This window comes from Canis aureus, chromosome 4 (assembly GCF_053574225.1).
Source record: "Canis aureus isolate CA01 chromosome 4, VMU_Caureus_v.1.0, whole genome shotgun sequence".
NCBI lineage: Eukaryota > Metazoa > Chordata > Mammalia > Carnivora > Canidae > Canis > Canis aureus.
Window position 1 is genome coordinate 70,983,463 of NC_135614.1, and position 144,179 is coordinate 71,127,641.

The 144,179-nt window shown below is 36.0% G+C and overlaps 2 long non-coding RNA genes and 1 pseudogene across 2 annotated transcripts; 2 read left to right on the forward strand and 1 right to left on the reverse strand.

Moving 5' to 3' along the window:
- Positions 1 to 1,629: 1,629 nt before the first annotated feature.
- LOC144311938 (uncharacterized) lies at positions 1,630 to 119,195 on the reverse strand. The gene is made up of 5 exons (XR_013377411.1): positions 118,974 to 119,195; positions 88,762 to 88,934; positions 24,270 to 24,331; positions 5,018 to 5,304; positions 1,630 to 3,913 (listed from the first exon to the last, which is right to left on the reverse strand). It is a non-coding gene; the product is annotated as an uncharacterized LOC144311938 (long non-coding RNA).
- On the forward strand, positions 9,112 to 12,080 carry LOC144311937 (uncharacterized). The gene is made up of 3 exons (XR_013377410.1): positions 9,112 to 9,289; positions 10,815 to 10,961; positions 11,703 to 12,080. It is a non-coding gene; the product is annotated as an uncharacterized LOC144311937 (long non-coding RNA).
- On the forward strand, positions 88,889 to 89,759 carry LOC144312003 (thioredoxin-like protein 1 pseudogene; annotated as a pseudogene).
- Positions 119,196 to 144,179: the final 24,984 nt, after the last annotated feature.

Genomic DNA, 144,179 nt, shown 5'->3' on the forward strand with positions numbered 1-144,179 from the left:
ACTCCGCCCTCAAATAGGACACTGTCATCATATTTATGGCTAAAACTGAATGACTGAAATGCTCAGGTTTCAGCCAGTGGAAGAGAGAAGAGAGAGCAGAAGTATCTCTATGGGCTTTCGGCTCCAGCCAGGAAGTGACACTTATCAGTTCTGTTCACATATCACTTTTGAGAACTTGGCCACAGTGGATTGCAAGGGGGCTGGGACATGTAGTTTCCAGCTAGGTAACCAAGTTCTCAGCTTCAACTCTATTACTATGAAGCTCTATCACACCGACAATGAATTGGGAAAAAAAGGGTCTCTTTCAACCTCTTCTCTACCTAAATAGAATCCCCTTTCATTCTTAGACCGTGCAACTTCTACATTGCTTCTAATCTCTAATGTAATCTTTTGGGAGCATATGTACAGAGCTCCTACTTCAATTCTCTACTATCTAGCTATGTGACTTTGCACAAGTTACTCTGGAGTCTCAGTTGCCTTATATTTAAAATAAGCTTTATTAAAATACTCATAAAATAAAATTTGTGTAGAAGCACTTGGAATAATGGCTGACACATGCTCAGCATCTAGTAAATGTGTCCTATTGTAGTTGTAGTCATTGGATAACCTTTGTTCATTGTAATGGCAGGGGACAGTCACTGATTAGAAGGTACTACTAATACTTGTTGTTGGAGTCAACCTGAGATCTGGATTCCCACAGGAATGAGATCCTAAGAAGAACGTTCACTTTACTGTATTTCCACCTGGTTGCTCCCCACCCAAGTCTCCAGCACTCTGGGCACATTTGTTGTATGACATAATGGATTTGGGCAGGAGAACCTTTCTGTACCTTCACGTGTCCTTGGAGCCTGATTTTTGCAGTTTTGCTCCTTTCTGCCTCTAACAACTCCTACCCAGAGGTTCTAAAGATGCTTGGTGCAAGTCATATATATGATTCTCTGCAGGTGTCTGTTGGGTCTGCTTGTGACAGGAGAGGACCTCAATTTGGCTTGGTTAGCCCCTGACCACCTCACAGAGGTCTGTGATCAGAGACATCCCAAAGCAGGCCTGTGCAGGCAACTTCACCGTAGGCTTATGCAAGCCTCACAAACTCAGTTCGGCTCCAGATGGGCTCCTTTCTTGCCTAATCTCTAATGAGGTGGGGTGGATTTCATCTCAGTTGCTTAGGGAACAGGCATCCTCAGTGAAGGGGAGCCCAACTGAAAAGTTTCCCAGCCTGTATGATTTCACAATCTGGTAGGTGGAAACAATCTTGTGCTTTTGCTCCCTGAGTTTGATAAGCATATTACCACTGCCTTCATTCAACAAACTCACTAGAACTGCACAGTCTAATATACTAGTCATTAGCCACAAGTGCTACTGAGCTCTTCAAATGTGGCTCGTTTTAGCTGAGATGTGCTGAAATTTTATATATACACTGAGTCTCAAAGACTTGTATCATGTGAAGAAAATGTTTAAATATTACTAAATAGTGTTTTAAATAGATTATGTGAAAGAATCTTTTGGAAACATTGAATCAAATAAAATACATTATTAAAATTAATTTCATTTGCTTTTTATTTTTACTTTATTGAAAAAAAATGTAGCTACTAGGAAATTTAAAATTAACATGAAGTTCATATTGTATTTTCCTTTGGACAGAACTGAAATAGATACTATGGACCAAGGCCAAGCCAAATAGGGATATAAATTTTAATTCTGTTTATCTTCTAGCAAAATTGAACATAATTCCAAGTAGGCAGGTGTTTATTTTTTCAGAGCCAGTATATAGTAGATATGTAATTTGCCAATGCAAGATAAATTGTGTAGACTTTTGACCACCACAGCTGACCATAGAAGCTTTATGCTTTATTGTTGTTGATTAAAGTTTAAAGAAGAAACATTGACAGTCAGTGTTACCTGGTACTGTGTAAATTGTAGTTAAATTCTATAAATTTCAAATAACATCCATTTACATAAGAATGACTCAAACAAGATGACTTGGGTGATTCGATAAACTGCAAAGACTGCAAATTAGAAATGAGGAGATACACCATTTCAATATTAACTGTCAGAACATGAATTTTTAAAATACTCCTATCGTATACTTCTATGTTTAATCAGAAGTAAAGTTAGTAGTGACAAGTAGTGACTTATCTAAGCAAGTCTTAGGAGGATTCTAATTAGCTGAGGATATTTCTTTCTAGTTACAGTCTCTTTATATTTTGATTGATAGAATAATTACGTTGCTAAATTATGGGTGGAGGAATTTGGTGCATAGGAATCTGGTTCTGAACTGAATTCTATTAGATGTAAAGAGGTGTTTACTAGCAAGCTTATTTCTTAAAGATTAAACAGTTGTAGTATCATTCTGTCAACTTTTAGAAACTTGATTTTCGGTTGTTTGTATGTCTGTGTACATCAGGATACAATCATTGATGTATTTCTAGTAAGGGCTTTATTATGGTTGTATGACGGTATGAAATAGCAGAAGCTGATTAGCAGGCATTGTGAGGCCACTGTCTGTGTGTCTGATGCTCAAGATGGAAGTTCGCATGGATAAGGGAAGATGGTGTGAAGTGGAGGAGAACAGGAACAAGCTGGCACTCATAAGCATCGGTTCTTACTGTCGTTTACTTTGATGGCAGAGGTTTCCTGCAGAAGCCAGTCCCTTCATTGTAGAGCTACACACACACACACACACACACACACACACACACACGCGCACACAAGTTGGAAAAGCAAGAGGAGAATTTAGTATGATGCAGAGCTGTTGCAGGCCCGGCTCCTGACTCACACCAACGAGGTGAACCAGAGGATGAGTGACAGTTTGTATGATCTGTACCAATGGTGACTGCTTTACTTCTACCCTCCAAATCAAAGTGGCTCTTGGCTCACCATCAGTGGAAAGATCCAGGGAAGGAAAGTCAGGGAAATGTAGTTCAACCTAGGCAAGTGGAAGTAATACAAAGCCACTATTGTGTCTTTTCAGGTGTGTCTTTTAAAATGCATTTCAATCTGTCCTCCATGCATATCTTTCTCCCCTCCACAGCAGGTGCATGTTTTGAACATGTCGGCATTATCTCCTTGGTGTATTTCTCTTTGTTTCTATCTTTTTGGCCCACTTTTTGTTTTGTTTTGCTTTTTGTTTTCCTGTTCTCGGATTCTACCTTTTCTTTCCTGCAGCTTTGCCTCTTGGCCTCTTGCCTATTTGTCTCATTCTGTTCCTTTATGATCAAGAGACTAAATTGCTTTTTACAATTTTTTTTTTACTCCATTTAGTGAATATATTTTTACAGTCTCTATTCTTAAATTCAAATACAGGGCAATTTAGATTTATTTCTAGAAAAAAAATAAAGCAACTTCAAAAAAAGTTGATTGTCCCTAGATTAATGTTTTCTGTGAGTTAATAGTCCTGGTAGAAATAGTCCGATCAATATTGAAAGTAATCGATGCCAAGCTTTAATGGGTATCTCAAAGCAGCTCTGACAGCTGCCATGCATCACCTCTTGCCACTGCAGCATTTGACCAATACTCCATCTGATTTTTAAAGAGTACTCACCACCTCATTTCACTGTTCTGCAATTTTTATGTTAGAGAATGCCTCAGGGAGTCAGGAGAGGTAGCCTGGGATCTCTAGAAAGTATTCTTTTCCAATATTTTTTCTAGAGGCCTTTTGAAACCATCATCCATTTGCAACAATTACCAAATTCGTAAACATACAATTGCCTAAGTAGATGTTATTATTTTTTCACACTCCCATGTGGACCAGATGACTGGGACATTTTTCTTCTGTAGCCTAAATGTGTGGGAGTTTGATTTTGGAAGAAGGGTCATTTTGAAAGTGCCAATCATTGCTTAGTGTGGTGCTGAGGGCATTGATGAAGAGGAAAGACTTGTACAAGCTGGAGAACAGCACAGAGCAGCAGGGTACCTGGGTAGAAAAAAATAAATGTCAGGGAATAGGCAAGATGGGAGAGCGCAAACAAATTTTTTGTGCGTTTTAGCATAATAAGGACAGGCCCTCTACTGCTATGTATCTTCAAAAACTCTCACATCTAAAACCTGTAATCAGTGAGATGGATCTGGGTCTTGCCTCTGTGTGTAGGTTCAGGCCCTCTCGAGTCAGAAGGGGTAAGGGAGACTTCAGTTCAGGATGAGGATCGTTCATGACAGCTGGGCTTCTGTCTCAGGTACACCTAAACTGCACACACATACCCACTCACAAAACCATACCCACAAAAAGGGATGAGTTATAGTTATTATACTGATATCTGACATTGCTACAGAATTTCAGAACTTACAGATAATTTACTATTTCAGAATGCAGAGAATAAGAAGTCAGTGACCACAATTAGGAAAGAGTGTGGAGATAGTCGATAGGAAAGAACAAGGAGATAAACAGGGAAGACATGCTCAGGGATGGGGAGTACCTAGAAAGTAAGAAACAGAGAGTAAAGTTAATTGAGGGAACTTTTTACCTTATCACAAATCTAATCAACCAATGACAAGTTTCCTGCGAATGCCCCTAAGCGTCTTGAAAAGAGATGAAGCAGATTGGAGAGTACTGAGATTTCACAGTCTAGACTACAAAATTAATTGAGAACATTTGGGAAAAAAATATTTCTAGATTTCAGAAAAGGACAGCTATGCAGACTGCTCTTACTAAGCCCATGTGAATTGTTGAAAAACAAACTTCGAGCTTTGCAGGGTTTTGGAATGCTGATGAAGGCGCACAAGTGTTTCAAACAGCTCTTTGGCCATGGAGAAACAGAGCTGGACAATTAGTGGGCTGTCACCACACTGAGCATTCAGGATCTTGGTGGAGTTAATCAGTTTAAGCAACCCAGGGACCTCTGATGCGTGGTTATGTATGTAGAAACAAGAATAGCCCCAACTGACCTCAATGACATAGCAGTCATATGACTCCAGCTCAACTGCCCTGTAAAGTCTGAGCAAACAACACTGTGGATCCCCCCATCACCCAAACACACACTGCCCCAGAAAGCTGACATCAAAGGAGAAAAATAACCATTACCTGTTCTCTCAAAGAATTGACATCACTTAATTCCTCTGGACTCATTCTTGTGTAGATTAAAAGCCTCCCCCGCCCACCACAGTGTGTGGTAGTTCTATGAAAATTAGGATGATGTTGATTTTAGCAAGGAAGCTGTTCTCTCTTCTCTAGGGTTGTCCTATTCATTGCTATTCTCTTCAGTGCCCCTCTCCAGGCATCCTTGACAAGCAGAATTGGAGTATTTGGAACAATAGACTTCAAGAGACTCCTCTCACATTTGCTGTGACCTTCTCTGTCTGTGGGTTTCCCTATGCAAAAGAGAAAAAAATAAATAAAACACATGCTTTCAGTTCTCACTGTACCCTTTAATGTAGGCGTTGTGACTGGGCTGTCTTCAGCATGAGGTGATCAAGCTGTGTCGTGTATGAGTCTACTTGAGTTTTGACAATATGACAGAAACAAATTTGATAGCTTTTGTAAGAACTCAGCTTTTCTTTTTTGTAATAAGCACATGTTTCTTTTCTTCAAAATGACTAGCAGACTGGTTCAACATTTTGGAGGCCTCCAAAACATGAAAGTAAAGCTTTATTCAAATGTGAGGAATTTTGAAGAGCTTTAGATGTGTTTCTTACAAGTCAGTAATTCCATTAGAGAAAAAGGTACCAGTGCACAGCTTGTCAATAAGAATATGTGGATGATTGTTGGGAGGGCATGGAAAAGGTGGGGGTATGCAGAAGTTGTAACACAAAGATGAACTAGCAAAATGAGAGCTTCTCTGTCATGGCTGGGAAGGGTCTGGGTCCAGGCAGTATGATAGAAAATCAGGATGCTGCCCATTGATTGTCCCTGCAGGAATGTACAAAAATCAGGTCTTATGAAACTTGGGGATCTGAAGACCCAGTCCAGGAGGTAAACTTAGCCTTTCACCCTAGTGAGCCAGGGTCAGAAAGTTGGTAGGGCCAACAGGGTGGAGATGGTGTCACAATCATATCGGCTTCAGTTAGAGAGTCCCAGAAAGGAGCTCACAGTGGAATTCAGCTTTATACTGAATTGCTTAGGACAGACACCTAGGAGGTTTAAAATGGGTTTCACTATATAGTATGGAGGTTCCTTAAAAGGTTAAAAACAAAACAAAAAACAAAACAAAACAAAACAAAAAAAGAGTTAAAAACAGAGCTACCCTCCAGCAATTGCACTACTAAGTATTTATCTAAAGGACATAAACATAGTGATTCAAAGCGGCACTCCAATGTTTATAGCAGCAATATCCACAGTAGCCAAAATATGGAAAGAGCCTAGTTGTCTGTTGACAGAAGAATGTAAAAAGAAGATGTGGCATATATAAACAAAGGAATATTACTCAGCTATCAGAAAGAATGAAATCTTGCCATTTGTAATGACGTGGATGGAACTAGAGGGTATCAAGTTAAGCAAAATAAATCAGAGAAAGACAAACACCATATGATTTCACTCATGTGGAATTTAACAGGGAACATAGGGGAAGGGAAGGAAAAATAAAATAAGATGAAAATTGAGAGGGAGGAAACCATAAGAGATGCTGAACTCTAGGAAACAAACTGCGGGTTGTTGGAGGGGGGATAGGGTAATTGGGTGATGGGCATTAAGGAGGGTGCTTGATGTAATGAGCACTGGGTGTTGAATGCAACTGATGAATCACTAAATTCTACCTCTAAAACTAATAAAAAATGAATTTTGGTATATAGGAAGAGGACATGATTCCTTAGGAATCACACATTATGCTGTGTCTTCATAAATGCTTGATTAGATCATGTCTACAGGCAAAATTCTTTTCAGTGAAATCTACAAAGGAGAGTAAAAAATGGCAGCAATATTATTTTTCCTTCATCTCTTTATATTCATGATGCTAAGGGACAATATATAATTAACTTTAATCTGGTATGACTGTTTGGGGACCAAACATTATTTCAAGGATAGGCCTTATTTGGATTTGGTTTATGTGTTCAATCTTGTAGTGTACAGTTTAGGGAGGAGATACAAAAGTAAACTGAGTAGGCATATTGTCATGGATCATGGATAACTTATTTTGCCATGTTATCCATGATCATTTTCCTGTTGTTTCTTTTTTCTTATAATTATGCTCATTAGAGAGATTCTGAAAATTACAGAATATAATTTAAAAGTCATATTACCAATAGTTTCACCACAAGAGGCCATTGCTATTAACACTAGGAAATACTGCTTTGTAGCTGTTTTCTTGGGCTCTGCAAATCATAGAGTATACTATTAACAAATTTTTTAAATTTTAAAATGGGCACAATCCTTATGTACCCATAATAAAGAGGACTGAAATAAGGCAGTACTGATTTTTAGTTATTTTTAAAGTACACCAAACTTGTCTGTGCTGTCTCTAGTATTTTCAGCTTTACCCTCCTGACTTTCCTTATATGGTGGTGTTTTGTCCATATTTCCCATTATATCACATAAGCTATTGTGCCTTCATTTGGTTTGTTCCTTTGTAGAGAACCCTCCACCTCTAATCCCTACTCCAGTCCCAACCTCTAGTAACATATACATATTCAAACAGGGATTTTATAATACCCAGAACCCCTTGACGTCAAAACTTTGCACATCTGATTCAGTAATGATTGAGGTAGATTGAGAGTCTCCAAATCCTACGATGTTGTATTTAATGTCCTTAGCTGGGACTCCATAAGGGATGATTAGAAAATATTCACAACATTGGTGCTTCAGAGAGAGGCTCCATTCCTCTTTCCCCTTTAGAATTCACTAAGCCCTTAATTTAGAACTTGCTTATGAAGATGCCCTATTTCTGTTTAGGAATGTGTGTATTTTCTCTTATTTCTCTTCTGTGAGCACCATTTTGCCATCTAGCTGTGTCTCTATGCCCCAGTCCAGTGAAGAATTTATCTGGTGATAGGAAGAAGGTTTAACCTACAAATCTAGACGTTCAGCCTTGATTCCTCTCTTTCTTGCATGTGCCCACCTTACATGCTCATATACACATGCTCTTCTAATCCATCAGCAAGTTCAATCAACTATAATTCAAAACACATCTATAATTCAGCATAGTTTTCTCTATCCACTATCGACTCTCCTTGTCCAAGCTCCTGTCAGGAACAATTGTGAAAGACTTTGAAATGAGCAAAAAATATCACCAGATGTTTAGTCTAACAGATTTTTTCCTAGTTATCTGTGCCTTTTATAGTTTTTGAGCTATTTTACAACTCTTTTAAATTGTAGAAAACTGACAGTAATGCATATGATTCTTATTCATACCGATACAATTGGTTGTTGCCCTGTGGATATTGGCCAGTTTTGCATCTATTGCATTTGAAATCAATTCCAGCATTGCAGATTGGTAATATATGTGCATTCTTTGACTTCTCCTTTGAATTAGTTGTAACACCTTACTGGTTTCTTTATTAATGAATGAATTAAATACCACCTTTGACAAATGTTCATTTTATGTTTGTATGAGAGTCATGGTCTTATCTTAAACATTATTCTTGAACACTATTTTCAGTTTCTCTCTGGATTATATCAGTCTTCTAACTTGTTTGATTATTTTCTTCTGTTCTCCTTTAGACATTTTTCCATAGAGCAACTTGAATGATCTTTTCAAAAATTAAAATTGTGCCATCTTGCTTCTCAGCTGAAAAATTTTCAAAGGCTTCTTATTGTTCTTGTAATAAAATCTGAACTCCATAGCATGGTTTACAAAACCCTAAAGGATTGGGAATTTATAACCTCTCCAACCTAATCTTATGTCCTTCCCCTGATTTGTCACCATAGTTCAGTTATACCAGCTCTTTCTCTCCCTGAAATTTATCAAAACTTTTTCTACCTCAGGACCTTTGCACTTGCCTATCTCTGCCATGTTTTATCTCAGACATTTGCCTGGTTGACTCAGTGTCATTGCTTAGGTATCAGCTACTTTTTCAGATTCCTCTGAAACCTTTTGGTCTCATTTTCTTCCTCAGATAAGCTTTCCCTAGTTCATCTTTAAAAAATTGTCACCTTCATTTACTACTTACTTTGTCCTATTTATTGTAATCCACATTGAGCTTACTTATTCCTTTATCTCATCTATATTTGACATCCCTGCTAGAAAGAAGACTCAATGAATGGATGAATGTGTGGTCATACTATCTGCTTAATGCTAGATATATTTCATATAGTAAAGAATATCTGTTGAATAAATGAAAAATATGGGCCATGAATTACCAGAGGAGGAAGAAGTCCTTGAATTTCAGAGAAGAGACCTGGGGAGAGATGGCTGAGAAAACAGAGGTAAGTTCTAGATAAATGTTAATCAGAAAGATGGTGTGTTCCATGATGGCCAGTAAACCAGGTGTAGGTGTAGATATATCCAGGAATAGGAACATGTAAAGGTACAGTGCTCAGATATGAGTATGACAGTCTTTGGAAGAATAGATAATCCATCTTTTATCTACTTGTTAGTCGTATATATTTAGTGTAAAGTGCTAGCCCTTGTTGTTTTGGGACTTTGATAGAAATTCAGTAATTACCCCCAATCTCACCAATGTAGTAAGTTTATTATCTGTGTTTTTAGAACATTATTATTATGCAATTAATGCTAGATGAGTATAGACTGAGTGAGTGAATACTTTGTATGTGAATACAGTTAACAGAGAGAGGGATAAAGAAGATGCTTTGATATACTAAAGACAATTGAACTGATACGGGGTGATAAAATGTTGTTCTGAGAGTAGTTTGAATAACAAGAGCTCATTGTCCACCAATCTTTCTTTTATTCCAAGTCCTTCATGATCTTATTCTCTTCTTCAGTTGCCTTTCATCTTCTTCTTTTAAAAAAAGATTTATTAATTTATTTGAGAAAGAGAGAGCACATGTGAGTATGGGAGGGGCAAGAAGGAGAGAATCTTCAAGCAGACTCCCCACTGAACTTGGAGCCCCATGTGGGATGATCTGACAATCCACAAGATCGTGATCTGAGCCGAAACCAAGAGTCAACGCTTAACCAATGGAACCACCCAGATGCCCCATCTTTCATCTTCTAATCACTTTACTTATCTCTATTGCTCTCCCAGTTTTTCAGTACATTTTACTTTTTATTGTCATTTCTCTACTGTCTTCACCTTCTCCAGAAAATTGTTATGAAAGGGTCAGAAAGCCCCAAGTATCTCACTCAGTCCATTGAGATTTTTGAGAACATATACATTAAGGACCCTAAGTTGATGATGTTAGTGATGCTGGTATTTTAATGTTTTTTAAAAATATATTTTATTTATTTATTTGAGAGAAAGCATGAATGGGGTGAAGGGCAACAGGAGAAGCAGACTCCCCGCTGAGCAGGGAACCCAATGCAGGGCTCAATTCAGGAATATGACCCAAGCCAAAGGGAGATGCTCAGCCAACTGAGCCACCCAGGTGCCCTGATATGTTAATGTTTAATGAAACATCATTAGAACATCAAAACATCCAGACTATGAAAATTGAGCAATAATAACCATGAAATTATGATCACAGCTAATGGAAGAGATGTGATGTCTCTACTTGGAGACCCCAGAAAGTAGAGCCTGACCAAAAACTTAAGTCCTTGTACTTTACTGGGGGAGTGACATCCAAGGAGGTAGAGAGAGGGCTAGGTAAACAGAGAAGGAAGGAGAGCAGAACAAGAATGCTTTATGCAGTTGACCAGTGCTACAGATGACTAGTTGTTTGAGCTTCCAGGTCCACCTAAAGAAGCCTATGAAATGAATTTCAAGATTACCCATATAGGGAAATAAAAGAAAAAGCAAATCCATCAGCTTACATTCCCCTTTTGTCATAGGTTCACTCATGGGATGATAATTTTTCAGCATCTTCAAGTTGTGCATCAAGTTTGTGAACATCAAGAGGACTCCGATGGGGCTCACTATTACAATGCCATTTAAAAAGCTTCTGGGCAGAAAGAAGTGATGTGTTTTGCAGGTTTGAGGTGAGGCACCAAAAGGTTGCACTGGTATGTAAGTCTAGGTGGTTAGAGTAACAGACAGGGGAGACCAAAAGGACTTAAAGGAGTGTAAAGAAATGTTTAAAATACAAGTAAGTAGCAACATTAAAAAAAAGGAAAGGAGAGACAGAAGACAGAGAACAATTAACCAGCTAAGTGAACCTTATAGAATGCAATCCATCCCTTGCAACTTCAGACCCTTCAATTGTGAAATGATGGAACGAATGTTTGGCTGAACAGTGTAATCATGCAATGATCTTTAGAAACACTAATGCTTAGGTCCCACTCTCAGATATTCTGCTTTAATTTGTCTCTAGTGCAACCCAAGCACTGGAATCAAAAACAAAAAATTGCCTAAGTGATTCTCATATGTAGGCAAGATTGAAAATCTTCATTTAGAGCCTCTAAGGGCTCATTCAGTTCTAATGTGTTATTATTGTATCTTTTATCTGCTATTTTAAAAACTTCTATTCTTCTTCTCCTTCTTCTTCTTCTTCCCCTTATTCTTATTCTTCTTCTCCTTCTTCTTCTTCTTCTTCTTCTTCTTCTTCTTCTTCTTCTTCTTCTTCTTCTTCTTCTTCTTCTTCTCCTTCTTCTTCTTCTTCTTCTTCTCCTCCTCCTCCTCCTCCTCCTCCTCCTCCTCCTCCTCCTCCTCCTCCTCCTCCTCCTTCTTCTTCTTCTTCTTCTTCTTCTTCTTCTTCTTCTTCTTCTTCTTCTTTTGAATAGGCTCCCCACCAAGCATGGAGCCTGATGCAGGGCTTGAACTCAAGACCCTGAGATCAACACCTGAGCTGAGACTGAAGGTCAGACAACTAACCAAATGAGCAACCCAGGTGTCCCTGTAAAAATTTCTAAGGAAAAATATTCTCTAACCACATTCAGCCAGATGTGTTTTATAATAACTTTCAAATTCAGCAAACTTATATTCCTCCTTTTAAGAACCATATCTCAGTTAAGCAGATGATTCTGGATTCCTCAATTTTAGGTAAACTATAAGTTAAATTAATTATTTCAATGGGCCTTTGATTAATATGTTTTTGTTTCTCTGGAATAACTCTGTTGCAATTTCTATTGGCTTCACAGTATAGTTCCTCAGAAAATCTGTCTGGTGATCTTCCCTCTTGCCAAATTCTTCTGGAGAAATTGCTGACTGGAAACTCTTTTTTCCTATTTTGCAATAATTGGACTGAATTTCAGTTACTTGTCTCTGAAAATATGAAATACTAAGTAGATATAAAAATTTTTTAAATATAAAATAGGTGTAAGGTATAAAGAATGAAAATGTAAAAAAAAAAAAAAAAAAAAAAAAGAAAAAGCCCATGCATCCACTACCCACTTTAGAAACAAAGAAGCAAACCAAAATTCTCTGTGGGTATGCCCTGGCATTATAATTTATTCTATTATGATCACTCAAAGGTAGCCTCCCCTGTGAATGTTGTGTATGTGGGTGATTGAGAGAGAGAGAGAGAGAGAGAGAGAGGCAGAGAGAGAAACAGAGACCAAGATGGAGAAGAACAGGGAGTAGGGGTGGGGCAGAAGGTCAACTGCATGAGGCATTTATGACCACTACTAAAACTTATGTACACAAATTTTCCCACCTTTTAGATAGAACTCAATTACATAGTCCCAGCTAGATGGCAGTATGCCCAGTATGAAAATAAAATGGTTTGCAAAAACATGACATATTCTCTGCTATACCATATAATACTTTGATGAACATTCAAATTGCTTTCCTTTATTACAATTGAACTGTTATAGATATTCTTTAATAAGTCTCTCAGAATTTCTCAGAGACAGTAGCTTTTGAACATTTTTTTGCCATAACTCTGTAAGAAATGTATTTTACGTTATCTCCTAATATAAATGTATACACATATAAAAACTTGAAACTGGAGGGAGTTTTCACCAAGAAATAGTTACCCATTATTCTTTAAACAAATTCACCAACTTAGAGTTCTCAATTTCTGTTGCTTTTAACTTCTCTAAACTTGAATACTGATTCTCCCTGAGCAGAAAGAACCAAAGGCTAATCCTGAGATGTTACATTACTTTCTTTTAGATTCGTTAAACTTTTCAATTATAAGTTTCCCATGAAAAACAGCCTACTTATTTCTGAAAACTGGGTTTGTTCCACATTTCTCTTTTTACCAAGATCATTTGATCTTTTCCCCAAATCCAGGTGGGGGCTATGAATGAACCAATCTAAGTGAAGGACTTTACTCAGGTCTCACGGGACAACATTGATTTCATGACCACAGCCTGTTTTATTATTAGGTTTGGAATTTTTTTCTCAGTTTTGTCGGTGGGTAGGAGAAATACCATATTGCATTAATCTGACTTTCTTGTGGAAAGCATAAAGTGAACTTTTTATTTTCTGAATGTTTGTGGACCACTGAATATGTATGTGGATGTATTTATATGTATATGTTTTTAATTATATATTTCTTATAAAGTCCTTTGCCTCTTCCTTTTTTATTAAGTGCTTATATTATTCATATTTGATGAGCTTTTAATATAAATTTAACCATTAATATTTAAATGTAAAAAATAGGTATGTTTAAGTTTATGTGCAGTTTCACTATATATAATATATAACATATATGAGTACATTTCTTCCTTTTCTAATGACCAGGAGAGGACTATAATTTAAAATTATTAATGGGGAAGTAGTAGGAAGATCACTTGGGGAAAAAAGTGAAATTGGATGCTGAGACAAATTATGAAGTTTTTGGATTAATCCATACAAAAAGGTAGTAAAATATGAAATATAGAAAAAAGGAAATATTAGAAGCTTCAACTGAGTATTTTCCAAGAATTTTTGGCAGTTAATTTACTGCCCATAAGAGATGTTACCAATGTCGATTGTTGGTTATTGTGTCTGTTGCCTGGGAGGAAGGCGCTGCCAAAAAGACAAATGAGAGTTGGTATAAGGAGCAGTTTTATGGAGGAAATGATCAACTTGGGAGATTTAAAAAGTATAAAGAAGTAGAAAAAATTCCCATAACCCTAAAGGGCAACTGATACTAAGATTTTAACATTATCCTTTTAGACTACTCAGAATATACTTTACAGAGCTATTATTTTAAGTACAATTGTAAAAACCATTTTTATACTTAATATGAGCATATCCTCATGTTAATAAGTTTTTTTATAAATAGCTATTTACATATGTGTAGAATAGTCTAATATAAGTGTACTATTTCTCTAATTTTGGACAATTTGATTCCAAATTGGAATTTGGAATCAAATTATGGACTAATTTTGGACTTCAATTTACCATTATTTTTTTAAGAAATTGGCATAATCTGAGATATCTTTATGTATAATCTTTAATTAAAATTTTTGATTATTACTTAGAGTCTCAAACATGTTACTATTGCAACAACTATATTTGTTTTGCTATGTGGCTTCTACTCTCAGAAGAATTAGGCCAATGTATATTCCCTCAACACAGTGTATCAGAATACCTGCTTACTATACCTTCCTCTATGCTGAACACTTGCATTAAAACAAATGGACAAAAGCAAGAAAAGAAACCTGCTAATTCAACATGGTGAAGAACAAAATATCAGCATTACATTGTTGCCTTTTTATTTACTTTTTTGTCTATTCAAATACTCTGAGTCTTTAAAATTGTATGTATGTGTGCATATGTGTATGATATGCATGTGTAAAAATTGTTTGTTTTGACTATTTATTGAGACAGTATTTTAAAATCTGTTTATAAGTGTTTTATATATATCAAAGATTTCTTTTTTCACTTTAATTCACTTTTATTTTATTTTTTTGCAAATACATTTTCCCATTTGTCATTAAAGAGATTCCTGTTTCACTGTGGTGATTTTATGGAATTTCTTAATGTATTTAAAATATTTACCAAGAAGTAAAATAGTACGAGGCTCAGGGGATTCTTGGGTCAATAAGTGGGCAATAGACATTTGAAGTCCATAGTAAAGGATGGGGACATTTAAAAAAAATAATTTTATTTATTTATTTGAGGGAGAGAGAGACAGAGACCATGTGTGAGAGACAGAGAGATCACAAGTTGTGGGAGGAAGGGTAGAGGGAGAAGCAGACTCCTTGCTGAGCAGGGAGCCTGATGTGGGACTCTATCCCAGGATCCCAGGATCATGACAAGAGCCAAAGGCAGATGCTTAACTGACTAAGCCACCCACACACCCAAGAATAGGAACATTTAAAATGGAAGGATACCAAGGATAAATGTTGTCTGTGGATTGCCTAGACTATGAGAGCACTTAATAAATATTTGTTGGCTAACCGCTTCGAACTCCTGCTTAGAATTTGTCCTACATCTGTCTCTCCTCCAGTCAAGATACAGTAATGAACTTCTTATGTTCAGTGAGGGCAAAGCATTTCTGTGATTTACAAGTAGGTACAAATTAGAAATCTTTCTGCTTCCATTTTTTGAGCCCCAATGGTTGCCAGGCCTAGATACACTTTGGTGGATCATGTTCTTAGTCGTAACAAAAGCCTACTAAAAAGTGCCTCTGCCACTTTTCTAGTGTTAAACCTTCCTGGCACAGTTGTGTCCTCATATAACACAGCAGCAGGAGGGGGAGCCACTGGCTTTTGAGGGTGGGCAATATTTTAATAGCTCCTGAGTAGATGGGACAAAGTGTGATGTCACCAAGAGACTTCTTGGTAAAGCCAGTAGCTGTGTCTTCTCTCCCACATCATACAGTTTTTGAAAGAGATGAAAGTTTGCCTCAGATGGTTTTATCTCTTTATAAACAGGAGGCTCCACTGTACTTGATGGCAAGTTTTGGTTAGTGTGATGAACCCAGTCTTATTGTACCGAGCATTCATTCTAGGATATGGACTAGAATTAATCTCCAGCCTCCTAAGATTATTGTGGTGGATGATTGCAAAAACGAACAAACAAACACCTAATTGTGTGAGATAAAAGTGATTTTTCTGGTATTTTTTCCATCTTCACAATTGATTATGCACCAAGAAAGGACTGTGAATGAACATTAAGGAGTGTACCTGAAGGGGTGTGTGCTCAGGGATGATCCACCCAACAGAATCTTAATTCCACTTTCCACTAACTGTCGTGACTTCAGGCAAGTTATCTTATCTCTTCAACCTACAATTCCTTCATTCTTAAAATAACCTTGAATCGTATTCCCTCCAGTATCAAAGCTCTTGCATCCTGGGCCTTGTTTTCTCAACCCTGGCTTCTGCAGATCCTTTATTCTTCTCTGAGTCTCTGGGTCCCACAGGCAGGGCACTTGACACTTTCTGGGTCTTTTGAATTCCTTGTACGGGCCTTGTAGTGTTGCCATGTCCCTAAGTATCTAGCCATTCCTCTTTGAATGCTGGACTTACGGTACCGGTGGTGTTGTATATAATGCACCAAGCTGTCGAGGGGACTATTCCTTCACAATATAGGCCGCTTTGTCTTCAGGTGCTCCTTTCTCTGTTGAGAGCTTTCCATGTGTCCCCAAACCCCTACAGATTTCAAAAGGGGCAAAGTGACCATGGTAGTATTTGTCCTCTGTGCTCTAACTCTTGTCTTCCTGATTCTTTCAATGTTGCTCTTGCGTCTCCTCCAGCCCAACTTTCCCCTTTGTTCCTGAAGCTTCTGTACATTTCTCCTGTGCCATAGCCCAAGATCTTTCTACCTATGTCTTCAGTTAATCAGACCTGCATCCAGACAACTAATTGTGGATAAAATCTAGAAAATCAGGAGTGTCTGGGTGGCTCAGTTGGTTTAGCTGCCTTCTGCTCAGGTCATGATCCTAGGGTCCTGGGATTGAGCCCCACATGGGGCTCCCTGCTCAGAGGGGAATCTGCTTCTCCTTCTCCCTCTGCCACTCCCCCTGCTTTTCTTTTTTTTTTTTTTGCCACTCCCCCTGCTTGTGCTCTCTCTCTCTCTCTTTCTCTCTCATTGTCAAATAAAAAATACTTTAAAAAATCCAGAAGACTCCATTATTTTCTTTGGTAATACCAAGTCTTCAAGTCTCTTCTTTGCTTTTAAATTTAAAATTTCTCTTTTAAAAGTTAAATCTGAATCTTAGCTCTTTGTCTTTGAATTCCTGCTATAACAACATTTATTGTCCTTAAAGTAAATGAATGCCTGACTAAAAAAAAACTTGGTATAAAAAAAGACAAAAAGGCAAATTGACATTATTCACTAATTTTCCTCATTGACCCTTCTTCATTATTATTATAACTTGAATGTCTATAATTACTTATTAATATATCAGATTTCAAATTTCAAATTTCAAAATTTAAATTTTATTTTATTTTTATTTAAATTCAGCTAGCCAACATCATTAGTTCAGATGTAGTGTTCAGTAATTCATCAGTTGTGTATAACACTCAGTGTTTTATTTTATTATTTTAAAAAATTTTATTTTTAAATAATCTGTACCCCCCAACATGGAGCTCAAATTTACAACCCTGAGATCAAGAATCGCACATTCTAATGACTGCCAGGCAGGCACCCCTAAAACTTAAATTTTAAATGAAAATGGTAAAATTCTACTTGTCATTAATAAATGCACACTAGCTTTTTTTTTTATTAACTTACTGTATCATTTTTGATTGGAAATACATCTGTACATCTGAACATAATTATTCTTTTTTGGATGAATAACCTTCCTGAAACTTTATTATTATTATTATTATGTTAGATTTACTGGCATATAATTTATAGAATCTAAAATTCAGCTATTTTAATTGTACAATCTATTGACTTTGGACAAATATACAGAATGGTGGAACTACCACCACAAACATGATGTAAAAACATTTCCATCACCCCAAAACATTTCCTCATGCTCCTTTGTAATCAGCACTCATATCCCAACCCCAATCCCTGCAACCATTGATCAGGTTTCTTTTAGTATAGTTAGCTTTTTCTAGAATTTCATGTAAATTAAACTGTACTTTATGAAGTCTTTTTTGTCTGGTTGATTTCAGATAGCATAATGCATTGGAAATCTATTCGTGAGCTGCAGGTGTCAATTGCTTCCTTTTTTATACTGTGTAGTGTTTAATTTAATGGATATATCACAATTTGATGAGTGTTTGGGTTATTTCCAGCTGTGGCAATCATAAACAAAGCTCCTGTGAATATTCAAGTATAAATTTTTGTGTGGAGAGATGTTTTCATTTCTCTTGGGTGACTCTATCAGAATAGGATTCCTGGGTTTTATAGTAACTGATATTTAACTTTTTAAGGAACTACCAAACTATTTTTCAAATGGCTGTTTTTATTTTTAATTCCCACAAGTGACATGTGAGAGTTCCAGTCTCTCCGTATCCATACTAACACTTGACATTTTCAGTTATTTTAATTTAAGCCATCGGAGATGGTACATAGTGTCCTCTCATTGTGACTAGTGACTAAATGTGAAGCACCTTATCATGTGTTTATTTGCTTTTTATAATATTTATTAAAGATCTGTTTAAATCTTCTTTTACTGGGTTGTTTATCTTTGAATTACATTTTAAGTGTTCTATGCATAGTTTGGGTTCAAGTATTTTATTGGAGATATGTCCTGCAAAATATTTTCTCCCCATCTATGCCTTTCCTTTTCATTTTCTTAACATGTCTTACAAAAAGCTAAAGTTTTTTTTCTTGAAATGTTGGTAAGATCTAATTTGTCAAAAAAATTTTATTTCACTTTGTGATTGATTTGTGTGTGTGTGTGTGTGTGTGTGTGTGTGTGTGTAGCCTAAGAAATCTTTAACAAATTCAGGATCACAAAAATATTCTTCAATTTTTCTTCTAGTAGTTATATAGGTTTGGCTAATATAGTTAGCTCTTTATTTTGAGTTAAGTTGTGTATATATAAAGTTAGGGTTGAGTTTTTGTTTGTTTGCTTGCCCTGTTTCAGTTTTTTTCCACATGGATATTCAAATGTTTCTGGACCGTATGCTGAAAGGATTATCCTTTACCATAAAATTATCTTGGCATCTTTGTTGAAAATTAAATGTCTATATATGTGTTAGTCTATTTCTGCACTCTGTTTTCTGATCTCTTTATCACTATATGGTTATGATTATAGCACTATTATACTTGACTACTATAGATTTATAATAAGTCTTGAAATAATGCTGTCATTTAGTATAAATCCTCCAGCTTTGTTCTTCTTTTCAAAACTGCTTTGGCAATTCTAGATCTTTTGTATTTCCATATACATTTAGAATTAGCCCAAGAATTTCTCCAAAAAGCCTTGCTGAGACATCAATTGGGATTGTGTTGAATATTTAGATGAATTTGGGGGAAACTGACATATTTACACTATTGCATTTTTCTATTCATAGATATGACTGTATTAGTCAGCTTGGCTGCCATAACAGAACACCACAGGCTAGGTGACTTAAACAACAGAAATGTATTTTCTCCCAGTTCTGGAAGCTCAAAGACCAACATCCAGGTACTGGCAGGTTTGGTTTTCAGTAATGCTTCACTTCTTGGCTTATAGCCAGTCACCCCCTTGCTGTGTCTTCATATGGCCCTTCCTTTGTGCACATGTCTGGGGGTGGGCAGGAGGAGAAAGACAGAGAGAGAGAGACAGAGAGAGAGAGAGAATGTTGTGTCTTCTTCTTCTTGTAAGACACCAGTCTTATTGTATCAGGACCCTAGCCTAACAACCTGTCAAATTATTCAAACAAGCCAATTGCATCTTCCCATGGGAACCAGAGGTCACTCCACTCTCTGGTTTTTATTTCCTGGCCTCAGGAAATCTTTAAGGTAGGAAACAGAAGTTGTTGGAATCCAAACTACTTGCCCATATTTTGTGAAGGCCTGAGTCATATAGTTGAAGAGACAGCTAGGATACAGGAGAATGGAATTGTTTGAAGACAGTTGGGGTTGAAAAAGAGACATTGCTTCAGTACCTACAGCTTTGAAGTTTACCTAGGGACTCCAAAACTTAGTTTAATGGCCAATCTTGGAAAATCTTCCATCCTATACTGTCTTAGTGTGACATGAAAACAGAGTTATTGATTTAGATGGACTATGAAGGCTTAGATCAGTATGGAGAAGAGACTACATCTTTTTCCGTAATTATAATTTCCATTGGCCCAACTGAAGAAATGAAGGTCAAACTTAAATTGATTTAAGAAAAGTAAAAAGATTTACATTTCTTGAATATATGAGCTTATGGTTTATATTTTCTAAAATTGCTAGATTGTTACACATGCACGGACTAACTAATGAATAAGTAGTTACTGGCCATTGAGTCAAAGTCTTACAGTTCTATAGAAATGATAAAAGAAAACTTTGGTGCCACCAAAATAAGGGATTATGTATCCATTCACCCCTTCTCAGTGGATACTGGTGTGGGAATTAATGTGTGACCATCCACAACTATTTATAGCAACAAATAGACTAGGATATTATAAGGTGAAACCCCAGACCCCTATAATGTGGGATCTAGTTTTGGTGATGCATAGAGTATCTGTACATATACCACAGGTATTGTTTTCTTTATAAGTACGAAAATTTCTTTGTTTCAAATGACAGGTGATTGGAAGTATTATTTTTATTTTTGGCAAAGGCTTGTAAGGCCTAGGCAGAGAGAATGTTTTGGATACCCAGTTCAGAACCTAATCACCACAGAAGTCAAGTCTGTCACTCAACATATACAGTTACTGTTTGTCACTATTTTGAGATGCTTCTTTCTTGGTCTTGAAAAATCTTCTCAAACAGAAAAAAAAAATTCGCTAAACAATTATAAAATGCCTAATAAGATCTTAACAGGGTTTTTTCTAGGGCTTCTATCTTTGGTGGCTACCTTTTCCATATGACAATTAAATACTATATTATCCAAAGAGAAAACTGAACTAGAATTTTAGATTTTAAAGCCATTATGAAATTTGTCACAGAATAAGTTTCAAGTATTAGCATTGATTTGGTGCATTGCCTTCTGTCTTTTACTATAAATATGTTTTGTAATTTTGGTGAATAGGAAAGGTCACTCACACTCTCCACCATCCCCTATCCCTCCATCACCTCGCATAAAATAACATTTTTATGCTCCTTAAAGTTTTTCCAGGTTTTAGTCTCATCAAATTGTAATCTTTGATAATCTTCATACAACTATGAATAAAATGTAATGATTCGGCCAATCTAAGTGTCATATTTGGTAGGTATTTCATTGATTTCTAAGTTTAAAAAAAGTTTGTTTCTAGAAAATTTTAAATGCATAAACCCTGCAAGTCAAAATGTTTTTATGGCTTGAGGATAATTTAGAGTTTGTAGTTGTAGTAAAATGAATACTGGATGAAAGGCTTAGATTTCTGTCCTGGTTTCACCAATTGCTAGCAATGTGATCTGTTGTTTTTTGAAATTCTTTCTTTCTCTTTCTTTCTTTCTTTCTTTCTTTCTTTCTTTCTTTCTTTCTTTCTTTCTTTCTTTCTTTCTTTCTTTCTTTCTTTCTTTCTTTCTTTCTTTCTTCTTTCTTCTTTCTCTTAAGATCATTTATTTTAATTTTTTTTTTAATTTTTTTTTTTTTTATCCATTTATGATAGTCACAGAGAGAGAGAGAGGCAGAGACACAGGCAGAGGGAGAAGCAGGCTCCATGCACCGGGAGCCCGACGTGGGACTCGATCCCGGGTCTCCAGGATCGCGCCCTGGGCCAAAGGCAGGCGCCAAACCGCTGCGCCACCCAGGGATCCCAAGATCATTTATTTTAGAGAGAGTGAGCATGAGTAGGAGGGACAGAGGGAGATGAAAAGAGACTCTCAAGCAGACTCCATGCTGAGTGCAATGACTGATGGTGGGCTGAATCTGGCAACCTTGAGATTGTAATTTGAGCAGAATGCTTAACTTATTGCACCACCTAGGCATCCCTGTTTTTTTGTTTTTATGTTTGTTTGTTTTTAAGATTTTACTTATTTGAGAGAGCACTTGCGCGCGCGCACACACAAACACACACACACACACACACACACACACACACACACACACACGAGGGGGGGAGGGGCAGAGAGAGAGAGAGAGAGAGAGAAACAGATTCTCCACTGAGCAAGGAGCCTGACATGGGGCTTGATCAGAGGACCCTGAGATTATGACTTGAGCCCAAGGCAGATGCTTAACCAGCTGAGTCACCCAGGCATCCCCCTCTGTTTTTGTTAAATTGAAGTATAGTTGACACACGATGCTACATTAATATCAGGTGTACAACACAGTTGTTCAACATCTCTATGCATTATGCTATGCTCACCACAAGTAGCTACCACCTGTCACCATACAACATTGTTTTAATACCACTGACTATATTCCCTATGCTGTGCATAACTTTTATCTCTATAAATTATGCATTCCATAACTGGAAGCCTATATCTCCTACTGCCCTTCACCCATTTTCCCATCCTTTCACTTCCTATCAATGCAATCTTAAGTATATTTTCTATGAGCTTCATTTTTTGTATTTGTACAATGGAAATTCAATCCTTGCTTCTCTAATCTCACACTTTATTGTGAGAATCCAAGAAGATAATGAATGTGAAGATGTTTTGTATTGAGTGAAATGTTCTATAGATTTGGGTTATTATCTGCTACAGAGCTGTCCTTTCATAGACAAGGAAAGCAAAGCCCAGTTTTTTAGTCATTCAAGGTCAAAGAAACAACTCTGAGAAATAGAAAGTTTTAATATAATAATTCTGAAGCACTCTGATAAGCCTTCTGGATTTTCTCTATTCTAGATTGTATATTCTTGCCCCATACCCAGATCTGTTAATGTAAAAAGTAAGTAAAAGACAGATCATTTCTACAGTGGTTAAGTATATCTTCCATTCCATGATTGCTTCTAGCTATCCACTTGCAGCTAAAAAAAGAATGAATTTTGAGGGGCATATGTGATTTTTAGTTGCAAGCATAAACACACTTATTCCCTAGGCTCCCTGAATATAGCAAAGTCATGTCAGGTCTCGGTAAACTATGGGAGATGCCATTGCTGTGACTTCATGTAATCTTTAAGAGGTTTCCTTTTTGCTTACTTTGTTTAGGAGAGGAGGATCTCTCTCAACTCTTTTTACTGTTAAATCTATACTACTTAGAACACTACCTTGCATATGATAGGGTTCAATGGATATTTGTTAAATAAATGCTTTTATAATGAGAACTCAAATGAGTTACTAATAGTCATTTGTGTGTATTTGGAAAGAATGTGGTTGGTAGATTTAAATTTATTGTGTATCAAAAATTTTATAAATGATACTGGGATATGTGTAGGAAAAAAACCCCCATTCTTGGAGTTTCCTTTTTGATATCTAGGCAGGTGGGAGATGGAGTGGGGAGAGCACTGAGAGCAAAGAACAATGAGAATTCAAGTTTTACAGAGAAAAGGAGCAAAACTTTACTCTGTAGCCTCAGGTAGCAATGGATTCTTGAGCGTAGAATGTATTGGGACATGTCAATATCATAATTGGCAATAGAAAAAAATTATAGGAGATCATTTCTGAGATAAGACATTTAGACAAAAAAACCATACTAAAGATATAAAGACAACGTAGAGAGGGGCACATGAGGAATTCTAAAAAGAAAAAAAAATAGTTTCCCAAATGTGAGTGTGTATAAATAAATGTGTTTATATATATATATAATCATATACATGTGCACCAATTATGTGTATGCATGTACATAGCAAATGTATTTTATTCTCTATTTGAACTTTCCATCAATATGCAAAGGCAAAGCAATATTAAGTTACTTTCTTGGTTTCATGTTTTTCAGGAAGAAACAGGGGCTTAGCTGATAACGAATGTGTATGGCCTTTGAAATCAAATTCTGTGGGGATCCCTGGGTGGCTCAGCGGTTGAGCACATGCCTTCGGCCCAGGGCCTGACCCTGGAGTCCTGGGATTGAGTCCCACATCAGGCTCCCTGCATGGAGCTGCCTTCTCCCTCTGCCTGTGTCTCTTCTTCTTCTCTCTCTCTGTATCTCACATGAATAAATAAAACCTTTTGAAATCAAATTCTGGTTCAGCTGTTTAACCTCTTAGAAACTCAGTCACCTCATCTTTAAAATGCAGATAATAATAATGAGATTTGTTGAGATACTTAAATATGTAACTACCCAGCCTAGTGGCTTGACATGTGATCTTCCCTGAGTGTCCCTTGGTGGGGATGCAAAAGCAATATATGATGTGGATCCCTTAACAATATTTTGGGGGAGCCAAGATGTATTCATGTGACACAAAGAACAATAGGTAAATGGTAAGATGTTAAACTAAATCATAGGCAAACACTATACAGTACAAAGAAAAAATTCTATGACCAGGTGAGGAAGGACAGTGACTGATCTTACTTACCAGTCAGTGAAAAGAAATGGGACTGCCAGGCGTGGGCAATCTTTCTGGGAAATCTGCTGCTTCTGTAGAAGAACAAGGGAGCAGTTTTCACACGACTCATTGACACGGTCTCTGTACCACACTTAAATAAGATAAATTATTATGTTAACTAGAGACTGGATACTTTGGGAGAGGATATATTTATTTCCAAAGAGATTTTTTTTTAATTCTCTGAGGTTTTAAGAATGTAAATTTGCTCAATCTCGGATTTCTTGAATTTACCTAATTTGGGAAGAGGGATTTATAAGGTATCATAAGATTAAGATATCCTAGTAGAGAAGAGAGCAAATCAAACATAATCCTAGAGAAATAATTTCCTGTTTTAATCTTCGTTTTGCTCTTTCCCCACCCCCTTGGGAAACTTTGCTATGCTAAAAATGTAATTAAAATGAAAAATATGACTTTTGTATTTTGTTAGCTTCTTATCTCTGCTATAAAAATACTTGAATATATCATCAGACCAACCACTCCAAGGAGGTATCATGCTGCTTCTTAGGGAAAATTGCAGCTGCTAGATAGTCTGTGTTTTGAGGGGATATTAAGAAATATGAAAGGATTGAACAGTTTTGAAAACACTTTGTTAAGAGTCTGAGATCTGACAAATTATGCAGAGACTCAAAGCACTGAGATCCCATTATTGGGAAAAATTGAAGTGTGCATATGTGGACCTTCTCTGCCAATCTAGGCTAGTTTTTGGAATACGTGTTTTTATGCTTCAAGCAATAAAAAACATGGAAAGCAATAGTAATGGGAAGAAAATATACATAGTTTCTACTCACATAACTTTTATTTCACACCTTTTCCTTTAAATTGAATCAGGTATAAAACTGTTTTAGAGCTGAAACAGTGTGTCTGCGAGTCAGCTTTTCATAGGGTATTGTAACAGGATCCTGTGTACCTCACAAAATCAGGGATATAGGATACAGATACCACACACACACACACACACACACACACACACACACACACACACAGAGTTATTCAAAATGTCAGGTGACCCATATAAACAGATATTTCTGGTTGGGGGATCATCATTTAACCTGATGGTATCACAACTCTATTTTGTAATCTGGATCCAAATGCAAATCATGGAAGTGTCAACACTGTTAATATTCTGGTGGTAGATGAGTTGGCAGTCTGGGCATCTGGTTAGCTTAGAGAGAAGCTAACAGCTATACTTCTCGTTTAGTGGGTGCAACTTGACTTGCCACAGGGCTGGCAGGCATTTTTAAAGCTGGGTTACTTTCATAACAAATACCAGATGCCAGCTAGATTTGTAAACATGAGCCAGGTTTCAAATAAATCTGGTTGAACTTAAATATTAATGTGCCCTACTGGAAACTCTGTGTTCTACTCATATAGCTTTCCAAAGCTTCACACATGCAGTTTAAGGAATGAATTCCTGAGGCTCCAGGGTGGGGAGGTGGAGTGAGAGCTGGGGGTAGCGGTTGCCAGTGTGTGATTTACAAGGAATGGAGTTGGTTTCTAAAGGCCAAAGAGGCTGGAGGGCAAAGAAGGAGCACTTCTGTTTCATTGGGGTGTGGGGGTGTGGGGAAGACTTTGTGATACTGAAGGACCATTATGATGAAACCAGGAGGCTTTATGTCCTGTTTCTCTCAATGCCAAGTAATAGTGGACTGAAACTAGGAGATGTGAGTTGGAGACTTTTCTTTTTTATGAATGATATGAACTCTTCACTTTCTGGGCCTTAGTGTTTGTAGTTATCATGTACAAGTGAGTATAGTAATATTTCCTACTGTACATATAATTCAAGAATTGTAAGAGTAAATCGAAATACAACTGTGAAGTTTTGTTACTCTAATGGTTCTCTGGAAAGCTCTAGAGACACCATCATATTCTCTACAAATATCTTCTTGCTTCTATTGTTATATATATTTTGAAGTATGTTTTGGAATTTATTTGACTTTAAATTTTTAGCAAAATGAGATAATGCATGATCTCATTATTGAACTTAAGTACACGCATCCTGTGCTTGTTTTTTATATATGAAAATCATTGAATGGACATGTGAAGTCAGAATTCTACTGCACAAGGAATGACATTTATATTTATATTTATAAATAAAATCTTTCATAAAATGGTACAGTAAGTATTGCATACATGAGTTAGTATTTAAAGACAACTAAATCATGGTTACATTTTGATCTCACATGTTGTGGTTGGCTGACTTTGAGAAAGTCATTTTGCTACTACTGGCCTCAGTCTCCATATCCATACAATGGGGCTATGTTTCAAGGTTAGGAAGACATATGCATGTTAACTATTTAGTACAGTTCCTGGCTCATAGAGAGCACAATATTAATGTCAGCTATTAATACTGAATATTATTTAGAAGACAGTTTTCTGCTAAGCTTTAAAAAATTGAGCTTATTGAATAAAATTAAATAAATATATAATCAGCATGATTACTTTGGCACAAAGATAAAGGAAATTGATAAACATTTAAAGGAATGTTTATCAATTCTCTTTGTCTATTCTGTTTAACACTATACTCCAAGATTTACAAAGATGAGTAAAGTATAGTCAATATATGAAAAAGTTCATGTGCTGGGGATGCACAGTATGACCAATGACTTTACAGTTTAACTAGTCATCTGATGGAGCAGTCATGGAATTTCAGGGAAGAGACATTTGCATCTGAGTCAACCTCATTATGAGGCAAGGATAGGAGTTAAGTCTCCAGAGAGATTTCTTAGATGAGAAGATGCTTAAGCTGAGTCTCAGTGGTAGTAAAGGAAAGGAGACGATTTCCAGGCAGAGAAATAGGATTGGCCAAGTTGCAGTGGCCTGGAAAAGTCTGGCAAGTTCATCAAAATGAGTAGGTGTCAGACTGTCTTGTAGGAAATATTGCTTTGGGAATGTGATGAAAGAATGCACTATCCAGGAAAAGAGACACAGAAGAGGATGTGGGTTCTGCCTTGAAGGCCGACCTTTGACAAAGTGATTGGGACCATGAATGAATGAATGAAAGAATGGAGGGGAGGAGCATGGACAGAAGTAAACCAACAAAACAAAACAAAGTTCAGATAAAGATGTTGCTGCGATCCAGATGATGATATAAACTAAGTTGGTGGCAGAAGTAGAAACAAGTGGAGGAATGAGAGAGAGAGGGATCAAGGTGGTAGAACCAACTGTCATATGAGAAAGAACATAGGATAAAAGATGAGTCATAGATTTCAGCCTTGGTCAACTCAGAGCAAAATAACCTGTTCCTTAACATCCTTCAGGGAACTTTTTTTTTTTTTTTTCCTGATTTCTTCTCATCTCTGTAATTGGCTTAGTGCCTAAATCTTTCAAAAGGTATTATGTTTCAGAGCAATTTCCCAGAAAATAAGCATCACCAGGTATCAGATTTAGAAATCCGAGCAACACCTTACTTCATCCATCCACTCTCAGTGACTTTGGTGATCTTCCCTGCACATTAAATTCAATTGGATAATTTGTTTTATGTAAAGTACACCCAAACCAAATGTGATGTTTGGGGTAAAAACACATTTAAAAAAAAATACTAAGCCTGAATTGAAAGTATGTATGTGAAAACTTTTAGATCAGTATAATGTAATACCTAACCTTAATTGAAAATTTGCCTCCATTTCCAGAAACATGAAATACTATGTATAAACAGATAACACTCAATTTCAGAGGGGATCTTGAATCTTTCCTAAAGTCTGCTAATGAATCCCAACATAAAAACCTCTGATCTACGTGACCTATTAGGTCCTTCCTAGCAATCTATGTGAGAAAGAATGTGTATATAAAGACAGGAAGCTGAGGGATAGGAAAGACAAAGAATGTATGAAGAAAACTATAGCCCTATTTTCTTCCTCCTCCTTCTTCTGATTATTATTATATGTAATCCCATATTATTATACATTATTGTTAATTATTACAATTATCTTGATTTAGTACACTGAATTTTAATGCAAAGTGTATTATTAAGTTGACCTAAGTTTGATAGCTCAGCCAATAGCTTAATGTGTCTCTTTAATTTATCACTTAAGATAAAATCTACTACAAGTGTAAAAATTAACCCTAACCAAACCAAACTGAACCAAATAATTCCTTACTTTCCCAGAACAAGAGAAGATTCCTTTTCTCCACTTGGATATGCATGTTTTCTTAATAATACTTCTTTAAAAAAAGATTTTTATATATTTATTCATGAGAGACACACAGAAAACCAGAGACACAGGCAGAGGGAAAAGCAGGCTCCCTGTAGGGAGCCTGATGTGGGACTCAATCCCAGGACCCTGGGATCACAACCTGAGCGAAAGGCAGATGCTTAACTACTGAACCACCCAGGTGCCCTTTTAACAATATTTCTAACAAAAACATCTAGAAATATTTGTGACAGGTTGTATTGGTGGGAGATGTACATTTGGAATGGGTCCAAGTGTGTTGGATGTGTAAAGAAAGAGACTGAAAGGTGCTTTTGCATGTTATTTTCTAACCTGATTAATCTGTCCTTGTATCTATTTTAGTTATGATTAATAATTATATCTGTCAGGTTGGCAAGATGGTCAGCTCTTGACCCTGAAACACCATACTTTGAGTTGGTTTTTATGAAAAGGAGATGGAGAAATTAAAAAATATGCCTTACATGTACACTTGTCTTTTTATTATTGCTCAACAAAATAACAATTTGCATTTACTTTTCTCTCCAAAGCATCTAGTTATGAATCATTTTCCAACTTGGGAATTTTCAAAATTGAACCACTTCTAAACAACCCATATCAAGTTCTTATTTGGTTATTTCTTTGGTCGACTGGAGTTTTTATCCTCTCTGTAAATCTAAAGTTAGTTGCAACTTTGATTTTGATATTTGACTCTTGAATAAACGTCATAAATGTGGTGACAGAATTATGTATGAATTTCAAAAGTTATATTTAGTGCAAGGTCTTCACCAACTGCCTTAGTAAGTTTAACATATTGTGGTTTTTATTTTAGTTTAAAACGGAAAATGCACTTAGTTTCTCAGTATTCCCAGGATTTAAAACAGTCAGTGAATCACCAAAACAAACAAAGCAGGAGAAATCACAATATTTATGAAGAATCCACAGTATGTATAAGAATATGAAAATCACCAAGAAAATGAAAACTATTTCTAAACAGTGCTTTATATTCAATTATTCTAATTTCAGGTGCAAATATAAGCCATGTGATACATTAACTTTTTTTTTTTTATTTTGAACATGTATGTGGCTGGCTTTACGGAAGAGCAAAGGTTAAAATTTTGCAAACAGCTGCATACTGTTTGTAAAATTGGAAGGCCTGGAAGGAATAAACTTCGTGGTTAAAAGCTGCGGAGTCAGGTAGAGATGTATTCAGAGCTTGGCTCCCTCTCTTGCTGATAGAGTAAAGTGAGCAATTTCTTAATTGTAAAATGGAGATATTGCCCTTTCTTTATGAGACTGTTTAAGAGATTAAATCAAATGACATGCATCACCTTATTTTAATGGCTTTATAAGACTTTAATGCTGTTGGCATGATCTGCTTCACTCCTTCTGTCCCTCTTAGAATGTAAAATCACACACAGAGAGACTGTTCACTATTGCATTTCTTACTTAAAAAAAATATTTTGAAGTGTAGTTGACACACAATGTTACCTTAGGTTCAGGTGTACAACATAGTGATTCAGTAGGTTTATAGATTATATTGTGCTCACCACAAATGTTGCTACCATCTATACAATGCTATTACAATATCATATATATTTCTTGCTGTACCTTTTATTCTTGTGATTTATTCATTCCATACCGGAAACCTGAATTTCACCTTCTTCTTCATCTATTTTGCCCATCCCCCCATCTGTCAGTCCTCTAGCAAACATCAGTTTGTTCTCTGTATTTATCAGTCTGTTTCTGCTTTCTGCTTTCTGTTTGTTTACTTGTTTATTTGTTTTGTTTTGTGTTTTAGATTCTACACGTAAGTGAAAGCATCTACTATTTGTCTTAGCAAAATGCCTTCTGGGTCCATCTGTGTCGTCACAAATGGCAATATCTCCACCATTCCATTTCTTAGAATAGTATACGCATATTGTAAATGTTTTATATATTTTTTAATTTTTTTATTTTATTTATGATAGTCACAGAGAGAGAGAGAGAGAGAGAAAGAGGCAGAGACATAGGCAGAGGGAGAAGCAGGCTCCATGCACCGGGAGCCCGACGTGGGATTCGATCCCGGGTCTCCAGGATCGCGCCCTGGGCCAAAGGCAGGCGCCAAACCGCTGGGCCACCCAGGGATCCCTGTAAATGTTTTTTTTGTGTTTTTTTTTTTTTTTCCTGTAAATGTTTTATAGATATTGAATCAATGGGTCAATGTTTAATACCAAGCTAAAAGGATTTTGTATTATTTTCTGCGGCAATGAAAGCCACCAAAGTTTTTAAATGTGAGGAGTAGTCAGTGGTGGTAGCAAAATAAGGTATCAAAGAATATAGACCTAACAATGATATTAAATACGTGGTTGAGAAATGAAGTGGAGATCAATCCTGGTGGGAGGAATCATTACTTAGATTTGATTTCACATGACTTTGGAATGATAAAATGAGTTTCAATAATCTTCATCTTAAAATAAATTGTTCCACATTAAAAACCATGCCTTTTTGGTTTGATACCTTACAATTATCTCATCATTTCTAAAATATTAAGCCTAAGATCTAAATCTCTAAATATTTCTTATTAATTAGAGAGTAAAATGGTTGCAGGAGAAAGGCATGATTTCTGCTGAATAGAAGTACCACTGATTCATCAGTCTTCCTACTTTTGAGGAATAGAGGAAATGCTGAAATGTCATTTCTATACGCATGTTGTGGTCTCACTTTTGAAAGTTTGCACATCCAGTCTGTTCCAGGCTGGCCCGTATTTTGTTTGGATTTGTATGCTCAGAGGACAGAGGGGCCACTTTCCATCTTGCTCATGCATCTGAGCCAAGGCTGAAGTGCCCTTGAGATTTCAACAGGAGTACTGAATTTTGCAGAGTTATGCCAAGTTCAGAAGAAGATGAAAAATGAGCCATGCTGAGTAATTGGCCTTATTTTCGGAGTCTCTCAGTGAAACAGAAATATATGTAGTACTGCTTAGATATGAAGCTAAAGATTTTCAGCGACCACAGGAATTGACACTGATGTACAACAACAGATCTTTCTTGTTCCTGTATTTGCCTGAATAGAGAACACATTTATATTTCCTTCCTTCTACCTGCCTACATCATTATTTTACACTTCTCAATCTTTTGTCTATCTCTAACATCTCCTTTCTTCTCATTCCCAGCAGGTTAGCTCAGCTGATATCTCAGTCATTGTGACATACCAGACAAGAACTACTACTTCATCTTTCCTCCATAAAAATCTGTAACCTACTTGCATGCTTACTGCTTCTGCTCTCTCTCTCTCCCTCTCTTTCATACATAAATTAATATAGATTTATTTTATAAATATATAAAATTTATATTTTCTATATATACATGTTTATGTATAATAGCATTATGGAGTAGTCCATAATGTGTGTATATATTATATATATATAAAGGGTCACTGCTCCTCACAGAGAACCCCCTTCCATCTGGGATCTGGATCCTATCCCTTCTCACCTATTACTGACTTTGTTTCTCTAATTACTTCACTCCACCCTCAACCTCTTCTACACCGTCTCTCCTTCTCTACAGAATTAGTTCTATGGACAAACAACTCTTAATAATCTCTTCTTGTTCTCCTGCATCTTCAGCTAACAGCAATTTCCATGTAACCTTTGACAGGAAATTTCCTACAAGAGTTATTTTCAGAAGCTTTTGTATTTTGCACCTTCCATTCTTCCTTTCATGGCTCTAATTCAGAAGTGAGATGACTGGGCCAAACTTACACAAATGTAAAAATTGAATAAATTTTGCAAGTATATTAATATAGATTATATGAGTGTATATTTTCACCAAAAAGGCTAGTTCCACCACAATTCTGAGGTTTTGGAAAGGCTAATGAAAAACCTTTTATCTCATGGTGCGTGAAAAGCTCTGTTATTTTGGAATGGACCTAAAAAGGTTTTTAACAGAAGTTAATCTAAAATGAGGAAGGATTCACATTAAAATGCATTGATTTAATTCAAATGTTATTCTATTTGTAACTATAATAACTTTGGGGGGTAAATGCAGTAAACTAGGTTCACAGATTTGTCTTCATTTTCTTCCACACATTTCTGAAGATAATAGCACAAATCCAAGAAAGTCTCATATATGTCCAGGCTCATATCTATATTATTCAACATATCTCCTAGGTTTATAGATTTAAAAATTTAAAAATTTATAAATTATTTTCTTGAACAGGCATAACTATTCTCCATCCAGTAGCCTGGATGCAATGTGCATGGAGTATTTTTTTAATGTCATCATTTCTCAAGAAGAAAAAATACAGTCAAAATTAGCTTATTAAGTTGATATTTTATTTCAATGTGTTTCAATGCATAATTCATAATTATTATATCTGTCAACTCATAGATTACGTAGACCCTCTTAATGTGTTTAATGAGTTTTTCAATAACTCTGTAAGGCATTAGTCCAAACACAGTTTTTCTTAGTAAACTGAAAGCTAATAATAACATCTGTGAAACTTGCGATCCCTTTTTTATACTTAATAAATTTGACAGTTTATTTGCTTGGCCAAATAATTGGACATGACAGCTAAGACTCTTTTAAAAATAAATTAAACATCACAATTTCATCATCTTTTACACATAAATATTTCCTTGTACAAATAGTCAGCCTTTGAAGATGTTTAATAAATGATAATATTCGCGCTTCATCATTGATCATTTTGGAAGTTTCTTTTTGAGACATATTGCAACTTTTATTTTCTATGCGTTGACTGTATCAGAGTGCCAAAGCACTCTCAGGACATACATTCAAGTTGCAAATTAAAGACAATTAGCAATAGTATGGATTTTCAGAAGGTTCACGTGGCCAAAGTATTTGGTTATAAACAGATATATTTGGATATAACAGATATTCTGGTGAATATGTTACATTGTCCTGAAGACAATTCATATAGAAACCACATTGGAAGAAAATTTTAAGTATGAAAAATTTAAGTATTGATGAGTGAAGCAACCAGAAGGATTTTAAATTTGTTCATCCATTATAGAAAATAATTTTTAATTATTAAACAAAATTGAAAATATGTATTATTTCTTGTTATTCAAAAATTTTAAGGCTATACTCACAACTACTTATTTGCACTTGGCTATGATAACAAAGATTCTATAGCATACTGTTTTAACAGGAAAAGAAGTTGAAACAAATAACAAAGTCCTTAAAGAATTGAAAGAATAAATAAAACATGAAATTTTGAGACGCCTGGTTGAGCATCTACCTTTGCCTCAGGGCATGATCCTGGGGTCCTGGGGTCGAGTCCTGCATTGGGCTCCCCACAGGGAGTCTGCTTCTCCCTCTGCCTGTGTCTCTGCCTCTCTCTCTGTGTCTCTAATAAATGAATAAATAAAATCTTTCAAGAAAAAAATATGAAATTTTGATCTATAATAGTTGAAATAAAAATATTACACAGCAATAGAAAAGAGTGCAAGAGTACAATAACTGCATGCAAGATTAAAAATTAATATCAAGGCATATTTTAGAGAAAAATGCTAATTTCAAAGGTTATATAGAATACAACACATTTACATGAATATTAAAAACATGCAAAAGGAAGAAGTATCTTGTTTAAGGATACAAACATTCCTGGAAATAGTCTAACAAGAAGAAGGTGAATACAAAATTTAGAATAGTGGAAGAAGGGAGGGAAAGAATGGAACAAAAAAAGAATCAAGGTGATAGATATGCAGGTGTTTATTGTATTTTTACTTTGTACCTCATATATTATTTATAAATATTACCTTGTAGCTATTTAGTATTGGACAAAAACAAATTTTCAAAAACTCAGTTGAACATTTCAGGAATTAAGCTTTGGGAAAAGACATTGTTTTATTTATTTATTTATTTATTTATTTATTTTTTTATTATTTTTATTTTATGATAGGCACACAGTGAGAGAGAGAGAGGCAGAGACACAGGCAGAGGGAGAAGCAGGCTCCATGCACCGGGAGCCCGATGTGGGATTCGATCCCGGGTCTCCAGGATCGCGCCCTGGGCCAAAGGCAGGCGCCAAACCGCTGCGCCACCCAGGGATCCCAAGACATTGTTTTATATGTCCATCTTGGCTCAGTAAGTTTATTGCTCTAGTTAGGGCTTACTTGGAAACCAATTCAGCTAACTCAAAAAAGAGGCGGGATACATTCTGAAAATACCAATATTTCATGCATATTATGCCCAGACAGGCCTTATGGGGTTTAGAACCAGGATATAACACAAGAGGGATAGAAGCAGATCTCTCTGTCGGTCTTCTTTTTTCTGGTTCCTTCCCTCTCTCTTGCATGTTCTCTCTTGTATGAGCTCTTAGATTTGTCCCTTGCCCACAACACCAACTTTGTCTGGTATTCCACAGTTTCTTTCTTAGCGCAGTGACTCAGTCCACATCATTACACACTAATTCTCAAATATGCCTACTCTGGCTGTCCACAACCCCTCTGTTGCTTAGTATGTTGGTAAGGCCACAGAATCTGACTCGTTACTGATCATTTTGACTGACTTGGAGCCGGTTGCTTACCATTCATCCCATTAGCTATGGCCAGAATGAAAGTGATAGGACAAGACGCAATGTGCATCCTACAGAGGCTGAGGTCTGGAGACAGATTCTGAGAAGAGAGAGTGGGACAGGGCAGCCACTTCAAAATACACTCAGATTTATATTACGTTGAGTCTTAAGTTTCTCCATATGGGGCTTGTGGTGCTTCCAGTCATTCAATCTGAGCTAACTATTCTTGGGATAAATAAACATTTCCCTAGTGGATGTTGTGATCTCCTAGCCTCTGCATTTTTGTTTCTTTAAGGTGATGATGTTCTGCTACTCCAGGAACTTCAATTAGAGATCAGGAGAATGGAAATTGAATTGTCTTCCCCTGAGATGACTAGTTCCCTGATGAGGCGTTTTAGATTTCAAAGAGCTGTCTAGCAGCTGGTGCGTCCTCCCTAATATTAAACCCTCCTTTACCTTTCCTTTATGCACGTTGGTAGTAGGATAGAAGTGGTAAACTTCCAGAATCTCTTAGTTTTCTCTGTGGGCCCACTAGATCAAGTCAGTTTGGTGGGATAGATTACCTACTTAAGCCACTGCTGCAGGAAATGAAAGGGACCGGCTGAAAGGGTATGGGTTGGTGACCAGGGAGCTACTTTTAGTACAGAAAAACCCCACAGCTCATTGTAGGCAGAAGAGCTACGCTTCCCGTGCTGGACATGCATCTGGATAGTGTCAGATCCCATCCTCCCTTCTGGATTCTGCTATGTCGTTTTGTGAAACAAGCGTCTACAGGTTGTGTTCACCAGCCTCCTCTGACCTCCCAATTCCTATTAGGTTCTGCCTAAGAAGCACTAGTGGGAGAAAGAAGAAGAAATGAAACTTCCCTCTTTGCATTTCAGTACTTCTTTTTGTTTACCCTGCTCTTCTGGTCCTCTGTGTTAAAGTCATGTTCTAGAACTATTTGGGGTGTTTTTGTTTTACTTACTAAGCCCAGAGGCATGGGTAGCCACTATCATGTCCTGTTCTGGTTAGGTGGGGGCTTTTACACACTACTTGGCCCATTTGAGGCCACCTGTCTGAAACTCAGAAGAGGAATTTTGGAGGAAATTTGGAGGAAGAGGAATTTTGGAGACACTCGAGTGTCACCTTGCTCTTTCAGTGTGGTAAAATTCCTGGCAAATAAGAAACCCAGGTACGATGCTTGTGTTGGTTGCTGTTAATCCTTACTATATCAGGTTGAATCTAAAAAGTGTTTTAGCTCTTCCTAAATTGGCTGTCTATGTTTAACCAAATTACTTTATCAAATTGAGTTGGAGGGCACTATAAAAAACAGGTTTCAAAATTTAGCCATAAAAAATGTACCACTTCAAGACAAGAATCAAGTGATTTATGAATGACCTCCCTCTAGAAGCACTGGCAGTCAAGCATGAAATTTTATAAATGATTGCCACTAATTTTGAATAATCCATCCAGCACTCTACTTGAGACTATTTTAAAAATATAATCCACTTAAGTTTTTAAGCACCATATCCCTTCTGATTGCATATAGTATAGGAGTCTTCTCCACTAAGGAAGGATGGGTTCTAAAACTAGTCCTTGAATATGCTTTTTACTTCCTCTGCTGTTTTCCAATCAAAAATTTGCATGCATCTTTTCATTTATGAGGACAAATGAAAATAAGAGAAACCATAACAAAATGCTATTTGTGAGCAAGTGTTGAAAAAAGCATTATTAACATGAGGATGTCTAAAGCTGGTATCTACTTCTACACTCCTTTCACAGAACCATCCCAAAATAGCATGCATGAGGGCATATCTCCAAGGGGATGTATTTGTTTTTTTTTTTTTAAGATTTTATTTATTTATTAATGAGAGAGAGAGGTAGACACACAGGCAGAGGGAGAAGCAGGCTCCATCCAGGGAGCCCGACGTGGGACTCGATCTTGGGTCTCCAGGATCAAGTCCTGGGCTGAAGGCGGCGCTAAACCGCTGAGCCACCCGGGCTGCCCAAGGGGATGTATTTGTAAAGACATTCTGGAATTCTATCCAAGTGCATGAGAGTCTTTAAAAGTGGGGTGTTTCTGAACATAAATGCTCCTGAATTCTCAAATGTTGTGCTTGGAACAAAAAACTTCCAAGTTGTAAAATTCAGAACTGTAAAAATAAAGACATGAAAGTGAGGACCAATCAGTAGCCTAATTTGAGTCCGAGGCAAGAAGCAGCAGCATCAGGATTTGTAACTACAATGAAGTAAGTAGAGACTCATTGGATTTGATGTCAAGGTAAATCAATGGGAACAAACAGTGAGAGCGATAAAACCTTCCATAGTGGTTTCATTGGTCCTGGAAACTTGACCAAACCAAAACACAGAAGCCAAATAATGAGAGACACCTTGACTTATCCCTTTAGTCTCTAAGAGTAGTAGCTGTACTATGGCAGTTTAGCTTTTGGACATGGAATAAATGTGTAAAGAGGAAAATACTGCACATCTACCCTTGAGACTCCTTGTTCTATGCTAATAGTGCTAATTAATTCTTGCTGGGGATGACTGAGGAGGATTTCACAGAGGTCGTTGTATTTGAACATGGTCTTTAAAAACATAGAGAATTTAGACAGTATGAAAAGAGGAAGAGACAAACCAAATGGCATACTTGAAAATAAAAGTAGCGTACTTTAATGAGAAGATAGAGTGCCTGTTTGAGAAACATATAAAGCACCTACAACAGAGAAAAGGATAGAAAGTTCTAATCTTCTTATTTTGGGATCAAGGCATGGTATTTGGTACAAATTGATAAACCAAGGATTCTCTTACGGGTATATCAGCAGCACAGGAATGATGAAATTCTAGTGGTCACGTTGAGTATTAATCAAATTTTAAGGTGAGGAACAAAAGTATCAGCTACATTAGACACAGTTCCTGAAGAGGATTCCAGACGAGTTATTCCTTTTATGGTCATTATTACACGCATTCTTTGTAAAGCAATAAACATAATACAATGCAACAGAATGATCATAAAAAGTGTAAGGCAAGGGCCAGAGAACTGAAATGGTATTTGACATCAAGTGACTTGCCTGCCCATCTACATCTTCTGAAAGTCTGGATTTATCAGCAGGTGTAAAAAATGTTTTTAAAAGTGGAAAGACCATGAAAGACCATCAGCATATTTAGTTTTAATCATTACAACTCAAGGAAGGAAATGGCCTCTCAAGTCAGACCTTCTTATCTTTATGATTAGAATACTCAAATGCATGCTCTGCTGCACATTTTTTTTTTTTTTTTTGAGATAGTAACATCTTACAGTCACATTTTACTTTCCAAGTCAGCAGTGGTTTTCCTGAATGGAAATGCAATTTACCTTTTGTGCCCAATGAACTTCAAAGAGTTTTAAAATGTGCTTCAGACACACACTTTTAAATTCTTAACTGCAAAGCAGAATAAAAAAAACTTCCCAGAGGTGAACCTTTTAAATCATAGAATCTGAGTGTCCTGGCAATTTTTAAATCCTGGTGTATCATGAAAACTGAATACTCCTTCAGCCCCCTTGTCTGGTTTAGATTTTCATTGGTTTTCATTTGAATTCAGGAGAAATTACCTTAACAATCTGAAGGAATCACACTCCTCTTTCATTGGATCAAAATGAAAACAAATCATTTTTCTTTTCCATGGAAAAATCCAAGACAGGCTTTTCCCTGGCTGGTGAATCTAAAAGACTCTTTCTAGCTATTTGGCTTTGTTTTCCTAAATCAAACATGGTGTTTGTCACTAAAATTAACCATTACTTATCACTGACTATACCAATAAATCTGGCAGAAATCAAGTAGGCTATAGAGTAAATGAGTAAAAGCTAAGATAGCCATGCCATCTCTCTTTCCTGAGAAAAAGGAGAACCAAAGTGTGAAAAGTCACTCAATCTGAGTTATTTTTTATATTAAACATTTTCTTTGCACAAACCCTCTCTTTTTCTAGCCTATTTTCTCTACATTAGAGATACTTATTTCATTCAACACACACGTGTAGTCTAATTTATCTTTTTTTAAAAATTCTATACCCAAATCGTGTTGAATCCTACTCTTTTCTCCTTCACCATATTTTCCAGATAAATTTAAATGCCTTTTAAACAGTAATAAAGAGTTAGGCTTTAATTTTTATAAACTGTTGGACCTATAAAATTCTATAGATCCTTTGTAACTTACCTTTTTGTCCTATTCAATACAATTCGTCTAACCAACTAATTGATTTAATCATTTGATTTGAGATATAAAGCTTTTCCCTTATGTAAATGTTCCCATATATATGTAAAAGTGAATGGAAAAACTAGTGTATTTGTTTCTCTTTCTACAATTTTTATGTAGTGACAAGTCTATTCCAAGTTTCCAAGAGGTTCAAACTAAAGAAACCAGGCCAGATATTTGGTGTGCGGGGGGGGGGAGGGGACCTTAGAAATCAGTGAATCAGAACAGTCTCAATTTGAAAACCTTTAAATTATTTCATCTATGAAAGATGCTCAGAGAAGTAAAGAATAGTGTAATGATTAATTTCCTCTGGTTATTTTTTTTTCTTTAAAACCAATTGTATTAACAAAACCTGCCAGCACCTTTTAATCAGTTCTGTATCTTTTATATTTTATTCAAGTTAAGTTTACTAATCCTATTGTTTGTGCTTAATTTGTATACTTTTATGTGTAAAGTTCCAGCTATATGCCAAGTGCATTCAATCCATCAAAATAAGGATTTGGGTGTTCTTCCAAATGTAGGTGACCTTGTTAAGTCTTAGGTATAGTGTGCTGGGAAAGGCCAAAATGAGTACATGTGACTTTCTACAAATGAAGGACATATTTTCTCAAATTATACCATTTCACCAATTGTCATCTCTGTTTTAATTCACAATATTTTCAGTAGCTTACGTTTTATAAATATTTGGAGGAGTTGGGGCTTTTTACTTATCCAAACTAATTTTCAATAGAATAGATTTAACTCCCTGTCTGTTAAAATGTAAACAGTTCCTGGGAGCTGAGGCAGGTGTAGCCATCCTGCTGGTTTCACCCACATCTTACTGATTAATCTATTGGTCAATACAGCACTGTGTACCCAGTTTCAAAGAATGATGCAAACTGGCGCTAACTGCTGTCAAAGATGTTGATAAATGTTTCTCCTATCACTTAGCTCTCCACTGGTCTCTCCAATTCAAAGGCATTTTGTCAATTGGTAGCAACAATAATTTAAAAATAAAAGAGGGAGTTGGGATTGCATTAACTTGAACTCACTGAGTCAAATTTGTGTCATCTTTGTAACAGGTCAACTGACCATTTTGAGTAGAATAGCAAACCAATTTTGTGGAGGTTAATGGTATTGATTGTCATGTGTGTCCCATCCTCCCTGAATAAATTTATAATCCATTCCAAATTATGAAGGAAATGAGGAGTAACCCAGTGAGAGGATTTGAATGTATACTATCAGAAATCTAAAATTGGAAAAGATATATAGATTTGAAATGATACTCTCCTAAAGGGAAGGATTCTCATTAAAACAAACCCACGAAATATGCTTATATTGTCCATCTTAATGGACTGCACATCCAGATTACACCTGGATTGTTTTACTCATCTTTTTTCCTCCTTTTTTTTTTTTTTTGAGTGGGAAAAATTTAAGATCTGGAGTCGATGTGAAGAGAAATCGAAATCTTTCTTTTGACAACTTAGTAAGTCAGTTTCAAAGGCATCAGAAAAACATTCTTAATTTATGGCTACATTTTGATCAGTGTTTTCTGATTCCATTCTAGTGTCTTTTGGAAGATTTTCTCAAAGGAAAAGTTCTGTGATCAAGTATGTGTGAGTCACATTGCACATTCTATTTAGAGAGACTTAATGTACATTTTTTAAATTCAAGAAATATGAAAGGATTCCTTTGGTAAAGAATTACATTTAATTTTACTTAATTCAAGAAACACACAGTTCTTCTTTTTTGGTTTAGTTACATTTATTAACATTCCCCAGACACAGCTTTCAAATGATACTCTGCTATGTGCAGTAAATTATGTGTGGGTAAGTAGTGGAATAGGAATTACCAAAAGGCCTGTCCTCCACTGGCTTCTGGCCCTCATAGGTGAGAGGTATGAAGTAATGGATCACCTGTTGCAGTGAGTGATTAGATGTGTAAATGCAATCAATATGTTGTTCTTGGTTGCCATCATTCTTCCATCACTTGTATGACTCAGTTTGTTTTAAAATCATTTTACCGCTGTTTTTTTTCTGAACTGTCACATGGAAGAGGCCCAGCTCATGCCTAGTGCTCAAACACCAGGGTAGGAATATTGCACAAGGGAGTTGTTTAACTTGGCATCACAGAGTAATTGACTATCTGTACATTTATAGCATTTATCATTGAGAACCCAGGTGGTTTTCCTCAATATGACTGTGAGCTTGATCTGTTTTTCATTTCTTCAAAATGAACTGATCATAATGTTCTTTTGCAAAAATCTTTTTTTTATTCATAGGAAATATCATTTGAATCAGATTTTATGTTCAGTATAGTTGTTTCATGAGAAATATACTAGGATTCAAATATTCATTAATGCAGCAGGGAGTATGTGTCTTTTGATGTCTTCTTACTTTCTGATTGTGATTTTGATGTGGCTTTTAAGGAATAAAAAGACACATCTCACAGTGTATAACTACATTCTGGGTATGAATTTAGGTAAGTTGGTTTGATTGTTAAGTCAATCCAACTTCAATATACTAAATCCCAGGGGATGATTAAAATGTCCCAAATGGAACTAAGCATTATACCTATCTGTAACCCATCAGGAAAAAAACAAAAACCTCAAAAATACTGAGACAAGTCATTTTGGACACAAATCATATTTTATATAACCCCATTGTCCTGAAGAATTCTGTTATAGGCTGAATGTTTGTGTCTCCCTAAAATCCATATGTTGAAATCCTATTCCCCAATGTGATATTATTAGGAGGTGGATTTTTTGGGAGGTGATTAGGTCATAGGGCAGAAGCTTCATAAAAGGGATTAGTGACTCTGAAATAAACACTTCCCTTCTGCCTTGTGATGATACAGCTAGAATACAGCCTTTTATGAACCAGAAGGCAGTTCCTCATCAGACATGAGATCTATTGGTGTCCAGATCCCATAACTATAAGAAATCAATATGTGTTGTCTATAAGCCTCCCAGTCCAAGGTATTCTATTATAGCAGCCCAATCAGGGCCTAAGACAGGTCCTGAGTACTGTTTGAGTATAAATAAGGAAAGGATTCGAGTGCTCTCACATTTCTAGTAGTGATATCATAACAGATGTCATCCCTTTTTCGTGCACAAGGTCATGCACATAATTAGGCTTGGATATTAAAGAAATCTGCTGAAGACAAAGTTGGAATCAATCATTCACAATTTAAGAACACCAGGAAAAGAGATTTTGCTTTCTTTTGTTTTCAAGAGAAAAGATACAGAAAAATTTCACCTGACTGGTCATCATAGGAAAGATTTATCAGTTGCCTGGGTAATCTATTTCAGGGTTATATCAACCAAAATTTCATGGATAAGGAAAAGAACAAGCAGTGAAAAGCTTGCTATTTTGGTGCAGAAAAGAAGGAAATTGATGTGATTTGTTTTTCTATTCTAAGAACTGATTTATGGTCTTATAAAAGAGTATGGGAGCTTTATTGCTCCTGTTTCCCATCTTCTGTGTATTTGGGGTAAACTTCCAAGCAATGACTATTGCAGAGCTTTTTACATTAGCTAATGTGCTGTTGACCACTATTGTACAAAACAGTTGAGTTGAACTGCATAGCATGCTTCATAATAGCACATCTACTGCTCCCCAGCCATGACTTGGAGCTGCATCTTAAATTACTAGGAATTTGGACAAACAGTAGACAGAAATCGATTATACTTCCTTGATTTGTTTTTTGTTTGTTTGTTTTGCTTTATTTTAAGCTTTTATTTTAAATTCTAGTTAGTTAACCTATAGAGTAATATCAGTTTCAAGAATAGAATTTAGTAAACATCCTTGATTTGGAATTTTACTTGCATGACTAATTCTTTGTGTTTCTATTTCTTGTTTGCTTGGTTGCTTATCAATTTATTAATAACTTACTTATTCATACAGTCATCCAACAAATCATTATGAAGGGACTGTTTTGTACCAATATTGTGTTCTAGGTTTTTTTTTTTAAAGAGTTTATTTATTTATTCATGAGAGACACAAAGACAGAGGCGGAGAAATAGGTAGAGGGAGAAGCAGGCTCCTCACAGGGATCCCTGGACCACAGGATCACGCCCCGAGCCAAAGGCAGATGTTCAACCAGGCGTCCCCTGTGTGCTAGGTTTTAAAGATCCAATGAAGATAGCATGCTCGTAGTAGCTTCCACTAGTAGCTTCCTCTGTTAGCGTCCAACTTAGCGAGGCAAAGAGAAATATGCTGCTATCAAGCCTCGTAGAAAAGGTTAGACTGAAGGATGCACAGGGGTTAAATGGAGAGATTAACTCAATTCAGACTAGGAGAGTCAAGAAGGCTTTTCAAAGGAGGTAAGGAAAACCCCAAACAAGTTGGAAGGAATGGTGGGGAAGGAGTGTGAGATGGGAGAGAAGCAAATTGGAGAGGGGGACAGAACTGCTAGGGCAATCTAGGAGAGAAATAAGAAACTACTGAACCAGGAAAGGGAATGGAGGGTAAGGTTCCATTGACAAATCCTTGGTGCCTGGGACAGGGGGTGGGAACAGTGACAAGAAGGTTAGAGTAACAAAGTGACACTCAGGTTGCCATGCAGAACATGACTCCAAATCCATTTGATTCATTCATTTTAACTCCCTAGACTGGCTCCAAGAATGTTGAGTTCTGTCATGGCTTCAAGTTTCTTACAGAGCCCTAATTAGAATGAATTAAAATAATTCGGGGATCCCTGGGTGGCTCAGTGGTTTAGCGCCTACTATTGGCTCAGTGTGTGATCCTGGAGTCCCGGGATCGAGCCCCACGTCAGGCTCCCTGCATGGAGCCTGCTTCTCCCTCTGCCTGTGTCTCTGCCTCTCTCTCTCTCTCTCTCTCTCTCTCTGTGTGTGTGTGTCTCTCATGAATAAGTAAATAAATAAAATCTTAAAAAAATAATTCAATTCCATAAGCTGATCTAGTTCTTTATCTGTGTTTATAAAAGTCCCAGGAAGAAGATGGATCATGTACAGAACACAATGGTAGTGAAACTAAGTAGATGGTGAAACTGGTTATTTTCAAAATTGTCTTTAGATAGTTATAAAAATCTGGGGGAAGAATGTCTTTCCTTACTTTGAAGATTAGAATTTCTATTGCAAAAAAAAAAAAAAAATGGTTGATCTAATGATTTATATAACATTAAAATCCTTATCAAATTTTTTCTATCTGGGTTTACCTAAAACTCCAGGTATAAAGAATATCATAACATGTGGCCCTCCACTAAGGAGACTTCAGTTTTCACTGAGAAAATAAAGGCCAAAGAATTACCAACAACTGACAGCATATCTAAGATCAGTACATCTCACTAGGGAATTTCTTGGTCTATTCTGGCCAGATTTTAATTCATGACTTGGTAAAAGTCTTTCTTTTAATCCATTTATCAAAGCAGAAGGGTGAATGAAAGATCACTGAATTTATTTTTAAACTATAGAGGAAGCCTCCCATATCTGTTATCTTATTTGAGTTTGTTTTTGCTTCCAAAATGGACATTATCACAGAAAACTACAGAGCACTATATTATAGCCAGAATGTAACAGAAGTATAATAGTTACATAGAAATCCAGCTGCAGGAGTTGAAGACAAAATCATAGGTTGTATGTGATAATGAGGTGAAGCTGATAAAAATAACAGCAGCAGAGAAAATTCAAATATACCTTTAAATGTGTACTTACGTTATGACATCTTTCTGTTGGTCAACTAATTAACAACTGACTTGCATCCAGTTGTGCCTGAGATGGTTTGCTTTTAGTAACTTGCTTCAGTCATAAAGCAAGACCATGGTGATGATGGGAACAGATTGTTCTAAGTCCCACAACACGGTTCTAACCCACTAAGCTATCATTAACGTTGCTTTGAAAAGTGATATATAAGAGTTTCACATCACTAGTTTTCCTGCATTGCTAATTATTTTGTTACATATTCTCTCATCTTTTGCATAGGTTTTCAAATCAAAAAGACTTTTAGTACATCTGTATTGATCCAATGCCATATATTTTATCATTAATATTTGTTTATTGATAAACCAAGAAGAAAAATATTTAAACATATAGTTTTGAGGATTACATAAACTCAATCCATTTATTTTCGCAAGTGGAAAAACTGACATCCAGAAAGATGTTAGATCCAAAATCATACTGCTAATAAGGGGGCTCTCTTCCACTAGGCTATAGGACTCCTGGAATCCAGACCCCATACTTGCCCCATCACCCCTGTTTTTCCATTTTATTTGGCACAAAAAGCCTATTTACTGTAACCCTGATAAAACATTACCATCTATATGTTGCCTTGAAACTAGAGTTTTTGTTTCATTTGGCCTGTGCATTGTTTCTAATGACTCCCAAATGTTTAGGGCCAGGTTGGCTTCATGGGCATTTCTTTCTTATTGTTAGTGCACCTGTATTCTATGAAGAAAGGAACATGTAACTCCATTCTCTAACAAAGTCCCACATGTTTCCCTGGTGTCTACTTTCTGTCAGTCTGTAATGTAGAGGTCCATCACTGCAATGTGGCAGACTATCATCAAAAGGCTAAAGAGGAGGTCAAAGGTGAGCAAATCCAAAGGAGTGCAGGTAATCTGCACACATCTTCTCTTGGTACTCAAGGTTCTTAATAACCTGGTCCTACTGGGCCTATCCAGGTTTACCTTATATTAGATATGAGACTCTTTGCTCCTATTGGAACGAATATTTTCAATGTTTTCTCTGGTCAATTCGTATCCCCTTTTTAGTAGCCTGCTCCCACCCCTGCTTCATCCAGTATGGTTACAACCATGATTGTCCTTCACACTTGAGTCTGGCAGTTTATACCTGAATTCATCTTATCTGTATGCTTCTATGACCCACTCATTCATATTTATTTCTTCTAACTCTGCAATTCTTAACCACTATTTTTTCTCAGCATCACACTCTGAGACGTAGAATATTTTATACCTGATACTCAGCTCTGTTTACAACTAGTTTCTAAATTCTTCAAAGGGCAGCCTGGGTGCTCAGGGGTTTAGCACCACCTTCAGCCCAGGGTGTGACCCTGGAGACCTGGGTTTGAGTCCTACATCGGGCTCCCTGTGTGGAGCCTTCTTCTCCCTCTGCCTGTGTCTCTGCCTCTCTTTCTCTCTGTGTCTCTCATGAATAAATAAATAAAAATCTTAAAAAAATAAAGTCTTCAAAAACAGGCTTGTGCTTGTGTGTCATTTGATTTCTCCTTAGATAGGCCTGTGGCATTAATTCATATGTGGCTCTTCCCCTTTTAGGTACATGATAGGATTCTATTACCTCAACCCCTTTAAAGTTAGGCACAACCTTATGACTTCCTTTGGAGGATAGAATGTGAGAGAAGCAATATATGGTAATTCTTGGTGTAAGTTTTAAAAAACAGGTGTGGTTCACCTTATTCCCAACTCCTGCCACGATACCATGGCAGCAGATATAAAGATAGAATCTCCATCAGCTTGGACACTAAATGGCTATGATGGTAGAGTTTACTGTTGAACTGTGATGAATATGTACTCTGAGTGAGAAATAAATAGCACCTTTGGTATGCCACTAAGATTTGGGCATTTTTTGTTTCTGCAGCATAACCTATGACATTCTATCTGATTAAGCATCCTAGATAAGTATCATACCTATAGTGTATTTCCAATAAATAGTTATCCTGTGGGCGACATGGGTGGTGTAGTTGGTTGGGCCTCTGACTCTTGGTTTTGGCTCAGGTCTGATCTCAGGGCTGTGAGATGGAGCCTCACATCTGGCTCCATGCTCAGTGGAAGTCTGCTTGAGTTTCTCTCTCTCTCTCTCTCCCTCTGCCCTTCCCTTCTATTCTCTCTCTCTCTTTAAAATAAATAAATCTAAAAAAATTTGTAGTGTGAAGAATTAAAAGAATTAACAAGACACTGTAACGTGTAATTAATTTTGGATTAGTCCCGGTGACAATAAGTAAGCATAACCAGGATTACCAATGAGAAAGTAAAAACAGCAAAAAGATGATTTTTGTGCTGACATAAAAAATAAAGCTTGACAAATTCCCTTAACTCTGATTGACCTCAGAAGTACTGACAGAGTCCGGAACAGCCTGGAGTTGCAAATACTTGATGTCTCAATTCCTGGAATATTCCTTTCTAAAGCCAGTTAGGAAATGGGGAGGAGGTAAGAAAAGAAAAAGAAAGCTGGGAAGATGGATGTTTTATAGAGTTGGCAAATTGTGTGAGTGAACGAACTGAACAAGGATTAAAAAAAATTATTGTCTCTTACTTTGAACCCATGTGAGGCATGCTTACCCAATATACTTATATATATATATTAAATGCATTTAATACATGTACACACTATATGTAGAAACATGACAGAAAGCAAAGGAGGCAAGTTGGCATGTGTTTTATGAAAATTATTGCCTTCAGAAAGATGACTAGACAAGAAAGAGTAAGATTCAGTTATTCAGGCAACTCATCCCAAACTTCTAAGTAGCACCAGCATGGCAAGTTTTGCCTTACTTTCACTCATCTACATTTTACTGTCTTTTTCTAATCAGCTGTGTGTTTGTATAAAGGTAAGCCATGGCAAAGTCCTTAAAAATAACAAAACATGCAATATCCTTTCAGTTCTCTGAGGAGAACTGATGGGTATCAGTTTGTTTCAGTTCTCTAATTCATGTAGTATTATTCCAAAACTGTTGGTTGCCAACTTACTCCATATCAAGAAGTGTTCTAAAACAATTCTTAAAATTAAATGTGCATAATAATTCGGAGCGATTCTTGTTAAAATGCAGATTCAAGATCCCCAGGGTTGTTAGTTCAAGCCCCACAATGGGCTCCACACTGGGCATGGAGCCTACTTAAAAAACAAAAAAACAAACAAACAAACAAATAAAATACAGATTCATAACCAGTGGATGGAGACTAAGATTCTGCATTTCTAACAAACTTCAAAGTGAATCAATGAAACTGGTATGGACCACATTTTGAGGAGCAAGGTTTTAAGTAAAGCATCTCAGGTCACCATTGGTGGCCATTAGTGGCTATTGGTTTGAGAGGTTGGAGCTCACTGGAGTCAGTAGTCACTACCTGAGTGCCCTCATCTGGAGAACCTCAAAATGGTGCACTACATGGTCATCTCATGTCCAGCAGTCATGAATTTGTCCTAAGTCACTGAGCCTGGCCAAAGAGAAAATCTTTTTGAACTGTTATCTAAGAGCTCTTCTCTTCTTATGATGAACATGGGATCTATTTAACTGATGAATATGTGTTCCTGATATCCATGGAGAAAAATGAACAGCTTCCCATCACAGAAGAGGAAGCAAAGAAACCCAGTGAGGACTCTAAAGGAGTAGAGCACCAAGCAGCACCATTGAATATTATCCTCACATATGGCAGATTCTTAAGTTCCTTTGCAGCAGATACGCCTTTGCCTCAGTAGCCTGGTTAGCAGGAGGATGATTGCTTCAATGATACATATATATATATATTCCACAAATTAAAGCTTCTTTGTTATTCTGAAATACTGGATGTGAAAAAGTTTGAACATTCCCATTATAACAAAATATTACATTATGTTTATTGATGAAAATAAGAACAATCTGTTAGAACAATTTGTCTTATTATATAATTATATACTGAATATAATTTTTTTGTTAAGCCCCATATCAAGGTACTAAATCCCCTTCAATTCACCCAAATGTGCCAACCAAATTTTATTATTTCTAAGCATCCTACAATGTCAAAAGATTGGAAAGCAATGCTACTGGAGCTATAGCAGTGAAGGAAGCAAAGTCCTTGCTTTCTTAAAGCTCTCATTCTCATAGAGGAAAAGAAAATAGATTCTTAAACAAGAAAAATATCAGAGAGTTGTAATTGTCACAAAGAAATTTAAAATAGGTTGTTTTATTAGGCAGTAATGGAGAAGCTTCTTTAAACTTGTAATCATAAAGATCTCTGTTAGGAGGTAACATTTAGAGTTGGATCTGAAGACCAGAGTGATAATAGCCATATGATCAAAGGGATGGGTATTAGGGCAGAGAGAATAACCAGTTTCAAGATCCTGGGAAAATACTTGGTTTGTCACAGGAAAAGAAAAGCCAGTGTGGTTGCAACATTGTAGGCAAGAGGGAAGCAGAAGAGACAAACTTGGGAAAGATTGGCAGGGTCACACCATGTGGGGACCACAGCAAGGAACTTATTCTGAGCATGACAGGAAACTATTGAGGGCATTTACTGGGAATGTAGCAGCATAGAGCTGGTGGTAAATGTATGGCCTCAGGAGTCAGGCTGTCTGGGTGCAGATTCAGCTCTGCTATTTCCCAGCTATGTGATATGAGTAAGTTATTATATTTCTCTGTGCTTCAGTTTCCTCGTTATAAAATCTAAGTGATGATCCTAATAAAGCATGTAGGTTTGTTGTGAGAATTAAATGAGTTATTATTTGTAGAGATGATAATAGCATAATATAATGTGAATATTAAACTGTGTTTTACCAGGTAGTCATTACCTTGAATTTTTATCCAGCCTTCCCTAATCCAACCCTATTTTCCAGGAGCCAAGCCTATATTTTCCCAATGAAAACCTGTAATCCTATAACTGAAGACAAATAAACTCTAATTTTATTTTGCCTTTCCATTGGCTCCTCTCTGTATAAAAATATCTTTGTAATAAATTTAATTTTAATAACTTTTTAAAATCAATTTGAATTGGAAAATAATTTGTATCCTTTTCTAAATTATATCCCTTTCTAAAAATACGTTAACTTTCTATGAGGATTTCACCATTATTGGTAAACATGTAAATATTATTGCATGGACTTTCATTTTGGATTAAAATAAATATGGTAGGGAAGCCTGGGTGGCAGAGCCAGTTTAGTGCCACCTTCGGCCCAGGGTGTGATCCTGGAGAGCTGGAATTGAGTCTCACGTCGGGCTCCCTGCATGGAGCCTGCTTCTCCCTCTGCCTCTGTCTCTGCCTCTCTCTCTCTCTCTCTCTCTGTCGCTCATGAATAAATAAATAAAAATTTTTTAAAAAGAATATGTTAATGTTAAATCATCACTGAAGATTTTTTTTTTCTGGATCAAAATAAGTTATTTTTTGAAGAGGAAAAGCATCCTGCAGTCCTATAAATGGAGTAGAGGTAAATTATATACTTCTAGGGAATTAAGTTTAGACTTGTTTAGAGATTCTGATTGTATTTAGACAAGAATATGGGAAAAGTGGTAGAATGAACAGGATGAGATTCAGGAGTCCTGTGTTCTATTCTTAGCTGTTAAAAGAAGATATATCTCACACAAAAAAAAGCTTCAGAATCATGGTTGGCATCAGTTTTTGATCTGTAAACAGAAAAACTAGAATAAAATTATCATCCCTATTTTACAGATAAAGAATTTGAGTCAAGATTAGTTTAAGTAATTTTCCCAATGTCACACAGCTAGTAAATATAGAAAGGGAAGGTCTTGCCTTCATTTTTTAAAAAATTTTTATTTATTTATGATAGTCACACACAGAGAGAGAGGCAGAGACATAGGCAGAGGGAGAAGCAGGCTCCATGCACAGGGAGCCCGACGTGGGATTCGATCCCGGGTCTCCAGGATCTTGCCCTGGGCCAAAGGCAGGCGCTAAACCGCTGCGCCCCCCAGGGACCCCGTCTTGCCTCCATTTTAAAGAGGATTCTGTTTGATAAACGGATGCATTTCTCATTTCTCCAATACTACACAATTTTCAGTGAAGAATTTTTCAGTAAGGCATTGCATTTATGAAAATTTATGAAATTTTTGACATGAAATACACCTATGAAATTGCCCTAGCAATTTCTTGACTTAAGCAAAGCATTTTAAAAATTATAAAATCATTCTCCCTTTGAAAGCAGAGACCATAAGAAAGCTCTAAAAACCTTCTAAATTTTTCTAGAAGCAACAGAGTTCTGCAGAGGTACAGTGTACGTGATACAATATTGAAAATGTGTAGGTTAAATTTTATTGTATATGTGGGAGTTGGTGTATGATTGGAAGAAGCAGTTTCAGTACTTAAAAACTGTGAGTTTTTAACCACAATTTATAATTGAAACACAGTACGAAAGAATCTACTTTACCTTCCTTGAATATATAAGTTCTAGCTTAAGGCTGTATTTATATCAGAATAATTATCTAAGCTTAGTGCATTGGTGTAAATTTAGTCTTCAGCTAAAGGCTAACTTCTGGTGTGATGGGAACAAACAAGCACAGATTTCTTTCTTTTCACTTGATGGATTCTGGGTTGTACCTTGTAGTGATGGTGGTAGTGTGAGTGCCAGTGGGTGGGGATGGGAGCGGAAGAAGTTAGTCATTAAGGATGTAGACCCTCAGCTGTGTAGGTAGTGCCCTCTGCTGGTCACTGATCATGTGAGTCAAGACTCTTCTATGGAAAAGGAAGTTGAACAAAAATGATCTTTATTGCCTTAACATAAGATTCAATTCTACACTGAGTATTAAATTTATTTTTCTAAGTCTAAATTATAGTATTAAAGGAACCAGGAGTCTTTTACCTGTAATACCTAAGTCAGCTTATGACTTTGACTATGGCTAACATATAAAGATTTATAGCATCATTTTTTTTTAAATGTTATGTGGAAATATCACTTTCTAAAAAATAAAGTAATTAATGACTTGAATAGTAAAAAATATAATGATAAGTTTCCCTTAAATATCCCCTTCTTTTAGGTACATTTAAAATTTTTAAATTGTTATTCTACTCATATTAAATGCTTATAATAATTTAATTTAAATACACAGTTTGGATATACCTCTATTTGGAAAAAAAATCTAGCTCTCCAAATATGTTACTATAAGTCTTACATGAGAACAAAGCAAAGGTCAACCAAACTGAGATTGGTTGAGCAAGGCTTATCATAGCATGAAGAAGGCTACTTCAATGCCTCTTGCCTCAGTCAGAACCAGTTTGGGCACCGGACCAGTATTGAGGTTGTGGGTGAGTAACAAGTAGCTCAAATTGTGGGGTTCAGGGAACAGCTGTGATGAATGTGATATCTATACCCGAAATCCATTCTTCCTGAATTGCTGTGACTCCCTCTTAAGGAAGCTGGGGTGAGGCTTCTGAACTTCAGCATTTTTTGCGGGGGACAGTTGATAAGAATGTTCTCCTTTACTTATTATGGATACAAATCATGTGTAATGTAGACACTTTTCATTAAAGACCATAAAGCAGGACAATCCATTCTGGCTCTGCATCTCTTGAGGAAAATATTAACTTTTATTGTCTTTAGAGTAATCATAGAAGTTAACATTGGTTCATAATGCATATATTGAAGCGAGGAAAGGAGAGACAAGGATTAGTCAACTCACAGTGGCTTACAAACGACAGATCTTAGTGAATATTGTCCATTTCTCCAGTGTGCATACATAACCACTATTTCAACTGTTAGAGAGACTTCCAGTCACACACTGGAGGGGAAAAAAGCCAGAGCAATGTCAAATAGAATAATTAGAGAAAAACAGCACACTAGACTCCATTCTGACCACAAGTCCCTGGATATGGCTGCCATTGACGTGAGTGAATGAGATTCATGCCAGTAGAAACAAAGTTGGGCTCAGAGAGATGCCTTAACACCAGTTAGCAGAGTTGTAGGAGAGTCAGTCATTCATTCAATCAACATTTTCCTTCACTTAGAGTGTAAAATCAGAACTGGATAGTGTGAATTTTTTTTTAAAGCAATGAACAAGGAGAAGCTGTGATTTCCATCCCCTTAAAACCTGGGATAGGACAGGGATATGTCTATACCCTATGTGGTATACATGTGTGTGTAAATGTATTTGGGAGTATGGTGACAGACACCTACACGTGTGTAGCAGAAACACATAAAGTCATGAGCAATGTGTCCTTCAGAAAATCTTTGGGCTTCATTTTTCTTTTCTGTAAAAAAAGATATTGAGGCTAATTAATGTAATGTTTCTAATAGGTCTAAAATTCTATGTATATTCAGCCAGTTTTACTTGTATATAAAAATGTTTTGGAAGAAAGAAATTTTGGAATTGGCAGAATGATGAAAATCAGTCAAATCTCCCTCAAGGAAGTTTCAAGAGGAAATGAATTTTGTTTGTGTAGATACTTATCTAAATTTGGCACCTAATACATGAGTTATCAGAAGACAGATAACTGATAGAAATGTGGTTTTTTTTTAAATAATTTTTTTTTCTGAGTTGGCAAAGCCTTCCATAGAGTTTTGAAAGAGAAGTTGGATTTGAGTGGATTGGGGTGGGCATGACCAATAGAAGGAAATAACAAAGTTTAGAATTTTAGAGTGGGAAGGTCCCTTGAGATTAATGAATGAAGTTTTTAACCTAAGCACAAATCCTGTCCTGAAGAGTTTTGATAAGTTCTAGGGGCAATACATGCACAAAGTGGGATGTTAACATATACATATATATAAAATATTTGAAAATGAGTCAGAGTTAGCTGGATAAATAAAGGTGAAAAATAAACTTCAGAAAGAGAGAACACCATGACCAAAGGCAAAAGGATATAAAAAAGTATAGGGGTGAGGAGACATTACAGGCACTTCCATATTATGAAAGCATTAATTGTGAGATAGAGAATAGTGGCAAATGTGACTGGAAAAATGGTATTCATTTCATACTCTGTGCAGTGCTGGGAATCTTAAGATTTATTCCATTGCCAATAAGGATTTTAAGCAAACTAGTGGTACAGTTAGATTTACTTTTTTTTTTTTTTTTAGATTTACATTTTTATTTATTTTTATTTTTTTTATGATAGTCACAGAGAGAGAGAGAGAGGCAGAGACATAGGCAGAGGGAGAAGCAGGCTCCATGCACCAGGAGCCCCACGTGGGATTCGATCCGCGGGCTCTAGGATCGCGCCCTGGGCCAAAGGCAGGCGCTAAACCGCTGCGCCACCCAGGGATCCCTAGATTTACATTTTTAATAGAGCAACCTAGGTACAACATGGAGAATGTATTTGAAGGTGGCAGGACTAGAAGGAGGCTCTTTTATAGCCAGTAGAGATTATTAAGCTAGGATCCAGGGCAGAGTAGAAGTAATGGGGGGAAGGAGGCAATAAAGAATGGAAAATTTTGGAAAATTAAATTAACAGAATTTGTTTGATGGCTTGCTTTTGAAAAATAGTAGTGAAGACCTACAGATTTTTGGTTTGGGTAACCATTAACATAGGAGAATAAGCAAGTTGGTACATGAAGGGGAATATGGTAAGTAAGCACCATGGCCTTGGGCATATTGAATTTGGGTTGCATGTGAAACATCTATGTAGGTTTAAACAAAGCCATGTTTAAGGGAGCAGGGGACAGAGACAGAAGAAATTGATACCACCATCAAAGTGCCTAAATATAGAGTTTAAATTATTTGATAGCCTTGAGTTTATATAAGTTCATAAAAAGACCAAATTACAGGTAAAACGTACAACTTTTATTTCTTAATACATCTGAATTTTATGAGCAGTTTAATTGCCCCCACTACTTAGTAAAAACATTTAGCACATTGTAAATATTCACTTAATGGTGACTATGATTATTATTATTAATTTAGAATTTACCATCACCTTGGGATTGGAAAAAAAAATTGGGACATAGCAATTCTCATTTCTTCCAAAATCTGAGTCCGTAAAACCCCATGTGTCAATTATGCAATTAAATCATATTCTCATGATTAAGTGTCTGATGGACTGAGAATGAGAAGAATAGACAGAGCTGGGTTAAGAATGGAGGACATTTCTGAAGCAGATGGACTTGGCTGGTTTTGAAAGTATTACACAAAAGCACATGGGAAAGGTCTGGAAAGGCAGGAGTGGATGGATTGAAAAAGGACTCCTGTGAAGCAAGGCATATGGACTAGATCTTGTAGGCATTGTCTGTTTGAACATGAAGAGGCTTGAACAGATATGAGTCTTTCTGATTTTGATTATGGCATCTGTGTGAAGACACACTGAAGCATGGAGAGATTATAGTCACAGAGGTTAGGGACTAAAGCAATGGGAATGGAGTGGGAACATGATGGAGGAAAAAGTCTAGAACCAATGTTGTATGACCCAGAATAGGGATGGGTGGAAGATATTTAATACAATACTCTGAGGTTTCTACCTTGATGTAAAATATGCTCTTCACAGTGAATGTTTACTTCACTTTCTTCAAACTTTGCAATGAAACATTTCATCTATTTTTTTTTTCCTTACATGATAGGTGAATGATTGGCACTTTTAATCTTTGGGTTTTGTCACTAATAGATAACTAAATGCAAATCATATCATTTTTCTCACCGATTTTCACAGGGAATATTAATCCTGAACTAAATATTATTCTTCTTGGTATAAGATATTTCTTACTGCTTTTTTTTCATCATCCTTGTTTTCATTAACATCACTGGTGACACTTTTGGTTATCATGTTTACATTTATTAATATTTGTTTAATCCAGATATATTTAGAAGTAGCTCTGGGTTAAAGTTAGCCATATAGGAACAAAAGTCAAAAAAGCCTACTCTATAAAGCAGTGATGGTCGCAAATGCTATAAGGGTGCATGCTACTTTCTTTTAGTCACTGAGTTTTTTAAATTTTATAATCTAGATTTAGATCTAGACACCACTGACTTAATTAGGCTTACATGGTAGTTTTTCTCATTGTTTTAAGCCCAGATGGCTTTAAGATATATACATTTCATGCAAACATACATACACTTTGCATGTGAACCAAGTAATTTCCTTCACCTTCCATAATTCCCAAACAGCCTGACAAATGGTCTTGTTCCAATTTTTAGATAGCCTCTAAACAGAGTTTCATTTTAAATTGGGGTTAAATGCTCTTCTGGCACAAATTTTCTTTTGTAATGCAAATTTATTCCCTAGAGCAGCAGTTCCCAAGCTTTTTGGCTCCAGTTCTCTTTATATGTTTTACATTTTTGCAGTGTACATCTGTAATGTTTGACTCAGTATTAAACTGATGTTCATATCTGCTCTGCATTCAATCTGTTGCAATATGTTGTTTCATTGAAGTACAGGGGGGAAAAATCTGGCTTTCTACAGATACGTAGTTCAAAAAAAGTGATGTACTTTAACAGACTTTTTAGATAACTGTGAATACGCTTTCATACAACACCAAAACTTGACAAGTAGTTTCTTGAAGGTTGGTTAGGATGAAGAAAATGTAGCACTATACCTTCTATATTCTGTTACATTAAAATCTATTCGTTTATCTTGCATTTTGAGTGGATCTTTTATCCATGCATGATTCAGTCACATAACACATTGGTTATTTGGAAAATATTGTTTACGAGTTGTGAAGATCTACAGAACATGGACACATTTCATGATTCAATATCATTACATGTCATGTGGCCTCTGGAAAATTCCAAAGTATGCTTGTGTGAGAATGTGTGAGAAAAGGGTAAATAACATGTTGACTATAATAGGAGAACCCCTGTAAGGGCTTGGGGACCCCTTAAGCATTTGTGTATCACATTTCCAGAGTTAATATTCTGGGATAATTAGCTTCCTTTAAAAAAAATGAAACTGTTGGCAAAGTTTTATTTTTGGCTTATCTTTGCTCTCTTTCCTTTTTGCATTTACTAAGAAAATGAAAATAAGGGATGTCAGTAGGTTTAGGGAGCCTTGTAGAATATGTCTCTGACATCTTGGGTTCCACTCCTCATGATCAAATACCTCATCATTTTTACATGAAACACTCATTTCACATAGATTAGACTTGGCAACCCCAATAGCTATTAGTATTCATGTATTCTAACAATATATGAGACATCTATTGCATAAAAATATCTTTCTTGAAGAATATGGGAAATAGAGATAATTCAATATACTATGCAGAGAATAAATAGGAAAAAACTAGTATAAAATGTGTGATTATAACTTTAAAATCTTTTAATGCTTAGATATAATGGACATGAATGTAGTTAAATTCCATTTTTTAACTCCTTTGTCCTGGAGACTAAATACAAGCTCCATGTTGAATAGGATATGAAAAGTTTCCATTGTCTAATATGTTATTTAATTCTTAGGCAAGCATAGAGTATTTGCTAAGTATCAGATGACATCTAATATCAAACAATTCAATCATTCCAGGAAACTAGCTGATCGTTACAGTCTTTTATTGACTAACTTATATGCAAATATTGAATGATATTTAAAAACGTACATACATGCATAGGAACGGAAGTATTAAATGACTTTTTTTTTTCCTCTGAAAGACAACAACAGGTATGAAGTTTGCCTGGTTTTTGGTTTGCTGTTCTGAAGGCAAGAGACATCCATATTAATTACCAAGCAAACAAATTTACCAAACTGGGGAGAAAAAATACTTTCTCTGCTTTTCAGATTGTTCTTATTTAAAGCAAGTCTTCATTTCTTGAGTAGTCCTTTAGAAACATTATATTTCAAGTGGCATAGATCTTTGTAAAAGAAGTTTTGGAAGTTATTTAAGATAGGTTTTTTTTTTTTTTCAGAGTTTTGGATTTCGTGAACTATAAAATGCAATTTAATACAAAAGAAAACAAGATTTGATTTTATTGCCAACTCCTTATTTTGCTGAAACATTAAAAACTAACAAGAAGCAAACAATTAATATGTGATTATTTAGAACTCTAGTTAGTATAGTTTGGGGAAACATAGAAGACAGTTAAGAGAAGGTTGGAGAGTGACTCTAGATGGTAGTATTAATACTATTGGTGAAATTACAGACTAGTCTCAAATATGATCAATTTATGAACTTGTTAAAATAGATATTTTGTCATTAGCTTAATAGGATTTCACTGATGATAGACTCCATGCTGAATCTTTAACCTCCTGCACAGAGACTTACTTCATCTTCTCCCTTCCTCACCTTTGCCAAACAACAGTACCAATAAAACACAAAATACCCAATCAAATGGCTATTCTTTATATATAAAACACTATACAAGTGACTTGACAGTAGTTGAATCACAGGTGGTTTTTTTTCATAGATAAATTTATCATGGCATCAATATATACATATATTAGAACATAGATCTATCTATATGTAGGTTCTAAGGAAATTTTCTGTATATATTTCATTTAGGTTATCCTTTCAAAAGAGAATTATGTCAATGAACAAAGTTGATTTAGAAAAAATAATGGTATTCATAGGATAGTTGTGTATTGAAGTAACACATCTTCACACTTGATCCTAGCCAAAAGGCCGAGAAGCAATGAACAAACACATCGTAAAAAAGGTGTTGTTATCAGCCTGAAATCTAGGCAGGGATTTGTGCCTGTATACAAAGAGAGGGAAGTTTTGGTTTCCCCAATATCTGTAGGCAAACATTTCCAGGGCTTAGTCTTTCCATTAAGGAAATTCAATAGTATTTAGCAATTCAACTAAACAAAGACTGATACAGAAGTTGGGTTTTTTTTTTTTTTTTTTTTTTTTGCTGAGTACCTCTAGTCTGCTCTCTTGTCACATAATGTTTGAAATCAAATATTGATTAATTCCTGGAAAAGATGTCAATCTTCTATCTCTTGTTTTCCAAATCTATAGAATTCTTCACATTATGAGCTATCCTACATGTCATGTAGTTTTAAGTTATCACGAATAAACAATAACTCAGGTATTAAACATATAACTTCATATACAGAATAATGTTTAACAAAATAGCTTTGTCTGAAGAACAAATTATGAGGCAGTGGACTCTTTAAAAACATTTGTAAAACTTTTAAGTTCAATAACAACAAAAAGTTTGAGTTAAATAAAAGATGAGTGAAAGGACACTAACACACTCAATAGCTTAACTTCTTGGGTCATAGTGAATAAGCTATGGTAAGCTTTTTTTCTGTAGCACTACAAATAGTAACTTGTATATTTTTCTTTTTTTAAAATGAATTATTCAAGAAGTTACATTTACTTAGTTCTGGTGAATGTCTTCTGTCTAAGACACATACCGTGTTTTGGTTAATTTAAGATTGTCATGTTCCAATTAGACAGTTTTCTTCTTCCTCTTCTCCCTGTCCACCTATTATTCTTTCTGTAGTGTTTACCAATATCACAAGAGGCAATGATTTAGAATTTCTTGCCCATATTTTTGTTTCCTGGTTGAATTTGTTACCCCTAAAGCATAATGTACATCCTCAAATGTGAATAGAGTTATATCAAACGGCCTTGAAATAGGAGAAGCAGAGGCTTATATGTTTATTTGTGAGAGCTGATTAAGGCAACTCCTTTGCATATTCCAAATACTTTTTTGTCTTTGTTTCTGCTTACATTGATTCCTATACTTTAACTCCTTTTCTGTTTACCCACTTCTCTGTGAGCCTTCCTTTCTGTGAGCACAAAGGTTCTCATTTCTGTATTTATTTATTTTAGCCATTAATTTATTATGGAAGTTTCTTATTTTAATTTATTATTAATTATTTTACTTCTTAATATATTATTTATTAATATATCCATTAATTCAATGAAATGAATATTAATTGAATACATATTATATTGTAAGCAGAGGATATAATGGCGGAAAGACAAATATGATCTTTGCCTCCACAGTGCTTCTGAATCAGACAACTCAATATAACTATAATTTTTGGATTACATGATTACAATGATGTGAAGGCACATGTTATACAAACATCTAACCCAGCCAGGAAAATCTAAAGGTTTCCTGTTGGAGGTGATCACCAGCATAAGTAGGTAGAAAGATAAGTAGAAGTCATATATAAGTTTACAAGGCAAAAAGGGTCAGGAGAAACTAAGAGAATGTTCTAAGTAGTTGGAACAACCTATGAGAAGGCTGTGAAATCAGAGAATATGGCAGTTTTGAGGAAGGAATTTGGTAGGACTGGGAATAAAATGCATGAGGGAAGATCTTAAAAATAGGTGAGGTAAAGCTAGATCTAAGATTAATTAATTTATTTGTTTTTATTTTTATTTTCACCATTTATAAATAGTCTGCCATTTTAAAGAGATGTATCCTAAGGGATAGGAGAAGGCATTAAAGTGTTTTGAGCAGGAGACTGATAAAAGCTATTTGAGTTTTAGAAATAGCAGTCAAGGCTGAAATGTAAGAAGTGATTGGAGGAGCCATTACCAGAAGTAAGGTGATCAGTCTGTTAAAGGAGTCCAGGTAAAAAACGACTGGAAGCTGGAGTTAGGGCAATGGAAATGGAGAGAAAGGGAGAGTAAGAGTAATATTTAAAAATTGGGGGAGCAGCTTCAATAAGGTTAATGAACAAGAAAGAGGAAGAAGTCAAAGATAAGAGCCAGATTTTTGTCTCAGGAAACTGAATGAATGGAACATTTATTAACTTTGTTAGAGAACACTGAGCAAGCATATTTGGAGGGCATAGAAATGTATAAACACAAATTTGATGATACTGAATTCTAGTTGCCAGTGTGACATGATAGTGGATTAGAATCTCAAGAGATATCACAGTGGTGAAGACATACATTTCAAACAGCCTAAACACATGTCATTTGAAATATAGAGACTGGACCAAGTGAGGTGCTTCATGGTTTGTGAAGTAAGAGAAAAATGTGGAACAGAGCCCCAAGGAACACTAATATTTAGTGGATATAAAGAGGAAAACTAGTAAAGATAATTTGGAAAAAAAACAAACAAAACAAAACAGATAATTTGGGATGAGTGGTACAGTCAAGAAGAAAGACGAAAGTCTCAGTGAGAGAAGGAATAAATTGTTTCAGTGGCATGGATAAAACCATATGTTATGATAAAATAGGACCTAAAATTATTCCAAGTATAAAATTCATGCAGAACCTAACACAGTATTATCCAATCAATAGGCATTTAAAATATTATTTTTACCCAACAATGTATGAGAGATTCAGTTTTTCCTTTTTTTAAAATAAGATTTTGTTTATTTATTTGAGAGAGAGAGGAGCACACAAGTGGGGGGGAGGGCAGAGGAGGAAGCAGATTCCTCACTTAGTAGGAAGCTCACTGTGTGGCTCAATCTCAAGATTCTGAGATCATAACCTAAGCTGAATGCACTCACTTAACCAACTGAGCCAACCAGGCCCCCCAAGAGTTTCATTTTTTTTTTCTGAACACTTGATATGATCAGTCTCTAAGTTAACCATTCTTTTAGATATGTAGTAGTAGCTCATGGTTTTAATTTGCATTTCCCTAATGACTAATGATATTGGCCATCTTTTCACACATATTTTTCCCATCTATATATTATCTTTTGTGAAATATCTAAAGATTTCACCCATTTTATTCTTTGGATGTTTCTTATTATTGAATCTTGGACATTCTTTATATATTCCAAATATGTTATTTATATATGAAAATATCTTCTGCTAGTCTGTGGATTATCTTTTCATTCTGTTAATGTCTTTTGAATATTAGTGAAATATAATTTATTATTCTGTAAAACTATACAGATTATAGTTTTGGCCTTGTATCTAAGAAATATTTGCCTAACTTGTTAGTGTAATGTAAAATGGTACAATTACTTCGGAAAACTAATTTGACAATGTCTTTAAATTTATTTATTTATTTATTTATTTAAGAGATTTTATTTATTTATTTATGACACACACAGACACACACACACAGAGGCCTAGACATAGGCAGAGGGAGAAGTAGGCTCCATGCTGGGGGCCCGATGCGGAACTCGATTCTGGAACTCTGGGATCACTCCCTGGGCCAGAGGCAGATGCTCAACTGCTGAGCCACCCAGGCGTCCCATTTAAATTTAAACATTGTTCTATATGCTCTAGCCATTCCAATTCTAGGTGTTTACCTAAGTGAAAGTTTATGTTTGCACAAAGACTTACACATAAATATTCCTAACAACTTTATTTGTAATAGTCAAAAGTGGAAATAACCCAAAATTCCATCAACAGTAGAATAGATAAGCAAATTGGGTCATATCCATGCAGTGAAATATTACCCAGCAATAAAAAGTAACAAGTTATTGGTATATATACCATCTGGATGTTAAAATAATTACATGGAGTGAAAAAAGCTGGGCCAAAAAAAATGAGTGTAAATTGTATGATTACATTTACACAAAATTCTATAAATTGCAGCCATCCATAGTAACAAAAAGAAAATGAGAGGTTTCTTGGAGGGTGGTGCAGAGAGGGATGGGGAGAGAAAGATTACAAAAAGACATGGGTAATTTGGGGGGATGACTAAATATGCTTATTATCTTGATGGTGATGTTTTCAAGAGTGTATTTCAGGTCAAAAATTGTACATGTGCAGTTTATTGTTTGTTGATTAAACTCCAACAAAGTTGTAAATATTCTAACACTCCAACATCACAAATATACCAACTCAACTGAAAACATATATATATATATATACTGTTTGCTCTGTGATTTGATCAGATAATTTGCTCGAACTCAAAACATCATCTGCTTCATGGATTCGTTCAGTAGTTTTTCACTGAGAATGTGAGAGCTCTGAGAACTGATAATGAAGCCTTGAGAATGTGGTGACAAGTTGCAAAATGTGTACCCTTTTGCCTTGCACTCTCACACACTAAGTTGGAATCACTGCATTCAACAGAAAATACTTCTCCCTCGTTTCTAAGTAAACTTCCAGGAAATGATATTAAATATACTTTTTTTGGTCTCTTTGTAAAGATCTGTTTTTCATGGATTTGGAAAATAGATGTTTTTTACAATGTTTTGTTTTCTAATAAAATTTTCCCAGAAACAGATGTCTTAATAAAATTATATATTGGAAACACTGAAAAATGACTTCATATCTGTGATTTCTAAAACATGTTTTAACATTTCACAAGTCTTTCGAGTCCTTTGGTTTCTTGTATGTAGTGTTTTTAAAAGAAACTTCATCTCAATTTTCTTCATCTTTAACATTTGTTGTAACCTTAATACTTCTAATACCATTTTTTTTCTAATACCATTTTTAAAAGATTTATCAGGACATTTTTGATACAGGACATTTAATTTAAAAACACTCAATTAGCAAAGTGTATTTCATGCCATGGGCTTAAAGTTATGTTATCTTTAAGTGCAAAATAATCATTATTTCTCTGAGTAAAACTTTTTAAAAGTTTAGGATAAAGTAAACAATTCTCTCTCTGGCCCTGAAGGATTGTGATCAGAAGAAGTAAAAGAAAGGAAGTCAGTCCCTCAGTCTTCTAATAGTTTCATACAGCAAGGAAGTAATGGGATGGAGGCAGGAGGAGCACACATTCCTGTTTGGCTGGGACAGTCCTGGTTTATAGTTGTTGGGGTTGTTGTTGTTGTTGCTGTTGGCATAATTATCCTTTTACCCTCTAAGTTATCCTTGTTTGAATGATGGAGTGGATCAGATATCCTTCATTGAGCTGGGGCACCTACCCCACAGTGGTCACAAGGGCGGGTTGCTGAAAACTCACAGCTGGTCCTTCCCAGGAGAAATGACCTCAGCTGAATCAGATTCAACATTATGGAGAGGTTATACTCCATTTCCCTAGGCTCTACCCCAAATAGCCAGAGGCTGAAAACTAATGAAGCCGGGTTGACCCCCTTGCTCAAGGTAAGACCAACTCGATGATTCCAACTCTACATGGAATCAGCCAAAAACTAGTCTCTAGCTGAGACTACATCCTTTTTTGTTTTTGTTTTCTACTTTATACTGCTTCCCTGACTCCCTTTCTCCTGAGATTTCTTGACAAATAAATTACACAGTATCTAAGATACTGCTTCTAGAGAATCCCACCAAGATATGCTGGAATTGTGCCTGGAAGCAGGCTATAAAGATGAGGCTCTGGAGTTAGATAACTTGGTGGCTGGGTGACAATGAGAGCCCAGTCGCTGGTGGAAGCCACAGTTGATAGTCTGTGGCCTACTTTGGCTTTGTGATTGCTGACATTTTTACTATGGTGAACTTAGGTTAAGAAACAGGTAGAAGAGCATAAATTAGCTGGTCAATGTCTATGATGTTTGAGAACTATAGGGAAACTAGTAACTATAACTATTCTTAGAAATGAGTAGCTATTGCTAAATACCATTTGTGTGTGAAAAAAAATGACAGGCTCAGATCTATTTATTATGAATTTAAAGCAAAATGTGAAAGTTAAGAGTCCCACTTGGCGGTAAAGATGCTCATCTTTTAAAGCCAGAGGGAGGACAGATCTTAAAACTAGGCAAAACTGTGACCAGCTTAGTAAAGATTCTTATGCCAATCATGGCTTTGATAGAAAGTATGACTCTGAGACTTGAAATGAAGGATATATAGATAGATTTGTAATTCTTGAATCTCCAAATTCCCTGAACTCTCTGGGTCTGCAAAAGTGACCCTTCCCTTGTTGAAAGATAGGACCTCCCTTGCTTAAAGGCTATTCAGTGTCATCCAAGGAGGTCAGCGCCTTCTAAGACAATGTTTTCCTTCTTCAGCATCTACCTTGATATGCTTTCATGACCATCAGGATGCATAACTGGGGCTAAATCTTAGGATGATCTGACTGGGGAAGTGCTTGGTCTTATAGGGAAGAAGAATTACACACCAAAGAAATCATAAAATCTGGCTAACGGACTGGCAAGAAACTCTGTGGTTTATATAATTATATTAATAGTTGTGATTTTGGGGGGATCCCTGGGTGGCTCAGTGGTTTGGCGCCTGCCTTTGGCCTGGGGCATGATCCTGGAGTCCCTGAATGGAGTCCTGTGTCGGGCTCCCTGTGTGGAGCCTGCTTCTCCCTCTGCCTGTGTCTCTGCCTCTCTTTTTCTCTGTCTCTCTCTCTCTCTCTCTCTCTCGCTCTCTGTCTCTCATGAATAAATAAATAAATAAAAAACCTTTAAAAAATAGTTGTGATTTTGGAAGTGTAAACAGAGCCATGATAAATAAACTTCAAGTTACCTAAGGATCACGACTATTTTGCACAGTTTTTAATATAGTGTTTCGTTTAGATTTTAGCTACAGGTATTGTTACATTTCTCAATTATGGCTTAGATAAATTAAAAGTTCCAACTCAACTTTAGGATCTTATCAAATAAATGGAAACTTAAGCATAATAATCTATTTGATAACTTTAATTATACTTTTATCAGTGTCTATTAAAATGAAAAGGAAATTATAGTTAAATGTTATTATACACTCTTAATATCCCATTATCTTAATATCCTGAAATGATTTAATTATATCAAATTTGAAGAAAAGTATTTAGTTTTTTTCCAAAAAGATCCCTGAAGGTAATGACTATATGATCAGATTTTCATAAACTCTGTCTACCTGATAGAGAAAATAATTTAATATATTTTTAATATGATTCGAAAAGTATTGCAGCTGAATCCCAAACATATAATATCCATATGTATTTCTACAAAGTGGTGTTAGATGATCATTTTATGGATAAATTTAAAAATAACATTTTTTTATTGAAACAACCCTCTTTGGGCCAGAAATTCTGGATGGAAAAAAGAATGAGTGGTTTGTGTGTGGATTGTTACACTAAGCAGACATAGAAAAAGAAAGCCAGCATATTATATGCCATTATTGTGAGCTTTACCATTTAAAAATTCAATGCAAATATCTCTGAGAACCTCTTCAGCTGCTCTATAGTTGTGATTTTCCAGGTATGATCTTCCAGGTATGATCTCAGCAGAATGTCTGTGTTCATATCAGTTGTAAAGACAGAACAAGAATCAGGGCCTTAGGCTTTCCACTGGATATTGAATGAGAGCAGCTTCATTTTTATCTACCAAATACACTGAACTTCTAAATAGGATTACATTTGAGGAGAGAAATAATTACGCTTGAAAACTATTACCGTAGTTGCTAGCTAGTCAAGAGGAGGAGGATTATAGACTTTTGTCTCAATTGATTTTATCTACTGCGCTGAGTCTTTTGCTTGGAGGAGCAAGTTAACCATCTCATCATCACACCTTTATATCACTTGCAAGGATCCTCATGTTGTGTCTGCTGTATCTCCTACTACTTTACATTACAAGCTTTCTGCTCTTTTGTCGAATTAGTGTCCTGACTATCCCCTGGTCAACCTATGTTTACTGCCAAAACTGTAATATTGCCTGCACTGATGTTCTCATCTGGAGTCATTTCCAGGTCACATAGGTCCATTTCTTCTTGATTGCCAATATTATATATATCAAGTAATCCACTATTTTCATATATTTCTTTCTTAATTTTGATTAAATAGCAGCCATGTCTTGTCATGTAGACTGCTGGAACCCATGTGGAAACTCAATAGGTAAATGTTGGTTGATTTATTGCTGTATTACACCTATGTCAGTATAGCCTGAAACTCTTGCCTCCTAAATTAGGTGAGTAGGCTCTTGCTCTTTTTAAAAAAGCAAATTCTAATTTTGAAACAATATCAAAGTTACAGAAGAGCTGCAAGTATCATGCAGGAACTTTTTGCCTGAACTATGTGAGGAAAAGTTGCCAACCTGTGGTCCAATCACCTCCAAATATTCTAGTGTATATTTCTTTTTTTAAATGTTATATGTATTATATATTGATTCACACAATTAAGTAAGCTAGAAAAAAATAAAATATTAAGAAAATCATTATGAAGAGGAAATACATTTACAGTATTGTACTAATAAAAAATCCATGTGTAAGTGGACTTGCACAGTACAGACTCCTTTGTTCAGGGGTCATTTGTAAATCAAAAACAGAGATGTCCAAAAGTGGTATGATTTCAGGAACCATTAGGGCAGAGTTGTTAACATTGAAGCTATGTGAGGTAAGTCTATCTGTTTCCATTTATTTAGATTTTCTCTGGTGATATTCCATAAATTTGTATGTATCTTTCTGTGAAGGATTGCTCTTTTGCATTAGGGTTATTCTGTGTGTGTGTTTGTGTGTGTCTGTGTGTGTGCGTGTGTGTATGTATGTGATTCATTACTTACATATAACACCCAGTGCTTATAACAGATGCCCTCCTTACTACCCATCAGCCATTTAGCCCATCCCCCATTCAACTCCCTCCATCAACTCTCAGTTTGTTTTCTATTGTTAAGAGACTCCCTCCCCTCTTTGTCTTCCTTCCCATGTGTTCATCTGTTTTGTTTCTTAAATTCAATGTGTGAATGAAATCATTTGGTATTTGTCTTTATCTGACTTATTTCACTTAGCATAATACACTTTAGCTCCATCCATGTTGTTGCAAATGGCAAGATTTCATTCTTTTTGATGGCTGAGTAATAATATTCCAATGTATCTATATACTATATCCCCTTTATTCATTCATCAGTTGATGGACATTTAGGGTCTTTCCATAATTTGGCTACTGTTGATCATATTGATACAAACAATGGAGTGAATGCACCCCTTCAAACTGGTATTTTTATATCTTTTGGGTAAATACCTAGTATTGCAATTGCTAGATCATAGGGTAGTTCTATTTTTACCTTCTTAAGGAACATCCATACTGTTTTCCAGAATGATTTCACCAGTCTATATTCCCACCAACAGTGTAAGAGGATTCCCCCTTTCTCCACATCCTAGCCAACACTTGTTGTTTCCTGTGTTGTTAATTTTAGCCATTCTGACAAGTATGAGGTAGTGTCTCATTGTGGTTTTTGATTTGTATTTCCCTTGATGATGAGTGATGTTGAGCATCTTTTCATGTGCCTGTTAGCTATCTGGACGTCTTCTTTGGAAAAAATGTCTTCTGCCCATTCCTTAACCGCATCATTTGTTTTTTGGGTGTTGAGTTTGATGAGTTCTTTATAGATTTTGGAGATTAACCTTTTATAAGATATGCCATTTGCAAATATCTTCTCCCATTCTATAGGCTGCCTTTGATGATTGTTTCCTTTGCTGTACAGAAGCTTTTTATCTTTCTAGTGTGTATTTCTTACAAAGAGTTTCTCTGGCATAATTACAACACAACCATCAGCATCAGGAAATTAATCCTAATACATTTCTACAATTTAAATCTTAGACCCCATTCCAGTTTTGCCAAGTGTCTCAATATTGTCCTTTATAGTAAAGGTTTTTGTTCAGAATTATGTGCTGTATTTTGTTTCCGTGCCTCTTTAGTCTCTAGGATACTTTCAAAGATTATAGTTCTATTACTTTGCAAACTTCCCATAAATTCAGGTTTGTCTGATGTTTCCTCATGATTTAATTTACGTTATGCATCTTTGGGAGAAGAATCACAGAAATGATGCCGTGTTCTACTTATTGTATTCTATTATGTGTCAGATGATTTTAATGTTTCCCAACATTAGTAGTATATACTTAGCTCACTTGATTAAGGATGGTATCTGTCAAGCTTTTCCACTGTAAAGTTATTCTTTTTCTCTCTTTATTTAGTAAGCATATCATGGGGAGATTTTTTTAAAAGATTTATTTATATAGTTTAAAGAGAGAGCACGAACAGGAGGTGCAGAGGGAGAGAAAATCTCAAGATCACTTTATGCTGAGCATAGAGCCTGATGCAGGGCTCAATCTCAGGACCCTGAGATAATGATCTGAGTGGAAACAAAGAATCAGATGCTTAACCGACTGTGCCACCCAGGCACCCCTCATAGAAGATATTTTTAACTATGTAAATATCCAATTCCTTATGATAGTTTTCATTTGTTACTTTAGGTATATCAATATGAACTCATGGTTTTCTATTTTATTCAGTGGGTCATAAGACATTACTATCATTATTTATTTTGATTCTCAGTTTGTCTCAGATGTATCCACTGAAGGCCCTTCAAACTAGCTCCTGTGAATTCTTGAATATCCCCATCATTCTTTGAGTACTTGTTGTCTGGCATAAAATGATTTTCCAGGTTCGCCTTCTATTCTCCTTGCCCAAGCCCTGAGCTCAGCCATTTCTCCAAGGAAACCCTAGTTCCTGCAAGTGGATAATGATAATTAGAAGCTAGATTTATTTTTTTTTCTTTAAAGATTTTATTTATTTATTCATGAGAGACACACAGAGGGAGAGAGGCAGAGACACAGGCAGAAGGAGAAGCAGGCTCCAGTGCAGGGACCCCGACCTGGGACTTGATCCCGGTTCTCCAGGATCAGGCCCTGAGCTGAAGGCAGCGCTAAACCGCTGAGCCACCTGGGCTGCCCTAGAAGCCAGATTTAAGTGGAAGGTGTACTCTTGTTATTGGGCTATCATTGCTTGCAGGCTGTTTTGGAGGATAGAACTTAGAGTATGTGTATATACATCCACACACATTTTAGGTCTGTATCTGAATCTATCAACATGTATCAAAATCCACACATTTTGTATCATTATCTTCAATTGCAACCAAAACCACAGGACTCATTCTACCTTCCTCTGATTTAGTACTTGTAACTCTCTTCCCTGGCAATACCAATCTGGTTTCCATTATCCTTAATATACTTAATTTGTTCAGTACTCCTGTATGTAACCAATTTTCCACTGCTGTTAGCACTCCATCCCCTGTTCACACTACTTTGGCTTATTTCTTATACTTGCTTCCCCCCCAATATGGGCTTTTTCTTCACTGGGCTCAGACTCTGTCTCCTCCCCAGTCCGGGCTACCTCCATGGGAGTACCCTCTTTCATCTGCGCTGCTGATTATCTTCTCTACACTGTTGTGCTCTGACTCCCACACCTGGCTTCCTCTTCATATGAACACCTCCCTTACTATTTGGGCTGTCACCCTGCATCAAGTTCTCTCCATGTGTGGTTAGCCTCATCCCTCCCACTGGACTCTGACACCTAATGACAAGCTATTTCTTTACAAAGATGCTCTCCTCATCCCTCTCAACCTCTAAAACCCCTAGCCAGGCCACCTCTTCACATGGATTATTTCCTTCTTATCTTGTTCAGACTCTGACTCTCCACTCCAGACTTTCCTTTTCTCCCCCTGTTGGGGTTTGATAGCTTACATAGCTCACTCGTGACATGAAGCTGCTTTTCCTCAGCACTCCACACCAGGCTCTGCTTCCACCTAGATGCCTAACTTGTCCTGTCTGACTTCAAATCATTAGAACTGAATTATTCAGGAAGGAAAGAGGAAGGGAGAAAACAGAAGGAGAATCTTTGATCTTTTTGCTTTCTTATAGTCACCCCAAATTTCCTCTTTCTCTTCTTTTTCTTTCTCTAAGGAATCATTTCTAATTTACTTTGGTACTTTTATCTTATTGAAGCTTTTGTCTTCCTAAGCAATGCTCCCAACCCTAGCTTCTCTGTTGTGTGTTATCCTTACATGAAAGTCATTGCCAGATGAAACTTGACATCCTGGGTGTTTGTTTAATATATACTATTTAATTTTAATTCATACCAGTATAAGAAATTATTGACTTAGCATGATGAGCTCTGATTTGCATACTCTTATTTAGAAGTAGAACCCTGCAGGAACTGGTAATATGTATCATTATTTTATTCATTTTATTTCTTCAGGATGTTTTTATATTACATTGCAAAAATACTTTAAAAGAGAGAAAAATCTAGCCCATCAACCAGTAAATATGATTTTAATGAACATGTGACTTTCATCCCTACTGAACTGACTAAAGTCATCTATTATTTGGCAGTATCTACTTATATCCTTAGAGCAGTGAAATGCTCAAATAATTTGTAAGTAAAATAAATATACAATAAAAATGTAAACACAAAATGGTAATTTTCTGAGGTAGGCAAGAATCCTAAAAATGCTTTTTACTATGTTTATTGCTCATGTTGTTAGAGTGGGAAAAATATACACACATAAAACCATGAAAGTTTATAATATATTATAATATATTTAATGTTTAAGGAGGTATCTGGGAGTCTGATATAAACATATGTTCTAATCAGTCCACTATTTATTCATGTCCAAATGAACAAAGACACCACATTCTAGACAGTTTCCCATTGCCAGGCACAATAACCCTGCAGATAGAGCAGAATTCTAATGCGATAAATTAAGAAAATAAAGGATGTTTGAATAGATATGCTGTTTTAAGTAAGAGTGATATGATTACCTAAATGCATATTATCTTTTTAATGGAAAGGCAACCGTTGTTGGCTTCCTCTACTATGAGTGAACAGAATTGCTTTCTTACTAATTTTAGTCAAAAATAGTCCAGTAACTGGCTGAGCAGCAGTGACTGAAACAAACCAAAGATTCCAAGTTATTTGAATTGCATCTGGTGACAAAAGTCATAAGATTTGTTCCACAGACACAGGCGTTGCATAGGAATGAGTGGAGAGGAAAGGAGCTAGTTTTGGGGTGCATTTTTTGTGTCAGGCACCATGATAACTACTTTATGTGTTTTTTCATTTACTTCTCAGGCCACCCTGATAGCTACCTTCAATCTCAAATAACAGCAAATTCATAGAGAAATCAAATTACTTGCTTGATGGGTATACTTTATAATAGATACCATCTGGGGCAGACAAATAAAGCAATGTAAATGGCAGCTCCTGGAATTTGCATATGGTGGCCTCTCCTAAGTGTCAAGCACAACGTAGCTTCTTCCTCAACTTTTCAAGACATCCATTTCCTTCCTAAACAAGCTCCTTGTAATCATGTAGGAGGTTAGTAGGGCTTTATGAATGTTAAATAAAATCAAGATCAGAAACTATGTTTCTAGTTGAGTTTGCATATAAGATTTTCTTCAATGAGGAAATTTGCTAAAAATAAGAAATAATATTATATGGAATAGCAGAGATTCACTCAGAAGTTATTTATTAAATTTTCTCATCTTATATTAATAAAAAAAAACCAACCTTTTTTTTTTCCTTGACCATCTTCAGCTATAGAACCATGATGACTTTTCATTAAAGGTGTAAGAATGAATGTAAAAGTTGTTTGATTTTATAGTCTTATATGGCTAATAATTATAAACATTTTTGCTTTTTCAATAGGGGCTCTATATGATTTTTTTTTATATTTGCCACTGATTCTCTGTTAGCGTTGGTGATGGGGTTTGATGGGTACCTCATAATGTCTTTTAAAATGTTACTAATGGAGCAGCCTGGGTGGTTCAGTGGTTTAGCGCTGCCTTTGGCCCAGGGCATGATCCTGAAGACCCATGATCAAGTCCTGTGACCAGCTCCCAGCATGGAGCTTGCTTCTCCCTCTGCCTGTGTCTCTGCCTCTCTCTCTCTCTGTTTCTCATGAATAAATAAAATCTTAAAAAATAATAATAATAACAAAAAAATAAAATGTTACTAATGATAAGATCAGCTGGACTTAAAGGTTGTACTTCAACTTTCACTTTACTTCCCCCCAATTTTTCTGGTAAAATGACAACATTTGGGGCGCCTGGGTGGCTCAGTTGGTTAAGCGTCTGCCTTTGGCTCAGGTCATGATCCCAGGGTCCTGGATTTGAGCCCTGCATAGGGCTCCCTGCTTAGTAGGGAGCCTGCCTCTCCCTCTCCCCCTGCTTACTGCTCTCCCTGCCTGAGCTTGTTCTCTCTCTCTCTCTCTATCTCTTTCTCTCCCTTAGTCAAATAAATAAATACAATCTTCAAAAAAATTAAAAAAATAAAATGACACCTTCTAAAACTATCTGTAATTTGGCTTTCTGGGATCACTTTGTGAAATAAAGGTTAGTTAAGAAAATATATACAAGTGCTTGAAAAAGAGGTGAAATTATTACAGTGGTATTTAATAAAGAGTTGGTCATTGTCACCTGTATGCGATTTTTTAAAAATTTCATTTCCTTGTGATTGTGTCCTTACCACCTCTATGTACCAACACATACTCATACAATATACATAATACATAGCCACACACCCCCTGTGCTTGGATCCTTGTTTTTCAACCCCTTGGTCTTAGCAGTCAAACAGCTTTGGACAAATCACTTACACTTCCAGGGTTTAATTTTCCTTGTTGAGCAACAGGAAAAGGACATATTTTTATTATTATGTGATTATAAAGATAAAGTGAGTTAATATACAGAGACAACTTAACATATATAGTCAATAAAAACTTTAGTTATCAACATAGGATTTATTCACTATCCTGTAAGACATGGCAATTGATTATATAAAATTTAGCACTTTATTAAATTTTACAATTATTTAAAAGTTTGGTGTGTATTAGTTTTATCTACCTCATTATATTTTATGTTGCTGAGGGCCCTCAAACTGTAAAATATACTTATGGGAAGAATCATTGAGGTATTGAGTTTTGGAACTAAGAAAGAGTTTTAACCTCTATAGCACTAACAGTGCTATTTAAAAAATTATTCGAATGAATTACATATTTGGTTATGTGAACTAAAATGTGCGGTTAACAAAACCATTTTAATTAATTCATAGTTTGGTATTGTAGGCATATAATTGGAGATATGTTGAAAAAGTAATTTTGCTTGAAGCTGAATTTGAACTTGAGTACAATTTAATAAAATCAGAATTTTCAAAATTTAGGGTAAAAGTTTGACTGGTTTATGAACATTTATATTAAGTGTTGTAGCTACAAATAGAAATTGGTTCAGTAATCATGACCTGCCAAGTCATACTGAAGCCTGAGGCAAAAGGAAAAATCAGTAACACTGATCCTGTCACCAGGAATATTTGCTACCCATTAAATAATTATAGCAAAACCACTTGTGTATATATATGTGTGTGCATATTTACAGAGCTATACTGATTTTATAACTGTATATGCTTATTTATCTTGCATTTCAATGTCTTTTTTATGTCAGGAGAGTTGATAATTTTCAAAGAAGAGCTAAAATGATATTTTCATTGCTATCATCAAGGATAGGGAGTCCAAAAGGAGAATCAATTCAACAAGTGCTCTTTGAGTGGTTTAATTATGTAGTAGGTTTGCTGTTTATTAAGATACATCATCTGGGACTCATTTTGAAGATTTGCATCTAAGAAATAATAAAATAAATTTACTTTTTGTGCTACAGAATGATTACTGATTCTATCTTCATTTGACCATTTGGTATTTTATTCACCAGGGCTTATTTTGCATGTATTTTGATTTTTTAAAAAATATGTTGCATTAAAATATTATTTCTATTGATGGGTGAAATTATTTTATTTCATCTCCACCACTCCTTATAATATAGATCCTCAATACTGAATTCTGTTATTATTGATCATCATGTATGCATTCAAGCACTTGATTCACTTTATTATTGATAACTAATTTCCTGTTTCCCTGCAGGCATCTGAATTTGTGATTCCTGCTTTGCTCATTAAATTTAGGAAAATTGCTCATTCTACCACACCATCAGCTAAATGGTGCTTATGATTAATCTCAAGGTTTCTTTGTTCTAAGTGCTATCAGTGGTGTTTATTAAGTTTACTGGACATGCAAAAAGTTTTCAGAAAATTCTAACTGAATCCTACTTCTTAAGGAGAAGAAAATAGAAGAAGAAAATTCTAATTCGTAAGCAGAATTTACAGTGGACCTTGTATACCATACATACCAACAAATGATGATTATATATTTCCATGAAAATACAAATTTTACAAAGAATTATCTGGTTACCTTTTCTTTTTTTTTTTAATTTTTATTTATGATAGGCACACAGTGAGAGAGAGAGAGGCAGAGACACAGGCAGAGGGAGAAGCAGGCTCCATGCACCGGGAGCCCGACGTGGGATTCGATCCTGGGTCTCCAGGATCGCGCCCTGGGCCAAAGGCAGGCGCTAAACCGCTGCGCCACCCAGGGATCCCTATCTGGTTACCTTTTCACTTGGACATTCAACTGTTGAAAATCATCCTTTCAGAAGTATGATGGTTTGGCTTTGGAGTTTCGAATGACTAATTTTAATGACAATTTTAGAAAACATTATTGGATAGCTGTTTAATAAACTGTTTAGTAATAAAGACCAGCATTTCCATAACTTTTTGTTGTATTAGTTACTTGTTCTTTCATATTTTTATCTTGAAATGACCTTGCTGTTAGATAAATCACCTTTGGAATAACTGATGTGGCAATAAGGTGGTGTAAAAAATGTGGGTAGATGCATTTGGCACCTTCCTATGTATGTTGAAACTCAGGCCCTCACTTTCATTCCTTTTTAACCCTGATTATTATCACCTGCCACTACCACAAACTCACTCTACACAGGTGAGCAACGTGGTCCAAATGTGTCATTTTTTTCACAGAAATTAGGAACAGACATGCTTAAAAGGGGGATAATGGCAAAAGTATTAGAAATGTTAACTCTAAATGATTCTTTTCATTTGAATCTTATATAGAGAGGAACAATGTGGGCTGTAGGCTTGTGGGAATTCATAAGAACGGTTTAAAGGGTGTTTAACCTTAGACACAGTTAAGGAAGCCTAATTCCGGTTTAATAAAATGGTTCCAGGCACTGTGGAAAGTCTTACCAATAAAATGAACTCCGTCTTCCTTTGGGATGTGCTGTATCACTTACCAACCAGCACGCCAAACAGGAGGATTTCCAGTGATTACAAAATACATTGTTGTAGTTTAAACCACTTATGTTGAAAGCTTTACCTCCTTTAACAATATAAAAGTGGTAATTGTGCCTAGACATTGAATGTTACGCTTAGAATATATACCACACTTTTCCTCTCTTCTCTACTAAGTATTAAAAACAAACCCAGAAATGCCTCTGACAAGGCATCCAGTTTGGTACGTAATTTATAATGGAGTCTTTCTGAAATTTAATTTCTAAAAATACTAGACATTTTTGGTCATGTCTTCCCTCAACAAAGGCAATTTTTTATTGCCTCTGGTTACTTCATACTGTTAGTTTTCCTTTGACTTCCTTGGGTAAGCTTAGTTGTTTGTTTTGTAGGTGACAATCCCTTAAATAATAGCATTATTCAAAATTTTGTCTTCAGACTCTCCTCTCCACTCTCTGGGTTTCCCTGCCCTATACACTATCTCTTGGCAATCCTACTGTCATGCGCTATATGCTCATGAGTACCTAATCCATATCTCTAGCTTAGCATCTGCTCCGTAGGTCCACCTATCTGCAGCTATATTAAAAATATATATATATATCCCTTTGGATGTGCTGCAAATATCTATATTCAATCCCAAAGTGCTCCTGCTTTGAGTTCTTCCATTTTAGTAAAACCACACAATTTCTCCACCTACCTGAGCCTGAAAGCTATCCTAAACTTTGTCCCTGAACCATTCCATCAAATTCTGTCCATTGTTCCCCTTCATAAGCTCTCAAATTGCTCTGCTTTTTGCAGTTACTATACCACCACCGTAATTTTGCCTCTGTTGTTTCTCAGATTACTAGAACAGTCACCTAGCTCCAGATTCCCTGCCTTGAGTCTTGTCACTCCCCAAGCCCATTTCTACACTGCACAGAGCTGTGCTTCCGGACAATCGTCCTGGAGGTCTTCTTAAACTTGCTAGTTCTCACTTCTCAGCCCTTTCTCTTCTTGCTATCTCCTCCTACCTGTCAAAGTTACAATCAAATCACTTCCTCTAGGCCTGAGGCCATGCAATTCCCTGGTTTATAATACAGTCTTTATCCCTCTTCCCTGTTATAACTTCCACTTGTTGTGTAGGTACAGGTTCAGAGTCCTACCTTTGGGGAAGAAACCTTGACCAGTAATCTGTAAATGCCTTGGCTGGCCCTCCTCTCCATACTCTCAATACTTTGTGCTTTTTTTGTTATTTTATTGTACCTACCCAGTTCTTTGTCTGCTTTCCCAACAGAAGACTTCAGTAGTAGATAGGAGACCTTCGGGGAGCAAATCTGATCACATGTATAAACTCCTGCCAAATTGCCAAAGGAAAGGATTTGAACAGAGGAGTCTCAGAAAGCAACTAAACCACCCCGAATCATAGTGGGGGTAAAAACAATAAAGGTTGGGAATGGGCTGGAAATGAGACCTGTTTGTGCTCACTAGTACGTACAGCCAACTCACATATTATGTTACATTGTACAGCACATTTTGTAGCATTTTGTTACTTGGAGATTGTTTTTGAAATATTTGTTTCATTCTCCTCATGCATTTTAGGCTGCCTGTGGTAGAAGACTTTAATCCCTACCAGATATAACATCAGAGGTCAGGCTCCAGAGTTGAAGAATAAGATTCCAGTCTCAGAAATAACAACAACCTCATGGGAATGTGCCAATAAAGTGATCATAGACAGGATGATGATCAGTGAGATATAAATGGATTGTAACTGATAAATATACTTTGGAGTAGAGATTTAAAATGTTTTAAGGAAAATTTTAAGAAAATGAATGAAAGAAAATGTTAAAGAAAAGTTCGTTTTTATATTGGAAAACAACTGAAAAGAAATAATGTGTGTTAAATAATAGTGTTAAATTGCATATTTATTTTAACCCACGATTTAAAAAATAAACTATTTTTTTTCAGTACTGTGACCAAGTGGCTAATAATGGTATTATTCTGACCATCACTGGTATTTTTTGAAGCGATCATATGTAGATTCTTTGGCCTATGTATTTGATCTCTTTTTTCATATTTGAACTCTAATACTATTCTCCATTTATAGGAAGCAAGTATCTTTGGAGAATAGCTGATTTCATGTCCCAGGGTAGGAAAAAATCAATTTGGATTTGAAAAACTAGTTTTTGCTAGAAATTTTGCTTTCAGAAAATCTCAGAGTACAAAAAGGTAATAACAGCATAAAATGCTCCCAGGTTAATTTGTGATGACCAAATATTCCAAATAATATAATAAGAATAATGATTATAGTTGTATGGAAAATTGAAGTTGTGATATGAATCATAGTGATACTTCAAAGAGAAAAATTTATAGAGCATGTTGCAGGGCTGTTGTAATATAAAGGAAGGGTAACTATAGTAGGATATGCTTAATATAAAACTTATTTTTACTGAGCAGAAGAGCTTTGAAATATAGACCTATTTTGTATTTTTTATTAAATATATACCAACTTACAGCATGTAGCTTGAATCACTAGCTGTGTAAACAGGGTTGTGAAAATTTAACTTGTTAGGTACTATATAAAATGGCTGCAGAATTCCTAAAAATGCCTGGTATTTAAAGCTGTTTTGTTTAGTCTTCCCTCATTGGTACTTGTGAGTATCTCCAAGGCCCATGTGAGAACATTAAGCTGTGTGTGTGTGTGTGTGTGTGTGAGAGAGAGAGAGAGAGAGACCCATCTTCCACCGTTGGCTACTTCCTTTATCCTTTGCTCTGTGTTTCTCATGGTGCAATATACAGAGACTCTCTCCTTTGGGATCCCATTACCACTATAGGTGCCTTCATAGGCAGCATTTTAAATGACTCCAGATCTGTTTATCCTCACCTATGTGGCTCCACAACTGGTTTATGGAATATAGTTATCCATCCTTCCCATAAAACCTTTGGGAGCACAAAGTGCCCAATGTAGCTACCTCTCCTTTGCTTCTGCTGCTAGAGCTGATAACCAACAATTGCTCCCTTGTAACTTTTGTGTGACAGGTTTAGCAAAAGCTACAACATCCCTTAACTGCATATGGCATGTAGCAGTTTCTGCGGGAAATCCCACTGAAACCCTTGTCTTTTGACTTGCAACAAAGGGGGAGCACACTCAACCCCCCTTCTTTGCTGGTTTAGATAAGACTCAGAGCACACCTGTCTCTCAGCCCTTCCTTCTCTCTCACACAGCTCACCAATCTTGTTTTCTGATCTCTGTCTGAATGACTTTTATGTCCTCAGGCTGAACAAGGTCTTTAACCTGTTCTTTGCCATCCTGTTTGAAATGTCTGAATGCCAATCTCTCTCACCTCAGTTTGGTATCTGAAATCTATTGTTTTTGGCACTCAGACACAATTTCATTTTAATATCCAGTTAGATGTGTTTCCCATAATGCTAGTGCATTGGGACAATATAAGGAAATAGCAAGAGAATGGGTTTTATAACACTGATCAAATAAAGGTTTGAAAATGTGATTTCAAAGAAAGGTACTAGGGTACAGACTCATTATTCATCACTCAAGGTTTGCATCATTGTGATCCTAGGTGGTAACTTCCAATTGATTGGTGGATAACACAAATCAGATACCCTGGGCAGGTTTGATATAATAAAATTGTGTGTGTGTAGGGAGCTGGGGGGAAGTCCTGTAACATTGCTATAATCCAGAACAGTATTAAAATACTTATTATTGGAAGCAGCCTAAAAATTGCAAGACTAGAAATTTTGAAGAGATAAACCCACAGGATTGATAGTTTTAAAAAGTAATGCATTTTATAATCATCGTATGTATGTATATTTTGCCTGGTATTTTAAGTGTTTAAGAGAAAAGAACTAAATTTTTAGGTTTTGTGTTTTGTTTTTGTTTTTGTTTTTGTTTTAGGACATGGTTAGTAGACACTGTCAGCTTTCTAAAGAGATTATACCTTGCCTCTCAATGGTATAAGTTGCAAAGAATTTGCAACCATCTTTAATCTACCACATTAACTATATAAAAATATTCCCCAGAGACTCTTTCTAAAAATTTTAAATGTCTTAACAAGTTATTTTTCTATATGTAAACTATTTTATACGGCAAAGCTTAACAGATTGATCATTAATTACATTGCAAGTAACGGTTAGTATACCTCTTCACAATATAAAAGTGCCAGAGACATTAAATAATCATAGCAATAGTTAAAGCAATTAACTTTACATTAGAAGAAAGTAAAATACAAAGACGTAAAATGGTGTGAATGAAACCCCAGGGAGCCACTGTTAGGGCCATGTCACCATTAGTTTACCTTTTTAAGAACTATGTGTGAGACACTGTACTAAGTGTTTTGTCCAGATTGTCTCACTTATTCTTCATAAAACCCAGTGAGGTATGTTATATTATTGTTTGGACAATTGCATGGTTGTACAATTGTGTATTTATAATTGTGAGAAAATGATAACTTGAATTAAGTAAATTGCCCAAAGTCAAAAGATTAAAAATGGCTAAATTCATCCAGGGCTCTGGGACTAAACCACTAGGCGAAATCTGAAACCTCACAGCTCTGTGTTGAACAAGGATGTCTTGAGTACCCTCCTCTATGGTAGTAACATGATTAAGGAAGTTTCTGCTTTGTGTGTGTGTGTGTTTTAAAATGGACTTTTCCTATCAATATGTGGGTCCTTTCTTCCAGTTCTTTCTTGAATAAGAGATTCATTGAATATGTTTAGTGCTTTCAATTATATCTTATACTTTTTTAGCTTAATTTTATAAAACTTTGAAATAATTATGTAGAAAAAATCATCCATTATTTCACTTTCAATAGTCAATTATTATTTATACCTTCAACTGCTTATTACCCTTCCTATATATGTTTTCTACATTGTTGACACTGCATTTACTATTTTGTCACCTGCTTTGTATTTTTGTTTACCATGTAATAAACATGTTCTGCTGTTATTGAAAACATTTTAAACAACATATTAAACATTTTTATATTAAAGAACACCTCAAACATATGCAAAAAATAGAGTGGTATAGTGAACCCCATGTATCCATTATGCAGCATCAAAATACCTAATAATTCATCCAAAACTATTCCTACTCCCTTTTGCTCCAACTCCTATATCATTTCATCTAAACATTACTTTCAATATTTGAATGTTATTCAATCTCATCATGAACCATATTTTCTTATATAAAAAGTTCTAGTTATAAAGTTGAAATCTTATCATGATGTCCTGACTAGATTATCCACACTGTTCTATGATTATATTAAGAAGAAAAAAATGTATTTGTGCTCTTATGAGAACATCTGTGCCATATGAAGCTTTCTCTAATTAACTCCCATGCTGCTGCTGAATCCTCAACAAAATTCTGTAACATTTACATGACATATTGACATACCAAATATATCAGGTTAATGAAAAAGCAAGGCTCTGGAATTAATCACTCTTGAAACCATAAAATCACAACTAGTAGCTTTGAATACACACAATAAATTGCAGACACAGTTGAGGGTTCTGAGGCAAGCATTAGAGAGTGAACACACCTTTCACCTTAAAATGTTAACGGCTCTGCAATGTAAAAGCTTTCTTTTCATTATAGACTCCATTTGTTTTAACCTTCCATTGGCCCTCACCTTTGCCCCAAATAGTATTTATCAGCCTGATTTATATATTTCTTGTCCACAAAATGAAGCTAGTGAAAAATGCTTGCCCTCCAAATACTGCCTCAGAGGCCTTGCTAAAATTCTCTCAATAATCTTTACATCAGCAAAAATAATTTTAGAAAAAAAAAGTCTGTGTGACAAGAACTAGGGATTGTTTATGAGGTAAAAGAATGTCGTAGAGCCAAATGCAAGGCCATCGGGTTACGTGACCATAGGCTAAAGTCTATCAACAATTCCCCTTAAAAATCCATTTCTAAAAGGTTTACAGCTCTGCTGATGTGGTTACCATGGGTCCCAATCTGACTTAAAAAAAAAAAAAAAAAGTTGTGATCTTTTAAATTACATTTGCCAATACATTTGGGCTGGGGACTTAACGAAAAAGGACAAAAGTAAAGTATTTTACTCCGAAGCATATTTACTCTTTCTACATTAATTAACTTTTTTCTGCAAATATGTGCTCATTCTAAGGTTTGAGATACAAATTAGGAACTATTTTTGCATTGTTGGCTCACTTTGCATTTAATTCCCATCCTTTCTCTCTCTCTCTAGTCCACTAGGTACATGGATGTTAAAATTGCACTCATGTCTCATATATTCACCAGTGTAATTTATTATTTTTATTCATAAATGTTTGCTCCCATTTATTGAATGCTTACCATGTGTCAGGCACTTTACCTCAAAGCTTCACCCCACAACCATGCAAGATAGACTTTACTACTCCTTAGATTAAGTGAACTGAACTTCAGAAAGATTAAGAAACCGGCCTGTAAACACTCAGGTATTTGGGTTGTGGAAGAGCATAGTTTGAATACAAAGCCTATCTATTCTTGAGTATTTTCTGAATAGGTGATAGATGGATCTTGTTCTCATCATGTTCGTGTCCTTCAGTCACTTTGACTATTGATATAATAAAATACTATTAATTTCAGTTATATCATTGGCCTCTTTGAGTGGAAAACATAATTCAAATAAGTATATTAAACGTCTTTATTTACAGATAATACAAGTTAAATTTAGAAGCATCTTTAAAAACTAGTTTAGCCCAATACAAAAACAAAAAAAACAGGGATCCCTGGGTGGCGCAGCGGTTTGGCGCCTGCCTTTGGCCCAGGGCGCGATCCCGGGGACCCGGGATCGAGTCCCACATCGGGCTCCCAGTGCATGGAGCCTGCTTCTCCCTCTGCCTGTGTCTCTGCCTCTCTCTCTCTCTCTCTCTCTGTAACTATCATAAATAAAATAAAAATGAAAAAAATAAAATAATTAAAAACAAAAAAAACAAAAAAAAAAAAAACAGGTTTTCTTATTCTTTCAACATTTTGGTTCTAAATCTAAAACATTCTGTATCTTTGTCCTCTGCCAGAGACATGGAACTTAGCACCTACCATCTGAACTCTTAGTATCCCATCTGCCATGTCCAGCAAATTAAATCTAATTTTTTTATAAAAACAAAAAGAATTTTAGCATCATGGCGATTAATTATTGCTTTTAAAACACTATTTCACTTAACCTTTGCTTCATGCCTTTCTGTTTGGGTTCATGGTTCTTGTTAAAGTACTTCTTTTCATGGTTCTTTTTAGTGGAGCTCTGTGGGCATCAAAATCCTTCAGTCTCTTTATGTCTGATATATTTTGATTTTTGTTATGAGAGTTTGGACGGGTTATAGAATTTTAGACTAACAGCTATTTTCCTTCAGCATTTATTGTTGCTTTTGAGAAGTATGTTGTAAATGTAAGTGCTTTTTTCTTTATAAGTAAAATGTCTTTGTTAGGAAATATGACTCCAGAGGTAACTTTGACTAGGTTTTTCTTTGATATTCTGAAATTTCACTGTGATGTGTTTAGATGTAAATTTACCATATTTATGCTTCTTGACATTTGATTTTCATTTTCTATCTGAGAAAACAAATTTTTGAAATTCTGAAAAACACTAAATAAGTATCTCTTTTAGTATGGCCTTCTTTCTTTTTTTGAGAGGGGAGGGGCAGCGGGAGAGGGAGAGATTAAATCCCAAGCAGGCTTCATGACCAGGGGAGCCTGACTTCAAGGCTTCATCTCACAACCATGAGATCATGACCTGAGCAAAAACCAAGAGTCAGATGCTTAACGGAACCACCCAGGAGCCCCTTAATATTGCCTTCTTATCTACTCCTCTTTTTTCAAAATCTAGAATTCCTCTTAGGCATTTGTGAGCACTTCTCATTCTGGCCTCCATGTTGCTCTCTTAATTCTGCTTTCAAATATTAAACAAGCATTTTTATCTTTCTATATTACTTTCATGGCTACCATTCAGTTTTCTAATTTTCTATTTATCTATTTTTTTGTTCATTGGCTTTTTTTAATGTCAGTGTAAAAGATATTTTTTTATTCCCAGGATTTCAAATTGGTTCTTTTTTTTTTATTATTGTTATTCATAGCCACCTACTTTTTTTCCTGAAAACTTTTCTTCACCTTCTTTTTAAAAATAAATATAGAACATTTTTAAATCTCTGCTAAAATGTCATGTATGTATAGTTTTTAGACTGCTGTGTTTTTCTAATTTCTCAGGCAGGAGTAAATTTCTTATTTATAAAATGTGTAAGCTATCTTTCATGACCTTGATTTTCCTCATGTAGTATAGAATTTTAGTTTGTGATATTGTTCTAGGTTTTTCTTCTTAGCCGTTTTTTCTGTAAAAATTTCTTCACATCTGGTTTTTCAGTTGTTTCTACTCGGCCGCTTTCCGGTGCAGCTGTTAGGTGGGTGGTTTTATGGTGAATCTTTGTTTCCTTCCTCACCATATCCTCTCTCTAGCTCTTCTTCTAACAATGATCCACTGAGATAGTGATTTTGGTTTTGAGTCTGACTATATCTTTTGGAAATCTAAACAAGATAAAGATGTATTTATTTTTTTGAATTTTGCATTTTTTTAGTTTTTTTGAAATTTTTTTTTAAATTAACCTATTAGATTAAATTGGAACAAAAATTCACAAACCATCTTGAGCAGAAATTTTACAGTGACATACTACTTAGAATCCTAAGATCACATAATGTCATGAGAAACCTTTCATTGTGTAAAAGAAATGAAGTTTAAATTCAGAAGGGACAAGGAACTTACATGATGCCACACATTTGGTGAGTGGAACATAGAAACTAAAACCAATTCTCTAGACTTCTCACTTCTCAACCCCACTTACTTAATCCTTCTTGAGCAAAATACTCGACTTCTGAGAAGACCGATGTTTTCATTAGAAGAAATAGTTGTCTTAAAGTATCTCCAACTCTAGATTAATAGAGGTGCATAAGACTGATTTGTCCTATACATATATTTATTTAGTTCCCATAGAGCTAATAGTTTACATGGTTTCTACTGCTAAAAGTGAGAGATTAAAAAAAAATACAGACTCCAACACTTGGCAACTTTAGGCCACAGTCTAGCCTGACAATAATTGCCAGAGATGATAACTACTGTGTCCATTTAGATGGAACATTGTTGTTACTTCTGTGTTCCCCATCTAGCTGCCTTATTCATTCATACTGCTCACCTCTCCTCTGAGATAGTGATCTCTGATCTCAACACTCACAGTGCTGTAACACATCATTGCATTTTCATGTCTCTGCTAAAATGGTGCCTTATAAATATTTACTATAAACACCTTATTATTACACATTAGTTTTATCAAATCAAGTATTTTCTAGCAAAGCAAAATACTTCGTAGCAGACATTATTTTCTAGCACCCAGGGGAGTCCTGGCAGGTGCAGGAATTTTGCAAAGTTAGAGAGCATGAAAGAGAGCTTACACACCTGGGGAGCAGATGACAAAGAGTTTAGGAGCCAGGCAAAGGGAGAACAGAGAGTGCTGATGGTGTGTTTCACTTTATTTCTAATAGTGCTGGCAATTACCCTATAGCCTTTGCTCTACTACTGGGCAGTAGAAGGTCTTTATCATCTTCCTGCCCCTTTCCCATGAGGGCACAATTACTTGTGGAACTCAGGGTCTCTCTAAAATTGAGTTCTGGGGCTAAGAGAAACTACTTTAAGCCTGAAGGTCCTCCTCATTTGCCCTCTGTACCAATAGTGCTGTCCCCTTATTTCACTAGGGGTAAACTGAGTGTTAAGTAAGAGGAATTATAATGCACATCAGTCAGCAGCCAGAAAAATACCACTCCAGTGGCAGCTCTTTAGAAAACTGCCCTGTTTGTTGTAGAACTGATCAACAAAAAGACCCCCCCCAAATGATTATTTCATCTCTGTGTGTGCATAACTTTTCTTAAGACTTTACAATTACTGATCTATTCTTTAGCAATCCTGGCCATACATCCAGATTCTAAATGCCACTAGCCAAACCTAATAGTCGTTTGACTTTTCTGCCTCCTGGCTATCTTTAGCTCATTATCTTGGAAATCACCAGGCTGAATTACAGTATATTTTTGTATTTGTACACATACAGAGATAAATGTCCCCTGACATCCAGTAATATTCCTCAGAGAGTGCTTAGATAGTATGGAGTACAGTGTGGTAGAATTTTTCTTCATAGCTTTTGTACTACACTGCAAACTATGCAAAAGCCCCATTTGTTTGCTCTTATGGCGTCTTAGGCTGACGTCCATTGTACCAAATGGAAATACCAAAATGTATTTGTTTCCTAGGGCTACCACGATGAGAATCCCATAGACGTGGTGCTTTAACAACAGAATTTGACCCGAGCTGAAGACAGATGTTTAACTGACTGAGCCACCTAAGTGCCCCCTAAATTACTCTTATAAATTCCAGATCTAGCCATATATATACTCAGAGATAGATGAGGGGTATAATTTTCTATTTAAAATGAGTGAGGGCAGAAAACAACATGAGGAAAGAAATAATGAGAAAACATGAAAGGATAAATGTATATTGGAAAAGGCTGTCATTTAATTATATGCTGGTTTCCATGTCAGATAAAATAAGCCATCATCTATACCTTCAAAGGACTCCTAACTAACTTAGGAACAAATATGTTCGAATACTTAGGAATCCGTAGGAATAAACTATGGACAAAGTCGTATCAATGTGTAGGATTGTGTCACGAGGATTAACAGAGACCAAATTCCATTGCGGTCTTAAAAAATGGCTGTGGGTTTTGGTGAGTAAAAGTGGTGACTTCGTTGAGGACATTGGGTTAGAGTGGGACTTTTAAGGATAAAAGGGGGAAAAACAGCACAATTTAAATGATTTGTTCCAGAATTTGGAAATCATGGATGGTGAAATTATCAGGAGGCAGTTGAAAAAGAAAAACCAGCACAGTTTCGTAGCACAAATCTTGTAATTATTCTACTGACTAACATATTACCTTTTTAAAAATGTTCTTTCAGCTGTGAACAAGGAATCGTCATGAACATTTCAATCATAACATAAATTAAGTCTATCCAGCATAAGCTTCATGTTTTCAATGGATAAATAGCTAATTAGTCATCACAAAATGACTTATCCCTGTCTAGCTGGCATTGGAGCTGAAGTTCTGAGATTTAGGTCATGCATCATAAGGTGATGGGTTCCCCCACCCGATAATAAGCAAAGGAGAAAAAGGAAATATAGAAAAATGTATCAGATGTTTTGATGTCAGTAATCTATTACTCTAAGCTCATACGAAAATTCTCATTAGCTTAAAATGTGATGATTGGCAACTACTTTATGTCACTTTATCCTATACACATTCCATGGCATTGCTTAATTTTGTTCTTATCTTTTTAGCTCTAGGTGTTGCTTCCAATTCTTCATCATCCAATGACAGTTTACATTGTCTTCAACAGAAAAATCAGCCCACACTTTAGGTCCATCTCTTGGAAAATATGTGTCGTCCATTGATGTTGGCTGAGTTTCTTTCTTTTCTTTTTTTTTCCTGACTTGGCACAGTTTACACTTTTCTCATGTCTATTTTAGGAGGTATATGTCCTAGCACAGAATGCAATTAGGAGTACAGAGTGTTCTAAACTAGTTTCCATTTGCAATTATTTAATAATAGATTATTTTGATTGCTTTGAATAGTGTATGAAGTATTCCTTGGAATTCAGGTTTTACATTGATTTATTATAGTTTTTTTTCCAGACTTTGTTATAGATGATAGTAATTAAGGTTATTTTAAATGTTTTACTAAAGGTGTATTGCAAACCAATTAAAAGATAATTAGATTCTAAGTATTTACTGTATGCTTTCCTATAAGAAGTTGGAATCCCTTTCTTCTGGATGCTGTTCCTTGGAGTGTTGAAACTCAGAGTCATTCCTTATCCTACCTCTTCTCTGATCCACCCCCCAACCCATTCTCTGCCTTTGTATTTTAGGTGGGGTCCAAGATGATCACCCTCATTCATGTGTCAGGTAGCTTCTGGATGGATTTGCCTAGCAGCGGGTACTATCAGGAGATTGGAAGTGAGAGAAGGAGAGTCCAAGGCTTGCCCCCTCCTTCCTCCTTCCTTCCTTTCTTTTTTCCTTCCTGTCCATCTGTCTTTTTATCAGTGTTAATTATTTGTACGTGTGTATGTATGTTTTTAACTTTTGTTACTAAAGTATGGTTAACATACAATGTTATTGTCCAAGACATTTCTACACCTCTCTAGTTGCATCAAACAACATATCCATCTGTACCTGTGTTCCTGTTCCTCTAGGAACAGTTCCTTCCTCCTGGTGAGATAGGCTCTTTTGGGTACCAATAACCCCATCTATTCCCTTTGTCCCAGCCTGTGTGTAGTAGCAGCTTCTGCTACTTCTAATCTCAGGGTTACCACATTTTCCTCTAGCTTAGAGTCCCAGGTGTATCTATTAAACCAATGTCACTTCTGTTTTAAATACTTGGAATACCTGGAATCTTTTTTCTGGTTGGATCCTGACTGATTTATTCCATTTCTTTTTTCATTAGCTGATGATTGGTAAAATCACACTTTCTCTTACTTATCACACAATCTCTGTTATTATTGTCATCATCATTGATAATGATTTCTGTGTATTGCTGTCTGCAGGGCACAGTGATCACTACTGTAGTTGGAGTCAGGGATAAGAAAGACTAGGTCCAAGAGGTAAAAATGATAAGATGGAAAGCAGAAATGTTGACACATTAAGGTTCTAAGTTCACAGATGGCTCAAAATATGGAACTTGTTGAATGAAAATACTAGTGGGGAGTATTGGAGCCTCTGATTTGACAAAGCTTCGGGATAGAATTTGTTTATTCATTCACCGATAATTATAGGCTCTAACCAAATGGCAGGGTCTTTGCTAGGCTCTAGGATGAGGTACTAGGTAAGTCTAGGAACATAGAAGATGCAGGGGGGACTGCATCCCTTCTGGAGACCCTAGGAGAAAATTCACTCTTTGCCTTTTTCAGCTTCTAGAAGCTGCCTATATTCCTTGGCTTATAACCTCCTTCCACCTTCAAATCCAGCAATTAAATCACTCCAAGACCTCTGCTTCTCTGACTATCCGCCCTTACCTCTTCTACTTATAAGAATCCTTATGATTACTGAGTACCTAACCAAATGATGCAGAACAGTCTCCCCATCTCTAAATCCTTAACTTAATCACATATGCAAAGTCTCTTGCTATATAAGGTGACATCTAGACAGGTTTCAAGGATTAGGATATGGGCATCTTTGAGGGACTATTATTCTGTCTACCATACCTTTGCCATACCCCTGTGAAGCACTGTATGGTCACAATCAGATTTTGCAAAGGAGATTCTAAAAGCAATAGGTAAACCCCAGCTGAGTGCCATATGCCTTTCTTCCCCTCCCTCTCCCATGCTCACCTTCTCAGCAGTTCTGCTCCCTGGTGAACTTTGCACAAAGTCCAGAGAAAGACTCTCCTCAGTTGTTGCCTCCTCTGTTCAGGCCTTGGCCTTCAGGAGCCTGCTCCCTTGCTCTCCTGGATCTTCCTCTCCTGTTTTGAAGCTGGTGGCATGGTGGTTGCCCTGCCGGCTTTCTGAGAAAAATGACAGAGAAGCTAGTCAGCAGCTACCTGGATTTGCAGCCTAAGCTGCACAGCACGGGCTCCAGGCTTGCCATGGGCAGGTTTACCATGTGAGGGTGCAGCATTCAATTCTACAAGTTAACAAGTATCCACCGGCAGCTTTCTTGGAAGTAAGAGTGCATCAATGTCAGGGAACAGCTGCCACCAACAATATATCAGCAACACCAATATTTCTGTTTTTTCGAAACAAAGTGAGAATTGACCAATATCAAGGAGCAATGCTGTGGGATTAGAAGAAAAAAAAGTGAAGCAGTACTTAGAAAATGACCCCGGAAGCAGTAGAGACAGATATTCCAAAAGGCTATGTGGATTTAGTGTCTCCTATTAATGTGTCGTGCATGTCTTAATGAAAGCAAAGAGCATGGGTTTGACAACTGTTTCCAAAAAGGCATGGCTTTCTTGGAATCTGATTGTGATGAACAATTGTTTATTACTGTAGCATTTAATCAACCGGTTAAGCTCTATTCAATGAGATTGCAAAGACCAGCTAATGGTCGGGGGTCTAAGAAGTAGAAAGAAGTGACCAACTCAAGCTCTAGAACTAACAGAGGATAATATGAAAGAAGTTGGCATTGTCCCACCTTCATTATTATCAATCTTAATAGTGTAACTATAGTCGTTTGGTCCAATCAAGGTAAAGAAACAATAATTTTTTATCTTACCTTTATTGGTACTGTAGTCCAGACAACAAATATGAATGACTTTAAACCAGTAGTTGGCAAAAAAGGAGAAAGCCACAAAAGACACCAGAAGACCATATTGCATTCAGATTTATAGCTTCTGGATAATTGCTTGATTCTCCGCAGAGACTGTCAATAACCCATTCACTGCTATTACCAATAAATCATTGCTTTTGTTCAGATGTATCACTAGTCTTTTTATTGTAATCTTGATACATGCAATGCTAAATTAAAAGTCACTGGTTTTCCCAAGCTTTAAAAAAAGCAATAGCTAACCCCCCAGCTTTAAGATAAACTGGCAAAGTTGCATTGTTTCCCAACACCCCTCTTTTTAGGAAAGAGTTTTCAAAATCAGAGAAGTGGCGAGCCCCCTTGGCAGAATTGATGAGGAACCACCAGTTCCTGGATAGTCAGTGGAAAACTTTTGTTGAAGAACAACTTTATTGTATTTTTTTGGAGGATTTCTCTGAAATTCCAGTTTAAGTGACAGCAAATAAGTAGGCAATGACACATGGTGTCATTTTTTCTAAGCAACTGGAAATAGGCATGTGTTTTGTGTGAAATGAGGGCACAATAGTAGGCAGCTATAGGATCTTCCAGCAGTGGTTGGACCCACACATCTGAGACATCCCGTCCATACTGATAGCCATAAGTAGGGCCACTTCATATACTCAAAGGACAATGGCAAATGCATAAAAATCCCATGTGAAGGGATATTTCTAGATTATGGCCTCATGTATTCTAGGGGGACTCTTCCTAATATTCCACTGAATATTTTGAGGAGAAATGTGGAATTTGCAGGAGATAGAATGTAATCAAAAGAATTAAGGGTTCAGAAAGATATTCCTGACCAGAAACAGGAGAGAGGAATAGATGCCTGAAAAAGCCTCTACTGGGCTCTTCTTCCATGTGGGTCCTAGGATGTGTGAAGTGACCCCTAGGACTTCTTTGGGGACACATCCTGGGAGAGCAGAAGCACTTCTTTGGGGAAGGACACTCTTCTACAAACTTGAGAGTACCCTACATCTCTCAGCTCTGTTCAGGAAAGTTAAACCTAGTTTAAGTTTTATTTTTTTCATAAATGTTATCCTCCCCTCATTCCATATGAGATTTCAGGAACAGCTCTAAGTTGCACATCTGAGAAGTTTGACTCAAATCCGTTATCTAAATGTGAGATTGAGAAAAAAACTATTTAAAAAGTAGTGATAATGGAAGAGAAGGATTGTATGGCCTGCCCACCTGCCCCCAGGCCTGAGATCTTTTAATTGTCAAAATATCACGATGAACTATTTCACAAGAATATTAAAGATTTTACACCTAGTTCCCGATCTTAAATTTATGCATGTTGAGAGTAGAGATCATTCGTTTTTAACCAAGAAACAAGTTTCACAATAAACAATTTATTACTTTTTTTTTTTAATTTATTACTTTTTAAACCATGGTATGAGAAATAAGAGCATAAGGTCGATATTTCTCAGCAGTTTAATTCACAGGACCTAGTCTATTTTGAAAGAAAAATATCTGTTTCTTTTGTTTGCTAAGTCCTCTTTTTTCCAAAATCCTTCATATCTGGGAATGAGGATGTTTTGGGGTGAGACACAGTTGTCAATGCAATGAATATTACACAGGATATGTTCAATCCTTTCATTTTCAAATTTATCATTTTTTCAGTTGAAATAGATTTCTGTTCAACATTTTCCAGGACTGCATAAAGTAAGACTAATGATATTAGCTACCACTTATCTACCATGTGGCAGGCATTTGTCTTGTGGTATTTTTGATATTCTCAACAACCCAACGAGAGAGTTGATACACTTATCATTTTATTATGAAGAAATTGAGAATCAGAGTACATTTGTAGTAACTGAGTTGGGATTTCAACCCAGAGAATTTAATCCCAAAGCTTGTCATCTTTTAGCATGATTTGTTGTCTCTTACAAGGGATATCACTGAAAATATTCTTCCTGAGAGAGATGTAGTCATCAATGAATTATCCAGGAACTGGGACTGAGTTACACAGTTCATGATCCAGAGCCTACTTTTTCTCTTCTTCTGGCTGCATCCTTTTGTTCTCTAATATTAAACTTCTTTATCTTATTATTTAATCAGATTTCTTTAAACAGAACTATTTTCTCCTTTCAGGAAAAATGAGAACAATTCAAACTTAATCATCCAAAGTCATGAAGTATTCATAGCTGCACTTTTGCTAATAGAACAGAATAGAAAAAAAAAAAAAGAACAGAATAGAAAAGTATTCAGTTATAATTTTGCAATTATTGTCACCATATTTTTCTATTCATGAGAGTTTTTGAATATAATATATAGAGGTGACTACCCTGGGATCACAAATGTGTAAATGTGGGCATGGATCTAACAACTTCAACTTGTAGATGCATAGCAGAATTCAATAGATGTATTATTATTATTATTATTAATAGATTTATTATAGTGTTCTCATTATTCTTAAACCAATCATATCATGTAGTAACTAGTAATAGAATTAACACTCAGATTATTTATTTTTTTTTGGAGAGGAGGGCAGGTGCAAACAGGAGAGGGTCAGAGGGAAAGGGAGAGAGAGAATCATAAGCAGACTCCATGCTCAGTGTGGAGCCAAATGCTGGGCTTGATCTCAAGATCCGGAGATCATGACCTGAGCCAAAATCAAGAGTCTGACGCTTAGCTGACTGAGCCACCCAGACACCCCTTAGCACTTGAATTAAATGTCCTTCTCATGCCTGTTGTTTGTGTGGTCTTCTTACTAAAGTTCATTTATTTGCTAATATATTTGCTGGCTGCACATTTGAGCAATGTAAAGGTAATTTCCATACTTAGAAGATACCAAGGAGTGATCAAGCTTGAGAGGTTTCCAGACTGGTCACCAGTAATCTCTCAGGAACTTGAGAGGAAGAAGGAGCAGGTGGGTTTAATACCTGAAATTCAACTTCAGACAAAGCGACTCTGCATCTATATAAAAACAGAATATGAAACACACACACACACACACACACACACACATATATATGAAATTTTAAAAGATATATGTTATGTTATAATATACATTTTAAATATTTATAAGACATCCATGTAGGATTTTATTTAAACAATGATTTTACTGCTAAAAGCGTTTTTTTAAAATTGGTTATTTTTGTGTATTCCATTGAAACTCCAGATAATCACTGATGCCCCAGGCACACAGCTACTAAACCTAAACCAGAACACACTTTTTAAAAAAAAAATCTTGCTCTTTCCTAGACTAATTGGTATTTGTGAAAATGCTTTATGAAATGTTATTGAAGTTTACTATTTATTTTGAACTGCAAAAATACTCTTTATTTTTCTGGGGATACATTCTTCTGTTTGTACTTGGAAGTTTATTTTATTTTTTAAAAGATTTTATTTATTTATTCATGAGAGACACACACAGAGAGGCAGAGACACAGGCAGAGGGAGAAGCAGAATCCATGCAGGGAGCCTGATATGAGAAGCAGGCTCCATGCAGGGAGCCTGATATGGGACTCGATCCCAGGTCTCCAGGATCACACCCTGGGCTGAAGGCGGCGCTAAACCACTGAGCTACCCAGGCTGCCTGAGAGTTTAGATTATAAAATCAAATCCTTGGGACTCCTGGGTGGCTCAGTGGTTGAGCATTTGCCTTTGGCTCAGGCCTTGATCCCAAGGTCCTGCATTGGGTTCCCCACAGGAAGCCTGCTTTTCCCTCTTATATCTCTTACTCTCTCTGTATATCTCTCATGAATAAATAAATAATCTAAAAAAAAAATCAAAACCCTTTCAGAGGATTTCTGACTAGATATTTTTTCCTAGAAGAGGTTTATTTTCATATAAATTTTTTAAAAAGGATAACTGAGAGGGTAAGTCTTGCTGACTTGTTCTTTTATGCAGCTCAGATATGGTAAGATAGAGTTTTCCCAACCTAAAATAGAAGCTTATATTTGTCAAGTCTGCTTTTGCTCTTGAGTTGTAATAATTTTTACTTTTTTCAAGATGACATGTAGAAAAATCAGTAAGTTGTGCTCAGAGGGAAATTCTGTGTACAAGTTTTCTTTTATTTTTTAGAACACATAGCCTATTTAAGTAAGTTTGCTTATTCTTCCAAGTAAGCAAAGTGTTGAGATGAAATATTTGTTTGACTGAAGGATTTAAATAGGTGTCTCTGTTTTTAGAATCCTTTCCAGGTATTACATGATGTGTACTTTAAACAGCATTTATCCTAGGAGAGTACCAAGGACTTCTTATTTACAACTAGAGCTGTTCTGATGCCTGCTATTTCTTGCCACATTCTTAAGCTTCCAACCAATTTTTGTGTTTCTCCCCAGAGATGCAAGTACAGAACGGGGAGTGGAATATAGAAAAGAAAATAAATACTTGCTTTCAGTAGTCCCCTGACTTCTTTCCACTAACATTTATAAACATATTGAGATATCAAAATTGGAGATAGTACAAATAATAATAATAACAAAAATGGACTTGAGTCAGAATTTGGGTTTGAATATCAGTTTCACTATTTATCAACTGTGTGGTTTAGGGCAGATTTCTACATCTCTTTAGGGCTTTTTCCCTCTTTGTAAAATAGGGATTATAATATATATGTGGAATGGGTATTAAAATTCTATGTCTGATGTATAATGGGTATTCAGAAAAATCTTGACTGAATATGAATGTGATATTAAAAATAACAAAGGATCAGTTACCTACAAAATATTCTTTTTTTGCTATTATGGATAGAACTAGAATAAGTCATTTTTTGGACTACATGAAGATAGCAATATGCACTGTTATAATTATCTTGGGAATGAAGTCGTAAACATATAGGACCAAAGTTAACTTTAATAGGATGGCTGATTTACCTACCACCTAAGATAGGAGAGCATATGCTGAGACCATGGGCACTAGGACATGTAACTTTTGGCAGAGAAGTGAAAGGTCAAGAACAATATGACTTGAAACTGGTAGCCTCTCAGTGGCTAGATGCTCACTGTCTTGGCAGCCAAATCTAAGAACATTAGTTATTTGGAAAGAGCTTACCAAAATTATGGACAGGGCTATTGAAAGGCAGAATTAATAAAAGCTTCAAGATAAATTATATTAGCTACTTGATTTTTCCCAGGTTCTACCTATGTATTGACATTTTAGATAACCATGTAGTAGAGAAACAGGACAGAAAGGGAGTAACATTTATTGAATTATGTGTTCCAAAAATCATGTTAAGTATGTTTTGCATGTAAAAATAAAATCATTCTGTAAATCATCTTCTGATTGTTAATGGAAAACAACAACAAACAAAACAAAACAAAACAACCCAATCCTCTCATGCTATCAGAAGGATGCTATAAGAAATATAAACTGTTTCATTATATGTGTATTTCAAATGCTAAGTAGCCTAAATTTTATTTATTTTCATCTCATGTCCATGGATATAAAAATAAATGTAAGATCTTAGAGAATGAGAATCATAAGTGAAGTGGTATTACTTTGCTAGGGTTGCCATAACAAAGTCCCACAGACTGGGGTGGCTTAAACAATAGAAATTTATTTTCTCATAGTTCTGAAAGCTAGAAGTCCAAGATCAAGGTGTTGCAAGGTTGGCTTCTTCTGAAGGTTATGATAGATGAATCTGTTCTAGGCCTCTCTTTTAGGTTTATAGATGGACATTGTTTTCCATGTGTCTATAGGAATACCAGTCATACCGGATTAGAGCCCACTCTCATGATCTCATTTTAACTTATTTACCTCTGCAAAGACCCTATTTCCAAGTCATAATCACATTCTGAGGTACAGGGGCTCAATTAAGACTTTAATATGTGAATTCAGGAGGTGAGGCAACACAACTCAGCCCATAACAACTACATTCCTCATTTTTCTTCTTTATAATACCTAGCAGGAATTGACTTGGTTGTAAGAAATGCTCCATAAATATTCAATAATGATGATTCAATAACCCTGCCTCAAATATACAAAACAAAACTTTGTTGTCCTAAAGATACCATAAATATATAGTTTTATAAGTTAAGTCAAAACAGAAACCAACCACATTAGGATACTTTGGGCATTTGAACCAGGCCAGACCACAAAAGCTAATTTAGGTTTGAGGACTGGGATGGAATGATCACTCAGATACAGGGTCATTTCCTCTTTGGTTTACAACCAAACCAGAAACATACAATTAAATATATATACCAAATCAAGGCTACAAATGAGTCGACATGGCTCTCTGTCACCTCCCTTTATTCCTACCAAAACATGCCCAAAGTTTGTTGAGCTTACCTGGTAGTCTGAAAAATCTAACAGTTCAGAGGATTCCCAACTATAGTTTACTTACACTCTTTGGCCCTGAAAATGGTGTGAATGGATAAGGATGATGGAGGTGTGGAACTTCATTATTCACAAATCCACCCTATTTCCAAGGAATTCCAAGGAAATTCTTGGTGAGCCACATATAACTAATAAGTTCTGTTTCTTATTGTGCTATTGGATCTCTTGAGGTCTCAGGTAATAGGAGTACTCTAGAGCAATTTTACAAAGAAGTATACATTTGAGTATGTATGAAAAGCACTTTATAAAATATAAAATACTAGGTCAATCCTCCATTTTGAATGTTATAAGTAAATAAGTCAGGCACAACTTTTATATTTGCATATTTATATTCATGTATGTACACACACACACACACACACACACACACACACACACACATTAGGTCCTACGTTCCAGGTACTTGGTAGGGATTAAAGATAAATAATAAAAAAAAACAGATGTTATTCCTTTTGCATGGATAGCAATTTTGACATAATTTTCATAATGCTTGTCGTATCAAGGCTACATACTTACTACCAAAGCAGTTACAAAAAAGGTTCAGTAAGCCTCCAGAATTTAGCAACACTTTAGTGGGTTGGCTTTCATAATTCCAGGATACTAAATCAAAACATCTTTAGTGGTTCTATACTCATCTCTTCTTTATACAGAGTACACACTCTCTCCAAGTTCAAAAAGAGAGAAGTTTTTCTTTGCCATTTTCTGTATTCTTTTCCATGTCTGTAAATTCTGACACTTTTCAATCTCTTTTTCATAGAAATTGGCAATTTATAGGATTAGTCCTTTGAGAAAAACTTAAGGTCCCTAGCTCTTGGCCTAAGAAGTGCCAACTAGAGAATGCAAAAGTAGGGACCTTGTATCAGGCTGTACCTGATGCAAGAGTGGGGAATACTCAAATTCTCCATCCACCACTAGTCATGCAGGTTCAGGTGAATGTATAAACTTTCTACTCATGGATTGAAAATCTGGGAGTCTTACTGTTAGGGTTATAATTTTAAGGGATGAGACAATTTATCACAGTGTCTCAGAAAACTACAACAGAAGATTCAGGATAATTAATTGCATCAACTCTTTTAGTCTAATACCCAACCTATCCAACACTTAGAGAACATTACCTCCGTGCTTTTGGCCATTTTTTAAATTGGGATCTGTTGAATTCTCTCTTTTTACATCTTCTGTCAGGACAAAATAGTTATAGCTGCAAAGAATGTGTACCAATGTCATTAACTCTCCTTCCTTGCCAGCTAATTAAAGCTAAAGAACAAAGTCATAATTCCTCAGACATTGACGGATGGGCTTTAAGGAGAATTATGTGGGCTGTGAATTATCTTCAGCAGTAAATTATTGTACAAATAGCCCATTAAAGTCCCCTAAAATTGGAAAGGTTAGGGTTAGTACAATTTTTATCCAAGTCTTGAGTGTTAGTGATAGCCCACTGCCCTGTGGTAGCCTGAAGTGTACATCATGTGCCTCATGAGAAAAGGAAACTCTTGTGGTTTTTCTCTTTCCCATTGCACTCTAGGCTGATCTGAGCATCAGTTAAAAATCCTTGTCAAGAATAAGGATTGAGAGTTCAAGAGTTCATCTCTGAAGACCCAACAAAGAATATTTTGCTTTGTTGCTCTTATTTGGGCATGTATTAGAGATTCTAGTTAAGTCTCTTGAGTCTTTTGACTTCTGATAAACACTCTCTATAAAGAGAGAAATTTTAGCCTACTGTATTCTAATATGTTGTATTTGAATTAACCCCTCTCCTCTCACATAGACCTCTAAAGAGAAGGAAATTACTGTCATGTCCCTGGTAATTTAGATTGCTTCAAATGGGTAAATAAGTAGTTACATTTATTGTGTGATAAGTGGATAAGAGAAGGAACTAGTTCAGTTGTGAATAATAGCTTTCATGCAAAAGTTTTGCCCCAAATTTCCAAATACTGATTTATCATCAAGAATTTTCCAAATACCTACAGTTTCAGACTATTGTTTGGTTATTCAGCCACTCCTCCTACCTTGAACTCTTTCCCCATTTCCCTGTAGAGCCTACCTCTGTCAGGATTTGTCCTTTCCATGGACAATACCTAACTTACTCCAAGTACCTTTAGAGCTTCCTAGCTGGGTGAGGGTTTCTCCAATTTCAAGTTCCCCTTGTTACTTATATCCCTATGCTGCCTATTTGGATTCCACCCTCCCCCCCCATTTCTGACTCATTGTTTCTCTCTATTCTCCTGAGTATTTCTGAATTTTGAGTGCTTGCCTACCCCAAGGATCCTCTAGCTTCCTAATTTTGTCCTGTGAATTTAGTTCCCTGGCCTATCTCCAAAGTCAATTGTCACATGCTGTTCTGACAAGTTAGCAATCTGAACTTGAACAAAGTCTCGTAATCTCTTTGATCTCAATTTTCTCACAAAAAAACAAGAAGCTCGGGGCACCTGGGTGGCTCAGTGGTTGAGCATCTGCTTTTGGCTCAGGTCATGATCCCGGGTCCTGGGATTGAGTCCTGCATCAGGCTCCTGGTAAGGAGCCTGCTTCTCTCTGCCTGTGTCTCTGCCTCTCTCTGTCTCTCATGAATAAATAAGTAAAATGTTTTAAAAAATTAAGAAGCTCAGTGGTATTTTGAAGCCTTTCATTTTAATGTGTCAATGGGATTAAGTTGCTAACACTTGACATACAAATTCACCAGTTTGGGTCATGGTTATAGTGACTTTCAGATAAGTAAATATCATATATGAATAACTGAGATTTAAGCAACATTTGTTTTTTAAAGAAAGTTATAGAAAATATTTTATAAAGAAAAAATCTAATAGGTAACTATTTTAGTAGCTTTTAAATTCTCTAAAGAATATATTTTGGCATTAATTATTTATAGCTTATATGAGACTCAATTCTTTTTTTATTATTTTTATTTTTTATATTTATTTATTTATTTATTTATTGTATATGTTTTTATTGGAGTTCGATTGCCAACATATAGCATAACACCCAGTGCTCATCGTGTCAAGTGCCCCCCTCAGTGCCCATCACGCAGTTACCCCATCCCTCTGCCCACCTCCTTTTTCACTACCCTTTGTTTGTTCCCAGAGTTAGGAGTCTCTCGTATTTTGTCACCCTCACTGATATTTTCACTCATTTTCTCTCCTTTCCCCTTTATTCCTTTTCACTATTTTTTATATTCCCCAAATGAATAAGACCATATAATGTTTATCCTCCTCCAATTGACTTACTTCACTCAGCAAAATACCCTCCAGTTCCATCCACATTGAAGCAAATGATGGGTATTTGTCGTTTCTAATGGCTGAGGAATATTCCATTGTATACATAGACCACAGCTTCTTTATCCATTCATCTTTCGATGGACACCGAGGCTCCTTCCACAGTTGGGCTATTGTGGACATTGCTGCTATAAACATTGGGGCGCAGGTATCCTGCCATTTCACTGCATCTTTATCTTTGGGGTAAATCCCCAGGAGTACAATTGCTGGGTCATAGGGTAGCTCTATTTTTAACTCTTTGAGGAACCTCCACACAGTTTTCCAGAGTGGCTGCACCAGTTCACATTCCCACCAACAGTACAAGAGGGATCCCTTTTCTCCACATCCTCTCCATCATTTGTGGTTTCCTGTCTTGTTAATTTGCCCCATTCTCACTGGTGTAAGGTGGTATCTCATTGTGGTTTTGATTTGTATTTCCCTGATGGCAAGTGATGCAGAGCATTTTCTCATGTGCTTGTTGGCTATGTGTATGTCTTCTTTGGTGAAATTTCTGTTCATGTCTTCTGGTCATTTCATGATTGGATTGTTTGTGTCTTTGCTGTTGAGTTTGATAAGTTCTTTATAGATCTTGGTTACTGGCCCTTTATCTGATACATCATTTGCAAATATCTTCTCCTATTCTGTAGGTTGTCTTTGAGTTGTGTTGACTGTTTCTTTTGCTGTGTAGAAGCTTTCTATCTTGATTAAGTCCCAATAGTTCATTTTTGCTTTTGTTTGCCTTGCCTCCATACATGTATTTTGCAAGAAGTTGCTGTGGCCAAGTTCAAAAAGGGTGTTGCCTGTGTTCTCCTATAGGATTTTGATGGATTCTTGTCTCACATTTAGATCTTTCATCCATTTTGAGTTTATCTTTGTGTATGGTGCAAGAGAATGGTCCAGTTTCATTCTTCTGCATGTGGATGTCCAATTTTCCCAGCACCATTTATTGAAGAGACTGTTCTTTTTCCAGTGGATAGTCTGTCCTGCTTTGTCGAATATTAGTTGACCATAGAGTTGAGGGCCCATTTCTGGATTCTCTATTCTGCTCCATTGATCTATGTGTCTGTTTTTGTGCCAGTACCACACTGTCTTGATGATCACAGCTTTGTAGTACAACTTGAAATCTGACATTGTGATGCCCCCAGCTCTGATTTTCTTTTTCAATATTCCCCTGGCTATTCGGAGTCTTTTCTTATTCCACATAAATTTTAAGATTATTTGTTCCAACTCTCTGAAGAAAGTCCATGGTATTTTGATAGGGATTGCATTAAATGTGTACATTGCCCTGGGTAGCATCGACATTTTCACAATATTAATTCTTCCAATCCATAAGCATGGAATTTTTTCCATCTCTTTGTGTCTTCCTCAATTTCTTTCAGAAGTGTTCTGTAGTTTTTAGGGTATAGATCCTTTACCTCTTTGGTTGGGTTTATTCCTAAGTATCTTATGCTTTGGGATGTAATTATAAATGGGACTGACTCCTTAATTTCTCTTTCTTCAGTCTCATTGTTAGTGTATAGAAATGCCACTGATTTCTGGGCATTGATTTTGTTTCCTGCCACACTGTCAAATTGTTGTATGAGTTCTAGCAGTCTTGGGGTGGAGTCCTTTAGGTTTTCTACATACAGTATCATGTCATCTGCAAAGAGGGAGAGTTTGACTTCTTTGCCAATTTGAATGCCTTTTATTTCTTTTTGTTGTGTGATTACTGATTACTGAGGCTGGGACTTCTAGTACTATGTTGAATAGCTGAGACTCGATTCTACCTAATTATCCCTCTCACACAGTATCAGAATCAAAAAATATATAAATGCAAATTACTAATATTGTTTTGATCTGTCTATCTATCTATCTATCTATTTATCTATCTATCCACACACACACACCCAAGGAGTTTCATGTATTAGCTCACTTATCCTTCAAACCCTATAAGGTACAGACTATTTTTACTTTTTTTTTAATAGATGAACTGACTGAAGAAGAGAGGTTAAGGAACTTGCTCAGGTTGAGACAGAATAGGAGAGCCAAGGTTTATACAAAATAATCTGGCTTCAGAGCCTGTGCTTTAAATATCATACCATTATGCCCTTTGATACTAATTCTAAGAAAGTCTTTGAAAGACAATAAGGTTTATATTTATAATTCAAAGCAAAACTTCTAACACTGTGCTTTCTTGTCTTACTGTAAAAAAGTCACACAGTATAAAAGCCTATATCTATCTGCTCATTGTTTTTCTCTCCCTAAAGACAATCTGAATAGATTCTTAAAAATCTTCTCCACCTATTCTTTTCTTGTCTCCCAAATGTATCTTATTCTCCCCTTGGAGACTGTATGTCTTTCTCATATGAGTTGATTTAATTCCTCTGGCTTGTTCAATACAGCATCTCAACATGTTTCTAAACATAGGTCAACATGTAGAGGGCCCACGAAAGAGGTTGCAGAATACTTGTTAAAGCAGGGTTAAAGAATCATGCTACACCTCAACACTTAGTGTCCCTGCATGCAGCTATATAACTTCAGGTGTAGATGTCCCACATGGAATTCAGTTGTCAGACACTTGAAATTTTATGGGCTTTTCCATGCTAAGATTTCCATCTTTAATTTACTTCTCACTCTAGACTTCCCTGGATGGCGAAGACAAGAGAATGTTTGAGCCTGTGTTATGAAGGCACTTGAATCAAAAAGCCAGGGAAGGAAAAAATTCCAGCTTCCATACAGACATTTTGTGTTTCTGAAAAGTCACAGTAACATATCAAAAGATAATGTCTGCTTCGAAAAAATATTAAGTTATGATTTGATTCCACGTGTATAAGTTTCTGGCTCATAAGATAAACTGAATTTCTCCATCTCCTCCTGCCTGTTTAGGGGTTAAGGAAATGCAATCTAAGGAGGAAGAGATGGCTTAAGACAACCTACTAGTTTGTCTTAGAAGAAAAAAAAAAAAAGAAAAGACCTAGAAATTTTACACTAAATTTTAGAGCCATGGAGCTTCACTATTCAAGATGGGCACATCTGAAATTTGACTTTCAGTAGAGTGACAAAACTCTTAAAAATGGTTTGAAGTTGGATCTTAGGTGGGCAAATAGCAAAGGGCTTATAAAGCCAAGTTGTAACTTATAATTTCAAATGATAAAGTTAGTAATTAATTTTATTCTTTCAAAGCTTTAGAAAATGACTTAATCATCACCTGCTCATATGTGAGTGTGTGAGCACATGTTTGCTAATAGAAAGAAGAGGGTTAAATCAGGCTGACTCACCATTGGTACAAAACATTTTCACTCCTGCCTGAGACAAGAATGAAACTCAGATGAGTTTGTTTCTGGACACACTGCTGCTTAATCATGATGATAAAATTTAAGTAGTCATTCTACATCATGGATGTTTAAAACAAAGCTTTATTTTCTAGAGATGGAACTCATAGGGGCCTTTTTTGTTTATTTTATTTTCACATATTCACTGAACTTACAGAGATTATTAGGAGTTTGACCGGAATAAACTATCAGAGATGCAGGGAAAAAATTTCCAGCTCTAGGAACCTAAACATAATGGGTAGATTAGAAAAATATACATGAAATTCAAATACTGATAGAATAATACAATTCAGTGATACTTTACAGTTCCTGGAAATTTTCTTATCTGGGCAGATAAAATTGCTGGCTTCCTAAGAATAAACAAGAAAAAAGTAGCCAAATTAAATGCCAGATATTAAGTACTTAAACACATGTGTTTTGTGTCTTTGATATACTTCCTCAGATTTTCACTCAGAAAGTTCTTGGTTTACATACAACCTGAATAACTTTGGTCATACCTCATTCTAGCTCTTATCAGATTAAAAGCAACTACAAGAAAGTGGAAGGCCATCTACATGCAAGGACTTTAAGGAAATCAAGGAATGAAAGTAGGCTACTTAACAATGAGATAATAAGCAGAATAATTAAAGACTTAACTGCTCACAGTAATCATATACAAAATGATACCTCAGCCTCCCTTAGGCTATGCAAAATCAGTGCTTTAGAGCACAGTCCAAAAATGTATGGGCATAATAATGACCAGAATTATCAAGAAAAGGCTTAATACATCCTCTGTGTATGAATTTATTTGAATGGATTTTAACTGAAAATGGTTTAACTATTGATATTTATTTAGTTAAATCTTACTACTCAAAGATTGTGCTTTCCAAAATGGCTTTTTCATAAAAATCCATTTAAGGCAAAAATACAAGAACATCACAGGACATTGTATAAGTTACAAAACAAGTATGTGGCAGTCATAGTATTCTTGTTAAAGAGTCAGAACTGTCTCTAGCAGATGCTGTATCTGGAATGTATATTTATTTTTTCTTTTTTATTCTTTTAAAAAATAATTTTTAAAGATTTTATTAATTTATTTGACAAGGAAAGTGAGCACAAGCCAGGGGAGAGAAAGAAGCAGGCTGGGGCTTGGTCCCAGGACTCTGGGATCATGATCTGAGCTGAAGGCAGACAGTCAACCAACTGAGCCACCCAGGCACCCCATGGGGTATGTATTTAAACTAAACACAATTTTGCCAGATTTCACAGTCGCACTTCCAGCTAACTTTTTCCAGAAATACCATAAAACACACACACACACACACAAACACACAAACACACAAACTAAATAGGGGAAGGTCTAGGATGAATCTCTTAGGACCAGTTGAGTGATATGAGACTTAAAAAGTTCAGATGCTCCCATAATTCTCCTTGGTAGAGAAGGGGGACATTATCAAGAAATATGGACACCAGAACAGATTTAGAAGGTGTGATCTTTAAACTTTAGCAACTTTCAGGACTGTGTCTCTAACTCTATCCATTTCCTCATGGGAAATAGTTACTTCAGTGAATACCAGAAGGAATATCTACAATCTGTACCTTTGCCCAAGATGTCAAAGATAATGAATCATCTCCTACAGCAGAGAGAGCCAGAGAATTCTAAGCAATAATGGCTCTTTGGCCAGACCACCACCTGCTACTCCCAAGGGAAGCTTATGAACAATCATTTCCAGCATCGCCTCTCTGAAGTTTCTGGTATTTATTTTTCCCACAGGACTTTGGGGATTGGCAGCTGAATAGCTATATAAGTCTGTCTTGATCATGTCAATTAACAGCTTTTATCAGAGGATCTGTTCAACTTTATTTTGGCAGCATTGATGGTACACCATTCTTTTTAAGACATACCTCTAACGGAAGTTACATTAAGAACCACATTGAGGCAATATGCTTCGGTCACACCACACAAATTATACCCTGCCCATCTCTTTTTTAAGAAAATTTCAGAGATTAGAGAAGGAATTGCACATTCATGCACTATTTTGTACTTTTGGTAGCTATTACAGGACATTATAAAGTTAAATTCTGTGGCATTGACTTAATTTAGTTAATTTGTTTCTATTTTTCTACATATGAATATAATGCTCAATTTTCTCCATCAGAAATTCATTTTTGAGGAGGATATAAAAGAGTTTATGAAATGAATGCACAGAAGAAAAATCTTAAGTTAGCTTTTATAAAAATGCTGGAGATTCTAGTAAGCTACCATAACTTCTCAGGTTAATATGAATTTTGGAGAGTGCTTATAATAATTTTACTTGGTATTACTACCTCAATCATAGATGTAAAAGTCTTATATGAGAAACCCATAAATTACTAGTTCTCAAATTATTTTCATGCTCTTCCTATTTACTTATTTTCTATTTGATAATATGGTTTACAGGACTAAAGAAAATTTTTTTAGGTAATTCAAATTTATATTTGGTGACAATTAGAATGATATAATTGATATTTTAATAGGCAATTATTTTCCTTTTATATTTTCTCAAGAGAATATTCTATATTCCTAATTTTTAAAAGAGTTTTTATTTATTTATTTGTGAGAGACATAGAGAGAGAGAGGCAGAGACATAGGCAGAGGGAGATTCCAGGACCCCAGGATTGCAACCTGAACCAAAGACAGGCCTTCAACCACTGAGTCACCCAGGTGTCCTCACCTATATTTCTAATTTTTATATTAGCATATTTGAGAACCAAGTTTATTATTTAAAATAACACGGTTTCATTTATATAAAAAAAACTGGATAGATGAAAGTTAAGAAATAAAATATATGGAAAAATGTAGCAATATACTTATAATGTGGGAATATATTTTTATTTAGTTATTGTGGTCTATTGCGTTAATTAGTTTATTGCTTTATAGGGGCACATATATTTGGAGAGCATTTTTTAGGATTTTTAACAAGCCACTGAAACTCTTTGAAGGCTGAGAAATAAATGCCTTTTATTTCCCTTGAATCTAGTACGACATACAGTACTTGATAGATTATATGAATGCGGTAAAATGGCTATATGTACAATGGATATAACTGCCTAGGTATTTTAAAAATAAATAGATTCATTTATTCATTCACTGATCCATTCTTTTATCCATGAACATATATTTCTTGAATAGTTTATTCTATGCCAGATATTGTATTTTATGTTAGAAAATAAAAGTCAATAAGGACACATCCAATGTTTAAACAGCTCAGAATTATTAAAATAATAAAAAGAATGGTCTATTTTCTAAGCCATTCTAACAATCGAGCATAATTCTGATACAAAAACAAGTTAATAGCATAAACAAAAGGGAAATTATAAAGCTGCTATATAATTAAATAATGTATTGAATGAAAATTTATCATGGATACAGTGAATTCATCTCATAAAGTGCAAGTATAGCTCAACATTAGAAAATCAATTTCTCCAACTTACTATTTTATGATAGAAAAAATAATATAATACAGTCTGGGTAGATTAAAGATGTGGTTTTTTAAAATCTATGAATGAATTAGGAGAAAAGAAAGGAGCATGTGTTTAAAAATTGTGATGGAAAACATACACTAATACCATATTCTGAGGACATAAAGGAGAAGATAGACTTACTTGCTCAAGACTTACCTGCTTAAAATTTAAAAACAAAAACTAGTTTTTAGACAGAAAGATATCAGAAGTAGAATTAATTTTTTAAAGATTTTATTTATTCATGAGAGAGACAGAGAGAGAGAGAGAGATCGGGAGGCAGAGACACAGGCAGAGGGAGAAGCAGGCTTCATACAGGGAGCCCTATGTGGGACTCGATCCTGGGATGCTCAACCACTGAGCTACCCAGGCATCCCCATAAGTAGAATTAAAATATAAGTTATAGACTTCTGGTTCTGGATAAGATGGAGTCAATGCCCCTTTATCTTCCACTGAACTCAATTATAAAACTTGGGCAGAGTGCATGGCCAGCTATTTGAGAATTCTAAGAAGTAAATATATGAAGGCAGATTGGGGAAGAACCCCAGAATTCAAAGGACCACTAAGCCAGCTGTGCGTTTGCCATTGGTATACCCTGGTATGCCCCAGCCAAAACTCGCATATTGCAAAACCAAGATGAGCACTGTAAAGAAGATAGAGAGGTCACTCTAGTTCTAGTTCAAGAAACTGAAAAGGAAATTCCTAAAACTCAGAGACAGTTGGGGAGATTTCTTGAATTTTTTCCCCTTCCCCCCCCCCCCCGCTCCATTATCTTAGGGAGGAATAGTAGTGGCAAGAGCTTTTTTCGCCCTATTTTTTAAATTGCTATCAATTTTTCTTTGGAGAAAAACATTCTTTCCTTGAAAGAGAAAAAAAAAAAGGTTGCATAAAATCTAACTTGTTCTAGAAATACAAGCGAACTTTCTAGTACATAGCACTTTGAGTATCAAAGTATATGGTAAACATACAAATAAGAAGTTAGCCTACCTCTTATATACAGTATGCTATTTTAAATAATAAAATAAGCTCCATGAAGTACAACTGGCAAGTCAGAAACCAGCCAAAAGCTAGTGGGGCTGGGAAGCATCCTGTCCTTCAATCTAGCTGTGACTTCAAAAAGGTGTCACTGGACCTGCTGTGTTTACATTTTCCTTCTTTCTCTTCCTGCTGTGCATAACCCAGAACTGGGTGGGAATGGGCAGTTTCTGGTTAGAAGTCTGGAAAGAGCATTCTGTGGAACTGGAAAGTTCTTGACAGATAATAAAGAGGAGGTGCTCGGGAAGGCCACACTGTGAAGCTGTTTATAAAATTTTGGCCTCACCCCCAATCTGTACTGTACCAGAAAGATGTGGAATGCCATCTTTAAAGTGCTCAAAGAAATGAGCTACCCACTCAGAATCTGGTATGGGCAATGATGTCCTTTAGCACTTGAGGGGAATAAGAGACATTCTCAGATAAAAGGAAGCTAAGAGTAGTTGTTGGCAGCAGACTTGCTTTAAAAGAATTGCTAAAGGAAGTTCTTCAGATTGAAGGGAAACGATACCAGAAGAAAATTGGAACATCAGTAGTGAAGAAAGGGAACAAAGGGAAAATGTCTAAGTGTATATAATACTTTCTTTTTCTCCTCTTGAATTCTGTAAAAAGTGTTCAATGGTTGAAAGCATGAAATAGAACATTCTTGGATGGGAGTTTTTGTGTATGTAGAGGTAATTAAAAAGCCAGCTGAAGCATAAAGGATAGAAGTTAAAGAGAGAGGTTATAGTGGTAACATTTCCACATTCCAATTAGGTGGGAAAATATTGATTCTAAACAAACTGGGAAAAATCAGTATGTATTTTGTAAGTCCCAGAGTAAGCTCTACAAAATTATACAATTATATATAGTCAAAATGATTAGGCAAGTGGTATTTAGAACACTGAATAAGAAAATATCAAAGGAAAAGATAAAAACACCAAGGGTCAAATGATGTTAAATTTAGAAAAAAAAAATGTAGTTTTTCTTCAGAGTCCCTGTGGAAGTTTTCCATAATATATCCTTGATAGTTAAAAAAGAGATTATCCAATATTTGTTTAGGGATATGTTGTGTTGAACACACACACAGCAAAGAACAGTAAATGAGTTGAATTAAATAAATGTAGAATTTTAAATTTTTTCCTATTACTGCTATTTAACTTATGGAAGAGACGACTGCTGTCATTTTGCTATGATCCTGTCATGTTAAATAATAAATAATCATTACTAGTTCTCTTGAATGACCAATTGCTAAAACTTGAGCTGTACATATGTTTGGCTAAATTTAAGAAGTGGATATTATAATTTATTAAAATCATCTTTTTTTACATGAGAAATGCTACATTTCACTTCTAGTTTTATTTCATTAATGATTAATAATTAGACATTAAATAGGCACATTTCCACAAGATGCTTTGTATTCTGTGACTACACTAAAAGCAACATGTGTTGATTTTATAGAGCAACTAGAACTCTCACAGACTGCTGATGAGAATATAAATTGGTATTCTGAAGAATTCTCAGCAGCATCTACTCAAATGAACACATGCGAACTATATGCATTCGTTTTTTTAATGCTGAGTATCAAATTACCACAAATTTAGTGGCTTAAAACAAAACTGTTATTAGCTTACAATTCTGTGGGTCAGAAGCCCCACACAGTATGGCTGGGTTATCTGCCTGGGGTTTCATAAGGCTAAAATCAAGCTGTTGGAAAGACTGAATCCTCATCTGGAGACTCTAGAGAGAAATCCACATCCTAGGCCATTCAGGTTTCTGGCAAAATTTCAGTTGTTGAGGCTATAGGACTAAGGTCCTGTTTCCTTGCTGTCAGCTGGGGCCATCATCAGCTACTAGATGCCACTCTTTAGTCCTTGCGTGTGGACCCCTGTATTATCAAGCCAGACATGATGCAGCAAGTCTCCCTTGTGCTTCACATTTCTCTAACTTTGTCCTCTGCTCCCAGCTAGGGAAAAAATCTCTGCTTTTAAAGCAGTTGATGTGATTATATTAGGCCTGTGTGGAGATCTGTCTATGATAAAACCCATCTGGATACCTCCCTTTCATTAGGCATTGGATCCAGGGGACTATTTTTAGTGTTCTGTCTACCTCCTCCCATGACTGAGCAGTTCCTGTCCTAGATAATATCCAAGAGAAATGCACATAGAAGTATACCAAAATACACATGAATGTTAATAGAAGGAACACTCATATTAGCCGAAATTGGAAAAATTATGCAACAACAATAGGATAAATTGTGGTATATTTTTATAATTGATATATAGAAACAAGAATGAGCAAAATTCAACTACTTACAACAACATGAATGAATCTCATGGACATAATGAAGAGTAGGTAGGTAACTGTTCATGGAAACAAATGGAGGGGTACCTAACCCAGCCTAGAAAATCATAGAAAGCTTCCTGGGGAAAGTACAGCTTTCACTGCAAAGAATTAGAATATGTGATGGGGGAATAGGAGGTGAGGATTGAATTTTAAATTGGGATAATATGAACAGAAGCAAAAATCTGTAAAAGTTATAAACAGATGGGTATTATAAATGGATGGCAAAATTGTGGGGAAAAAAAGGTGTGTCTAGAGATTTGACAAAAGGTCAGAACATGGCAAAACTTCCAAGCCATATTTAGATTGGCCTTAATCCTTTGGGTCATGGGGACATGGGAGATCCTTGCAAAGGAAAGATATGGATATATTTATGTTTGGGATCACTGACACTGCAAAGTGGAAGAAAAAAGGAAAACATCAAGGAAACTAAACTAGTTAGGAGGCTACCCAAGTAGTACAGGTTAGAAATGGGGGGGAGCCCTAGTTAATTGGAATGAAGAGCAAAAGGAACAAAGTAAGAAGAATGGATGTTTTGTATCTGTCTCCTTTTCAAAAAGTCTTAATTCACACCAAAGTACCATTGACTAATAATATAGCTGCAGAATATTTCTATGTCTCCCAAGAGAAGGTGAAATTACCAATTAAGTAGGGATCTAGGCTATAAGTTGAAAAGATGACTTCTAGTTGTGCAATGTCAAGTATTTTCCTGAATAAGTTTTTCTTTGTTTGTTTCTTTGTTTCTAAGTCATCAGGACTTTTCCAGATGCACCACATCTCTAAATAAAGGAACGAGCCTGAGGTGACTCAGCTCAAAATCTATGTTTAATTATGACTTTCACCAAGTCAGCGACAGCAGAGAACTACAGAACTTCTTCAGGACTTTCCATACCACTATTGAGGGGTGGTGGACAAGTTCTGTAAAGGAAATTTCCCAAGCCATAGATATACTATATTGCCAGAAAAGCCTCACAAAGGCAATTCCTACAGACAATACTAGGCCAATAGAGGTCAATGACATCTGCATAAATGTGTGCTTTTTGACTTGTATACAAAAACGTTATAAATAGAAATGTCCTTTTCTTTTTAAGTTTCTCTTGTGATGCATTTGAAAAAGTCTTCCCCACGGTTTTACCCCTAATTAGCTTATAAAGAGAATGGACTTGACTTTTGAAATAAAGCATATATGTTAATATGATTAATTTCGCTCAAATTCTATATATATTTAATTGTAACTGTTCAATAGAGAAATAACTAATTTTCTGTTATTTTAATTCATATCAAATTAGTCTAGAATCAGTTGTTGGGTTATTTGAATTTCTGCTTCCCTTCCTATTAGACACAGACACACTCACACATTCACAGTCACATACACATATGTACACTTATATTTTGCCACAAATTATTTGGCATCAGACCCTTCCATCAGGAAAATATTCTAAACTTTATCTGTAAATAATTTTCCTACTCACAACAGGACTTCTACATTTTTTAAAGAGAGAAAAAAATAGCAATGTCTTTTAGTAGAAAATTACTCTTTTAAAAGTTTTAGTTTTTCTCACATTTTTTCATCATGGTTTTTTTTTTTTTTAAGATTTTATTTATTTATTCATGATAGTCATACACAGAGAAAGAGAGAGGCAGAGACACAGGCAGAGGGAGAAGCAGGCTCCATGCACTGGGAGCCAGACGTGGGATTCGATCCCGGGTCTCCAGGATCGCGCCCTCGGCCAAAGGCAGGCGCCAAACCGATGCGCCACCCAGGGATGCCTCATCATGGTTTAATTAAGTTATCTTAATAAATCTTTTGGTCTAGGTTTCATTCTTTTATATAAAAAGACAAAAAATAACTTAAAATTGATAACAATAGTCCAGAGGTGGTCTGGCCAAAGCAATAGACAATAGGTCTGTTGTTCCCTCTAATAAATTTTATATTCTGTTAACACATCTGGAAGTCACTATAAAGTTTTGGTAGCTCCTGCACCCACATGACCCATTGTGAGATTGCACTTAATTAAGGTAGTAAACATACTTAGTCCACATAAGCCATATTTATACAATCTGTTCTTGGACATTCCCCTGAATTTCTGGAGCCAAAATGTCTTTAACATGATAAATGGAGAGGAGTTTAGGTAGTAAAAGTGACTAAGAAATGAGTTGAAGGCTAGGGCTCTTCTAATTATCATTTTTTCCTTATTGCCAGGTACCAATTAGGTGCTTGATAAATGTCAAATTTAGTATATTATGGTAGCTTTTTAAGAATTGTTAAATTCTGAGTCTGTCATCCTAACTATTGAGATCCCACGAAGCTTCGTATCATCTTTATTCTTAAAAATGTCTTCTATTCTTCTAAGTCATTGGTGGGGATTTGTTGAACTTCAAAAGATTAAAAACTGAATATTGTGATACAACACTTGAAACCTCTCTTCAGGCTTGTAAAAGGATTTTTTTATGTTTAAATGTAATCATTTAGCAAGGTGCTAATACACAATTCTAGGAACACTCACTGCAACTTATTATCATATGGGGCCATGATAATATATTGAGAGTTCTTTTCAAATGCCTTGCTAAAGTCTACATTCTCTATGTGAATTAAACTTTCCTGAAATATTAACCTAATGCTATTAATAAAGATGCGTTTGCTCTTAAGTTGAAAGATCCCTGGTTCTTAGTAGTCATTAGGAGTCAGAATAATGTCCTTTCTCTTTGCTGATTACAAAACATCTTTCTATTAATTATGTAGCAGATATTTTGAAATGTTAGCATTTTTATACCTGGAAATTCCTTTTTATCCTAGGACATGTTCTCCATTAAAAACCAGACCTTGAAGCTTAGAAAGCCATTGCCTTAGAATTGGATTATACAGGAATTAAAAGAAAAAAAAGGCAAGGAAGTTAATTTTTTATTTTCTTTTTTCTTTTTTTCTTTTTATTTTATTATTATTATTTTTTAAATTTGGGATGCCTGGGTGACTCAGCGGTTGAGTGTCTGCCTTCGGCTCAGGGTGTGATCCTGGGGTCCGGGATCGAGTCCCACATCAGGCTCCTTGTGGGGAGCCTACTTCTCCCTCTGCCTATGTCTCTACCTCTCTCTCTGTTTCTCATAAATAAATAAATAAATAAAATCTTTTAAAAAAAGATTTTTATTTGAGAGAGAGAACACAAGCTAGAGAGAGAGAGAAACAGGCTCCCCACTGAGCAGGGAGCCCCACACTGGGCTCATCCTGGGATCATTACTGGAGCTGAAGGCAGACACTTAGCCAACTGAACCACCCAGGTGCCCCTTTGTTTTGATTTTTAAAATCTGTGGCTGAAGTACATTAATTAACACAACTCCTAGAATGGTTTGGGGGTTGAAGGATAGCAAGGACCGTTCTAAAATGGGCATAACTAGACATAGACCTTGAAAGTGGACACAAGCATAAAATAGTACATGGGACACAGATGCCATATTATCTTTGGATAAAGCTGATAAAGTGGAGGTGGTAGATTCTTTTGTTTGTTTTTTAAAGTTTTTTATTTATATTTTCATAAGAGACACAGAGAGAGGCAGAGACATAGGCAGAGGGAGAAGCAGGCTCCCAGTAGAGAGCCTGATGTAGGACTCGATCCCAGGACCCCAGGATCATGACCTGAGCCAAAGGCGAGTGCTCAACCACTGAGTCACCCAGGTGCAGGTGCCTGGATTCTTTCCTTTGGGACCTAAAACATATAGAGAAACATGATAGAATGCAGACATTTCAGAGGTTACCAAGTTGGGTAGATCTTTATGATATAGAACCAGATGAATCCTTTTCATTGATGCCCTATTTCTGTAAAAACAGGTACCCTGAACTCAGATGTAACCTTAGTGAAAAATGGAAATGAAGAAAACGCTTTATCAAAAGGAATATTCTGGAATTAACAAGGATAAAGATCGAAATAAAATTGCCACTTGTTAAAATTCATACATTTTTGTACTACTTTATTTTTATTTTTATTATTTTTTTTAATGAAGTAGAGTTGATACACAGCGTTACATTCATTTCAGGTGATCACATAGTGATCTGACAAATTTGTATGTTATGCTGTCCTCACCACAAGTGTAGCTACCATCTGTCACCATACAATGCTATTACAATATTATCGAATATATTCCCTATGCTGTACCTTTTATTTCCATGACTTATTCATTCTGTAACTGGAGCCTGTATCTCCTATTCTCTTTTCCCATATCTCCTATTCCCCTTCACCCATTTTGTTCATCCTTTCCCCATCCCTTGGCAACCATAAGTTTGCTCTCTGTATTTATGAGTCTGTTTCTGCTTTCTGTTTTGTTTTTTTAGATTCCACATATAAGAGAAATCATATGGTATTTGTCTTTCTCTAACTTATTTCTCGTAGCATAATACCCTATAGGTCCATCCATGTTGCTATCACAAATGACAAGATCTCATTCTTTTTTATGGCTAAAGATATTTATAGGTATTTTTGCACATCCAATTTTATTAATCTGTGACCTGTGAAATTTGAAATTTGCACCAGTCATTCTAGAATCAAGCCTGAAACCATTGGCAAATATTTCCCATCACTTTTTGACATCAAAACTGTGTTTACCCATCTCCAGTTTTCTAATACTGTTTCCATTCTCTAAAATTCTTAAAATTTACCAAAAATAACTCTAGAGTGATAGTTAAGATTTCCTAGGAAATTCAAACTTAATTGGAGAAGGCAAGATTCTTTCCTACATGCTTTAAACAAATTTGTTAGGAGAAGAGTTGAAAGGGTTTCACAGTGAACACCCAATATTCATTATCTAGATTCTACAATTAATATTTTAAAAAATATTTTATTTATTTGATTGACGGAATGAGCAAGAGAGAGAGAAGGAACATGAAGGAGGTAGGGACAGAGGGACGGGAGGGAAGCAACCTCCCCACTCAGCAGGAAGCCTGAGGGCTTGATCCAGGGATCATGACTTCAGCCTAAGACAGACACTTAATTGACTGAGCCACCCAGGTGCCCTTCAATTAATATTTTATATTTGCTATCCTTTCCCCCTACCTCTCCATCAATCGGTATTATTTTTGGTGTCTTAAAAAATAAGTTATATATATTAGTATATTCTACTTTAAATACTTTAGCACCATACCATTAACTTGAGTTAAAAAAAAAAAAAAAAAAAAACTTTTTTCATGGTTACTTTTTTCTGTTGGTGCAAATTCTATATACAATGAAATGTGACTTTTAAGTATAACATTGATAAGTTTGATAGATATTTATAGCCCCTAAAAAGGCAGAATATTATATTCTCTTGAAAATCTTTCCATTGCCCTTTCCAGCAAATTTGTACCTACTCCACTCACAGGCAAACCCTGTCTTAATTTTTTTTTCACCATAAAATATTTTCTCTATTTTTGATGGAGTCATGCGGTACGTCCTTTGGGTTAAGCTTTTTTCAGATGGCTACAGATTTATGCATTTGTTGTGCATTAATAGTCTGTTCCTTTTTATTGATGTATTCCGTTGGATGAACATACCATTCATGTGTCTATTTTTCTGATAGACATGTGGGTTGTTTCAGTTTTTTTTTTTTTTTTAAGATTTTATTTATTCATGAGAGACAGAGAGAGAGAAAGAGGGAGAGGCAGAGACACGGGGAGAAGCAGGGCTCCATGCAGTAAGCCTGACGCGGGATTTGATCCGTGGTCTCCAGGATCACGCCCTGGGCTGAAGGCGGCACTAAACCACTGAGCCACCTGGGCTGCCCGGGGCTGTTTCAGTTTTTGACTGTTATTAGTAAAGCAGCTGCTATAAATATCCTTGCTCACATCTTTTGGTGGACATTTGTTTTAATTTCTTTTGAGCAACTTTCTAGAATTAGAATTACTGGTTCATAGGCACAATGTAAGTTTATTTTTACAATAAACTGCCAAACCTTTTCTAAAGTAGTATCTTATTGTGATTTTTACAAGCTTTAAAACTATACTGTGCTTTGTGTATATGTGAATACCATTCCTTTCACTAGAGATGTTGAAGAAAAATAAAATAAATAAATATAAAATAAAACCTTCAGCTTAATAACAAAGACATTTGTTCCTCTTTGTCTAGATAACATTTAAAGACAATTCCCCTTAATTATTGTTCTTCATATTGTATCTAAATTTTGTTTCAGTTTTGAACTCTGCCTGGGGGCATTGTATTTCATTAATTTTAAAAAGCATTTATGAGTATCCAACAAGGCCTAGAAAAATTCTAAGCATGATGGTTAAACAAATAAGTCATAATATCTGCCCTCAGTCTTAACAAGAGGCAGATGTGTAAACAGCCATATTTAAGGATTATAGATAGTATTTTGGTTGCATATATGTGATATGGGAGGGCACGAGGAAGGAACTGTAAATTTTACCTGGTGAAATGAGAGAAAAGCCATGAAAATCTTTGAAGGGGAGATACTTGTACTCAATTATTTGTACAGGACTTTCAGAAGATACTATGTGGTTCAAATCCTTCATTACTTGAAGGATTGTTGTTTTTATAGTTTTGTGAACCTACTGGCTTTCTTCCTCTGCAGTGAATATGGAAACTGAACTGGACCAAAGATGCTCATTCTGGCCCCAACTCCATCTCTTGGCCTGTGATTTTCCAAGTCCTCGTTTCCTAATTTGTTTTTTTTTGTTTGTTTGTTTTTAAAGATTTTATTTATTTATTTATGAGAGACACAGAGAGGCAGAGGGAGAAGCAGGCTTCCTGAGGGGAACCTGATGCAGGACTCTATCCCAGGACCCAGGATCACGACCAGAGCCAAAGGCAGATTCTCAACCACTGAACCACCCACCCCTGGCTTCCTAATTTGTTTCACTGACAACCTCAGAAAAAGTATGGCAGCATTCTTTCTTAAAACCTAAGCAAATGTGAGGCTTGTGAAGGAATTACTATCAGTTATAATACCCTTTTTTCTTTGCACTTTTCTCAGATACTCTTTAAAACACTTCCATGTGCAGTGTCTTGATCCATACAAGTATATATCTACGTGAAATATTGCACAATTGCCTCTTAACATGTTTGTTTCTTTGATCCAGAACTCACTTTCATCACCTTATTCCCATTAATGATCTCATCTCTTCAGGTTTACATCATATCCATGGAGTTACCAAAGTGTGTTCTAATCCAAATGCCCCTTGTTATTCCTACTCTATTTATTAATATATGGTGATATGTAATAAATAGATAAATAAAAATTAAAATAATAAAAAAACACAATTGTTTTAGCTTCCTGTTGTTGCTATAATAAATTACCACAAATTGAGTGGCTTAAAACAATACAAATTTGTAATCCTTCAGTTTCAGAGATTAAAAGTCTGAAATGGGTCTTACTGGGTTAAAATCAAGGTTTCTGCAGGGCTATTCTCCTTTTTTAGAGTCTTTAGAGGATAATTCTTTGCCTTTTCTCTTCCAACTTTTATAGGTCATCTGTAATTCATGGGTCATGTCCTCTTCCTCTGTCTTTAAAGGTAGAAGGGTAGAATCTTCTGACTCTGCTCTTTTGCCTCCCTTATCCACATTCAAAGGACTCTTTGATTACACTGGGCCCACTGGATAATTCAGGATAGTGTTTTTATCTTAAGGTCAGCTGATTAGCAATCTTAATTCCATCTGCAACTTTAATTCTTTTTTGCCATATAACATAACTTAAACACAGGTTATGGAAATTAGAATATGGACATCTTTAGGAGTCAATTATTCTGACTACCATACTGGTATTAAATTTTTATTTATTTGTATGTTTTATTTATTTGTATGTATATTTGTATGTTTTTACCTAACAATGTTCTCATTAGAAACCCTAGACACCTCCTTCACTGTTGGCCCTTTGTTCCTCTCACAACATGTTCTTCATGGTCATTTGCTCCCAACATTGTTTGGAATCTTCTCTCTACCTTGCATTTACTTTAAAGCTTCCTTTGGGCTACTGACTTGCTCCCAGAGCTTGAAAGATCTCAGTTCTATGAAGCCTGGGGCTTCAGTCTTGCAATTGGCTGTCCACTAATCTCTCTTGTGATCCATATTCCTTTCTTGTTAAAGTGCTAATGTTGAGTGAAAAATAAAAATAACACTTTTATCATTCCTTGCCATTTTCCCATTTCTTTTTTTTTTCAGTTTATTTTTTTAGTTTTTATTTTTTTCTAAATTTATTTTTTATTGGTGTTCAAATTGCCAACATATAGAACAACACCCAGTGCTCATCCCATCAAGTGCCCCCCTCAGTGCCCGTCACCCAGTCACCCCCACCCCCCCGCCCACCTCCCCTTCCACCATCCCTAGTTTGTTTCCCAGAGTTAGGAGTCTTTCATGTTCTGTCTCCCTTTCTGATATTTCCCACTTATTTTTTCTCCTTTCCCCTTTATTCCCTTTCACTATTTTTTATATTCCCCAAATGAATCATTTTCCCATTTCTTTTCCAAGAGTTCAGAAGCTCTTAATAATTTCATAATCTTAATGATTTATTTTTGGTAGGTGTCAATCATGAGTCTACAAGTAATCAGTAATGGGTAGCACACAGAAGTTTTAGTTAACTGACAATCTATGTATCATTATGTTCTGTTTTTTCATTCCCAGTAGATTCTATGTGTATGTTTGTATGGGGAGAGGGGAGCAATACTAGCTTTTGTAATAAATACCCCTCAAAATTTTATTGTCTCAACATTAGAATTTTAAATCTCATTATCAGTTAATTCAATGTAATTGGCAAATAACTTCTCCATTTGGTAATTCAGATTCCTTCCCCCTGGAGGTCTCTCCATCTATAAGGCCTTGAAAGCCATCTATAGAAAGCAACAGAAGAGGAAACTAGGGATATAATGAGTGGAAGTTTTTGATGAACCTGGCCTAGAAGTGACACATATAATTTCTACTCATATTCTGTTGGTATGAACTAGTCCTGTGACCATAGATAAAGGACTGAGAAATAGAGTTTATGGATGGACAGCTGCTTGCCAGTGATGACTACACTATGGAAATGAGAGCAGAAACAAGGGTAGACCTCAAACCATGTTAGAGCCATAGCTTATTTCTTGATTGGCTCTGTTGTCTCAACCTTCCCTTTCATTCATATCCAGTACCCACCATCAGGATCTTCCTTAGTTTTTCATGATTTTCACCCCCCAAATTCTGCACACTCCTCATATGAGTGGAGAGAGGCTTATGCCCATGGGGTGGTTTCAGACATGTGAATTGCATGTATCCCTTCTATATGACATATCTTATATCACACAAAGTAGCTTTCATTCTCATCTCTCTCCCCAGTATTGCCCCATGGAATGTTAGATTTTAGTAAAAAATGAAAATAACAGCTTTCTCTAAATTCAGAAGGCTGGACTACTCCATTTTGAGAAGACTATCATTCTTATCTTATAGCTCCAACAAAGTTGCCTTTGCTTCTCTACTTTCTCCTACCATTTCTCACATCCAAGTAGGTTTCAATCTTCACCAGATTCTTCAAACCCTCATGCCTCTTAATTTTTTGTATTGCTTTATATTGTATATCTAATATCATGTCATACACTCTGACAAATAAGTTTATAGTAAAAGTATTTCCTTAAGACCTTACCTTTTATTCCTGTAGAAAACAGCAGCCAATTTGAACAAACACACAAAGATTCAATGATTGCCTCTGGTAGGAGATTTTGGAATAATTCCCCGGGCTTCTATGTGGTTAAGCCTGATTTCTCAACTATTTCTTGCAGGATAACTCTTTTGGTCAATGACATGCTACATATAATTGCCAAAAATGCATGTGGGTGGTCAATCCCAGAGTTGGCCATTCTCTCGATTAAAATAAGTGAATTGAGAAAACAACAGTTACAAAATAGTTTAGGTTTCCATTTTCTAGGATAAAAAACAGAAAGTATGATTGGTTATTATATTGTATTATATTGTTTCCTTGACTGAAGATAAGTAAACTCTTTCTTTAATAGTGATTATAAATTTTATTGTTCTAGGTTTTTCTATATAACTGATCAAAACTATGACTCATCACTACAAAATCTCAACCTCATTCCAATCGAATATTTATAGGTATAGTTGCATAAGATTCTTTGTACTAATTCCAGGATTTCGAGATTTTTGAAAGCACATGAAATTATACTTATCTCAAGGAAATAGTGCAAGGGATCAAGATCATGGCCTCTGGAGTAAGACAGCACATAGCACTCAGGCTTTTGATCTTGAGAAAATTTCTTAACCATCTTAACCATTAGATTGTTTCTTAACCATCAATATTATCTTCCTTTAAAATAGGTAAAAATACTAGACCCAGGATGCGTGGGTGGCTCGGTGGTTAAGCATCTGCCTTTGGCTAAGGGTGTGATCCTGGAGTTCTGGGATGGAGTCCCACGTTGGGCTCCCCACATGGAGCCTGCTTCTCCCTCTACCTGTGTCTCTGCCTCTCTCTCTCTCTCTGTCTCTCATTAATAAATAAAAAAATAAAATCTTTAAATAAATAAATAAATAAATAAATAAATAAATAAATAAATAAAATCTTAAAAAAAAATAGTAGACCCTATCTTATGGGGTTATTACAAGGTTCAAATTAGTTAATGTTAATAAAATAATGCCTGCTATATGGCAAACACTGTATAATTACTTAATAATTAAACTTGTAGTAAATTATCAGATATTTTTCTTCTTGAATTCAAGGGCTCAAAATAGAACAAGTCATCACTATGTTCTTCTTCACTCAAATTTCTGATTACTGGACTATTTTCTTTTAGGATTTTATTTGAGAAGGAGAGAGAGAGAGAGCAAGAGAAAGAGGAGGGGTAGAGAGAGACAAGAGAGAATATCACTCAAGCAGACTCCACGCTGAGAATGGAGTCTGATGTGGGGCTTCATCCCACAACCTTGAGATCATGACCTGAGCCGAAATCAAGAGTTGGACGCTTAACTGACTGATCCACCGAGGCACACTTGATTACTGAACTCTTAAGGAAGCCATTAAAAAAATCTATTAAAGTTATTATACTGGCTAATATGGACTTTCCTATTTTTTAAAGTGCCATATTCTTACACTTGAATGATTTCCATGATTTAAAGAATCATTGTGTGAATGTGATAATAAAAAATCATTTAATTGTATAATATTGGAATATAACTTTATTATTAGAACAAATGAACTAAAAAATCTAAAAGAAATTTTACTTTAATAATTTATTATGCTTTCCCAAGAGATGGGTTAATTAGGGGAGAACTTGGTGGCCCTGGGTGTGAAAGATAGAAATGAGAATATTGTAAAAGAATTAGAATTAGGGGCACCTGGGTGACTCAGTCAGTTAAGCATCTGCCTTTGGGTCTGCCATAGACTCAGGTCAGGATCCTAGGGTCCTGAGATGCCTATGTTGGGCTCCTTTCTCAGCAGGGAGCCTGCTTCTTCCTCTCCTTCTGACATCTTCCCTCCTCCCTTGTTTGTGCTCTCTCTCTCTCTAATCCTAAAAAAAAAAAAAAAAAATTAAAAAGAGAAAAAACGATTGTGCTGTATTATATTTTCCCTCTAGTTACAGTCTCATCTTTCTCTTTAGTGGCTTTTATTCCCATCTGGTTTTTAATAATAAAAACATGAAACACTTCTATAAACCTGTAAGCAAACCATACTTACTAATGGGTTTGATTTTTTTCAATTTTTTTCTTTTCTTGCCTTTGTCTCTCTTTTCTGCTTATTGATGTGTTTTTGGAGTAGCATTGTTGGGGTCTAGAGCTGATGACCCGGAAAGAATTCTTAGGACATCTTTGGTGCAAAAAAGTGGTTTTATTAAAGCAGAAGGACAGGACCCCTGGCAGAAAGAGCTGTGACTTTGGGATAGTAAAGAGCAATAGATTTTGTATTTTGGGGTTGGGGGAAGTAAAGATAAGGGAAATTCCAAAAGGATTTTAATATGCTAAAAAAGACTCACAGCCTCACTGAGGCTGGGCCATTGTTAAACTAAGGTAGTTTTTCCACCTAGCAAGCCATTAACATGAAGACAGTTGGGAGTTTCCTGGAGGAATGAGTACTCTGCCTGCCTCAATTATTTGTCAATGGGTGCCGGTTATAAGGACAGTTAATTTTATTTACATTTTCTTCTGCCTCTGTTTCCCATCATTATTACTTCTTCATTTAACCTTTAGCCCCAAATGCACTAAAACTTAAAGTTTTGGGTTTTTTTTCTTGCAAGTAGAAGATGTGTGTGTTCATGTGTGTCTGTGCTTGTATTGTTTAAAGGATGTCTCAAAACACAATTATAATCAGAAGGTGAAAGAAAACTTTCACATAGAACGCAGTGAATTAGCTGATTAGTACTAAAGAAAGCACTAAAAATAGAAGCAGTTCACAGGTGAAAACTAGCAAATTCTAATTCTTCTAAGAGGAAAAAAGCTCTCCTGATGTCTAAATATTTTAGTTTATGGAAAAAAAACCCTCAACCACCTGTATCCTGAGTGCTAAATGGCCATTTTAATACTCCACTTCTTAATTCAAATTATCACAATTCTGCTGAAAAAAAAAAAAAACAGTTCATCTTTTTGCATCAGTTATTTAAGCAATCTATTGTCTTCTTCAATTACTAAAAGGAATCAAGGTCGGAAATGGCACTTATGTTACTTCTTTAATGTTTCTCTGGGTCTTAGTGGCTTCAGTTTTGTAAGTGATTTCCAGACCCTCATCTGTTCCTGCCCAAATAGGTGATTTTAGACTCACTAAATTGCTATCACATTTGCTATGCAAAGAGTTTAAAACCATAATCTTGAGAAAAACATATTTTATGCATATTGGCCTTCAACAAAAGTAATTAAACCAGAAGCACATTTTTGGTGGTAATAATGCCAGCCCAACAAATTAAATAGGCATTAATTTAGCATGAAATTTAATGCTCTTTTAAAATAATGGTTTGACAGCTATTTGGTTTCAACTTTTTTAAAGGTCTGAAAGTCTTAAACATGTAATATCATTTCCCAAAGAAAAACTGGAATCATCTGATAGGTACTGTAAAGAACAGAGCGCTGGGTATGGCATCAGAGATCCAGGTCCTCCTTCCCCATAAATCTTGGCTCTATCAATTGAGGCCAAAAGATAATCCATTTATCCCTCCACCAACAAGGGTCAAAAGCAAGGCATACTTAAAACTAGGGCATGCCTTCCTCAGAGTATAGCACTGTATACATGGAGCAGGACTCCATATCCTTGGCTCCTCATAAACAGTTTTTTGTTTTTTGTGGGGGTTTTTTGGCCATTTTCCCCTCATTTTCACTGTATCCATGAAAGCAAATACAAACAAAAGAACACAAAACCCACTAATCAAAAATTCAGTTTGAATCTCTTGTTATCATATTGAATTCCTTTCAATCCTCTAATCTTGTCCTTCATGCCATTTTAGCCATTCCCTCCACTGGTCATCTTCTAAGCATAGTCATGACCAATAAGTGCAACACATTATAATTTCAATTTTGACAACTACCTCCTAAATTTTCAACTTAGGACCTCAAACTGTCAACCCCTTCACACGCTTCATTGATATTATCACTCTTTCAATATTCTTCATCCACTTGATACACTCTTGCTTTCCTTAGCAAGCTTAAGTTCCATGGTCAATCATTATAGTCAGTCCCTTGCATATACTTTTAACTCCAGGCTAACTCTTTTCCTTTGCTTTGCCTGGCAAAACCACAACCCTGGTCCAATCTAACTCTCAGCCTCCTTTGTGCCAGCCCCTGTGTAGCTCAACCTTGTGGACAAATACACAACCATGATAAGCTCATTCTGCTTCATTTTCATGAGCATGAAACTCATAGTGGGCCCTTAATATTTTCAGAAAATAATTTCAGTGTCATCTGATCTCTTTCAGTGTCTTATTCTCTTCAAGGATTATTTCATATCTTCTAATTTCTCTAGAAATCCCAAGACCTCATCCCCTATTCTTACTCTCAGATGATGATCTAACTTCTTATCTAACTGAGAAAACTGAAGCAAGTTATATCCACTGTCTATCTGCTGCCTCTTCCCACAGGCTCAGCTTTCCCATTGGTAAACTATCCCTAAGCCTACCTAAAGCCACTTCCCACTGTCTCCATTGTTGCCATCATCATTTATCTGAGCCATCATCATAATATGTATTCTAGCATGACCTCCCCAATCTCCCTGCTTTACTCTTGCCTGCCACACTTATCCAGTCTCACTACAAAGTGATACTTTCAATACATAAGTCAGATAATGAAACTCTCCTCTTTAAATCCTTTCAATGGCTCCTATTCTACTCAGATTAAAACCAATTATAACAATCTACAGACCACTGTATATTCTCTGAGCCCCTATTACAAGTCACCCCATTATCTTTCTCCTTTGCTCACTCCTCTTCAGCTACCCTTTCCTTCTTTTACTTCTGGAATACAAGAGGAACACTCCAACACTCCTAATCCAAAATTAGGATTTTCTATGTGCTTTGCCCTCTGCCCAGACTAACTTTCCTTCATAGATGTTCATGTTTCACTGTCCTACCTTCTTCAAGTATTTTGGAAATGTCCTCTTCTCAATGAAATCTTCCTTGACCATGTTATTCAAATGACATTTCCACGCCCCTCAACATTTTTCACATTCTTAACTTGTTCTAGATTTATAGCATTCATCGAATTCTAACTATTTATTTGATGTACCATGTTCTTTGCTTATTTATGCTTTGTGCCCACCAGAATATAAGTTCCATAGGGAAGATGTTACTGGTTTTCTTTAGAGATGGATTTCAACTGATAACAGTATTGTGCTAACACACAGACATGTTGTGATATCTGCTGACAGAGTAGACACTCAGGTATGTTGGATAAATGATGGCTATTCATAAAAATTTGATACTGATGCTTATGAAAGAATTTCAATATCAAATTTCTAGATGTGTATACTTGATGGAAATATTTAGAAGCATTTAAATTAGCCATCTAAGATGGAAAATATAAATTGTATGCAATATTTCATGTACACACATACTTATAAACACAATAACAAAAAAATTTAGTGGAGAACTTCTTTCATTTCCACATTCTAATAGACCATTACGCCTGAGACAGAAGACAGCATTTTCACATAAGCCCTCTGAATAGTATGTTGTTCTTTAACTAAATTGTTCTTCTGTGGAATTTGCCATAAGGACACTTACATTGGAGAGATAAAACAACTTATATAACTTTGTATCTATTACACTGTCTTTTTGGGTGGCAGGTATGGGTAAGAAATACCAATATATCATGACATGATAAATCTCATGCTGAAAAAATGCAGTTAGTAAAATAATAGCTTTAATTAAAAGTCACTAGTCTCCTATTTTAGTCTCTTGGTACATGTGCAACATTAAAATTATAAATTAGAATTTATATGATAACACTGTAGAAAGGAGTTTGGAGAAAAATATCAACTCTCATAAAAATTAGAACTTCTTAATCTCTCCCTAATGAATAGGTTGGGCAATGTGACAAAGAATAAAAATTCAATCCCAAAAATGCTATTTTGAAATCATATTTGGCCTACATTTTGATATTTGTAGGAATGCTGCATATCTTTTTCCCTATAATTATGTGGTTGGGCTAGATCTTAAAGTTAAGTAAAATATTTAAAGTTGACGTACTAATGGAGAAAGATGCTCCAGAAAAAAAAAAAAAAAGTGTGCAATAAGAAAACATGCTTTTCTACCTTCAGAAAATTTGACTAAAGATTTGGGAACACAGATCTTACTACAATGGTAAAAGTTTCAGAAATTCTACTCAAACTGAAGTAGAATTTTTAAAGGAATTGAATTCTTTTTAACTCTACTACTTGACTCAATTTACAACCATGAACTCCAGAACCATGCCTAGGACCTGAGCCAGAGTCTAAGCTTTCTTCTCTGTTTTAAGCGAACCAACCAGCCCAGCCCTGAGTGTTGGCAATAGAACAAAGTAGAAGATAAACTGATTTTAAATAATGGTGCTTTATTGAAGTCTCCAACTGTCCTTGGACACTTTAGTACAATTTATAATTATAGAAGTTCATGAGGTCCAAGCACCACTAGACTCAAAGAAATCCAAACATAATGATTGCACCACAGCATCATTAGCAGGTTCCAAGAGAGGCGGGTCAATCTTTTAATCACTGGGCCCCTGCCTGGGATTCTGGCCCCACCCTCCAGGCATAAGCCATAGCCAGCCCAGAACAGGAAAAGGCCAAAGTTCACAGCTGAAATTCTCACCTCTCTCCACATGTTCTAATCAAGGAAGAGAGATAAAGAGTAAGGCAGAAAGTTGAAAGGAAGAGACAGGACACAATAGAATGGGGAAAAAGTGAAGAAACAATAACTGTGTATTATCTGCAGAGAACTAAGTTAAAATTTTCCAGAAGGAACCAGCATGCCTGAAAGAACTAGCAAGCCACTTCATCCATCACATGCTTCCTAAGGCAGCTATTTGAACCTAATGGAAAGTGGGTAATCATATGAATATACACATCTATTTGTCAAGTATTTGTGTATGAAAGACTTAACTACCCTTCAAGACACTTCCCTGATCTCTGGTTGATCTTATGAAGTACACCAGGATTTGGAAAGGAGAGTCATAAAGAATAATGCAAAAATAAAAAGTGACAAAGACTTACAGGTTGGGATTGTATGGGGGTGCAGTAAAAGGGTCAAAGTCAAATATTCAAAATTTTCCTCAAGTTTGAGGCATTTGGAAAAAATTGAAATTTAGTTAAGAGTTGTTTCTCTGAATTGATGCTTTTTTTTTTTTTTTTTTTTTGGACATTAAGGAATATCCTACTTGTGTTCTTTTCTGTATCAAATATGATTTGTTTTCCTTTTTTTAATAGATTGAGTATTAACCCTCAAATTATAGATTATACCACTGAGATAATAAAATTTAATCATATCTTTTCTTTGGAATTTAGTAACAAAATTAAAAAAGCAAATATAAAAACCTCATGAAATCTAATTAATTCTTAGATATGGTAATACACCTGTAACTTCCTTGGGTAATTAGGTCAATGTAAACTGAGGTTACTCTCAAGAGGTTTATTTCCTTTCGTTTTCCTAAAGTTCAGATGCTTCGAAATAGTTACATTGCAGAGTTGGAAACAAAAAATTATTTTAGATTTGTGCTGCATAAAGCAGCCAAAAGAGCCCTTAGCAGTACTAATAATGAGAAGCAAGATTAAACTAAAACTTGAGGAACAGAAATGAGATATTATTAAAAATATTACAATAAAAAATGATTCCGATTTTTATCCAAAAAAAGTGTTCATAAAGGTCATCAATGTCATTTAAATAATGTTCAGAATAAAACATGATAAAGGGAAAAAACTTTTGTCTTCAAATATTTCCTGCTAGAGGAGAAATAATGCACCAAGCATGGCTCTAGGACAGGTGGGAGGAAGGGATCAAAACATCTCTTTATTAGCTACTTTAATGTCAATTATTTCACTTCTCAAGGTCCTTCTTTTATAGTTTATAAAACAAAAAGGTTGGAAGATAATCTTTGGGATCCTTTTCCTCTTTGAGTTTCTGTTTTTTAAATTTAAGGAAGGACTGGAAAAGGCAGGGGCAGGAGTTATCTTCCATATGGGTGTTACCTTTGAAGGGAAGTGAAGCCCAGAGAGTTGAGTTTTATCAGTGAATATAATCCCAACCTTGTATTCAAGTCCAGATGAGCCCATTACTATGTCCCTTAACTTTAAGTCAATATTAGTATCTTACATTTTGTTCTTCTCACAGAGATAAATAGTGAACTGATAAACAAGTCCAGGAGCTTTTAAGTTACTCTTTAACAAGGACTCCTTGTCATACTCCTCTTCCTGCATCCTTGACACCTAACCAAGTTCCTTTACTAATTTCCCATCCCATCTTCTCTTTTACCCTGACCCTCGGCTATGAATCTGCAGTGGTCCCTGCTGTATACAGAGGTTAATTAAATCTCTATCTTTTATTACAGTAGTTTTGAGTTCTATTGTCTTTGTCTTGAGCAATTTCTTCCTTGACATTTTTAGTAAGTATCTGATATATAGTTTTCTTTAACGTTATTAAAGAAAGAGGAACCCAGCAAAGCTCAGGCAGTTTCAGGGTGTGTCTCTCCATCTCTTCTAGAAAAGCAGAGGCACTAGGAAAAATAAGCCTAAATCTGTTCCTTTCCATGAAGAGGGAAGAAGTGGAGTAGAAAGAAGAATGGAGACACAGGCAGAGGGAGAAGCAGGCTCCGTGCAGGGAGCCTGATATGGGACTCGATCCTGGTACCACGGGATCATACTTTGAGCCAGGGGCAGGTGCTCAACCACTAAGCCACCCAGACATCCCAGAAATCAAATTCTATTAACCAGTGCTTAGTGGCTGTGTGGCTTTAGACTTTCTTCCTAACCTATAAAATGGGCACAATAATAGTACCTACTTCAAAGATCATTATGGGGATTGAGATAAATGTTAAACTGTTACTGTGAACATTCTAAGTTTTTAATAAGTATTAATAAAAATCACAAACCTTTTCTCAGAGTAGCCTATCACTCCAACTGACCATCAGGCCCTCATTCTAGCCCAACTTGGACTTGAAAGAACTGGGCAAGACCAAAAGAACCATGTGAGATTGGCAAAACTGAACTCTGGGTTTAGACTAGCTGTGAAAGCTGCATTTATGTTCTGACCCGCTAAAGTTGGCACTATCTCTAAGGTAGCAGACTTATCAACATATTATTACTTAGCGGTAGAGATATGATTAAATAAAATGGCAAAGAGGGGTATTCTGAATACTCTGGGATGTATCCCTATCTCCCTAGGGAAATGCTCTATCTCAGGAATAAATGAAGCATTTACAAAAATCTCTGAGCAACTAAGGAATCTGAAGCACAAAGGAAAGAAGTTAGGTATGTAGCTGGATAAACAGAGGCAATTTAGGCAGAGGGAGAAGCAGGCTCCATGCAGGGAGCTCCACACAGGACTTGATCCTGGGACCCCAGGATCACACCCTGGGCTGAAGGTGGCGCTAAACCGCTGAGCCACCTGGGTTGCCCTGAACCCTATATTTTCAGTGTCCATGTGGAAATGTTTTTTTCTCTCCAGATTTGATACTTGATGAAATTCTCAAGATTTTTTCCATTTTCTTTATGCCATGATAAAGTTAGAGCCACAATGTGGGAAGTGGTGGTATAGAAAGCAAAGAAATATTGATAAGGTATTTTAAGCCCTGAAAGATTTCATAAAACATTACTCTCAATTCTATGAGCTTCCATTTTTTTTCCTCTGTCAGTGTGTGTAATCAAAAAGTCTGTATGAAAAAATCTACAGGGGTGGTTCAGTTGGTTAAGTGTCTGCCTTAGACTCAGGTCGTGATTCCAGCGTCCTGGGATTGAGCCCTGCATCATGCTCCCTGCTCAGCACGTAGGGAGCCTGCTTCTTCCTCTGCCTCTGCCTTTCACTCCCCGTGCTTGTGCTCTTTCTCTATAAAATAAATAAATAAAATCTTTTAAAAAAAAAGATAAAAAGAAAAAAATGTGCAACTTCTCAGATAATGATGTATCAATGTTCTTTTTTTAATAAAGAATCCTAATCATCAGTTTTTATCGAAGGTATTTATTAAAAGTCTACTATATAAAGCATTATTTTAGACAAAAAGATTCATAAGAAAGATGACCACCTTCAAGGATCTTATAACCTAATTAAAAAAAGAAAACAGACCAGGGTGTGAGTCAGATTATTTTTGCCCTCTTCTCCCTTCCTCCAGCCTGGCACATGATCATCCCTCCTGCCAGAGCCTGACATGCTCTCTGAGTCAAGGCCTCAACTGGAAATATGAGTTGATGATCTTTAGGACAGAGGGAGGGAAGATATTCTTTTAGAATAAGACCCAGGAGCCATATAAAGAGAAGTATGAAGATTTGTTTTTCTTATATTCTCTACATACAAGAACTAAGTAGTTTACTACCTCTAATCTCAGACCTGTCGTGAAGCAAGATGGAGATAACTAATTATCTCAGAGGCTGAGAAGAAGTGGCCCCTGATGGGTCAAGCAGAGAGATTCAAGTTACTTAAAAACCATGAAGAGAAAAGAGAAAAAAGAAAGAAAATCTCAAAGGTAGAGGGCTGTTAGTTAATGACCACAAAGTACTGGTCATGGAGATGGTACCAACTCCTAGCTTAAAGAATTCAATCCTGGAGAGAAGTCAGAGATATGTTGACTGGAGGAGGCATCCATCTCTCTGCATGGACTGGGACATATGAGGGAGGTAAAGTCTTGAACATTTTTCTGAATTAGATATGATGGTCTAACCATAAAGTTGTTTAAAACAATCTGTACCAGGGCCTGGTGGCCCAGCCAGCTAAGAACCTGCCTCTTGATTTCAGCTCAGGTCATGATCTCAGGGTTATAAGATCATGCCCTGCACTGGGCTCTGTGCTGGATATGGAGACTGATGAGGATTCTCTCTCTTCCTCTCTCTCTACTCCTCCCCATCCCCTCTCTCCCTCTCTAAAACAAAAAAAACAAAGATAGTCTGTAGCAAACTTCCTTTTCTCTATTAAAGGACACACCATCAATAATATAATAATAGAAAAACAAAAGTATATAGCTGATATACAGGCCATAAATGTTCACAGAAAGAAAGAGCCTGTGTGTTATGGTCAGAAATATATCATCAGGGGAAAAAAAAAAGTAACTGAACCTTGAAAGATGAAAAAGATTTAGATAAATTGAATGGGATGAGAATAGAGGCATAGTTCATGGTAACAGTGCAAACAATGACCTAGGAATGGAAATGAAGGTGGCATATGTAGGGGATAGTGAGGAAATTAGCAATACTGAATGCCAAGATTTCTTTCCATATCAACAATATCAGAAATAAGACTGAAAGGGAAGTACCATGTTCTAAAGACATGTAGATTTGGGTAGAGGACTTTACGCTTCTAAAATAATTGGTAGAAAGCCTTTGGAAATTCTTGACCCCTGGAGAGTGATGATGGAAGTTTCATTATAGAAAGATCGGTAATTACAGTTAGGACAAATTTGAGCAGGAAGACAAACATTGGAAAAGAGGCAGCAGGGAGGCTTTTATAACAATCAGGTAGGAGCAGAGAGGAATAGACCACCACAGTAGGCATTTCTAAGGAATAAGCAACCAGTGTTGGTGCTAGGTTATCTATAAGAAATAGCAGAAAGTTCAAAGACTTCCAACTGGACGACTAGAACAGCATTGAGTTTGCATGTTCCCAGGGCTTAACTGTGAGGTAAGGGTATCAAGCTGTCTTTTTGACTAACCAAATATAGATCATCTCAGGCAGCTTAATCTATTTGGTTAACTAAATTGAATCCACTTTCTCATCTGTAAAATGAGACAAACAGCTTAGGTGATCTCTGAAGCCTTGAAAACTTGCTGTTTTTATAACTTCTACTTTAATTGTGTCAAATCAGTGTGTATACTGAGAATTGTAATGCTGAGTGAGGCTTAGAAAACCTATCTCTAGCCATATCTCTAGCCAATCAGTACTACTACTTTCTTTAATTTCTCGCTATACACAACGGACCGGCTTATGATGGTATCAGTTGCAGCGACACTATAGGGATGTTTTATATTCTAACCAAATTGTTTTGAGTATAAATATACAAACAGCCCTTTTCTCTTTTTTTAATAATAAATTTATTTTTTATTGGTGTTCAATTTGCCAACATACAGAATAACACCCAGTGCTCATCCCGTCAAGTGCCCCCATCAGTGCCCGCCACCCAGTCACCCCCACCCCCTGCCCTCCTCCCCTTCCACCACCCCTAGTTCATTTCCCAGAGTTAGGAGTCTTCATGTTCTGTCTCCCTTTCTGATATTTCCTATCCATTTCTTCTCCCTTCCCCTCTATTCCTTTTCACTATTATTTATATTCCCCAAATGCATGAGACCATATAATGTTTGTCCTTCTCCGATTGACTTATTTCACTGAGCATAACAGCTCTTTTCTAACTCTTTTGATTGTTTTCTTTTTCAATTCAGGGGAATTTTATAACTTTGGTATGATCCTAAGCAAGAATGTAAAGTTCATTCCCAACTCACTGAATCCAAGGCAATGGGACTAAAAACAGTATCACCAAAAACAATAGTAACTAACACTTGATTAAATCGGGAAGCGATTTATATACATTATATCTTTCAATATTTAGACCCACTTATGAGAGTTGCATACTAATTTTACCCTATTTATAGATGATAAAGTTAAGAATTAACAAAGTTATGTTTTTTCTAGCCACAAAGTACTTAGTAGTGAAGTTAGAAGTATATCTTGAGGCTTTCTGATTCCCAAATTGATTTTCTTAACTTCTAGATCATATTGTGAGGCAATTAAAACACTGTGAATTCTTCCAAAGGAGAATGGGGTTTCTTCACTGACTGAATGAAACTCAGGAAATAGAGACATGAAAGAGTTGTTACATACTGGATTAACATCCATTCACCTCCCCCACTGGGCTGGGTTGATAGAAAATAAGATTATTTGGGGGCTCACATTTGAGAGTGGAAAGTAAAGAAAGAAATCAGAATCCTTACTCTCTACCCTTTCCCTTATAGCAGGAGAAAACAGAAAAAGGAAGATTTGGTCTTGACTCACCTCTGTAACAGAAAAATGTAACATTTCTTGCACCTTTTTCTTCGGTGCTTAGAATATTAAACATGGAGATGTAATTCATTGGGACATATTTGAAATCTGAATGCATTCACTTTGAGAATCAAACAGAATTTGCAGGAAAGGCTGTCAGAAAAACTCTTCTAACTAAATATGCCGTTGCAACTTAGGTAATTACCGAAATATTTATTTACACGTTATAAAGAATTTAAAGAGTTACTCAGGCTATGGTATCAGTTTTGGACTAGTAATAATAGGACAGAAAGAAAAAGTCAATACATTCTTCATTAGCAGCTTCTGTGTCATGATGGATTCCTCATAATTAGGTATCATGTGTCTTTCTTTTAACGCGTAAAGTTTTGATAGAATATTGTGTGCAAAGGGTATGCTAAAGCTACAGGTTTCCAGTGAAAGAAAAAAAAAATAGTAGGCTGAGACAGAAAATTTGTTTAAAATATAATAGAAAAGAAATCATGTTACTGAGAAAGAATTAGGACAGAATACTTGTATGTCAGCCCATCTTAGATTGTCATTTTTCTTCATCATATATCTTTTGAAGTGTTTGTCTATTTCCGGTCAGGTTTAGAATACATGGACTAAGCATATATAAGCATGTGAGATATTCAGCTAGAGGTTTCCTTAGCAGCTTGTGGCTGAGAATGCAAAACTGAAGGAGGCGTCAACCCATTCATTTGTTATGCAATTTCCTGAAAGTGTATTGTACACTTGCCATGGTGTCAAGTGCAGGCCATCCAAAAGTCGTGCACAACCATACGTTGCTCTTGTAGAGCTTACAATCTAGTAGCTAAGAAATACATGAAATAAGAAAGCACACAGAACATTATCTAATTGTGTAATACAATAAGTGCTTAGAGAACAAAAAACAAGGAGTGATCCAAGACACTAACAATGGAAGCTACATTAAATGGTCAGGGAAGACTTCACTGAATAAGATATGAAGACAAGAAGGTAGCACAGCAAGGAGAGAGAGCTACAGCACTCTGGGCAGGGGATAAATAAACAAGTATAAAAAGTCCTGAGAGAAAGTGCTGGAAGGTCAGTGTGGCTAAAGAGACTACAAGGAGCTAGACGAGGGATGAAGGTGGAAAGAAAGCCAAGACCAGGTCATGCAAGGTTTTACAGACCACAGTCAGAATCCTGAATGAACTGAATGCAAGAGAATAAAAAAACTGAATTTATATTTTGGAAAGATCTTTCAATTTGCTCTATGAAAAATGCGCTAAACAGGAGCATGGTTGGAAGGGAAATGTTTACAATGCTTTTGTAAAAGTCTAGCAAAGCAAAGGGGTTAATGAGAGAACAATAGAAGAAAAATGAAAATTGATTTGAGATAGACTTGGTCAGGCTTGCCATTGTGTTTCATGTAGGAGGTGAGAAAAACAGTAGGTTTAAGAAGGTTCAGTAAAAACAGAGGAGATCAGAACAACTCTGTAATGTTCTCTATCTTGTTGGTAGTTTGGGTTACATGGCATATGCATAGCAAAAGTACTCTTATGACTTATACATTCTTAAATTAAAAGAAAAAAGTGTAAACAGATATTGAACACTGGTTAATTATGTATGCTGAATATTTAGGGAAAGTGTACTGATGTCTGCAATTTGCTTTGAATACTTCATAAAATAAGATGGATTGATAGAAAGACAGGATAAATAGATATAGTGCATAATAAAATAAGCAAAGTAAATATCAATAATATTGATAAATAGTCAAATAGTTGGTGATTATGGTACCTTTGGAGAAGTGTCTGGAAATATGTATCAAAAGCATTAAAAATGTAGACTTTTTTGACTATACGTCTAATTCTAGAAACATGTCTTGTGAAAGAATCAGAAATGCACACAAAGATTTATTATGTAATGTTAAAAAGATGGTAAAAAATAAAGATTGATAAATAAGGACATGGATTAAATATATTGTATCTATACATGATTAAATTCTATATTCTCAGTGTCATGGGAGAAAATTTAAGCAACTGTGAAAAAATTCATAATAAATATCCTAGTGAAAAAAGTAAGTTTGTAATACATGGTCCATATTTTTAAATAGTATTTGAAATGTTAGATATTTTACCAGAATGTTACCAATTACATTATTTTTATCTTTATACTTTCTCTGTTCTCCACATTTTCTACAATATTGAATGTATGTTCACTTTCTTAATAAAAACAAAAATGTAATTTTAAAAGAATTTTACCATAGTATTTAAAATTACCTTAAATACCAAGATGAGCAATATTTATCTATTAAAGTAAAATAAAACTAAAATGTAAAGATTGATTATGGCTTAGAATTTTGAAAATGTAATCAGAATATTATATGGGAGCATTCATAATTTTTGGCTATATCCAATTCTTAATTATATGTAGTATGGGGAAGCAAACAGTCTCCATGAGGTTTAAGAAATGGCCAAAGGGAGTTGGTGCCAGAAAAAGAAGCCAAGAAGATTGTTGGCTGACATTTAAAATCTCAAAGCAGACAGGAAAATCACTATTTGCGTAGGACAAACTTTGATGTGTCTGGAGAAAATTGTATTTTGTTTTGTGATGTTGTTGGGTTTTTGTGTTTTTGTTTCCTTTCATTTGGTTTTGGTTTCTTTGTTTAAGGTAATGGAAGTGCTATGACCTACTGACCTTCTTATACCATTAAGTTAACCTTTGACTAAAAAATGGTGGATTCTTTCCCTGGGACTAACATAGCCCTTCTAAATCTCAGGCTTTCTGGGCAGGAACCTCAAAAGTCTCTCATGATAGTCTTTAGTATAAGTGGTGAAAAATACAATTTAGATGAGTTTTCCTAGACCACCGGACTACTTTCTGGTTAGTGAACCACCCTCCACCCATTCTCCAGAACATCCCCAAACCATATTTTTAAATATGGTTTTTAAATTATCTATTGACATCAGTCTGGATAGTTCTCAAGTTTAGTTATGTTTAGTCCTATTTGATGCTATTTGATGTCTTAATAGATAATTTTAATTAATATCAAAATAAGTTATATTTTTAAAAGAAAAGAGTGATTGGCAATGTATTTAATAATAGAATGAGGGGTGCTTGGATGGTTCAGTCAGTTAAGCATTCAACTCTTGATTTTGGCTCAGGTCATGATTTTAGGGTTGTGAGATTAAGCCCTATGTCTGGCTCAATGCTCAGCATTAAATATGCTTGAGATTTTTCCTTCCTCTACCTGTCCTCCTCAAATAAATAAAGAAAACCTTAAAAAAAATAGAATGAAAGTCTAGAGATTAATACAGTTGGGAATGGTAATATAAACAGATGAAAAGTAAAATAGTTAAGTGAGAGGTCATATATTTTTATTGCAAATGTCAACTGTATGTGACCAGGATTGAAAACTATTGGCTTAAGGGTTGTATATAAAATTCAAGGATAGGTGACTAAAATCTCATTATTTGCTAACATCAAGATTCAGTTGCTCAAAAAAGCTTATCCCTTTTAATATGATCTAGGATCAGTTGGGTCTAGATAAACTCTTGTCTTTTTTATCAGATCATAATTTGGAGTATTTTCCACTCTTGTCACATTTTAAGAGTTTGCTATACAAAAGACTTACCTAGCTAATGAAGGATTTGTTTTCCACATTGAATACCCTAAAATGTTGCATGATTGTCAAAAGAATCTAATAGAGGCATAATAGATATCTTTAAATATTGAAGAGCTACCATTTTTAGAGTGAATTTATTCACTGAGGCATTAGAAAGCAAAATGAGCACTAAAGAGAGTGATTAATATCTTTCCTATATATACTATTGTTTCTTTGAAGCCTAGGACTATGTCTTATTCTTCTGTTTCCAGCACTTAGCCCAGTGTCTATAATATTTAGTCAGCATTTTTGATTATTGGTGGAATGAATACATGAATAGAGTTTCCTATGTATAAGACATTATTTTAATAATTGAAGCTGTCCATGAAGAATATTTTGTTGTCTTTTCATCTTTTATCTTTAAAAATTGTAAATATTTTAAAGTGTACAATACAATGATTTGATGTACATATATATAGTGAAATAACTGATACAGTTAAGCTGATTAACATATACATCTCCTCACCTGGTTACCTTGTGTGTGTAGTGAGAGCACTGGAAATCTGCTCTCTTGACAAATTCCCAGTATTCAACACAGTAATCACTGTGATCACCATGCTATATATAAGATGTCTAGACTTACTCATCCTGCATAACTACCATTTTTTACCAGAACAAAACTCTTTCAAAGTTAAAAATAAAACAAAACAGAGGCACCTGGGTAGCATCTGACTCTTGATCTCAGCTCAGGTCTTGATCTCAGGGTTGGGAGTTCAAACCCTGCATTGGGCTCCACACTGGGTAGGGAGCCTACTTAAAAAAAAGCGGGGCGGGGGGGGGGGACACCTGGGTGGCTAGGTGGTTGGGTGTTTGCCTTCGGCTTGGGCATGGTCCTGGATTCCAGGATCAAGTCCCGTATCAGGCTCCTTGCAGGGAGCCTGCTTCTCCCTCTGCCTATGTCTCTGTCTCTCTGTTCTCTCACAAATAAATAAATAAAATATTTAAAAAAATAAAAATAAAAATAAAACAAAGCAAAAAGTGTCCAAAAAATGGATATGGTAATAATGTAATCACTAGAGTGACATAAGCAAAATCTACATTACCATTTTCAGAAGCATCAGAGATAAAATTCTGTTTTTATGGGCACCTTGTTTTATTTTGCATCTTCCCCCATCTACTTACCTACAAGCAGCTATTTCCCATTATTTAAATTTCCTCTCATCTTTTCTACCTTAAAAAATCCTGTTTTTGCTACTATCCTATATCTCATCCTCCCCTTGTAGCTAGTTGTCTGTAATTACTTTTACATTATTATATTATATTATTATTCTACTTCAACCATCCTCTTAACTCTACAGCTCAATGCTTCCTTCCTCACCACTCCACTGAAACTACACTCAGCATGATTTCTAGCAAATTCCTTAGTTTTAAATCTAATGGACACAAGTGCTCGGTAACATTTTACAATCTCGACTGCTTGCTTCCTTTGAGACAGTCTCTTTCTTTAGTTTCCATGGTAACACGATCTGCTGTTTCTTCTTTTATCAAAATACCATCTTTTCGTGCCCATACTTTCCACCCTCCTTTTGGGATTCCTATTTTCCCCCTCATTTGCCTTCTACCCAGAGCTTGCTTTTCTTCTCATTCTACCATTCTCCTCCATGACTCATCCAATCTTTTATTTCAATAAATGAGTATATACTAATGACTCACAAATCTATTTTTTTTAAATCCCAGGTCAGCTAATTTCCAAACCCATATATTTATCTTCTTATTGACCATCCACATTTGAATGACCCATAGAATACAAATACAACTTATCTAAAACTAATCCCATATTCTTATTGCATTCTAAACATGATTCTTCTTTCAGTGAGTGAGACAACCAATACACTTTTCCAAAACAGAAAGTTAGTTATTATTCTTCACTTTCTTGACCTCAGTTAATCCACCCATATGAGTGCCTAAGTCTATCAGCCAGGAGTGCCTGGTCAAGTCAGTTAAGCATCTGCTTTTGGCTCAGGTCATGATCTAGCCCCACCATCAGGCTCCTTGTTCAGCAGGGAGTCTGCTTCTCCCTCTCCCTTTATTCTCTCTCCCTCTCTCAAATAAATAAATAAATAAATAAATAAATAAATAAATAAATAAATAAATAAAATCAATCTTAAAAAAATTCTACCAGCCAAATGTCATCTAATATGACAAATGTGTCCTCAGAACATATGTCCTTATATTTCTTAGGTCTTTCAAACACACTCTCTACCAATTTCTTAAGCCACAATGATTTTGTGCCTTCAGAGCTGCCATAATTTCTATCTTATTTCCCCGATTTGAGTGTATATTTCACATAGCAGGCAGAGTAATTTTTCTAAAATGTAAGAATGATCATGTCACTCCCTTCCATCAAACCCTACAATCGCTATCAATTTCTTTCAGATTGTTGTGCTAAGTCTTTCAGAATTTGGAACCCATTTATTTTTTTTATTTTATTTTTTTAAAAATTTTTATTTATTTATGATAGTCACAGAGAGAGAGAGAGAGAGAGAGGCAGAGACAAAGGCAGAGGGAGAAGCAGGCTCCATGCGCCGGGAGCCCGACGTGGGATTCGATCCTGGGTCTCCAGGATCACGCCCTGGGCCAAAGGCAGGCGCTAAACCACTGCGCCACCCAGGGATCCCTTGGAACCCATTTATAGTCCTACAGTCATCTCCCATTAATATCTACCTCTTAGATGATGTGTAAGCTCTACCTATTCTTATCTGTGAGTCTTGGAATACACCATGCTCAGATTCATGTCTGGCTCCTTAGATAAGAAGTTTCTCTGCTTAAACTATTGCACCTTTTCTGCCTCATACCTGCTTCAACTCCTTAATTCAGGTGCACTTACTTAAGAAAAAAAAACTCCCTAAATTACCTCATTTATGCTCCAGTAGCACCCTTAGTACCCCTTTAGAGAACTCAGTATAGTAATTTGTATTTGATTAGTTTCTTTTGGTTGTCCTTAGATTATAAACTGTGAACAAGGGGGCCATAATGGATAATCCAGCATTGTCTCCCCACTAACTAGCACAGTGACTGCAGATTCTCAAGTAAAAATTTTTAAAGAAACAAGTGAATGTAAAGGAGGAATTTTTATCAAATAATAAATAAAATTTACACATTTATGAAACAAATAATATTTTAAGAGAATGGCAGGCACTCTAAGACTACTTAGAGTTTTTAATTGGAATTATGGCAAAAAAGTATCAACATCTAAGAAGTGATCAGAACAATAAGGAAGAGTCCCCTTCATCTCAATAAGACCTTCTCCTAAGGAGAAAGAAGTGTTGCCATTTCTGTGTGCCTTAGGATGAACTTTGAGATATGGTATTCTGTTCTGTGCATGACTCATTGGAAGAAATGTTTGAAAAGCTATAGGGATTGGGAAAGTACAGAGGACAGTAAAAAGTCTTAAAACCTTTATTAGCAGAAATGGTTGAAATAATTGGAGCTAATTAACCTAGGAAAGACAAATAATTGGAAGACTGATTCCAAATATTTGGCTGAAATATGGCTGACTCTCTACATGGATATTGAACATCCTCATCATAGAAGAAAATTTTATATGATCTAGAGCTAAACAAAGAACTTTTAAAGATAAGAGTTCCATGTTGTTAAAGGTATACAAACAGTATAGAAGACTACAAAGGGTTTACACATTAGGGAGTATAGGAAAGGCTCATGATAGATAATCAATGTTCATATGTGAAGGTTTGTCAGTATGTAAGAGGTGGACGAAGGTGTGAGGCTAGTCATGTAGTCTGTTCCGCAAAGGTCAAGAACATAATAAAAGCTAAGTAAAAATCAGGGTATCACAGGACACAGTAGCACCATGCAAGTCAAAAAAGAGAATCATGCAGACTAGGCTGGGTCCAGTAGACAGACTCGTGCTGTTGTGGAACTATTGATAAATGTGAGGACTCTGCTTCCCAGACTGAGCTTTTAATCCCAAAGAGTATGCTGATGGTCATCTAACCAAACCTCTGATTATTCTCTTCAAAGGCTAGACAGCATCATACATGACAAACCTTAGCAAAGAGAATAGAGACAAACCTCCCTTCTGCAACTAAGTCTTCCATTTCTAACAAGAGGATGTGAAGGCCCTCCATGGTTTAAAGCAACATATTTTTTCTGGAATTCTTTAATTGCTGTAGACTGAGAGATGCCAGAGAGAGAGAGACAGGGACCTCTGAATTTTAAGGAAAGCTCCTGGATATGTGGGCTGCCAAGATCCTCCCAATTTGTTCTCAGCCAGATCCACTCTGGAGTTTTGTTTTCAAATACCAGACCTCATGTCAGTGAGAGCAATAGGCAGAGTCATCCTTTGCCCTTGCAGTAGGATTCCCTTATGAAGAGCACTATCCCTTTAGCTCCTCCATATTAAAAATTAATATATGGAAATACTTCAGGCATCAAGTATTCCTGAGAAATATAACCCCTAAAGAACTTCAAACTACTGTGTAAATAGATTCTTTGGTCTTTACCCTGAGAGTGAATTTTGGTATTGGGGAATAAAGGGATGTCACTATGAGGGAAAGTGTGTGAAAGGGAAGTATGCAGATGATAGTTTTCTCTTCAGAACTTACCTAGAGAAGGTATTTCTGCTGTAAGAGGGCTGGTGTGTCCCCTCTACTTGGGACTATCTTGAGAAGGTTTTGCTTTGTTTTCTAAAGTTGTCCAGAGTCTACATGCGTTATTAATGCTTCAATCTGCTCCAACGGCAAGGGCACATAGCGCCCTATTTTAGATGCCAAGTTTATGTTCTATTGGAAACCACGTTGAATAGTTTGGCAGTATCAATGCTAAATTAAGCAGAGAGATTTCCCATTTTTATGAAACACCCACAAAAGTCAACATTCTGTTTTTTATCATCTATCCATCAAGTACCAGAGTAATAAAAACAACATTGGAAAGACTTGAAAGTATTCACATAATTTTACTCTGCCATCCAATATAATATCCATGAAATATTCTGTGGTTTAGTTAATAAAAAATGAACAAGAAAACAAATATTTATTGAACATCTATCTTGTTCTCAGAAATTTAAGGAAAATATGGAGTACATATAAAAAATTGATCCTATTCTGAAGACTTAGTAATTTGGGAGATGAGAGAAAGCAAGCACACCAAAAACTGTATTTAATTATATCCAGTGTAATGCATATTAGAAAACATATTTTTTTACTCTTGTTCAATACCTGACAATCTCTTCTCTAAAATACATCTTTAATCTGTTCTTTTTAATCTGTTTTCTTTCATAGTGAAAGTCACCAGTCATCTTATGCCTGAATAACCACTTTTTAACTAGTCCCCAGATTTCCATCTGCAAGCAAATCTCCACAAGGTAAACTAATTATTTTAAAGAAAATTCAGTTATGCCATTCTTTTGCACAGGATCCTTCAAGGAGTTTTCATTACACACATAAAAATAAGCCACAATGCTCACTATGCCACAAGGTCCAGCACAAGGCAACTCTGCTCACCCCTCCAACCTCCTCTTGGGTACTGTCCTTCTCTATAGCTCACCCAGCTGAGGTGCTTTTTCCATGCTGTAGCCATCTTCCTAAAATATCTCCTCCCAACCTTCCTTGGAACTAGGTCCTTTTCATCATTTAGGACTCAGCTTATGTATCTCCTTCCCTGAGAGCACTTCCTTGAACACTGGGTTTGAAGTCCATCTCTATTATTCTCCACCTCAACTGCCAATTTCATTCTTAGCACACTATTCAGCTCTAATTTTTGCATTTCTAAAAAAATCAAATTGCATACTTATGTGCACCCCATCCCTTGCCCCACATAAACTCTGTGAAGCAGGAACCATATTAGACTTATGCATATGGTTCCCAGCCCGAGTACCTGCTTTGGAGTAAGTCCTTTAATACATTTTTTAAAAATGAATGACTAAATAAATGAATGCTCCATTTTTCAAATGTAGGCTGATGCTTTCCAATTTGTGTGATACTTCATATAAATATATATCAGGTAATGAAGTAGAGAAGAGAAGAACAGGGCCATGAATTCCATCATCAGTGAAAGAGAATAAAGCATATTGAGATATGTGGTAAATATTTTATCCATTTAGTGTGTGAAGCGGCAGTTTGAAAATACTGGCAAACTCCATTTTGCTTTTAACAAAGTTGAAGAAAGGTAAAGCTTCATACAGCCTGACAGACTCAAGGACAGATTAATACAGGAGAAAGGGCTTGGGGTACCATCTTGAAGGAAAGACAGAACTTGAGATGCAATGGAAAGCTGAAGAGGAAATGAGGAAACCTCATGAAGCCGTCGATGCAGGAAAGTCAGGATTATATGGCTTACTGGGGACTGAGGAATCCTAACTGCCTGCTTCTTAGATACCAACATTCCATGGAATTAGATTTCTGAATTCCCTGTTCACTCACTTAAATACCATGGTTTATTTCAAAGCAGATCTTTGCTTTCCTTGAAGTGTTTCATAGAGCATTCGCTTCCTTTAACAAATGTATAAGGAGTGAAAGAAACCAGAATATTTTTCCCTGTGATGCTTCCTGATATTTAGATTTTATTATAGATTATGTAATGCTTTTATCCTTATTCATTCTCTTGAAGAAGAGCTGGTTATATTTAAAACATTCTTTCATCTGAGGATAACTCATGGTGGAAGAGGCCCATTCATTAGAGCTCTCTCGTAATGAAGCCAAGTGGGAGGAAAATGTCTGACTTTGTTATTTGGTTATTTAGTTAACCTCCTCAACCAGCCTCGTGTTGTACGTCCTGAGTAGAGACTTCCTCGGAGGCTATGAGTATCCAAAAGGGCCTTCTGTACTGTATCTGACACCTCTTATTTTATTTTTATTTTTATTTTTATTTTTTTCTGACACCTCTTATATACTATTTCAGGTTCTATTTGTCTACCCCTTCCTCCAGCCTCTACTACAAGAATAATTCACGGAAACTTTGCTTAGGTTCACAAAGGTGTATCCTGACCACAGACTCACCCCAGAACTCTGCTTCTGCCATGTGGCTTCTCCTCTGCTGTAGGGATATTCTGGGCACTCAGGCAAGCAAACAAGGAAGCTTAGGGAGTTAATGTCAATGGCTTCATCTTTGACCAGTGGGCCAGGAGCTGATGGATATATGCTTCCTTCTTTGTCCCTTGGGTGGACAGCTCTGAGGTATATTTCATATGCCTCCTCTTAAAGTCACATTGGATCAAGCTCCAGGCACCTGCAGTGGGGTAATTAGGTAACAAATTTAACAAATTCTTATACTGGCTTTTTTTCTTCTCTTTTTGTCTTACCCCTCTCTTTTTCAAATGAACTACCTACTAACAAGCCTTTGTACCAGGCTCTCTTCTGCGGGATCCAAAGCTAAGACATCCCTCAAAATAAAGCAGGAATTGACAAGATCAAATAGCAAAATGCTTAAAGTACTCAAAAAGGCTTTTTTAGTAGCCCAAAATAGCACTGATGTAGACAACCTACAGTTTCACAGATCACCCTTGTAAACACTAGCCTTTGTTACAGAAAGAAATAGCTGTTAGGATAGCTACTGGGGTGAGAAACTGAGGAAATTTGGTCAGACAAGAACCAGGTTCCCCGCAGAGAAAACAGGAAAGATGGAGTTCTTTAACAACCAGGAGATTCATGGAGGACGGTGGGGTGGAGCATTAAGGGCAACCCAAAGAAGAGTGGTGATCCAATGCGGAACACAATCTATGTGACTCAGTTTTGCCTGGCATCTGCTCAAGATATGGAACCATAAGGGCTGGCACTCTGTGGCTCTTTCTCTTTGTCCAGCTTGCTATTGATCAACTGCATGTGGCCTTCGTACAACTTAAACATACTTTAATAATCTCATAAATGGTTAAAACCGATCCCATAGCATTGACAATAGCAAGCCTGTCGTTTTGATATGGGCGATGGGCCATGAATTACTGAGGTCAATGTAGTAAAATATTATCTGTTTTACTTATAGAAAAGGGTAAATCTAGGCTGATAGTCTTGAGTACTTTTAACTCTCTGCTATGCCCTGCTCAGCCTGCACAGAATGATAGATAAAAAGTGTTCCAAGGAACTGTGTAGATCAGATAACAGGGCTCTGGGAGAGTGAATGACCATGCTAAGGGCAGGAAACAAGGTCTCTTCTGACTTCTAAATCCAACTGCTACATTTTCTATTATTTGTGTACCTTTTCACAAAGAAAAAAATAAGCAAGTTTGAATGGAAAGGGCAGATCAGATCTAGGTCACAATAATATAGCCTATCTTTGAGAACTTGTTTTCTTTCTTTTATAAAAGATTTGACTTTTTATTTCCTTCACACATCTGTTTTCTCATCTACTTTCTGCTCCTCTTTGCTAGAAATAAAAGGTTTTTTGTTTTTTTAGCCACATATGTACATAATCATGCAGTGTTTGTAACAAGCACGACATTCTTTTTAACAAACATTTTAGTCCTAAGCTTTAAGGTTTTCAAAAACATCTCAAAAAGTCAGCCCTTAGCATATTTTCCTATCCCAACCACCCACAAGTCATTGATTACGCTGTGATTAATGTTGAGAACTCTCTGCTGAGCTCACTAGGATTTGAGATTTTAAGAGACTTGCTCTTG